The sequence below is a fragment of the Hypomesus transpacificus genome, chromosome 3 (genome assembly GCF_021917145.1).
Source record: "Hypomesus transpacificus isolate Combined female chromosome 3, fHypTra1, whole genome shotgun sequence".
Lineage (NCBI taxonomy): Eukaryota > Metazoa > Chordata > Actinopteri > Osmeriformes > Osmeridae > Hypomesus > Hypomesus transpacificus.
In genome coordinates, this window is record NC_061062.1 from 10,892,800 (window position 1) to 11,030,590 (window position 137,791).

At 41.4% G+C, this 137,791-nt stretch overlaps 6 protein-coding genes across 12 annotated transcripts; 4 read left to right on the forward strand and 2 right to left on the reverse strand.

The window, feature by feature from the left end:
- Positions 1-3,994: 3,994 nt before the first annotated feature.
- On the reverse strand, positions 3,995-15,353 carry rragd (ras-related GTP binding D). 2 transcript variants are annotated; one of them, XM_047018415.1, is made up of 7 exons: positions 14,866-15,352; positions 13,160-13,452; positions 12,020-12,219; positions 11,191-11,305; positions 9,440-9,582; positions 6,733-6,881; positions 3,995-5,071 (listed from the first exon to the last, which is right to left on the reverse strand). In XM_047018415.1, the coding sequence occupies exons 1-7, from the start codon at positions 15,002-15,004 to the stop codon at positions 4,920-4,922; spliced, it is 1,191 nt and encodes a 396-aa protein (XP_046874371.1). In that variant the 5' UTR covers positions 15,005-15,352; the 3' UTR covers positions 3,995-4,919. The 2 variants fall into 2 exon arrangements, with proteins under 2 accessions (XP_046874371.1, XP_046874372.1); XM_047018416.1 differs by having other exon boundaries at positions 4,928-5,039; positions 14,866-15,353.
- Positions 15,354-18,544: 3,191 nt separating this feature from the next.
- LOC124465657 (filamin-A-interacting protein 1-like) lies at positions 18,545-37,921 on the forward strand. The gene is made up of 6 exons (XM_047017441.1): positions 18,545-19,150; positions 27,186-27,477; positions 27,749-27,925; positions 28,475-28,653; positions 33,718-36,553; positions 37,194-37,921. Exons 2-6 carry the CDS (start codon positions 27,193-27,195, stop codon positions 37,398-37,400), a joined length of 3,684 nt encoding a protein of 1,227 aa, XP_046873397.1. The 5' UTR covers positions 18,545-19,150; positions 27,186-27,192; the 3' UTR covers positions 37,401-37,921.
- A 1,904-nt stretch (positions 37,922-39,825) lies between these two features.
- On the forward strand, positions 39,826-43,676 carry LOC124465158 (cell cycle control protein 50A-like). The gene is made up of 7 exons (XM_047016978.1): positions 39,826-40,322; positions 40,526-40,645; positions 41,181-41,288; positions 41,419-41,506; positions 41,772-41,915; positions 42,028-42,237; positions 42,500-43,676. Exons 1-7 carry the CDS (start codon positions 40,074-40,076, stop codon positions 42,691-42,693), a joined length of 1,113 nt encoding a protein of 370 aa, XP_046872934.1. The 5' UTR covers positions 39,826-40,073; the 3' UTR covers positions 42,694-43,676.
- A 256-nt stretch (positions 43,677-43,932) lies between these two features.
- On the forward strand, positions 43,933-46,586 carry LOC124465174 (cytochrome c oxidase subunit 7A2, mitochondrial-like). Its single transcript, XM_047016979.1, has 4 exons — positions 43,933-44,039; positions 44,814-44,903; positions 45,941-46,025; positions 46,350-46,586. Exons 1-4 carry the CDS (start codon positions 44,022-44,024, stop codon positions 46,403-46,405), a joined length of 249 nt encoding a protein of 82 aa, XP_046872935.1. The 5' UTR covers positions 43,933-44,021; the 3' UTR covers positions 46,406-46,586.
- A 944-nt stretch (positions 46,587-47,530) lies between these two features.
- col12a1a (collagen, type XII, alpha 1a) lies at positions 47,531-102,962 on the forward strand. Of its 6 annotated transcripts, none has more exons than XM_047045461.1 (66): positions 47,531-47,745; positions 48,589-48,694; positions 52,166-52,282; positions 52,448-52,591; positions 53,016-53,072; positions 53,738-54,001; positions 54,355-54,519; positions 54,716-54,889; positions 55,248-55,538; positions 55,773-56,375; positions 57,045-57,323; positions 57,578-57,850; positions 58,042-58,314; positions 62,079-62,348; positions 64,172-64,438; positions 64,677-64,869; positions 65,162-65,286; positions 67,383-67,532; positions 67,730-67,849; positions 67,993-68,157; positions 68,409-68,555; positions 69,630-69,769; positions 70,595-70,724; positions 71,111-71,256; positions 71,740-71,869; positions 72,076-72,212; positions 73,591-73,720; positions 74,278-74,417; positions 74,681-74,813; positions 74,970-74,990; positions 75,122-75,261; positions 76,439-76,568; positions 76,841-76,980; positions 77,168-77,297; positions 79,067-79,209; positions 80,715-80,844; positions 80,937-81,079; positions 81,277-81,406; positions 81,997-82,116; positions 82,343-82,489; positions 82,689-82,805; positions 83,379-83,531; positions 83,793-83,867; positions 84,244-84,383; positions 84,582-84,705; positions 84,958-85,101; positions 85,261-85,425; positions 85,581-85,619; positions 85,714-85,852; positions 86,938-87,080; positions 87,605-87,714; positions 92,735-92,893; positions 93,203-93,280; positions 94,322-94,408; positions 94,907-94,960; positions 95,459-95,554; positions 96,021-96,074; positions 97,121-97,174; positions 97,582-97,635; positions 98,100-98,171; positions 98,440-98,475; positions 98,576-98,642; positions 98,748-98,930; positions 99,381-99,458; positions 100,611-100,781; positions 101,145-102,962. In XM_047045461.1, the coding sequence occupies exons 2-66, from the start codon at positions 48,625-48,627 to the stop codon at positions 101,153-101,155; spliced, it is 9,210 nt and encodes a 3,069-aa protein (XP_046901417.1). In that variant the 5' UTR covers positions 47,531-47,745; positions 48,589-48,624; the 3' UTR covers positions 101,156-102,962. The 6 variants fall into 6 exon arrangements, with proteins under 6 accessions (XP_046901417.1, XP_046901408.1, XP_046901401.1 ...); XM_047045452.1 differs by having other exon boundaries at positions 47,535-47,745; positions 48,577-48,694; positions 102,069-102,962; XM_047045445.1 differs by having other exon boundaries at positions 47,535-47,745; positions 102,069-102,962.
- A 3,714-nt stretch (positions 102,963-106,676) lies between these two features.
- On the reverse strand, positions 106,677-111,399 carry LOC124464930. The gene is made up of 3 exons (XM_047016862.1): positions 111,188-111,399; positions 110,169-110,308; positions 106,677-109,912 (listed from the first exon to the last, which is right to left on the reverse strand). Exon 3 carries the CDS (start codon positions 109,908-109,910, stop codon positions 108,342-108,344), a length of 1,569 nt encoding a protein of 522 aa, XP_046872818.1. The 5' UTR covers positions 109,911-109,912; positions 110,169-110,308; positions 111,188-111,399; the 3' UTR covers positions 106,677-108,341.
- Between the last annotated feature and the right edge of the window lie 26,392 nt (positions 111,400-137,791).

The following is a 137,791-nucleotide window of genomic DNA, read 5'->3' on the forward strand; positions in this document are numbered from 1 at the left end:
TATCCTTATCTGCAATGCTTTCTGTGCACCTAAGAATCATCATATTTCATTAATGTCTTTGTTAAAAAAAACTATAACAAGGAGAAATAACATGGGTAATTCACATGGGGAAGGTTCTGTCACACTTAACCCAATTTAACAGCACCTGCCCATCAAAATGTTTCTCATTTTAAGAACTACTTCAAGCTTTCCCCTCCTTTGTGTGCCGTTTGTTCTTAGAAACCCAGTATACATGGTCGTAACCTAAGTGTAAATACCTCTTTTAAAACTAGAGGTGCTGTTGATATAGCTCCATTGGCGCAGCCAGGGTTAGTACTACAATGACTTCATGGGTTAAAATTGGAAAATGGCACCTGTTTGAAAGAGCCATAGAAACAGAATGCATCCCAGAGATAAGAATACTGTAGGCCAGCCCATATGGCAGTGGGATTAAGAACATTTTATTGCATGACATAATACAATATCATAAAACAGGGATCAGCTCCATATAATGCCACCCAATTTCCCCCAACTTACACTAGTTGCCAAACTGTACATTACACAACAGTGTGTCAACAGTCCATCAGGTATACACAAATAAGCATCAGAAACATAAAGAACAGATAAAAAAGCAGTTTTCAGTCATGTTCAATATGTGATACTTTTTTTCTGTATATTGAAAATATCCGTGGGTCTGAGTGATGGCACCTCTCTTATAATATGAAATTAGATTGACAATGTCATGTCTTGAAACTTTCAATGATGGCAGAACTCTCTGGTAGCGTACTTCTAATTCGAACATGCTCATCTCAAATACAGTTACAGCATGAGTCGAACCTACAGCCTTGGTATTGTTAGCATACTTTTTCAACAGAGCTACAGACACTTATTGTTTTGTTCCTCCATATTTGGCTGACAATTCCCCTCCGAGCACGGGTAATGCATGAACAATGCGTTTTCGATTCATCTTTTGAGGGTAATGTGTGAAATTACACATCCGCCGTTCTAAGGGAGTTCTGATGATGAAAGGAGGAATTTCATATCTGTGCCGATGCAGACTTCTGGACATATCTCTTCAAATATGCACTTGATGTGTAGTTGCAATCACACCACAGTCAACAACCACTTGAGCATTCATAAGCACGTTAGGTCTCAGAAAAAGTAATGTGTTCTTATTTTCTGTGTTTGTGTTTATCATTCTGTTATATTCTCTTAACACTGCTCTTTGTGCTCCATATGTAACTCGTAGACATTTCTTCAATCCACTGTATTTTTGTCAAAGCCTTAAAGCTTTTTGTAAAACATTTTCATTTGTTGCTGGATCAGCAGAAAGACTGGCTCAAAAGTGATACTTTATCTTTAGGCTACATGAGAATTTGGAGTACAACACCAAGGGCCTGGAAGAGTGGCTTGTGTATCTGGGGAATAAACAATCTCTGTTTGTGTGGGTTGAAATCCGAGGAATTCTCATCTGATGCATGCCCATTGGTGGGCAAAAAAACAAACATTTACACTACTATGTATGAATTACAACATTTTACAGTCGTCTCACAAATACATGGTGGACATGTTATGACTGATTAGTTCATAGAATGTGATGTTCTGTCTATGGTGTTTTTACTTCATATGACTCTCTCAGTACTTCTGACTTGAGTGCAATACACAATATACATGACAATATGTGCACAATAAAATATATGATATCCATTTTAAAATGAATTTGACGATGGGTAAATTATTTGGGAGACATCCACTCCTTTTGCAGGGGAGTGGATATCTTTTTCATCATTTTCGAGTATGAGTGAAAAATCCTTGCTGCGTATGAGATCAATAACAATAAGTCATGCTATCTGTGCAATAACACCACTGTGAAATCGACCCTTGCTTTAAAGACGGAGAAGTAGTTGTCACAAAATGTGCTCTGTTCACAAGAGACCAAACAACATAGATTTAGATTTAAATGATGACAACATACATTTATCATAATCTACATTATGTATTCAAGTTGTGGATCTGCAAGTATTAATAGATCATTGTTATGAATAGACATGCTAGCTTTATGTGGATTTGGTTTGGCTGGAGCTGGAGCCGGAATCCACATAAAGCTAGTGTGTCTATCCAAACATACAAAAACAATCAAAAGGGCTTTACAAAAGCCCAATCTGATGCTAGAGACCTAACCCAAGCACCCAGAGTAACACTTCTCTTGGGGTTGAGTGTTATTACTGATTCCGTTAAGAGCGTTGTTATGTGTAACTCATGTGCAGTGTAATTAGCAATGTATCAACTACCAAACTATCTACGTGATACATGTTCCTCTACTTTAGCAGTTCTGCTTTGATGCATGTAAGACACAACTGGTAATGGATGCAGAGTATTAGTTTATCTTGACCTTTGGCACATGCAGCAAACAAAAACATCTGTTGATTGCAACTATTGATGACAGTAATCTGATCTTTTAATCCTGGGTAAGATGATGTGCTCACTGGGCCATAAATCCACATAGACATCCAACCTAGAAGAGACTGAAACACTGCAGTGTTACTTCAGCTCAATGGGTGTTGAAACAAGGTTAAGAGCAAAAGACGCAGTGGAGTGGAAGATCTGCATGGCACATTACGTTTCAAACCAACAGATCCTATATTGATGTTCAAGACAGCATCCACAATGTTCATGCAATAGATACTTCAGTCATATCCAGATAGATCCATAATATACATTACATTACATTTACCTTTCATGTATGTAGCAGACACATTTATCCAATGTGATGTAATAATGCACATAAAAAGTAAAGCAGCAGTTCTGGGTTTGTGCATAGTCTTAATGGTATTTAGGTGATCAGATTCAAGGAGCTGTCTATTCAAAGGAAACATTTGTTACTTGCTTAAATGGTTGGGGTTGAACAGTACGTGTTGCTCAAATTTGCATTTGTTTGTGTTGCTAAACTTTCCCCAGACAGCAAATGAATTTAACACCTGTTTGATTTTATCATCGTTTTTCTTGTTGCATGGAAACTCTTCCACTTTGGATTGCATTTGTTTTAGCATTCTGGAAGAATTGGTGAAGAACTTCTGTTTTACTTCCAGTCAGGTATCACACTGTAGACAGGGTGTTTATGTGAGCTAGGGCTATCCTTATATCCTGACAGTTTCAGAAATAACCTGGTGAATCCTCACACTTGTGCACACACATATGTGTAACACACACACACACAATAAAGCAAAAACATCTCTACCATTGCACCCCCCCCCATCCTGGGTGGTTGTCATTCCACTCTCTGCACTTGATCAGGGCTCCTCTGGAGCACTGAAACCTGCATGTAGAAACTTCACTCTCTGCAGCTGCATTTACTGTGACAGCACTGAGCGCCTCACACCATTCCATGGATATGAAGCTCGTGAAGCAAAGAACAACATGGTTTATTTGTTTACTTGTTAGGGTTTACTCGGCCTGCATCATATTTTTGTCCCGTCTTGTCCCGCCATGTTGTAACAACGAACCGTCCGCTGAACCGACAGAAAAAGCCGGGAGCTAGCAGATGGGAAGCTTTCGGCCCAGCAAGGGGGGATTATTATTCTAAACATCAAATTGTCTTACGTAACACATTGTAGAGCAGGCGACTACACACACACTACTGTCCAGTGAGGAGCAGCTGTTATGCAATCCCATGGTGACCTAGCATGGGCACACGCAGAAAATGCACACACATCCACCAGTGCCCCACCTGAAGGGACAATATGCTGGAGGATGACACACAAGGTGCGTGTTACAGTGTGTGTTCAGTATGCCTCTGTATCTGACGGATATTTGTGTCAGTGCTGTCAAGACATCACAGTGCCCTTAGCAAGTGAAACATGACTTATCAATGTAATTTATTTATGGTAATACAATTTCAGTGAGTTGTTTGAGCCACAAACCAAAAAAGTCGTACAGGATGTGTTCAGCAATGCACCTAGTAGAGAATTGTTTATCTTTACTAACATCAATGGTGTAATCCAGGCAGACAACAGACTCCTGTGTAAACAAATGCAACTTTATTGTTGAACAAAATAAATAAATAAATACTTTGCTTCAGTAAAATGTATAGTAATAAAATGGGTGCAAACATTTTTTGGGGGAGGGGGGTTAACGAAGGCAGACTAAACCTCTTTCAAGGTCAACAAGGCATAACATTGTTTTGCATTGATGAAATTAAATATACTTTAATGTGACGTCTGGGTGACATCACTGTCATGAAATAATATAGTTATGAGTCTGACTGAAATGCATGATTCATGGCTAATTACTGTTCATTAAGCTTTGGTAAAGAGGAATAACACAATTTATGTGTATAAAGCACCATTCAAATGATGACAGCAATTGCCAGTGATAATGATGTCCGAATTGTTTTAAACTAAATCCTTACATTTGGCACTTGATGTTATACGTGACTACATGGTAAAAAACAATGGAAGAAACTAACAAATTTATCAACACACCAGGAGATTTTAGTCATTTTCATATGGCTTAAACATGTTGATCAATGGTAACACAACATACATGATACATGCAGAGAGATTTCTGTTTTGGTATGATGCCATCCTTTGGTGAAGTGATTCCTTTAAGTGCAGAATGGCTGATTTCAGTCGTTTACTTGGTATTTTTTTTACTATTAAGGCCCATCCATATTACTTTTACAATTACTCAGTAACAAATACAATTAGGTAATTTTGTCCTCAAATGTATAAAACACAAGCTTGCCTTAGTATGGGTTAATACAAGTCAAAAAGTGACAATCAGTTTTTCAGAGACGTCAAACATGTAGCGGTTGAGAGTGAACCAGGTGAGCCAGTAAGAAACTCCCAGAACCCAGCAGGATAGAGATCATCACCTATAACCGCAGGATGAAGGTAAATAAAAATGGATGACTGACATGTAGCATCACCAAGGGGAGGTTTTCAGTGAGGGTTACTGAGGACTCCATTGGGCATGGCCTGCTTGCTCCACCTCCTCTGGCTCAGGAGCTTGCGGTTCTTCTGCACCTTCACGCGAACGTCAAACACTTCCTGGATAGCATTCTTGAAACAGTGAAAGTTGTAGTCAATGAGTCCTAAAAAAATTCAATACAAATACACTGAGTTACTGGTATGCAACCGGAGCCAAATACTGTCCAATAAAGTTACACTCTCAAAACGCATTCTCATCCCATACTCATAGAATAATTTATGTCACTGACACACTGATGATCATTTTGTCCATTACATGGCACACACACGTTACTATGCAGACTTATATCTAATGGACTCATGTTAGTTTCTATTGATAAGTATTTTGTTCAATTCATTTGATTAAGCCCCCTATCACAGCTGAGGATCTCTGTTTATGCTGGACTACATGCAACATGGGTACTATACGATCGGATTCTAAGATATCCCTGGCTTTTATGTGAACAGAGTTTAAAAATAACCTGGTTGAACAGTAATTGTCTGATATGTCTTTTTTTCAAAGGAATAGAGTGCTAATGCTAAACGCATAATGGTCTTTCACTGAATATTTTTCCTTTTCTTAACTTTGGAAAACAACTTTTATTTTCGAAGGTTTAAATAACCAAGATATCACTTGTATAACATTATGTGTCTTGTGCTTCAGCTATTAATTAATGAGTTAAATCTATACATGGCAATTACAGTGGCATGTTAGCCGCCCGCTGGATGTTTTGACAGAATGACTTTGTGACTAATTGGTGTACATGCTGTCTTCTAACAAAGACAAAAGGTTGTCAAATAAAATGTTGCTACTTGTACTTATTAAATGACTTCTATATTAGGCATATACATATGGAGTTTAAGAACAAAGACATTGCTAAAGTATACTCATGCTTTTGCTTGCATTGTCTATGTCGAGTACAATTAATGTTCATTCCCCCCTTGTCGCCAGCATGTCTTGACTGAGTTCTACAAGGCAGACCGGAGCCTCATAGACTACTGCATTGTCCATCAATATGTGATTTGATGACCATCACAACATGAACAAGACTACCTATTCTTAAGGTACCCCATGTTAAATTGGTTTTAAGGAAAGGCCACTGTTATTATTTTTAAAGTGGACTTCCTCATCACCTGGTTGAAAATAATGGCTAATAAACTGGATGCCCTCATGACACAACACATCACTGTGATCGAGACCAAACACAACACAACAGAGTTACTTCTCCATTGTACATACAGTACATGTAAAGTATGTGTCAAGACTGCACCTGCATGTACACTATGTGACATGAAAGGGGTTTCATTCAAAGCAACCTTTTCTATTGTCACATAAGGCCTGTCATCTCTGCTCCAGTATCAGAGCTTCCTGCGCCACCGCAGAGGCTCAATCTCCACAGGGGAGGAATTGACAAGTTAACCACTTGAAAGGGAGGAGGGGGGCGCCTTTGATCACAGGTACCAAGCCTCTCAAAAGAGGGGGAGGAAACCAAACGTGAGATTGTGCCCATGGAGGAATTGGCTCTCTGACTGTGGCACACACGTGTGTCGTTACGGTAATCTTTCATTCTTTATCTCACTCTCTCAAACACGCACACACGTGCACACACATACACACACACAAACAAATACACACACTGAAAGCAATAAACTTCAGCTGGCTTAATAATAACCATATTCTTTCCAGTCTACTACACTTGAACCCTAAACCTGTTCCTCTTAAATCTAGAGACATGTTGGAAAATTGACTTCTGAAAATAGTTTCTTCCATTGGCTTGATACTGACCTTTCCTCTCAAAGCTCTCCTCCCTGAGGAAGCAGACCAGGGCCAGGAACTTAGTGACCTCCTTCAGATACATGACCGTGGTGTTGTTGAGGTGGATGATGGCCATGGACTCCTTATCATAGGGCTGGCCTGCCTCCTCACCTGTGAGACTGGATGGATGGAAGGATGGATGGAGCGAAGAAAGAGAGAGAGAGAGAGAGAGAGAGAGAGAAAAGAGAGAGAGAGAGAGAGAGAGAGAGAGAGAGAGAGAGAGAGAGAGAGAGAGAGAGAGAGAGAGAGAGAGGAGATTATCAGAATAATTACAGTTTGATGCTGGCGCTGGAACAGGTGGACTGGATACCATGGTTCTTATCAAGGTTGTGGTTGTTGATAATATTGTATTGTCTTCATTTGAATTAAATCAGAAAGCTGAGAACAATGAAATGGAAGGGACATCTTCCATCGGATTTTTATTCAAAACAAGTTTTATTCTTCTTGTTATATAGAAGAGTACTCCATTATCCAAACTCACTCAAATTCAGAATCTTCGCAATGTACATTTTATTTTTCCCTTGAGAATATTCCTACTTGTTACAGTATGAACTATTGTGAGAATATCACCCTCCAAAGACAAGAATTCTCTTAACTTGTGAAACTGGGTCATTCTTGTTAGGGGAGATGACTGGGAATGGATGAGACGACAGGAAGTGGTGGCCTCAATGTTCGCAACACAAAATATATAATCAATGAGGGCATAAATCCACCCACTTGCTTTTGAGAGGTAGGTACATTAAGATCTGCATATTCGTTGGCACACCTGAACAAGTCAAACTTGACAAGGTGCAACTCAAAGCTGCATATTTAATTTCAAGTTATTTTTAAATGACACAATACATCTTATCCATGTCAACTGGGAGGAAATGTCATACTTTAATGACAATAGATATTGGCATTTCAAAACTAAAATATATTCATACCTGTTACATGAATTGAAAACAACTGCACACAATTGCACACAAGAAAAAGAAACATTGCTATAGCAACAGATGACGGATCAAATGGTAATTATCAAAATGAATAAAAGCCCTGACTTAATCTCATGCTTTCATGGGCTTTGGGGCGGAATGCAATGGGCATATGCAAGCTAAGAATAGTTCCTGCATTTCACCAATTTAAAAAAAAGAGAGCTACATTTCCCTGAACCATTAAACAGCTTGTATTTACCATTTATGAAAAGAGCAAGATAACTCTTGAACAAGGGTGGAATTGTCATGGATAGGGAAAGGATATTAATTCTGGTAGCCAAGGGACATTGCTTTGCCATTGAAGGATGCTAAGTGATTTGCATGTCAAGTTGTTCACATAAGAGGGGCCTTGTGAACCAAATGAGGTGTAAAATATTCAATTTGCTGAACCCTCTAATTAATGTTAATAACTAAACTGCATTATCACGATAATTATGGCAACTTTCAATAAATTAGGACCACTTCTAATCAATTTGAACAAGCATATTGACAGCACATACACACAACATTACAATTCAACACACACACACATTAACATGCACACACACAATATCATATCTCTTACCTTCTCTCTCTCTTGCTCACTCATACAATATAACACGAGCCCATCTAGAGTGTTTCGGTGCCCTAATATAACTTCATTAGTTGATGCCCATGGCCCTTCAACAGCTGTCGAGGTTAAAAACTCATTCACCTGAGGCTCTGTTTGGCCTACTTCCATCCCAGACCCCCACAACCCCCAGCTGTGCAGCCAGCCCGCTTGCAAAGCCAGCAGACCACAGTGCCACGACATAGAGGATGGCTGGGTCGAGTTAAGGTCGATGGGCCCAGAGGGCGTAAAATGAACATTGGAGTGGGTGACCTCAACTTGTTTACATCCCCTAATGGCTACAAAGAAGGAAGGGTCTGTGCAGAAATTCAACATTTGGCAGACAGTGATGTACATTTTGTTCCGACGAGAAGGGGGATGAGGACCAAGAAGGCTGTGAGGAGGTGTGATTTAAGATGCTGTTCCAGTCAGGTGTCCTGGCAACAGGACTTGCAAGCAGCAAAATACGTTTTTGGGGGGTTTATCAACTAATTGTCTTTCTCAAAGTTTCCAAGAGTGGTTTCTTGAGTTTTAATTGCTCTCTTTAAAATCCTCTACCATCTCCTTCCCTTGTTATAAAAAGGTTTTAAGCACCCACCATTGTCAACAGCTAGCATAATTGGGGATGATACAACAACTGGACGTTTGAGCACTGGAACTTTCTTTCCCTCAAAGAAGTGAAAGTCAACCAGAGCAGTTGAAACAGGACGGTGCATCTAGATGAGAGCCCTAATTACATTCTCAGCTGGAGAGAGATTGAAGGGAGAGAGCACACCATGGACAATGCAGTGGATTCAGGAACATCATGGGTTTTAAATGGAGCAAAAGGTTTACTTTTCATCAGCAAAGGACTTAAGGGAATAATTCCAGGGGATATTCCGTTAATAATCAGAGGGATGGATATGAATATATGGATATGACTTCAGGTAGAAGGAAAAGCTGGGGATTCTGACAACTCAAGATCAGGAGGATGGATTTGGTACATTGTCCACACTATTTCATTGTTTCTGGGTTTTGATTCCAGGTCATTAACCAGATGGGTTTCGCAAAACAGAAATATGCTCAAACGAGGTGTGATTTTGGATATACTGCCTGATGAAGTCGCCTTGCTCACCCGTAGATGCAGGAGATGTCGATGACCACATCGATCATGTCACAGCACAACTCGTAGGTCTGCATGTCCACTGGGCTGCTATCCGTTGCTATGTAGATCTTGCTGACCACGTCAAAGAGGAAGGCCTTCTCGATGCCCGAGTTCTGAGAGAGAGAGAGAGAGAGAGAGAGTGTAAAAGAAAAATAAGTAAGAAGAGAGCAAATTAAGAAAGACAGACGGAGAAACAGAGAGTGCAAAAGTGATTAAGAGGAAGAGAGCAAGAAAAGCAGTGATAAGAGATATAGAGTGGGTAGAGAGGGAAAGAGTGAGAGGTTGAGAAAGCTGAAGGAAGAAACTTTTTTTTCTTTTATAAAAGGACTCCAGCTGAGATTCCTTCACTTTGAAGCCATCTTGCTATCAAGGTCATCCAGGGCCCTATCCGCCCTCATAAATTCACAACACTTTAAATTATATTTACATAAGCTCAGCTCCTGAGAGTCGGCTTGGGAATGAAGCCTTGAGTTTCTCTTATTTTTTCCATTAACTAGAATCAACTCTGAACATTTGTCCATATGGCTATGGATATTAGCATGTGCTCCATGACACATTGCAGTTGTATTGCAATGTACTTAAGTGTCTCTGACGTCTGTATGACTAACTATATGAGCAAAGCCTACATGAAATTCCACTCTATGATTAAAATGCAATGAAAAGTGCATTCTGTTGTGTTAATTAAGAGCAGAATTTTTGCCTAGTTGGGTATGGTCTTTAAGAATATTATAAAATGTATTTAACTCATGGATGAAAATATTTATTGATCAGAACTATCCTTTCTTTGAAACTCCCATGAGAGTTAAGATTTTCAAGGTATTTTCCACTTCATCAAACAAAGTAATAAATAAGATTGTACACTGAATGAATGTAGAAAGAATGGATTGGGTCCATTATAACGGAGACTATGTTTCTGATACGACAGCATGTAATTATCTTTACACTGACTTTCATCATCTCCATAGTGCTTCCATTTTGGAACTTGACCTCTGATTATAGTGTGACTCCACTGAGAGGTAAGACTATTTTCGCTAATACATTTGCTAAGTGTGCTAGCTGTGAATGCTAACTAGTGAAGCTGAAAGTTGAACTGCCTTCACTGAACTCAAGACACAATTACATACTTATGGTGTGAAGAACATCAAAGTATTTGAGAAGAGAAACTCAGTATTTTCAATGGACTCAACTGAATAAACATATTTAGTAAGTTTCCTAAGAGCTTTTCATCCCTGTTCCTGGTGAGCTCATTACTTGTAGGTTTATGCTCCAACCTAACTTGTGACTAAACTGATTCAGCACATTAACCAGATAGTTATTAGAATTAAATGTGATCATGTGTTGGAGTGAAAACCCACAGGAAAATAGCTCTCCGAGAAACAGGTTGGAAACCACTTGAGTACTGTACACAGAACACAGAGAATAGCTTTCTTCGTTTAATGCTGTATACGTTTATATAAACAGATTGCTTGTGTACGGCACTCAAAGTCCACCTCAAGTCCTGTCATTTATTACACATTACTGCCACCTATTGACTGTATACCTAAGTGCAAAAAGTAATAGCATTTTTTGGACAAGGTCATTTACAGTTGAAGTCATTAGCGATCAAGGCTTTATACTATATTTATAACTTTGTCATACTTTAAGCAATTGGTTGGCTAAATTCTGAGGTGGTGTTTGGAAGGTGTGGTGGGGCTCATGTTGGGCATGTGTACTGTATTCACAGATATGAAGATGTTCAGCAGGTTCTCCAAGGTGGGCAACTGGGGTATGAGTTTCTGGACCACCTTACTGAAGGCCTCGAATATGGAGTGGTCGTAGATGCTGGTCAGGTAGAAACTGGAAGGGGGTGGGGGTAATAGGATTTTACTACAGATTATAAAGGGACAGGTCAAAGAAAAATACATGTATTTGTCATATACACATTATAGCACAGGTCATTCTGTGTAGTGAAATTCCTAAGACAAGGCAAGGCAACAGCCACATGGTAGGAATACAAATACAAAAATAAAACATTAAAAAAACTATATAAATTAAAACAATACTGTCCAAAAAAGAAAAAAATACCAGAAAGTGGGACCAGCAATAAAAACTAAACAACAGCAATAGTTCACCCCAAAATCAGAAACACAGAATGTATAAAAAGGTATTTTTGATTTTATGGGGAACTGTCCCCAAGGTAAGAGGCTATATGAAAGAAATATCATTTTACAAGCTTTGAGAATTGTTTGTGTTTAACTACTTTGTCTTATTTGGTTCTTATTTGATGAATAGGCAGTATACAGCGTGGCATATAGGCAGTGTGAATAGACAAAGATTCATAACTACATAGCTGAAACATCCATGGACAGGATATTCTCAAACTAGCATCTTTTTCACATCAGACGTTCTGTCCTTGGGCAAGGCACTTCACCCTACTTGCCTCGGGGGAATGTCCCTGTACTTACTGTAAGTCGCTCTGGATATAGCGTCTGCTAAATGACTAAATGTAAATGTAACGCATGGAGATTTCAACCCCTTCAACCATATTGGCCAGAAACGGCCCCAGCTCACCTCAAATGTATCTTCTCCAGTCCTGCATCCGCCAGGTCGTCGTTGGCCCGTTTGTGGATGTCCCTCTGCTTCTCTATCTTGTGGTCATCTGAGAGGCCGTCCACTTTGTGGATGAACACCTCAAAGTTGATTTCTGGGTTAACCTTGTAAGCCCGGGTGACGGTCAGATGAAGACGACTCAAAGCCTCCACATAGTCATCCTAGTGGGGAAACAAGAAAACAGTCTGGTTATTCTGGCAGTAGCTGGTTCTCTTCTCTTTTCAATGCTGCCACATCTATGGTGGTGTTTATGATATTCTATGCACCCTTCTTGGAATTTCCTTAAGGATATGTCTGGAATTTCCTTTGGAATCAATTAAGGGAATTGAATGGAAGAAATCAGATCCTCAAAACAATTATGCTCATCAACATGGCCAGTACAAATCCTTTCAAATAAAGTCAGTGCTTCTAAAGAGGATGGATGCATTATTAGAGCAGTGTAGCACCCAGCACACCTGTAGATGTGAGGGGGACACCAGTCTCTAACTGGCAGGTAGGATTACACAGCCTATCACAATCATCTAAGTCAGATATGACCCTTACAAACACAGTTTTGAGGACAGACATGGGGTTGGAAGTAGTTAAGTGCCAGGGAAGCACAATGAAAAGGACTAAATAAATAACATTTATTTTTGTTAAAGTTCAAAGTGAGATGCTTGTGTTTTATCAAAGAGAAAAGCACCACAACAGAGACCAGATTGAACTTGCATTTTAAAAGTGCAATGTCGGATGCACAGATGCATGTCATCATACTATATCGTGTTTCTTTGTATATATCTTAAGGGCTTTAGATACTTCTCATATTTTTACTTAATTGGAATAGTGAAACTTGGTACACACTCTTAACTGGTCAGCCACCAGGGTGCCCGATATTGTTGTGTATTTTTTTTAAAGATGTGACCTATTTCATGAAGAGGGAAAGGTGTGAGTTTTTGTAGGTTCAGTCTTTGTAACACTTTGTAACACTCAACTGATTAGCAAAAACATCAAGTTTCAATGCTCATTTCAGTAATTTTGTACCATAAATATGCCAAAACATATTTACACAACTTAAACAACACTCATCCAACACCATGCCCACCCCTTTAACATGCCCCTCACCTGCGAGTCGATGACAAAGATGAGCGCGCCTGTGCCTCGGAAAATCATCTCGTAATCAAAGGTGGGGTCAAAAAAGTCAATCTGTCCAGGGAAGTCCCAGATCTGGAAGCTAACAAAGGAGCTGTTGGAGACATCCTCGCGGCAGATCTTGTTTGTGCTCTCCAGGAACAGAGTCTCGTTGGGAGACATCTTGTGGAACACCACTTTCTGGATGGAGGACTTCCCGCTACGGCGCAGGCCCATCAGCAGGATACGTGGCTTCACCTCCCCGCTCAGGGGGTCCTCGCTGAATACTGGGGGGGAGGGGTGGGGGCGGGTTAGTAGCCTGACTAACTCTCGGTTGGAGATTCTGAGCAAGAAAGTATGTAGTTTATTATCTAAGTATGAAGCAAACATACAGAGTCCACCATAATGGTTGGGACAAAGACATTTGTATTGCTTGTCTTTACTCTGTACTCCACATAACTAAATGTATAATCAAACTATTCAGAAGTTGTAAAAGTGCACACATTTTTCATACATTTTGGTTTCAACTTGTAGAGATTACAACACCTTTTATAAGAACACTATGCAGTTTGGGATACAGAAAAATATGCTACTTATAGTTGTCATATGTAGTACCAGGGACGGCCCAAGCCTTTATGGGGCCTTAAGCAAAATTGATTTTGCTTAAGGCGTCGCTTATTGTTGCCGATAAAAAAAAAGAGAATATTTTTACATAATACATGAAACTGTCATTTCATTTGCTCTTGGGGGCCCTCTAGTAGCCACAGGGGCCCTAAGCAGCCGCTTAGTTCGCTTATGCCTTGGGCCGCCCCTGTGTATTACATTGTTGCATACAGTATTGTAAATGCAATGACTGAAGTCTGCAACTCATGGAATCACCAGGTGCAACATTATTTGGCAATGGCCTATTCTACAGCCATCTTCAGCTCCTGCATAGTTTTTCACCATTGCTAGAACACTAAAACCCATTCTCTAAACCAAAATGCTGAAAAAAAAAGTTCAGCTAGTAACCCTTTGCAAATCTCACCCACTCTTTCTGCAGAACTATAAACACATTCTGATTCAATAACACATTTTGCACTGTGACACACTGAGTTGTCAAATCGTAAACACGGGCAGCAACACTTTTACAAAACTATAACACAGTGGTCATGTGTCACTGGCAGTTTGTGACATGTTTGGTCACTGAGCACATATTCACCATGCCTCTTTTATTGCAAATGTGATATTGTTCATACAGACTTTCAATACTATCGACAGTTCACCAAGGGCAACCACTAAAATATTAGTCCATATTTTAAATGATAAAGTGTGTAATATTTACACAGACTGAGATTACTAATTGTGCAGGGCTAATAGACCTACTCCTTGCATCACTTCACTGTCCAATGGTTTCATCTATGGTGGAGCACGTTACTGTCTATGAGCACAACAACGCCCACAAACTGCATGTCACAGTGTGTTAACGCCATATCGACCCTATAATTGAAGTAGTATGAGGGAAATACTAGCCAAACTTATGTCACGAGACAAATTATGTCTCGCAATTCTTTAAAACAGAAGGTAAAACATATAAATTACGTCAGCCTCCATTCGAAAGGGTTAAAATATAAGGCCAATGACAAAAAGCTTGCAATGTTTCGGCTACTTATCATTTGCGACATTGTATGACCTTCTTCGTGAGGTTTAAAGGTTCATACCTCCATCTTCGCAGCTGCAATCAGGATCTCCGTCAGTAAATGTGTCAAAATCGTCGTCATCGTCGTAGTATGCCGTTGCCAAAGCCTCACCGTCCCCTTCGTACTCCTCGCCATACTTTGCAATCCCCTCGCTTGTCATTTGAAAGTTTTTAAGCCGTTGACGCTGCCCAACTTTTTCACATTGTCACCTGATATGTATGAACCATTATGAACTTTCACCCCCCTTTCCTCCACTGAAGCGGACTTGCATACCAACCCGCCCGCTGGAGAACTAGCAGAACACTGCAACAATCCCCAGCTTTCAGAAATATTGGACGGACCAAATGAGTTGTGAGGTGACAGACCGAATTTTCTCTCTTAATGACTTGATATAATCCTCCGTCTTCATTGATGAACCACTAGCCTACAGGCTACATGTTAGTAAAATACTGTATATGCAAGTTTGTAGACCACTCAGCTGGGACCAGTGCAAGCTGAAAAGCTTTGGTGGATCACCTCTTCAGAGAAGGGGATGAAAATGTCCAACACCACCTCAGGCTGGAGAACTGGACAGGCTACAGCTGTCAGAAATGTTTTTACCATCAGACCAAAGGCTACTTCACCACTGAAAAGTGACCTATTTTTCTTTACTGTAACAAAACAGACTGGAAAACCGACTTAAAATTATATACTTCATTAGACATAGATAATCTTACAATTGTCATCCTGGTAGTACTTATTTATTTTTAAATTGTCCAAGGAATTCATACTTGCATATGATGTATTAGAAGTCTGTGGATTAAGTGTTTTGCAGTAAAAATGTAATTGTGTTGAACATTGACAACATATAGTTATTTTACATCAGGACCACGTGAGGTCATAATATAAGTATATTTGTATGAACATAATTAAACTCTAGAATTATAGTATCAGACATTAGAATGAGAATATTCTGTTATGATTCTGTTAAATGCAATATCACAAAAAAACACCAACATACTTACTGTAATTCTTTCAAAGAGGAAGCATGTATGACAGTGACATTCTACAACTTCCATCAAAATATCACCATAAACACAAAACTTGAACACATGAATTCCTCTATATTGAGTATTGAATGATCAATTTAATGTAATACTGATGATCCCTCATTTCCAGGTAAAAATCATCATCTGATCAGTGGTTTAAGACATTTCGCCCACCCTGCTCCTGAAAGTTAATTGGTAATTAGGACACTTTTATTATTTCCTTTATTTGGCTGCATTCATTGTTCCCTTTCCCCCCCGTGGTGTTAGTGTATTAAATATCACTTTTATATTTAAACTTTGTGCGTTCGTTGTTGTTCTGCAGTTTACACACCCTGTCCCCTACCAAACATAGGCAATTTTTCCAGGCCCCTTCTCTCTCCCTAGACAGAGACAAACCAATGAAACAGTATTGCTAATTATGAATTATTCAGTGTCATCTTGGATACAGAGCCTTTTTTATCGCTAAATAAAGCAATCGGCCCTTTTCCATTGTTGTGCCAGTTGCTGTCCACATGATGGCAGTAGAGCTAGAACAAATAACAACAGACTGCAGCCACATCTATCTGTGTCTCCTGAACCTATTAGAAATGAACACAACATCCACAAAGTGTGTTATGTCCTTATCCTCCATTGTCTAACTCCGCTCTGTCCGAGCAGCACTTAGATTATTAGGGTCATGGAGGAAGCTGGCTTCTTCCACTGCTGGTTGACAAGAAACCCCGGAGAACTGAGGTGACATATGGTCAGGGAGACAGGGAGTAGAGAACATGTTGCAGTGTTACTAGAAAAACCGAGAGTCTGTTTTAGACAGTAGGTCTGTGCCACTCTGTTCTAGAGTAGTGTCTAATGAAGGACACAGTGGTGTCAAAAATGTGGTACATTTGTGTGTGTCCGCTTGCAAACCCCTGGCAGTATGTTCAACCTAATTAGCAAGGGAGGGCTGCTAAGACTGAAAATTAGGTGACAAATCATTGTTGGCTGTGCATTGCCAAGTCGCACTGCCAATACGTATACTTTCTCAGTTTCTCTGATTTCCGTCTCATTTGAAAACTACTGTTTCATCCCTTTTGAAAACTGATGACAGATTTATCAAGGCTACACGTCTGCCATCTGCCTTCACTTTTCCCTCCTATTATTCAAACTCTCTATTTCAGACACTGGGCTAGTGTGGGAACAGTAGGTCTTCTAGTGAGGCACAGCAACCATAGGGCCCACTGGCTTGAATAAAACTACCATCCCAAGGGTCTAAATACAGACTGCAAACATAACAGTCCTGTTCTCACTTGATTCTAACCACATGACCTCATACTGGGTGTGGGAATTATGACATTCAATCAAAATATACTAGTTCTGACCTCAGTTTGGAGAGATCATCCTCTGTGATACCACATATGATGGGTGACGTCATTTGTTGGAAAAGAAAGGGTTTGTCAAACAATTGAGCTTTGTGTTGGGGGGTAATTCCCTCTGAGTGGCAGAGGGCAACAGGGAGGCTCTGTGTCCTTGAGTTACCTGACGACTCAGGTATCAAGTGGAAGCTAGTGAAATGAGTGTGAGAAGGAGCATTAGAAACTGAAGAGCAACATACAACAAGTACTGCAGTGAGTGTGTGTGTGAGTGTGCGTATGTGTGTCAGTGTGTCTACGATGAGTTACACACCCACAGTCCTGTGCTGTGTGAACAGAGCTGTTGTTAAGGCTCTGCTGTGATGCAACACAGAGGGACTCACATGGGGAGTGAGTGACTGCCTGTGAAACTATGTGAGTGGGAGCAGATTTACTCTGGTTTTGTTTATGTGAGTCTTGTTTCCTTAGTTTCCCTGCTTTGGTGATGATGAGTCTCTCATAGTGATATCTAGACCCCAAAAAATTATTAGTTGAATTGTTTGCTGATTATGGATGTCAACTCTTATTGCGATTCTCAACTCCAGAGTTTCAATCGCATGCCAGACACTAGTTAAATGTCCACACAATTCCAGTCATCCCCATTACAATAACACTGGAACAATGCATCTTTTAACCTTCCTGTTTATGTCATGTTAAGTAATGATCTGTTCCCGGTCCAAAATGATTGCCCCGTCATAACTGATTATAAATCCATAGTAATATTATATCACCAAAAGTTGTGTTAGGTGTTTTTATCAACTTTTATTTTGTTGGTTCAGATGTCCTGTGTGGTACAAAGTCATGGAACCATATCACGATAAGATTAAATAAAGGACATTTTTAAGAGTAAAAACACAACAGGAGGATTAAATTAGCCTAATGGTCTAGTAAGGTTAAACCTGCATTTGCTGCCCAGTCAGATGTCACAACTGCCACCAAGGTCCCAGACATTCGGGCGCACCTCTATCTTGATCCACACAGCAACTGGTAGTTTCTTCTACTCCCTTCATGTTTTGGTGGTCACTGCTGCTCTCTGACTTCATGACACCGAGTGTGGAATGGCATGGCTCAGCTGTCTTAAAGGTGGAATGACAGGAGAGTTAGCCTAGCAGTTAGCCCAACCAGCTAGCTGTTCAATGGCCCAGCTGCTAAATGACTGAGGCATTGAGCACAGTGGTTAAATATAGACCCATGCTTCAGCCTTGACGATTCCACTCAAAGACGCAGGGGGACAATAGAGGAGTAGCCAGTGAATAGACCTGGCCCGATGACAAAGAGCCATCACGCTGCACCTCTCTCTACCCGCTGGGCAACAGCTCTTTTCAAAACTTGCAAGCATGAGTGGGAAGAGAATTGTCTGAGTCCTTGCCTTCTCCCGCCATTGCCCTCTGTCTCTCTCTCTCTCACGCTCTCTCTCTCTTAGGTCTGTCTTATGTTCTTCATCACAAACACTCTGCAGGATACTGGAGAGTGCATCTTATGGACTGACTTACAGGGAGTAAGAGAGGCAAAAAGAGCGTGTGTGTGCTTTCAAGAGAAGTCAGGGAGAGGGGTAAATAGTAGAGCTAAATGGGGGAGTAGAGAGGAAGAGTCTGAATTGGAGAGGGAGAAAACGAGAGAGAAGCAGAGAGAGTGGGGAGAGGAGAGAGAGAAGAGAGAGTTGAAACTGTGCTGTACAGCATTTCTTTCTCGACCTATCATCCTGACAGGCAGAGGGAGAGAAAGCAGCACTCTTGTACCATGATGGCTCTCACTCTGTGAGTAGACAGTGGAGGTAAAGCACAGGAGACAGGAGCAAAGAGAAGTCTTAAAGGGATATTCTGCTGAAGCACAGTCTTTCCTACAGGAATATTCTTTCACCACAACCTAAACCTGGGGACCATACAACAACAGGTAAGATTGCCTCTTCTCTCTTGTCTGCTTCAGTTAATGCCTGCCTCTTTCAACTCTCTTGTGGGAGTCTAAAGTGCAGCAATGTGGCTTTTTACAGCATAGCAGCAGCTATAGCTACTAACTTTACTTTATCAGTCACACCAGTAAACAAATGCGGACAGGCATACAGCCGTTACTGACCTTTATCATTGGTGTAAGTGCTAATAAGGGAATGTTTGAAGGAATACAACTCGACCATGTGAGAATAAGCTGTCTTGCTTTGTGTTGCTTGAATGAATGAGGACCCCTTATGTTCACATGTATGAAAATGTATTGAGTTCCTGACATGCTTTAAGAGACAAGAACTTGTTCTTAGTCTCCAGAGAAAGACTAGTCATTGTAAAGAGTCAGACATTGGCACTGTTTCAGCACACACAAGAAAGTGAGGTTCTTGAATCCAACATTTCACAATAAATCACATTGAATATAACAGTCATAGTTATGCAAGACCAGTCTGAGAAGTCTGTCAGGGCTTTTATATATGGGAATGAAAGCACACACGTTCTGAAGGTTTAAATCTAACAGGATAATCCAGATATATGACACACTCCTGAGATATTCAAACCAGAGGATGAGGAACAGTTAATCCAGATAATTCTTCAGTTTACATTTGAAACACATTCATCTCCCAAACCCTGTCTTTTCAGAAGATTGCAGTAGATTTTGGTAGCATGGCAGGTGTATTCATGAACTTTAATGAGTCGAATGAAAGAAGACATTGTCGGTGTACACGTTTGGTTTTGATCCTATCTAATCTCCTTTGTAACGGCACACATCTCATTCCTGGCCCAAACTAAATGTGCAGAATATCTCACTTGTAGAAGGGAATGCAGTAAAGTATTGTACATATCTGAGGTTGCTGTCAGCAATCTCCACTGTACCTATCTGTATCTGTCCAGCAACTAATGCACAGCAGCATTGCGGAGATCCTTCCACTGCAGCTGATCTGGTCTCTTTGCACTTAATGATATCATGGTGGACACAGAGGAGGGGAGTGGAGGAAAGATATTCGTCATTAACATTTTTGCTCTTCTTCCAACGAAGGATAAGCTGATCCTTTCCAAATGCTGGAAGGGAGTGTTTGCCACATGAGAGCACTTTGCTTGTAGGGTCACCAGAGTTTATGACTACATACCTGGGTGGAACAGACTGAGATACATATCAGCATTTGTCTCTCTGAGCATGTGTCTGACAAGCTACTTCTGTGTTGTCAATTTCAATAGCAAAGTCAAAGGCAAACAGAAACCAAAGTGACTCATACCCGTCCAGTCCTGTCAATGACAGTGGCACAGTGTAATGTTTAACAAGCTGTCTCTGCATATACACTCACGTCATATTTTTCTGATCAGGCAGAGATGATAAGGGCATAGCAGAGTGGTGAGGCAGTGTTTCTCTGAAATGAGAGATGGAGGGAGAGATAGCAAAGTGCTGTGACAATCTACAGCCGCTATGCTTCATAGACAACATGGCAAAGTGTGAATGGATGTTCAGTACTTGTCAACATTACTTGTTATAACTCACATCAACTATGGAATCAGTTGTGTATATAAGCTTGAAATATACACAAATGTAGTTGTAATCGATATGGTATACTCTCTTTAAAAGTAGTATTGACTGTTAGGTTGAAGTCTCATAACATTACTAGAAGTAGATAAAATAAAGGCAGATTTCAGATATTGGTCCAGGAGATTATTTCTTCAGTGAGGACTAGTCAGCATGTTTTAGGTGCACTGCAATCATGATTCTAAAGTGTAGCTGACTAAAGATATCCTTCAACTGGACAATTCATGGACCCACTTTAGAAGGTGTGTGTATGTGTGTGTGTGCGTGCGTGTGATTGTGGTTGTGTGTGTTTGTGAGGACAACAAGGGGGATCAGTAGGAGATCAGGCTCCCGCGGTCGGGGCCAGAGGGGGAGGGGCTGGGTCACTCACCCCCAATGGCCACTCTACTAGCCTATAGAACTAAGACTCCAGCAACAGCTGTTAGTTGTGACAGATGCTGCTTCCCCCCATCATATGAGCATGAATGTCAAAAATGTTCTTTACACCCTCTTGGTTTTCATTGAATGGTGCTGCAACTCAACATCGGTTTATAAAAAGAATCTGTCTTCAAACACCGTAGCAACACATCTTCTCAAGACTGTGTCTTCATAAACTATACATTATTGTGCAAGACGACTGGCGTTGTTCTTTAACTTTCAACTATTACAGTCTCTAAGTCAAATATTTTGATGGAGATCTATGTAATTTTAGAATTCTTGGCAAGGTGCTGCTCTTCTTAATGTGTAACAGGTTTGTCTACCAAGCTAATCAGTTGCTTAGATATCTTAAACATGGCATTACATTTATACCAACATGACATTACTATACTCCAAACTACCCATGTCTTATCATTTACTTAATGTACAGGAAAAATACGACATTGTGTCTTCTGCACTACAATAACAGCAGCAGTGTAACATATAAACATCACATATCTGAACATATAGACTGCTTGATCTCCACGCTAAGAGCAGTGATTCTAATTGCACTCCCTCCCTCGCTTTCAGGGGGAGTGTGACCTCAGAATGTTCCAGTGGAGCAGCCTAGAGGCCCACTGCGCTCAGAGTTCCGTCTTCGTGTGATGTCATACATTCAGACAGTTTGACTGGTGTTTACTGACAGTATGCAACTGAAGCCTGAGGAGATGATGAATCTATGTCACTTTGTCTGGTTCTGATTCACTGACTAGTGCCTACACTGGCTGACTTGTTTCAATGGGCCTTAACTGGATGACTGGATGGGCTTGGCATTGACTGGCTGACTGGCTTCACAAGGCAGTGAAGTACTATGTCCAGATTTGTTCTCTTCCTTGAAATCCCACCAAGCCATAGTCCCTTGTCACGGTGACAAACGGTATGCTCTCAGGCCTACACCTGATCATCTAGCATGACTAGTTTCTCTCTGCCTTGCCATTCCTGTTGTTCTGTACATTAACACTGTAACCACCAGTCAGTCTCTGGTGCCATGGCCCTCCCGTCACAATGATCCCCATCATTCCTATCAAAGACTTCCGAGAAATGGCTGACCTTGTTACTTTGTACTGTATCTACTCCATGTGTTACTGGTTATGCAGCCTCTATTTCTAGACTAATCTGAACTTGACCCCTGTCTAAAACCCTTTCCGAATCTCCCATTAAAGGCCACAACCACTCCTGTCACGTAACCAGGGGAACTTAGTTTTCAATTGGTTGGTGTTCCATGACAGATAAGCTGGTCTGCAATAAATGAATGGTCTTGCGATGAGAGTTTTATTTAGAAAGATTATTTACAACTGAGTTGTACAAAATTAAGATTTGATTTCAGGAGGTTCCTGTGTCTAGGAATATTGGATTGAGTTGTAAATACCAAATTTACGGTGCCTATAATTGCATCAAGTGAGATGCTGGAGTAGTCTGACTGATACTCTAGCTGCAGGCAGGACATCTGTGTTAATAGCCCACATTCTGGTGCTCACAGCGTATTTGTGTGACTGTATGCATGCATGCTAAGATATTGGGACACATAGGCAACATCATGTTAATGTTTTTGCTGGGAAGTCCCACAAGTTGCTAAACCTGTCGGAAAATCTAAGTTTGCTGATTGGAGAAACACTACCTGCTGAAACGATGGCAACATCCAATCAGAGGATTGGATTCATCAGGGCCATGAAGAGGACACTTCGAGGTGTAACCTGCTACCTAAGATGACATTCTGCCTCCCTAGCAGGACATGTCTGCAGCAGATCCAGAGTTATTGATGTGAGATATTAATAGAAACTTATCACTATACAGCAAGATCAACTGTTAGATATATGTCCAGTGGGGAGAAAAAAAACACAGAGAAAAAGCTCCATAAACAAACTAGTTACTCTAAGCTGGTTAGTGATACAACAGCAAAAACATTTCATCTTCCTCAGTTTAAGTTAGTATAACTGCAACAAGGCCATTATGTAACAACGGCTGACCCCGAAAGGTCACTGTTTGTCTGCAGAGGAATGCACTGCCAGAGACCCCAGACAGAACCGCTTGTTCCATCACACGGGAAATCGAGTCTTGCCGTTGTGAAACCCTTAATATCCCATGGATTGATGTGTGCTTCGAAACCCTCAGCCAAAATACTGTTTGATTGAAACAAACTTTTATTGAATTTTTGAAATTTGGGTGAACATATGTTTTCTTGCCGATGCGGAAGAGCCTTTTCAAACTCCACTGCATTTTATCAGTGTCTTCTGGCGTTCCAGGTTGCCAAACAATTTTGTTCCAAGATAGATCCCCCATTCCTTATTTGGTCACATTGGATTCATAGCACAGCACAGACGTATCAAACTCTCCCCTAATCAAACCACTCATTCTCTTAAAAGTTTCAGACATCCCCTAGAACACAACTGACTGTTTAAAACATGAATACACATTTTTCCACCGAAGGGGGGGGATGGGGGGGGGGGGGGTTGTTGTGGCTATTAAGAAGATAAGCTGAGCATTGAGAAGTTCTCCCTCACAAACAGCAACCAAGACAACAACAACATAAGAGGAACCTGGAAAAGTAATCATACCTATTTAAGGACTTCCTAAGACAAGTTTTTGTTTAACAGCTTGGGCACTCGTGTTCATAAGCTACTGTGCACCAACAAGTTAAATTTAGGAGCCATTCTCAAATGTAATTGGTCACTTAATTTACAGTGCCCTTTGAACATAAGACAACATAACCTTCATATTGCAAATTTAAAGTGTTGGCCCTACTGACAAATGTTAGTTTGCCGATCAGTGCTGAAATTATAAGGCGCTTATTCTCCAACATGGATCTAAAGCATGTGTATTTAAAGCATTCAAGACCCTATAAATAATGCTGACAGACAGCTGGACTAGATGCTCCAGGACTGGCCTTGCTCAGAAGTCTGAGGGTAGACATGGGGTCCAGTCAAAAATGTTGACCCCGGGCCTTGGTGGGGCCTCAAAGAGTGTAAAGTCAATGTAATTTATGTTAGCTTGAGGGTAAACAGAAACATATTACAGGTGTTTTGTGTACCATTGATGAGTGGGTATCTTAGTCAGTGATACATAGCATACCTCATATGAAGGCTTATAGTATGCCAGACCACTGTCCCAAAAGAAGGATAGGGTCATGTAAAATGCTAAATCGGAATATAGTCCACGTGTCTTTTGGAATGTCCATTTGCCCCTGAGAATCCCCTTCAATCATGTCTGTGTAGAGTACTGAGGGTCATTGCCATTGAGTGTCAGGTTTCTAGGAGGTCTTATTGAATAGTTGTTTTTGAACTGTGTCCAGTTGTCCATTCCAAACTTTGTTCCATGAGAATGGTTATGGTTGTTTTATCAATATTAACAGTGAACACGAAGCAAACGATATCCATGCAGATCATATTTTACAATAAGGCAACCTGGGAATTTGAGTATTTTAATTAAACTGTGAATGAAGGAATAATGTTTTCTTGGAGTTCAGAGTGTTACTTTGGAACCAAATGGGCCAGCTGCTTGAGCTGAAGTGTTTATCCAACTTTTGATGAATGATAAAGTCCAGTAAGAGTTGGAAGAAGTGATATTGTATATTAAAAAGCTGAGGTTACACATTGGAAATAAGTTTACTTCACTGTCAGATGGAAAATATAACCTACAGTGGATATTGTTCAGGACTTTTTTTTAAACTTTGTGTGGGAAAGGGACATTCTCTTTTCAGGATGATGTTAGTGGAATCCAGGTGTGGTTGTACCCATCACAACATTGAACTAAGACTTAAACTAGATGTTGACTTTCAGTACTTTCAGACTTTTGTTTTTCAATTCTGGTTAGTTACAAAACCCATTAACTTTCACAAACCCAGTGGGAATACCTTGTCTGAACATATCACACCATCTTTAGTCACAGAGCTCACGCCGCTAAAACCCCAAACACATTTACCTTGCAGCTCCCTCATAGTAATGTGAGTGGCAGCATGAAGTGAACTCCACTTACAGTTGTATCCATCTCATATGGAGTATGGCGTCAGGCCAGATACTATTAATAAACAGAAGGGGGTTGGTTTGGCGTCAAACGTTTGGCCGGCGGTAACTAATCCCTTCCCTGGATCACGTACAGTACTGAAGCTGTTTCATCACCAACACAGCAGGCAGAGGGATCTGTGCCCCCTCAGTGCCCCCTTACCCCTCACTGCCTACGGTCTCATTCAAACTGACTGGCATAGACAGACAAACTGCTGGTTGGCATACTGTCCATGAGTCCACTGTGATGGAACTTAGATTTGCTATATTTATCATCATTGTGGGCAGAACAAAATGAGCCTTGTTTAAAGAAAAATATACATTTTCATTTAAACAGTGCTTATTTTGTTTCTAGATCTATGTTTGTTGCTTTTCAGCAAAATACTGAGATTCAAAAGTATTTTCAGACACCATTAAACTCTGTTCCCATCCTAATCCTCAAGCTGCTAATAAAGAGGAAGAGAAACATTTTCTCTGAGCACTGAAGGGAATCCTCCAGAGATCCATTTTCAGAACGGCATATGTAATCACACACATCCACACACAAACACCTATACACCAGCTCCCACAATCATATATTTTATATTGAACATCTTGTTTTCATCAGAGTTCATTGATCCAGACCATTATTGACGTTAATAGCCCCAACATTGCACAGCTATGATTCTGTCTTCCAGGGCTTTAAAGGTCTCTTGGAAATTGCTGGGAAGGAGCAGACACACAGACATTGTTGGGTCCCAAACCAAACTCCTAACTGATCCCAGGTCTGTGTAGGAGAGAGAGAAAGAGTAAAGGAATGTGTCAGATTGCTTAGTGAGCTCAGTCCAAGAGCAACGTCTCAGAGCATGAGTCAGGGGTTACAGGTCCTATGACGTCATCAGGGAGGGGACGAGGGGATTTTGGACTTTATCTGTAAGTAATTAAAAGTCCTGATGTCATATTTGAAGGCAGTCACAATGGGGAGTGCTTGGTCAATGTCAAAAGGCCTGCAGTTAGTCCATTAATCAAAGTCTCCTGTAGGAAGTGAGGAGAGGAGCTCTGAGCTGAGACCACTGTGTGATTGAACACACCAGCCGGTGACCTATCCTGGATGCTTGACCACAAAAGACGGTGTGTGATGCAACTGTACATGAATGCAATATAACTTGAAACTCCTTTGTAGGACTTGTGGCATGGTAGACCATGGCAGACAGGTCATAGAATAGGACTGATTTGAAGTCTCTGGCCCAAGTTTTCTCCATGCATATCCGATTCACATCATAACAAAACCAACTCCTGAACACAGAGAGTGCAACAAATGTCCTGTCAACACCCTCCTACACACACACATGAACCGACACACATATACAGATACACACATGCAGGAAGTGAACTGTGCCTGTTAAGCATTTTGTCCCAGAATAGGCCCAGTAGGAAACGTGACTGATGCAGGGTAGAGTACATCTGAGCGCTCTCGCAGGCAATTTTATACCCAACAATTGTGTTATCAGTTTCCTCATGAAGATCTAACACACTGTGTATGTATGTGTGTGTCAGTACCTATGGGTGGGTCAGAAAAACTGAGCATGGGGTAGGGTGTTAGAATGAATTAGAATTACCTTCATGGCCAAGGTCATAAACCAGACTGCAATAATGGCTGCATGATTTAAGAGCAATGTCCAGAATTGTGTTGGCTTCACTTACCTAGCAGCTCACCCATTCACTCACTCACTAGAAAGCCCTGGAAAGTTCATTGGTTATCTCCCAAGCAGCTTGAGCCAAATCAAGCAACTTGACAAATGGTTTCTTGGTGCTAGTTATAGAAATCATTTTGGAGAATGGGCTCAACAGATTCTCTAAATTACTTGCCATAAAGTACACAGATTCGGATGACATGCTTGACAGTGATTGCTAATGGACTGTTTTTATTTTACAAGGGGCATGTTGACCCACTCAAACTTATTTGACTACACACTTTTCTCTCCCTTACTTCTGTACAGGTTGAGAATGAGGTCCAAAAGCAACAGGGTAGAAAGCTCATCCAATGGGGTTATTGGGGATCCCGAGACAACACATGACATCAACCAGGAAAAGGAAGTGAGTCTACCTATAAAGAGCCTGAAAGTTAAAGTTCAACCAATGAATGACGAGAAGGAAGAAAATGTTAACTCTGAGAAAGATAGTTCACTTGAGGAATGCTCCGAGAGTAAAGACCAGGAAAGTCCAGGAATCATGGATCTGTCCAAGGAGGACCTTCTTAAACTTCTGGGGATCATGGAAGGTGAGGTTCAGGTGAGTTTAACCTATGCATTAATGGTCTTTAGTCAAATTTGTATCTGATTCTTTTTTTCGGATGTCTGACTCGCTTTGTTACAGAATAGTATTCTGCACCACACCACCATCTAGTGGCTAATACCATAATTTATCATACAATGTTGGATGGTGAAAATAGCCTCTGAGTACTGTGTTGGTTTATGTATGTGTGCGTGCATGTGTGAGTTCTTGTGTGCATTTTTACCTGTGAACAGGCATGTGTGTTTATTGTCGTGTGTGTAACCTACAGGCGAGAGAGGATGTCATTAAGGTACTGAAGTCTGGGCTGGTACGTCCAGAGGTTCTGGAGGGGCACTACGGTACTGTGGGCCCCAGCTCTGCCTTCCAGGCCCTACAAAGGGACAGCCTCCTCACCAGCACATCCCCACACAACCACAGCAATGTCTGGCAAAGGCCGATGACTGAGGTCCGTCAACAGAACACACCAGAATATGTGTTTAATTGTTTCAGTTTTTTTTTAATTTAATCCAGAAATCTAATTAGATACAATATATTTTGTTTAAGTTATGCTTATGTATGTATCTTACATAAGCATGTAAAACTATTTCGCGTAAACTAACCAATACACTTCATTAGGGGTGTAACAATATATCATGGAACAATATATAGCAATAGAGTTATGGCAATATTTTTACAATATGATGTCCACTTGATCCTACTGGTTGAGCTACCAGCACGCGACCTACTCTGCACCTGCGTCATGCGTGCATTCATTGCATTCACAGAAATCGCTTGAACTGAGTTAACTAAATTGTATGTACAACAAAGAACATTTTTGAAAACATTTAATGTTTTGGAAATAAATCTGTTAGTTGAATTTCAGATTCATTTAAAATGTTGTTCAAAATATTGTGATGCCTATTGTATCGTACACCCAGTATCGTGATACGTATTGTATTATGAGCTGAGTGTATCGTTACACCCCTCTTGATATGTGGTTTGATGTAACCCTTAGCTGGACCGTCTGCAAAAGAAACATAAGGACACATACCGACGCATGCTGGAGCAGCTGCTGTTGGCTGAGAAGTGCCACCGGCGCACTGTGCAGGAGCTGGACAGCGAGAAACACAAACATGCCGACTACATGAACAAGAGTGATGACTTCACCAACCTGCTGGAGCAAGAGAGAGAACGGTAAGGGAAGAGGAGGAGGGGGAGGCAGACAGAGGTAGAGACAGAAGGAAGAGAGAGGAATGGGAGGAAGAGAGATGGTTGGAAACGTTGGAAACAAGGCAGAGAAACGGGATGGAGGATGAGAAAGGAAGGGAGCAGGAAAGGATGAAGGATTAGGAAAAAGGCAAGTAAGTGGTGAATAGACAGTAACAATGTATGTCCAGTACATCTTTACCCATTTATAACTATTTTAGTTATTGGAAATACAAGATTGTAGAATGGAAAATTTCTTTGTTAACAGTGGGCTTAAACAGAGGATGACTTCCATTGCATCATAGCCTCATTAAGAGTGTGTGTTTGTGAGAGAGAGAGAGAGACAGAGAGAAAGAGAGAGAGAGGGTCCCCCTCACCACATTTGACCAATTCATCAACTTGTGAATGTTTACATTGAATGTGTGGAGATGCACGCATAGAGTGAGAGAATAAGCCCATCACACAGTCACACAGAGGCCCCCTCATAATGGACTACTAATTAAACTACTCACACAGGGATGAACACGATCAGATGAGCTTGTGTGACCTTTCCTTGGCCATCAACCCAAGTCCCAATAGACCAGTTTGACCTCTTTTAATATGTAGTCATTTTTTATCCAGTCTCTGATCTTGATCATACCTGAAGTCCTTTAACATGCACTTGCATGTATGGTATGTACTAGATACTGTATCAGCAAGGACTTATTGCTTTGCCGATAATTATTATCTCAAATGTACAAATTTGAGATATGACAAATGATTCAAATAGGTGCATGTCTGTGCTTGTGTATGCCTGCGTGTGTATGTGTATGTGTCCATCAAAGTGTGTTTGTTTGCCTACATACATTTGTGTTGATTCACGAGTCTTATACCTACGTAGACCCTGCATCTGTGATGCAGACCTGGGTAGAGGCTCAGCTGTATTTCATAAGCTATAAAACTTCAAACAGCCTCTCTAGGCTGTAAAATCACTGTCAGTGGAAATGCCATCGCATACAATGGGAGATCAGGGTGGGAAGTTCAGTACAATAAAGTAAATAGATCATGTCTACATACTGTAGGGGGTTTGAACCTAATTTACCAGGCTATGTTTTGAATGATGTCCCACAAAGGTTCAATGCGCATAACATCTTACTAACTCCAGGCAGGTTTCATGCATGGTTTACTGCTGGTGAAGGAGAGGAGAGACGTCAAGTTCAAGTTCACCTTTTTTCCCCCCTACATTGTCTGAAGAATGTCTTAAAAATGAACTAGCGCCTTAGGGAAATACTGTAGACCTGTCCTTTTGTCAGTACTAGAACCTTTTTTATATGTTTCATTTTTTATATGTTTCAAAACAACAGTTTTTGAACTCCAAAATATTTGAGAACCATAGTTTTCAGATCCAAAACTAAGTTTTTTGGGGACGTTTAAGGATGTGGTGTTGAAGCAATTGTAAGCATAGTATCTTACTTAAGCTTCTAGTAGATTCTACAGTCGGCCCCACCATTCGACAGAATGCTGTAGACCATCTCCCATGCCAGGTTGTTTCCAGTGGACTGGTTGGCTGATGTACAGCCTGCCCTCTCTGACCCTCATGAGAGTCAAGCAGGCGTAGTGTAACTCTGCCCTGTATTCTCAACACGGACTGAGAAACATTCACTGTTGCTACTGTCACGGAAGGGCCCAAACTACCTTGCTTAATCCCAGGTTATTTACTGCTGTGTTCATTATGTGCACATGCACGTTTCTGGTATACCATCCAGCAAACATAGATGCAATTTGCACAGAGCCCAATACATGAAAACCGAACAGAAACAATCAGCACCAACCAACAGAAACATGACATGCACACAAAAGTCACACACACACATTCTAACAGATGCACGCATACAGTACATGCATTCCCCTGACAGATCCAGCACCTCTGTTTTGAAGTTTCTGTCAGCCAGCAGGAGATAGGAGGAGGACAAAATTCATCAACATCTCATCATTCCATAACAGTTTTGTTTCAGATAACTGACTGACTTGCAGAAGTGTGAAAGGAGGAGAATGAAATGGTTCTGCAAAGCTAAAGAAAGAATGTAAAGATATTGAAGGCTGAAAACCCATGAGATACAACCCCCAGCCAATCTTTCACTCACTCCAACAGAAAGCAATTTGTATGTCAGGAGGTGAGCATGTTTATCTGGCATGGGGAGGACCGTGATTAACGGAAAAATACTTTAGATTCCTGGGTGTTTTTTGATGAAAATGTACAGATAGAAAGGTGAAGAGTGGCAACTAAATGCATATTTACTGTTCAACTGCATATGGAAAAGTAGAAGATAACACGGTTTCACATTTTTTGATAAGTTATATGAAACTTATGTTTCAAACATACACATTTTTCATCTTACACTAGACCTTCCTACATCTTTACAATGTTGGTATTGGGCCTGTGGTCTGGCCCCAACAATACCATAGTCCTGATTATTCTGAACCTTGCCTGTGGTGCCTTTCTTTTAACAGAACCTTTAACAGCCATACACCAGTCTGTCAAATCCAGCTGTAGTTTGAGCTATTAATGCTTTTCTCTGTCAAGAGCACCGATTACATTACAGCAGGTTATTATGACAATGCATTGGCACATCAGGTCAGACTCAATCCACAACTTCCTGATACAGGCAGGCTGCTGCGCCTTCAACCACATTCCTCAGGAAACAAGGGATGAGTAACATGCTGGACTGCAAAGAAAATATCCTTTTTGAGGTGTTGCTGTTGATTGCATCAGAATGTGTTCTTCAAATAGTGTGTTTAGGTGTTTTACAAACTCCTTAAGGGCTATACTTTTTACAAAGTAGAGACAAATGAAAACATAACTTTAAATCTTTTAAAAAAATGTAATTTTTTCATTATTTCAATCACTATTGAAGAGTCAATTAAGTGACTATATCTGTATACTATTCAATTATTCCTGTAACATGTATTGACATCAGTAATGAGCATTGGTCACACCTGGCAAAGATGCCACAGAACATAACTGATTTTAATTATTTGGAAAGTAATGCGTCTCCTTGTCTGAGACATTTGACCGTGCAAGTCTACAGTACTCATTGGATATTGACTAGCTGTTGGGCTGCACACCATCCTGCCTGCCTACTGTCTAAGTTTATAAGGACCCTGAGAAGAGGGTCACGGGAGTCTTCAGCCCACTAAACCTCTCTTTAGACAACCTTAGACTGACATCATGCTTCTGACCTTTGCGTGAGGTTAATTTTAGAATGCTATAGGGTGTCAATGACTGGTAATGGTGGTAAGTATCAGGTGCCACATTCTAGAAGTTTAATGAGGCAGCACCGTAGTCCAATTGGCAGTAGTTCAGCATTGGTCAAAATGAGTTAACAATCTCCATTTAGAATCTAGAATAAATGTATCTTCTGTCACAGTATGTGGTACTGGATAGTCTTAAAGATATAGTTGCTCATGTGAGATGTATCTCATACAGTTTCATGTAGCTATTTTTTTTTTACAGTTTTATGTTTAAGTTACTTTGTTTTACTGATACTGATACAAACTTGTACAGTGCTGTACAGTACTGTTGATTTTGCGGAGCACATAAGGAAGAGTTTCTGTCTGGACATCAGAGCTCATACTGAGCCTCTTTCCTCACCTCAGGGGAGTACCCCACATCATCCCTATCTGCATTTCTCATCACCTCCCAACTTCTGCAGAGAAAAAGCTCTGCTCCTTTTTCCCCAAGGTGGGACAACAGCAGACAAACTCGGTTCCCTGTCTTACATAGCGATAGGCTTATGGCTTCCTGTCTGAGTAAGTAATTTCCTGTCTCTGGGGAGGAGAGAGCTGCGATGAAATTTTGGCTTATTTGCGAAGTTGTCCCCAACTAGAATTTAGCATAGCATCACTGCTTTCCCTCTATGGAAAGCATTTTGATTTGTATAAGACCTACTGATCCCTTTGAAACATGCACTGTGTTGTGTGGAGGGGCCACACCAAAAAGAAACAAATTGGGGAGGAGTGTACAGAATACCCTCCTCTGGCCATAGACCCACCTCCTCTATCTAGATCTCTCTACTAGAGCTGCACACACACACACACATACACATCTCTCCCATATATGGATGAGCTGACATCATCAACCTATAATGAGGTGCTCTACTGTATTTATTCACCTTTCATTGTTCTGATGAAATGCTTGGAACGTGATGACAAATTCCCTGTGGAGAAAGGGGCCCCTTGCCAGATCTAATACACTTTTGGTGGGCTGTGTAGAGGCAACATGTACTGTACATGGCATGGATTGACTTGTAGTGCATCCAATAGAGTGGGTAAGTTTGGAATGCTGCAAAAGTTTTATTACAGTTTGTAGTGTACAATACTCTTGTCATACTATTTTTGTATTTATTTATTATTTCTGATATACTGTGTATAAATTACTTTTCAAGGGAGCATTGATAAGAAAATGCTGTGGGTTGTGTTCCCAGGACCATGCGTTCAAATGTGTTTTGCATGTAATTTGTTTGAGGCTAGGTTCAGAATGGACATGAACAGCATAGAAAAAGGCAGAGAGAAAAGAGACCACTTGCAGGGGACTTTTCACAGTCTGGAATCGAGTAGTTAAGATGGAAAACAGTAAGACTGCTTGGCAGGTTTTATGTACACCTTTGCCAATTTTCATTTAAGGGCATGGCTAGCTTTGCAAGGCCAGTTCAGTGTCTGACTCCTGGTTGTTCCCTTGAAATCATGTATCATGGCTTTTCTTGGATATCCATCATCCTTTAAAAGATTGATTTACTTCCATTTTGAGTCAAAGGCTAAAAGAAAGAACTTGCTCCCTGAAACTGTGTAGCCATGGATACCTCTATTGTTGAATTGAGTTGAACTCTGTCATGTCTTGTATTTTGTCATTTGCAAGACAGCGACGTCAAAAGAAAGGTTTTTATTAATTAAGAACTATCTTATTCTATTTAACTTCCAGTGACAGATAGAACAAGAACAGTGATAGAACAAGAAAACATAAAAATGTGGTCAAATGTTTTAAGTCTTAAGTTTTTTTCCCTCACTTCTCTGTAGATTAAAGAGGTTACTGGAGAACGAGAGAGCCTACCAAGTCCGGAAAGAGAAGGAACACACCACACGCCTGGGAAAAGTGAGGGAAGAGCTGGTCAAGCTCAAGTCCTTTGCCCTGATGCTGGTGGACGAGCGTCAACTTCACCTGGAGCAGATGGACCATCAAAACCAGCGTGTCCAGGAGCTCAGCCAGCAGCTGCAGGAGCGTGAGCAGGCATTAAGCAACGCCAGTGGACAAGCCCTGGAAGAGAGCCAGAGGGCAGAAAGGCTAGAGGTTCAGCTCAGAGAGAAGTCGGTCGAACTCGCCCAGAAGCACGAGGAGATGGCCGCCAAGATGGCCGACCAGGAGTCACAGAACCGACAGCTCAATGCCAAGCTTTTGGGTCTCGCCCAAAAAGTGGAGGAGTTGGAAGAGAACAACAATGCTTTGCAGAAGTCTGAGGAGGAACTACAAAAACTGAGGGACAAAATCAGCTACGGAGATTGCGGCAACTCTAACTTTATTACAGAGTTGGAGAACCTTAGAAAGCGGGTGCTAGAGATGGAGGGCAAGGATGAGGAGATCACCAAAACTGAGACCCAGTGTAAAGAACTGAGAAAAAGACTTCAGGAGGAGGAAAGTAGTAGTAGAGAGCTCAAGATTGAGGTAGGGAAGCTGCAGAAAAGAATGATGGAGCTGGAGAGGCTAGAGAGTGTGTTCAATATTGGCAAGACAGAGTGCACACAGTTACACGCCGCTCTGGAGAGGGAGAAAGAGCTGTCCAAAGAGCTGTCAGATGAACTGGTAGCCCTAAAGATTCGCATGAAAGAGCTTGAGTCCTCTGAGCTACGATTAGAGAAATCTGAGCTGGGCCTTAAAGATGACCTGAGTAAGCTTAAATCCTTGACTGTAGTCATGGTAGATGAGAGAAAGAGCCTGATGGAGAGAATTAAATTAGACGAAAAGAAAAGAGAAGAACTCAGTAAAATGATCAAAGCTGAGCAGGGCAAGGTGATGGATGTAACTGAGAGACTGATTGAGGAAAGTAAAAGGCTCCGGAAATTGAAATCAGAGATGGAAGTCAAGATTGGGACACTTAGCAGAGAGAATGGTGATCTCAGAACCAAGCTGGGCTATGAAATGGAAAAAAATAAGGAAGTGAGCTTCAAGATGAGTCAAATGAACAAGAGGACAGATGGGCTGGAGGAAGCAGAAGACACATCAAGAAATGTTATGAAGGAACAGGGAACAGTGTCCGACTCAGGTGGGAAAGAGGATAATAGGGTCAAAGAGCTAACATTTGAAATTGAAAGGTTAAAAAAACGACTGAAACAGCTTGAGGTGGTGGAGGGAGATTTGATCAAGACTGAGGATCAGTATGACTTGTTGGAAAAGAAATTCATGACAGAGCAAGACAAAGCCAACATTCTCTCCCAGCAGGTTGAGGAGATGAGAAGTCAGATCGCTTGGAATAAGGCAATAGAGAAAGGAGAAGCAGAGAGTCCGAAAGGAGATCTTCAGCAACGCTGTGAGATGGAGGAGGCAAAAACCAGAGACCTTCAGGCCGACGTTATAGCCCTTAAGGAGAAGATCCATGAGCTGATGAACAAAGAGGACCAGCTTTCTCAGCTCCAAGTAGACTACACAGTTCTTCAACAGAGGTTTTTAGAGGAAGAAGAGAAGAAGAAGAATATGAGCATAGATGTCCTCAATCTTACCAAAGAACTAGAGGTAACCAAGCGCCACAGTCGCTCCCTACGACCCAGTCTAAATGGCAGGAGAATGGTGGACGTTCCAATGACATCTACTGGAGTGCAGACTGACCTACTGTCCAATGAAACAGCAGAGGAGGACACTCCAGCTGTGTTCATCAGGAAGTCAGTCCAGGAGGAGAATCATATCATGAGCAACCTTCGTCAGAAAGGCTTTAAGAAGCAGACAGAGAAGGTTGGCGGTCATGAACGTTACCCACCTCCTGCCACTGACCTTAGTGTGAAGAAATCCTGGATTCCCTGGATGCGAAAGAAAGAAAACAGTCCTCAAGGGACAAATCTGGACAAGTCTTTGCAAGTAAACGGAGAGTCGCTACATTCTGAGCTGACAATGTCCCAGAAGCAAGGGCAGCCCTTACACATTAGAGTGACCCCTGACCATCAGCACAGCACAGCCACTCTGGAGATCAGCAGCACTACCTCCGAGGAGTTTTACTCTGGCTCCAGCCTCAGTCCGACCACCATGGGCCACCCCAAGTCCCGCATCACCATCATTCCCACCCAAACTGTCACCAATACGAAGGGAAGAACTATCAGTGGGCCAAGAGGTCCTGATAGGGCCAAGTCCCCGGTCACCATCACCACCATCTCTAGGGCCAAGTCCCCAGAGAGCAGCAAGACCTCCTCCACTTCTTCTGGAAGGCCCATGTCTCCCATCTCCATAATGACTGTCAGCACCTCTGTAGTGTCTGCCACGTCAACCTCACCAGAGCCCCATGAGATGACGATGGGCCGCGCCATGTTCAAAGTCACACCTGAAAAACAGATGGTCCCCAGTCCTATCAGAAAATACAATTCTAACGCCAACATCATCACCACCACAGAGGACAATAAAATCCACATTCACCTGGGCTCTCACTTCAAGGGATCCTCGGAGACAAACAGCACCATGATGGCCTCCAAGATGGTGGTCAGGCCTGTCAGCACAGCAATGGAGAGCAAGGAGATGACCTTATCAACAGGAACTGTACTGCGTTCTCCTCGTCAAAGTGCCACAACTGCTGTCAAAAATATGCAAAGTAAAGTGATGAGCAGCATCACAATCACTCCTGTCACAACCACCTTGGCAAAAACTTCACAAGCTGTGGTGAGTAGTTTTGCCATGTTTTGACACAGTCTTACTTTGTGAGAATTTGTATTAGTGATGTTTAAAATGTGTTTTTATCTTAAATTAATCAGGGAGTAAAACCGTTTCCAAGATTATAGACAGCTACTTGGCTCTTTCATATTCACACTGTTGCATAACGAAGAGTGGGGTGAGTGGGCAACTGGGGGTATAATGAGGTCTTTGTATGGGGCTAATGGATGGCGTGACATGAACTGCTTTATGAACAAACCTCAAGACAAGTGAACTGTGTTGATGTGCCAATCTGCCACCATGTTACAATCACTCTGTCACTTAAAGCTGTTGCACACTGTTTATGTCCACGAACATTCATAGTTAACCAATGATCTCACTGACATAAAACAGTCTTGCGCTGGCACAGCACACAGAAACATGATCCTCCCCTGAATGCTTCATCACTGCTTTACTTGAAAGACTGACCAAATATTTACATTTTATTCAAACAGAGTTCATACGTTGTCTCGAACTTCTGCCAAAAAAATGTTGCAGCATTTCAGACCTGTGCAAATGGTTTTTCACCCATTCTTTATTATTTTTCATATTTCTCTGTTCTTGTATTTCTCCCATCACTCATTCCATCTTCTATTTCCTCTGCCCTCAGCCAGGACATGAGGCTCATCCTACAAGGGCAGGACTCACCCGCATTCCCATGTCCAGGAGCCTGAAGACAGGCAAGGCCATGCTTGGAGCCATGGGCATACCTAGTGGGGTACGGATGGAATCGCGAGCAGATAGTCCGTCCATGAGAATAGAGCTCAAGAAATCCACAGTCAGCAGCACCTCCTTCCAAAATGGAGGAAAGGGCTGAAGGACCAAAAATAATTATTGGGAGGACACACAGCACAACAACCATGGTGTTGTGTGGGTATGAGGTGCTCACATGGAGGACCAATGAAGTACCCTGAGACACAGTTCAAGATTAAAAGGAATGGACAGTCATTTGGCCCTACTTCTTGTCTGTATCATGTCATATTGTTAATGTACTTGAAATCAAGAATATAATATATATATTTTATATGAGTGCTCTGCCTCTGTTCTCAATCTTTCTCAGTGTTCAGATTTAGTGTGGATTGAATAAATGTAACTAGTGTTAGATATTCAAAGGGATGTGTATGTGCAAGGGGAACAGAGTCAAATATAGGCTATTCATGTCAGGCTATATGCTGCTACTGCTTTCTGTATTAATTGTGAGAGACGTCTTTAATTTCATTTTTGTTATAAATTGTAAAGCAGGTCACAATATTGGCTTTGTAGAAAATATGATGTGATTTTGTAATCAAATCCTTCTTTAAATAAAGTAGTTTTCTGACATTTGCCATCTGCAAAACATTTGAAGCCTAACAGATCTAAATACTATGAATCTGGTTTGTGTTTTTAGTTGTCCAGACGTGTAATTTATTTGTCATTTTTTGGGACCAATCAGAAAGAGACTTGACATACTGTGTAAAAATGAATCAGTACCATAGCAATATACGCCAAATCCTGTGACGTCAAGAGCGAGGTGAAGTTAGTTCCATATTCGACATTCAACATTCGTCTCACATCCGGGAAACGCTAGTTTGCAGCGTCGCGTTAGGAACCGTGTTTATACAAATTTGAAAAATTATGACTTTTATAATATTTATATGACTATAACATCTCAGATATACACCAGATTATTTTAATAATGTGTGGCCTACTTCCACATCCTTTACTTTTTCAATAGATAGAAAATTGCTGAAAATGTGAATAATCTTGTGTGTTTCTGAGATTTTTTAAGTAGGCCTACAATTCTGAAAAATTATTAAGATTAGCAAGGATTTACATTAACATTTATGCATTTAGAAGATGCTTTTATCGAAAGCGATTTCCAAGAGAGAGCTTTACAAAAGAGCATAGGTCACTGATCATAACAACGAGGTAGTCCCAAACATTGCAAGCAGCCAAAACATGAAGCATACATTGTGAAAAAACTAAGCAAGTGCCAAAAGGGAAGACCCATAAAGAGCATGCAGTTATACAAGTTACAAATTAAAACAACATGAACCACAAAAAAGTGCAGGACTGTACCTGTAGAAGAACAATCAATAGTAAAATATGTCACAGGAGTACAAGACTTAACTTCGTTATAACTAACCTACAAGAGCACCAAGTCACTCAATAATAGTCATTGTGATCCAGGAGGAAACCAACAACAGGTCCAGCCAAGCATTCCTAAATGCCGTTGGATTTCATGCTATTTTCAGAGATTAGCAATTTTTCATCATTCTGTTTGACATTTAATTGAAAATGTAAAGGGTGTGGAAGTAGGCCAGGCTTCATTAGAATAATCTGGTGTAGCCTAGCCTATATATTAGATTTTTTGACACAATTTTGAAAAAGTTATTAAGATCAGACAGGATTTCATGCTATTTTCAGAGATTAGCAATTTTCTATAATTTTGTTTGAAACTTAATTGAAAAACTAAAGGCTGTGAAAGTATACCAGACATTGTGAAAATACTCTGGTGTCCGTTTAAGGTTTTGTATTCATAAAAATATTGTAAAAAGTCATAATTTTTCAAATTTGTATGGGTAGTTTTCACCCGGTCCCTAACACGACGCTGCAAAGTAGTGTCTTCCGAATGTGAGACGAATGTCGAATATGAAACTAACTTCACCTCGCTGACGTCAAAGGGGACACATTCTAACGATGATCTGGCGATTGTTGTGTGTTCAAATGCCTTGCCATATCTGCAATTTAAATTACTCGGTTAACAAGCGGCATGTGTCTACAATCACTGAACATGCCCCTTCTGAATGAAATATTATTTCCTGTGAGCAGATGAGACAGGCATGAATATGGCAATAAACTGTAAGGTGATATGCGTGTTTCTACACATAGCCACATGTCCTTTGTTATTTTGGATTAATTCTCCACACAGAACAGTAGGCCCAGTTTATAATTTTAGTTTCGGTGGCCTCTCTCTTTGGCAATTCACAATTTTAAAGCAGACCGTAGCCTATGCTAAGAATGTCTAGTGTTAAAATTTCCAGATGAGACAATGTAAAAAAGCAGGCTACATGTCTGGGAGGGTGTAGATTTAAATCCCCTGTATCTCGCTTTGGATAGAAGCGTCTGCTAAATAAGTAGATTTAGGCCTATTATCGACATATTTTCACCTGCATAGATAAAATGTAAGCCTATTTTATGAACATCTCGCACTAATCATGAGAAAAGCTCATCAAGCGTAATGACGTCACGGGTACGTAATTTTCTACGGAGCTTGAGCTTCCTGTATTCATTTTGTCAATCGCAAATTCGTCAATGCTGTGTTCTGAATCCGTATGGGTACAAATCTACTCCATTATCATTCAACAATGTGTATTTAGTGTTAGATGCGTACACATGTCCTTGCGTAACGTTAGTGTTAACGCGTCAGTGGTTGTTTTCAGTCGTATATTAGGTTAGGACAACCCGCTGTCAATTAGGTGGATTACAGTATTTTGCTCGGCGAGCAGCCATGATGGCGTCAAGCTACAATGCGAAGGAAGAGGATGGACACCACTCGGGAGCTCCTGGACACGGAGTCGCAGGAACTGTCAAAAGCAAAAAGCCAGATAACACTGCTTTCAAACAACAGAGATTACCAGCTTGGCAGCCCATTCTGACAGCGGGGACCGTCCTCCCAGCTTTTTTCGTTATTGGACTTATCTTCATCCCTATCGGCATTGGCCTTTTCGTCACTTCGAACAACATAAAAGAGTTCGAGGTAAATAGCTAAGACTCGTTAAATTCATCCAAACTTTATAACTGTTCGTTTGTGCTAGGACTTTTAAGTCGTAATAAAGTTTGTCTAGCACTCTTAACTAGCATAGTTTATTTGTAAATCCACACTTCCGTGATAGCTAAAAGGCAAGCTAGTAGTACTTTAAGCTACAGGTGTGTGCTAATAGCTTTCCATCTCTCTTTCAGATCGATTACACAGGTCTTGATATGTCAAGTCCCTGCTACGACTGCTCCCAGAGTTTCAGCTGGAATAACACAAAACCATGCACGTGTAGTGTCCACTTCAACCTATCTCAACCTTTTGAGGTATGAAAATCATGTATAGCCTTTCTAGTACTAGCTTGTTACCGGTTTTTAAAAGTCAACAACAGGAGATTGAACTTTGTACTCTAGATGTAGATATAAATAGCCTACTATAGACATTTTAATACTGTATGCATGAGAAAAGAGCTGTAAATTATGCATCAATGTAAACACCAGGAAACAGTAAGGGGCTCAGTGATGTCTTATGTGCAGTCACTTCTCGGCACCGATCGACACTGTGCGCTTCCCTTTTCAGTGTAGCGTAAATGGAACCACTTAGCCCTTGGCATTGAACAGGTCTATTTTGTTCGATCAGCCTTCGTAATTTATTTAGGTTATTTATAATTTGTTTAAAATCCTGTTCTTGGTTATTGGTTCCCCAAAAAACTAAATGCACTCTTTGAATGTTGCCTGTCAGGTGTAGGATGTGTTTGAAAATATCTCTTGGACTGACTTGCATGGTTTCTTTGTTATTTGTTCATGAACGTGATACTCACTCCAAATAACCAACCAGCTCTGTGTTTTTCTGCCCTTCCAGAGCAATGTATTTATGTATTATGGGCTATCGAACTTCTACCAGAATCACAGACGTTATGTCAAATCCAGGGATGACAGCCAGTTGAACGGAAACAAGAAATCTTTGCAGGTACATGATATGCTAATCCACCCCCTCCTTGTGCTGTGTGGATGTAGATTTTTTGTGTTGTTCTAATGATTGATTGAATTGCCACATTTATTTTTCTGATGTTTTACTGGAATTACTTCTCACTTCTTAGGATCCCAGCAAGGAATGTGAGCCATACCGCACCAGTGATAGCAAACCTATTGCCCCCTGTGGTGCTATAGCCAACAGCCTCTTTAATGGTTAGAGTAATATATTTTTCTTTTTGGAAACAAAACAATGTGGTGTGTGGACCCAAGACACATTCCTACATGTACTTTGTTTCAACCACAGCATGGTTGACATTTATAGTACACAGCCTTCTTAGATTATGATGTGGTCTGCCAACATGATTAAATGCTTGACAAGTTTTCACTTAAGGGGCACCGTTATTTAACTTAACAACCTAGCACATTTGTTTTATTCCCTGAGATATTGATCTAAAGTTAATATTTATTCCATTACCAGACACACTGGACTTGTTCTACATTGATCCAAACGGCACCAAAACGCCTATTCCCCTAGTAAAGAAGGGTATCGCTTGGTGGACGGATAAGCATGTGAAGTTCAGGAACCCAGGCGGAAACGACAACCTCACAGTCGTTTTCCAAGGTCTTTATTTGCATACGATATCAACATTTAAATGCAAACGCAAATCACTCCTTTAGAATAACCACACCACTGTGACTTGACTACGATTTACCTTTTTTTTTTACTTCCACAGGCACAAACAAACCTGTGAACTGGAGGAAGCCAGTATATGAGCTGGATCCAGAAGACTCTGACAACAACGGCTTCATTAATGAGGACTTCATTGTGTGGATGCGCACTGCGGCCCTACCAACCTTCCGCAAGCTGTACCGCATCATTCAGAAGAAGAGCAACATGACACCTACTCTGCCTCGTGGTGAATATATCATGGAGGTCACCTACAGTATCCTTTCCACAAACGTTCCGGGCATGGTCACTCTGACTATTTCAGAAATGCACTTTGGCTGTAAGTCAACAGAAACTGTATTTTATGACTGTTAATATTGATGTGAACCTCCAGCAATAGGATGCATAAACACTTGAGACTAAATGATTTTGGACAATCTAGTTTCCATATGTTAGACACATCCCAAGAACACTCAGTTTACAGATGGTCTTTGAAATGAGCCAGATGTTGCCATATTTTCCTTTAACCACTTTCTCAGATTACCCCGTCCGTAGTTTTGAGGGCAGGAAGCGCATGATCCTGAGCACCATCTCCTGGATGGGAGGCAAGAACCCCTTCCTGGGTATCGCTTACATCACCGTGGGCTCTGTCTGCTTCTTCCTGGGAGTGGTCCTGCTCATCATCCACCACAAATATGGCAACCGCAACAACAGCCCAGACATCCCCAACTGAAAACGTCTCCTCCCACTGCATGTCTCACTGCACTGCAGACTAGTCTAGATGGACTGGTCTTTGTTAATGTCTGTTAGGTGTTTAGTGTGAAGTTAGCTTTAGGGTCCACTTCTTCCACCAGATGGCAGCAGTTGGTATCTGTGAAAGAGACAAACTGGGTGTTTAGTAGAGGGATAATGCAGAAGAAGTCCTTTAAAGCTTGGAAAATGTTGTTTTAAATGCTGAAAACCTCTGTAGTGTGGTCCTCAACAATGTATTGTTTTTCATTCTATTTATCCAAACGTTTTTAAAGTAGAACATAAATATTATTTGACAAATGCTGGTTGTGAATGGCTTGACATGGAAAGATGTCTATATTTCTTTAAGTGAGCCACATGCATTACATGTATTTTACCGTGCCCTGCTGTTGAATGTACTAATGTATCTCATAGACATACCTCTGGCTATTTTTAATAGGCTGAAATATTGAATGGGAAAATGTTCATGGCCACATTGCTCTTGAAGATGTGTGTAGCCATGGGGATTAATGATTTTGGGGAAGCATTTGTACCTTGAAAGTTATTGTAGAAAACTATGATGAAGATAATACCAAAAATATACATTAGAAACATGTTAATGCCCTTCAGCAACATGTTTGAAATCATCATTCTTCATAATTCCTTTGAAATCAGTTAATTATGCTTTGTACAGTATGGGATTGATGTAAACTGACAAATATTTTGTGAACATAACTGGTTATGTATCAAAACATAATTGTAATTCTATGGAACATCACTCATATGTACAGTAAATCTGCTCTCTCTTCTTTCGTTTAACTATACATTTTTCAAGCATATTTGAACAAATGGCAAGTACAAATGTATCACTTAACAAAGTGCATTTGTTTTGGTGTTTGTTTTGATATCTAATTCCGCCCTCAAAGTATTTGGTTATTTTATAATTTTTTGATTAACTTTTAAATATGAATAAAAGGTTGAAATCTTTGTTGCTTTAAATCATCTTATCAGAACAAATTATTTTATTTTGAGCGATGATCGGATCGAATAATTTCAAAACATTTTCTGTACCTGACAGGCTTTTCTATACCTGACAGGCTTTACGGCAGTCATTGCACGAATAAATATAATCCGCTTGTATGATACATAAAAATGATATTCTGGGCAAAGTACATTTTTTTATAATATGAAACAGTCAAATAGTGTATCACGATGTGTTCTGAAAACGTCGGAGTAACCGGAAATATGTAATGTTCACCTAATGCATTGTGGGATTCTTGCGGAAGTAAGATTGTCAGTGTCCTTGTGCGCTAACCTCAGAAATTTGCCAAAATGTTCAGGCAACTTATGGTAACATACTTTTTCAATTTATGTCTTCTATCATTTGCAATGTTTTTGGCTAGCTTTCCAATGGCTTTTGCGTAATTAGTTTTAGTCATCTTTAGCCATTTACGTTACCTTGTCTAACGTGCGTAACAATACTAGGAGCTAGTCAGCTAGCTCGAGGTACTGCTGTCACTAACAGCACCAGTAAGCTATTTTGTTACAATCATCGTGTTTCCAAGTATCTTTTTTTTATTGTTTATTGTTAACGTTACCTGTCGTCAGAGACTTCAACTAAGCCTGACAGCTTGTGCACATTAGCTAGGCTAGCTATTAATGACAATTGTTTGAGATTATTCATGCATTTGATTTGACAGTTAGGTAACGCTACTTGAAGGTTGTTGGATGTGACTTGTGTAGTTATTTTTCCCTCTTTTTTATCTCAACATTTTTATGAGATAACATAATTTATGGAGCACTCATGAATCGGTAAAAACGATGTCCTTCGCACGTAAGCTACTGGTGCTCTCGTGACTGGGCTATTTATAATACAATGTCCTCACCGTTAAGTTAACTCACTTGACCTCATTATTATGATCAGTGACCTATGCTCTTTTGTAAAGCTCACTTCTGGAAGTCGCTTTGGATAAAAACGTCTGCTAAATGCACACATGTAAATGTATAAATTATGTAGTCTAGCATACGCATAGGGAACACGGATTGAATCCTTGATCAAATTGATCCATGATGAATCTAGATGCTTATATTAGCACGACCAATTTACATCACCTGTTTTCTCAGGGACTTCGGCATTTGTCGAATCGGACACTCACCACCAGTGCTCGTAAGCAAGTGGACAACAAGATCAAGGAAAAGCAGAAGTTGTTCCAGGTAAACTGATGACCTGCATCAGCAGATAACAAAACCGAAACAACATGGAACACCATTCTACTGCATTTTACACCCTCCTCATGCTCGCCTATTATTTTAAGCTTAATGGAAAGACAAATGTACCAAACATTTAGTTTGCAGTGGCCACATTCTGTTAAATTCATTTCCCCCCCCTTAAAATATGTTAATTAGGCATAATGTGTAAGTACTCATAACGAATAAGTAAGTATACCTTAAAGAGAAAAATATATTATTTGGCTGACAATAATGCTAAGGTTACTGTCAATGGTTCAAGTCTGCATTTATTCCCAGGTTATGGAGACAGAATCTTATTTTTCTACATTGTAGCCTGAAGGATAAGTATGTATGATGTTTTGCTCACATGGTCTATTGATAGTTTGTACCAGACTAACAAACATTTTGCATGCATGTAGTGTGATAATGCAAAAACAGCCATTGCCAAATCCGACAGCTGATATTCTTAGCTTTGCCAATTACTGAGTAATACCTAGATCATACCAACCAAAGGTTATTCATATCCGGCTTTCAAATCCTACAGTTTTAAAGGGGATAACAATTGCTATTCTGTTGCTAATAAACTTAAGAAAATTGAATGGTGATTAGATATAACAACACTCATCTTTTACAGTAATGGTTGTTGTCTCAGTGTTGTTGATGATTGCTTCAAACTTCGAAGATACCTCAGCCAGCATCACTTCACCCAGTTAAGAATCTGAATGACAAATAAATGATTGAGCTCAATACAGACTTGTAGAACTGTATAGAATTAAAGCTGTTCACGTAGGACTATATTGCATCCTTGGGGCTCTGCAGAGGGACAGTACTGATAAATTGTTATTGGATATTTGGGTGGTATATCATTACTGAATAAGCCAGTAGCTTACTTTAGGCACGGCTGCTTTTACTTGACGCTGCCTCGAAAATGTTTCGTTATACAAAGGCTGGTGCCACTACATAGTGAGGCCTGTTGCATTCCTACATTTTAGTGAACTTATTTGCTTCATTTTTGGTCACAGGAGGACAATGGCATGCCCATCCATTTGAAGGGAGGAGTCAAAGACGCTGTTCTATACAGAGCAACAATGGCTCTCACAGTCTTTGGTAAGTTTAAGCATGTTTGGAGATAGCTCCACAAATGTTAATGCAATCTTAATGCAGTTGTATGCAAAGGCTTTAAATGTCTTTTTTTATTTATTTGCCATTGAAATAAAGGTGTGACGTTTACCCAATTCCTGACCCTTTTAAATTACAGATGGTAATATTTAGCGCACATATCAAGTCACACCAACTGGAGAAAATGTTGATTTTCAAATTACAGATAGTAATATTTAGCGCACATATCAAGTCACACCAACTGGAGAAAATGTTGATTTGTAGGTAATTTGCGAAAGTTATATTTTAAAAAGTTAATTTTTTTCTTAACAGGAAGTGCATTTGTCGTGTACGAACTCTTTGGAGCGGCAATGCCCAAGAAGCCATAAATGGAAGGTTGACCTTCCTCAATTTAAAATAATGTCTTCTCTGTTGTGCAGATCTATATATCTGGGAGATTCTTTGTCCTGTCAATAATGCCAATATATGTCATGCCTGGGATAAATATTTATTGATTGTACAATTAATGATAAACATATAATTATAATAAAATTACCCTCTGGTTTACAATCTACACACATTCATTGTCTTCATGATATTAATGTATGTTTAAGCGTATGACCATGTACTGTGTAGCTAGAGTATGGAGTCAGATGGCTGAGCGGTGAGGGGGTCGGGCCAGTAATCAGAAGGTTGCCGGATCGATTCCCCGCCGCGCCACATGATGTTGTGTCCTTGGGCAAGGCACTTCACCCTACTTGCCTCGGGGGGAATGTCCCTGTACTTACTGTAAGTCGCTCTGGATAAGAGCGTCTGCCAAATGACTAAATGTAAATGTAGAGTACTGACTTTTTAAAGACACGTTGCATTTGTCGTAGGGTTTCTGTTTACCCTCAAATGTCGCTAGAGGGCATAATTGACCTAAGAATAGCTTCAGATTTGTTTTAGGAAATTGATGCACAGATAGAGGTTTTAGATTTTCAAATTTAACCTAAACATACCAACCTATTTTAGATTTTTCAGATCATAGAGAAATTAATGTCATATTTTGTTCTCTTCCTCAAACACTAGAAGGATTTTTTTTTATTAGTACGCTGTAGCAGGCTATTAACATCTTGCATAGATGTTTGCAAAAATCAGGCTTACTGAAATGTAGGTTACGTTTTCATAGTGTTTTCTGGTTTGATGAGAAAATTCCCGTTATTCGCTTCGTGTGGTCTTGTTCAATTCACAAGCGCGTTTTAAAAGAGTCATTTAACACGCATAGAATTCCATGCATATTTAGCCTAGCTGCATGTTAGATAGTTTGAATTGTGTATGGAGACGACTGGTGGTTTTCCTTATTCGTGTCCTTCAATACTGTCATTTTAGGCACTTCGTCTAAACACTGTACCAAATGAATGTAGAAAAAACTTTCCAGGATTCCCACTTGGGGTATGTTTCATACCTCAAACTATGGCAGGGTTCCTGACCAGTAGAGTTTCGTAAGACGGTGATAAAATGAGAGCTGGGGACAGCCCCCTATTAAGTAGCAGATTGTGGAAAGACTCTTCCCACTTGGAAAAAGGCTTTCCTTCTAGGACATCTGCTCTTGGATCTTCCAGTAGTCTTGAGAGGAAAGGAGAGAGGGTCCACTCTGAGCTCCTGAAAGTTTTATTTCAGTTTCCAGAGGGGAGTCTTCGAGGAGGTTGTGTTCGTTATTTACTGATTTATTCAGATTTGGGAACAGGTGAGTAACACATTTCTTCTTTTTATTTTTCCTTTTCAATGAATGAACATTTTATAACGATGAGCTAGCTATACTATTTATTCCGCAGGGATTGATAGCCTACTCGGCCATTCCATAAATTGGGCACGAATCATCACAATACGCCTTTAAGAACGTGAATAGATTTATTTTCTGTGTATCTGTTATATATCAGATACAACATTTGTTTTAATTTTTTACTTTTTCATCCCGTTATAAACCAGTATAAATGTCGAAATTTTGTTACGGAAATGGGTAACTGATTTTAAATTTCGTTCAGTGGTTCTGTAGCTCTTTAGTTGGGCATTTAATGTTTCTTAAATATTTTGGGTTAATCTGTTGATAATTGTTTAATGAATGTGTTGTGTTATTGCTGATCATGCCTCATGGGTTCCCCACTTATGGGGGTCTAGACTTGCTAAATTAGGGGGGCCCTAGACTGCAATATGCACTTTTGTGCACCAGGCGGGGCGCACTACACACCAGTCGATTTATTATCTTGAAATTATTTACAAATATTCAAAATTTCACTGGATGGGGCTCAGATAGCTATACCTATGGCAATGGAAGCAAACGTTCATTTAATATTTGGATAAGATCTTCCTTCATTAAAGTCAAACGCGCCAAATACCCTATCCGTTTAGACCACCTTACTGTAGACGTTAGAAAAACGTGCTGAAGTTACTCAATTGGGTTCACCACGTAATGTGAATGGCTTTTGTAGACTCCTGACTTGAAATGGCCAGTTGCCCACCTACTCACTGAGACACTAACTGATTTAGCATGTAATATAAAAGTAATAACTGAAAGCAGCTTTCTCATCAGATTTATTCATGCATTGCTGACCTGTCAAGGCTAAGAATGAAGATGAGGCTATCATTGGCCACGGCTGCCTTCCTTGCAGTAATAATCTCTTCTGTTGAAGCTCAAGGTAAATGTGCACCACACTGTTTCACTCACACACACACACCCCTTTCTTCTCTCTCTCTCTCTCTCTCTCTCTCTCTCTCTCTCTCTCTCTCTCTCTCTCTCTCTCTCTCTCTCTCTCTCTCTCTCTCTCTCTCTCTCTCTCTCTCTCTCTATCTCTCTCTCTCTCTCCTTCCCTCACTTGCTCTGTGGGTTTAATTAGTCACAGGATTTAAGGATTGTAATAGAGTCATGACACTAATCTACCAATGCATTGTTGAATGTTTTATTTTGCATTAATAAAGTTGTACCCAGCTATGTGTGTATTTTACTTGTTAAGGTTGGTTTTACAACTGCAAATTAACTTCCTTATGTTTAGCATCCATGGACTGTATAGTCAGAGTCAACAATATACCCAAACATATTTTGGTATGATTTATTTTAAGTTGTACATTTCTGTACTAATCATTTGAGTAAAGTACAGCAGTATTCAAATCAGAAGTGTATTTTTTATGATAATAATTGGATTTCCCCCACAGCCACATCACCACAACAGTTGTGCTCCTGAGAAACCATGACTAACTGTGCCATGACCATGATGAATAGTAGGATAAATACATAGCTGTTGCATGTCCAAATAGGGCTACAAAGCACACAGTGTCATCCTTCTGGTGACTACAGCTGGCAGAACACAGAGTAGTCCAGCAGCAAACGGAAACAGAACTTACATTACATGGAAGAGCAGCCATCACATACAGTAGTATCTCATATAGTGAATAGAAATGTGGAATTCTTGTCAATACTCAAAATTTCCTGTAGATGCTTTACATCACAGCCAACAGTATTTATAGAAATGCTTGTATTCACATGTTATTTTATATGCAAACATGTCCAGCCGCCCCCCCCCCCAAAAAAAAGAAGAAGAAAAAAAAGAATATGGACTAAATGGATGTGTGGAATGGAAAGTTCTGATTCTTTCCCTTGAAAGCAATTCGGGGGGAGTCCAACAGCTACTCCCATATATCTTCATTAATGGAATGGAAAGATGAAATACGAGAATTTCAAATTAATCCGCAGACAGTGCAAAGACAAAGGATCTTTTTAGGCTTCTTTGCGGGCATTCTCAAAAATGCTGAGTTGCAATCCATGTGGAAAATTAATATGCAGTAATGTTTAATGTCAGCACATGTTGCAGAATTACTTTGGCATCTGCTATGCCTATTTGTGAGACTCACAGCTCTTTCCTTGCCTGGCTCTGGTCCTGGCACTCACCCTAACCTTGGCAGTTAGTGCAGGCCAGGAGGAATTCCTGACAGACTTCAAACTGAAGTTACTGAAACTACCCATGGTCTGGCAGTTGGGAAAGACTGAGGTGAATTCTGAATAGGCTGATGTGATAGACATCCACCTGACCGAAAGGATCTCTTCACCCTTGATCAATATTGTAGGAAAATATCATAACTGTAAACATACTTTCGCATATTTAAATAATTGGACAAACACGCATAGGCTATTTAATGATCCGAACACCAAATCTTGCGACCTCTTTTGACTTATTGTGGAAGAAAAACAAAATTCAAACAGATTGATCAAGGTATCAAAGACAATACTCCTTATTCCCGTGTATTCCCGCTGCGTACCTACCTTCCTCGCCATGCCTCTCCCCACCTGCCTCCTCTTATCCCAACCCCAGCTGAAAGTACATTTGTCGATTCTCATTGGACAAGCGCTCGTGGGACACTTGAAGGGGGGGGGGTGCTATCCAGGCCCCTAAGTTGATGTGCCAGGTTGGTGATCCTCCAATCCAAGCTCTATCCATTTTGGGGGGCTCAGGTCATATTTGTTGTCTGCCTGTGCATTCAGTGTGTCCTGAGCTGTGCCTTCCTGAGTGTGTATTTTAGAATGATATTCTTGCATCCCACTGCCTACTTCTCTTTAACAACTTGCATGCACTTTTAAATGGCAAGACACAAAATCTGCTGACGTGGTCTTGAACAATTCCAGACTTGTGCATGACCATTTGCATTCCATCATCATCATCATCATAATCATTATGGACTGGTGCCCATGATGCATAGCTAGGCGATTGGATTTAGTATGTAATTATAATTTAACTCCACTGAGTTCATTAGAAGAAATGTGTCTCATTAGCATTCATTGGAATACACAACAACCCACAAGATAGTCACAGATTTAGTGGAAATTATTGTATTTAAAACTATTGATAACACCCTTATATCATGTTTGGCAGTATATAGATTGAAATTAACTTTTTAATAAAACACTTTCAGAGGAAAGGTATGCAGTGTCTAATTAACTCCTGCATTGTATTCCAAAACAGGCAGTACACTTTGTCTTTATATGTATCTCTTTGTCTTTAATAACACACAGTAGTACTTAACATTACGTGTGGCCAACAGCAGAACATTAACCCCTTTTTCTTTAGGTCAAAGGTCAATCAGATGTAGGTTGCATGCAAGTCAAGTGAGGAAGAATATCATTTTAAAATATGTTTATCTTTGTGTGGTCCCAATTGTACATGGAAACTTCCGTCCAATCCATCAAGTTGTTATTCTAAACAACTTTATCATGTACGTTATGCATGACGCTGTGACAACCAGCTCAATGTGGACACGCGTGTTGTTGCCAGTCTGCATCTGTCGTTGTTTTTGTTTATTTTACAGGATACGTACAATATTTTCCGCTGTAACTCAACTGTCTCTTCATTTGGTTGTTTAAGCAGTGTCCTTTCCCCTTCACTCCATCTTGTGTATTATCTACCAATGAAAAGAACATACACAAAAGTCCCTTGTGACAAATTGTGTAGTCTTTTTGAAAGGTTTGCAATGGATGTGTGCCAATGGCTTGTGAAAAAGTCAAAAAAAATTGAAACAAAACATAACTTTATTTCTTTGTTTAAATATGTATATATACTTTGTGTATATATATCATATGCTGTTCAATTCTGTCAGTGCTACCTAAACGTTATCTGGCAACCTTTATTCCATTGTATAATCAATAACTTGGGAATGACATTTGTAGTACCTATTTGCTGAAATTATTATGTGAAAGTTGGGGCTGGTAGGGGCATGCATTGTAATGATTGCACTCAGCATGTGTTGGATGTTTCACTCAGTGTTTGGAGAGTGTGTTTGTGAATTTAGTCTGTGTTTATGTTGTGTATCTTCAACTTCCAGTGCTTGAGTCTGCTGACCAGGATCACCTTGGTTGCGCAACTCAAACAAATGCCATTTTTATCCAAAATGGCTTCTCACACACTTTGTCGATGTTGTTTTGTGTTCTGTTTGTTCACCATGGATGTGGGCTATTCTTATCCACCCAACAATAAACCCACTCAGCTTCAATCATGAAGTGTTTGTTGTTGGGATAAATGTTTCACAATTAATGTATTTAAAAAATATTTCATCAATATTTGTATTCTAATACCTATCATTTGTGTTACATGAGTTAATATTGGTTATTGTCTTGTTTGCAGTGGAGCCCCCCTCAGACTTGAAATTTACTATTCTAAATGAGAACACAGTGCAAATGTCATGGATAAAACCCTCATCAAGAATAGAGGGCTACAGATTACAAGTTATATCAGATACAGGTTAGTGTTTTGAATTCCAATGAACTACCCATAAGATTACCAAGTTTGCCAAATAGCCTCACATGTAAAACAACTGTTGCAACCAAAGTACATTTTCTTTAATTCAGCTTCACTTATATTTATTATTTTGTTTAAAATGATATTCTGTCGGTCTTCATCTCTTAGATGAACCAGCTAAAGAGTTAAGCCTCCCCTCCACTGCCACTAAGACTTCGATCACTGACCTCACTCCTGATCTGGATTACTCAGTGTCCATCCTCTCTTACGATGGCACGGAGGAGAGTATACCCATCTTTGGACAGCTGACTAGTAAGTACCAAGCCTAGGATATTTATAGTTTCATGAGTAGGCTTCTCAAAGTTATCGTGTTTAGATTTGGTGAAACTGTTCAGTGATTTTTCCATCTCTAACTCCCTATGTTGTGAAAACACTATACAAATAGAAAAGTAGGACATTTAAAAGACTGGCCGAGAGTTTATAATGCCAGCTAGCCACATTAAATGAAAGTCAGTTGGGATAAATCACTGTTTATTAAAACTTGAATCACACTCTGTTTATAGCTAATGCACCAGTTGAAATGTGTTTGTACGTACAAAGTTTGTATCCCTTTGGTGAGGTTTTATGATGTGTGGATTTCCTTGCAGTTTTCCTCCATTAAAAGAACAGACATACACACACACACACACACACAGAGGGTGCAATGATAACTCTCCAAGTTTGACTTGTGTTTCAGTCCAGTCCAGTAACACTAGTGGGACAGCCAAGAGGCCACAGACCTCAGATGCAATCAGTAAGTATGTTTACCATAAATGTCAACCACATGGCTACACAGCCTCTCCTTCACATAGTTTTCCAGTTTAGAGGTTTCAATTCTTTTCCATCCACAGACTTCCATCATAATATTTTTTCCCTAGGAATAATTTGCACAGAACTCAATTTCCCCTCCTTCCTCTCCTTTCAGCTGAGCTGTCAGTGTGTGAACAGACACATGGTTCTGACAGTGTTTGGGAATGGACACATTAGTCCCCTAATTGAAACCAGTCTTCACATAAAAAATTATAGCGAGACTCAGACAGTCATAAGGCCCTGTTTTGCGTCACTGGAGAGAGGGGGTGGTGGAGGGTGGGTGGGTAGGCACCTATAATCCATGTAGAGCAATGCCGTCACTGTTGTGCCAGCTCTTTGCATGTCCATTCCTTTAAACTTTGAAAGAAGTGACCAGAAATCCGCTTTCACTAGCATTCTGTGGCTGTCAGTCAGTCCTCTCTAAGCTGTGACAAAGATACATTATAATTTTTCCCACCACTCAGTAAGGACACTTTGCGTGGATTTATTTAAAAAAGATGAAGGTGAAATCTTTGTGAGAAACATGTATTTTAATTCCCCATTACTCTGAATGACTCTATCTCTCACTCTCTTTCATTCTTTTTTCTCTCTTCCCATCATTCCTTCCAGAGTGTTCCGTCAGCGCAATAGCAGACCTGGTCTTCTTGGTGGATGGCTCGTGGAGTGTTGGCCGAGAGAACTTCAAACACATCCGCAGTTTCATCAGCGCCATGGCTGGGGCCTTTGATATCGGTGAAGAGAAGACCAGGGTGGGAGTAGTCCAGTATAGCACAGACACACGTACTGAGTTTCCTCTCAACCGCTTCACAAAGCGAGGAGAGCTGCTCCGAGCTATTAACAACCTGCCTTACAAAGGGGGCAACACCATGACAGGTAAGATTGCTCTCCGTTGTACATTATAGGTAAACATGCAACACATGTTGACATGTTGTATTTAATAGCAGTTGATAGAAACTCAAGGCCCACACAATCACTCGATCTGCTTTTATTTCACCACTGGGCTCAGCCTACTATAGTAAACTGAATTATCACAAGTATCTAAAACGCAAACGTTTGTGGAACATTTTTCATGATATCTCCGCATGATATATTGGAAGAGATTCTAACTTTTGAGTAGTGCTTGTTTTTTTACGTTTGGATCAAGTCCCTGAGACAATACATGTTCAATTCTATATGATATGATGGGATGCTGTAGGATGGCAATAAACATTACACTCTGTCTCCAGGGGATGCAATGGATTACCTGGTGAAAAACATCTTTACTGAGACAGCAGGAGCCAGGAAAAGCTTTCCAAAGGTAGCCATGATCATCACAGATGGAAAATCCCAAGATCCAGTTGAAGAGTACGCTAAAAGACTCCGGAACATTGGAGTGGAAATATTTGTACTAGGTGTGTTTTATTGTTTTGTGTTTCACCTCCCATGCAATAATTCTGTGATACGTAGTTTAGGTTTATTCTTTGTACATATTCAACCCCTGTTAACAACCAGATTGGATTGTGAAATATCTTTCTTGAGTTGTTTTGGAAGGGGATTCCATTAGTGTTTTGTTTCTGCAACATTATCTGGTATTATGCCACTTCCCAGGCATCAAAGGAGCGGATGAGGATGAACTAAGGGAGATCGCCTCCCCCCCTCACAACAAACATGTGTACAACGTGCCCAATTTCGACATGATCCAGAAGGTGCAGTCGCAGCTTATCACTGAGGTCTGCTTTGGAGTGGACGACCAGCTCAGCTCTCTGGTGAGCGGAGAGGAAGGTAAGAAGCTCCACAGACAATGTTGATAAGATTTTTAGGAAGTTACAAAAATAATGTTGCTCATTACAACTTGGCTGTTATAATGCTACATATTCTAGTTTGTCATTCAGCAACTAAGCAGGTTTATCAATTCCTCTGTTAGTGTAAATATAATTGTTTTGACTATAGATATCTATACAGTATGTGTGATACAACCATAACTACAGCATAGAATAGTTGGAAAATCAAGCATATTATAAACTGTATTGTAATATACACTTCCAACTTGCATTAGCTACCACTTATTCCTGCTCCATCACTAACAGCAACACAACAAAAAACTAAATACTGTAGTTTGTGTTTGTTTTGTCTTCCTCAGTGGTGGAACCAGCCTCCAATCTGCAGGTGACAGAGATGTCCTCCAAGTCAATGAGGGTCACCTGGGATGCTTCTCGGGGTGAGGTCACAGGCTACAAGCTGACCCTCATTCCCATGATGGCAGGACTGAAGCGTCAAGTGCTGTACACAGGTCCCACCCAGACCTCAGTGAACGTGCGAGACCTCTCCCCAGAGACAGAGTATGAGATCACTCTGTTTGCTCTAAAGGGGCTGACCCCCAGTGATCCTGTCATGGCAATGGAGAAGACCCAACCGGTCAAGGTGTCACTGGGTGCGACGATACAATATTTCCTCTCTATCATCCACATCTATCCATCCGTCTGACCAACCAGTAACATTTAATAGTCGCTAACATTAAATAGTCTTGGAAGTCGCTTTGGATAAAAGCGTTTGCTAAATGAATAAATGTAAATGTAAATAACAATCAAATTGAATCATTAGAACCGCAAAATATTTTATATGAAAAGAGACACGAAAAATAACATCATTATTTCTCTTTTCACAGAATGCTCTTTGGGAGTGGATGTCCAAGCCGATGTTGTCTTATTGGTCGACGGCTCATACAGTATCGGATTACAAAACTTTGCCAAGGTCCGGGCCTTCCTCGAAGTCCTGGTCAACTCCTTCACCATTGGGCCCAACAATGTCCAACTCAGCTTGGTCCAATACAGTAGAGACCCCCACACTGAGTTTGCCTTGAACACCCATCATGACATCAACGCAGTGGTCAAGGCAGTCAGGACATTCCCTTACCGTGGAGGCTCCACCAACACTGGAAAGGCCATGGCATATGTTAAGGATAAGATCTTCCTCTCTGCTCGTGGCGCTCGCGATAATGTACCCAGAATCACGGTTCTCATCACTGATGGGAAGTCTTCGGACTCCTTTAAAGACTCTGCCACCAACCTGAGGAATACTGATGTGGAGATATTCGCCGTGGGCGTGAAAGATGCTGTGAGGTCGGAGCTGGAGGCCATCGCCAACACACCAGCGTCAACCCATGTTTACACCGTGGAGGACTTTGATGCCTTCCAACGAATCTCCAAGGAGCTCACCCAGTCCATCTGCCTGAGGATCGAGCAGGAGCTGCTCAACATCAAGAAGAAGAGTGAGTATAACTTTGAAAGAACTTGTTCATCATTTCTTTTTTTTGTTGCTATGCATCCAGTGTTTTTCCTGAACTGGGGAATTGGCCAGAAAGACCTGTGGCCTTTCTGATGATATATATAAACCACCTGGACTAGTCTGAGGTCAGGTTACATATATCTATTGTACAGCAAGTGTAGCAAGAAACATTTACTTTGTGAAGGGACTGCATCATATAAGACATTATACTCACTACCATATTATGAAGAATGTTGTTCAAATAGAATAAACTAACATTGGGAATGAATGAAACTCATGTTCACAAGATACTAATGATGATGCGTGATCCTAGTCTACAGCATTTCTTAATTATTCTTACTTTAGCTTTGCTTTTAATTGGCTGTTAAATACACACCAGCGAACCATTTATTGTTTTACAATGAGCAAACTGAGCATGTCTTCAAATCATTCAGAGGCCACTATTCTCTGAAAGACAGCAGTTTTGTGGATACTTTTCACCACCACCAGTAGCATGAGAACATGTTCTCTGCTGTATAAATGAATTTAATTTTAGTTTTTTGGCTTTGTTGCTTTAAATAGGCTTTACTGGTAAAGGATTGATACATGTAAGCAAAAAACCTTATTGCATTATTGCATGAAATGTTAATGATAATTTATTCTCTCTCCTCAGGTTTGATTGCACCCAGAAACCTCCAGTTTTCTGAGGTGACCTCCAGAAGCTTCCGTGCCACCTGGGAGATCGATGCCACCAACATCTTGTCCTACTTGGTACGTTTCCGCAAGGCAGAGGATTTGACCGGTGAATATGTCTCACTGGCAGTTCCAGTTGAAACCACAACTACTGTGCTGCCGCATCTCAGCCCTCTCACCACCTATGAGGTCAACGTGTTTGCCCAGTATGACAAAGGAGACAGCTTCCCCCTGACAGGGGAAGAAACTACTCTAGAAGGTAAGGGTAAATGGCAAAAATATATAGATAGTTGTTTTGTTTTGTTCAGCATGACTTCCTAATATACTAATGCTTCTATTCTACTCTTTTAATTACCAAAGTCAGTCAACTATACAGAAATGTATACAACATTTCATGAATACAATTAACATTGAACAATCAAAGCAATCAAGATATCACAACTAAACATCGACAGTGTATCTTCAAAAAGAAAGTTATCTGGCCGCCACTTGAGGTACATTTCTTTTTTCCAGAACGAGGAACTGTACGAAACCTACGGGTCTCCGGGGAAACCACGGACAGTTTCCGTGTGTCGTGGGATGCAGCACCAGGGACGGTGCTTCGTTATCGTCTGTTCTACCTTCCTGCTGCGGGAGGAGAGAGACTGGAGGCCCAGACCATTGGTCCTGAGACCACCATCGTTCTCCAGGAGCTGTTCCCAGTCACCACCTACCGAGTGATGGTGTCTGCAGAGTACTCCACCAGCCTGGGGGATGAGAAGCAAGTGGAGGGAACCACCAAGGAAGGTCAGTGAATGTTCAGTCTATACTCCGTATTGGAGTGCTGTGATACAGGAAACAGTTCAGAGACTGTACATTTTTGTTATTGGTTGTGTATCATTTAGAAAACATTTCTTAATTTAGACAACATAGAAGTATGTATTATAATTTCACCCATAATGAATAGTCTCACCCAAGGCTATTCTCTTTCTTCTCAGTACGCGGCTCTCCTAAGGATCTCCGTGTCTTCAACGAGACCGTGTCCACCATGAGAGTATCTTGGCGGGCCGCTCCTGGGAATGTGCTTCAGTACCGAATTGCCTTCAAACCGTCTGAAGGTGGAGAGAGGAAGGAGATATCCGTGAAGGGAGATACCACTGTCGCCATGCTCAAGAACCTCCAGCCTGCCACTGAATACGAGCTGTTTGTCAGCGCCCGCTATTCCTCAGGAGTCGGAGAACCCCTGCTGGGAACAGGAACCACGCTGGAAGGTAGGGGAGAAAGGCTTCTATGTCATGTCTGCTTTGAAGTTTGTGTCAAAGTTATAGTGTCTTTCATTGCTTATGTGTGAGAAACAGGGCCTAAAGCCATTTTGGGGCAGGCTAACTGCTGTGTTGAGAGCAGCATTGTGTTTAGTTTTCTGTTGGAAACCGGCCATATTAGCCACTTCTGGAAGGTTTAGGTGAACACACTCTTTTGAGATTTCATACATCAGAACATAATATGGTTGCTATGTCACGATCAAAGTTGTAGATTGTTGTGAGTATGTTATGGTTCATGCGTGACAGTTTCATATTTTGTAACATTGGCTTAGTAAGAAGTCTTTGGTTGGAAACCCCTGGAATGTGGATCTACGTATATGTAATGCCTCACACACACCAGCTCAGAGACAGACCACAGATTAGGTGAGCTAACCTACCTACCACCCATGAAGCAGAGAGAGATGGAAATGGGTGGGGAGACTCATAAACCTAGAAAATCTAATGGAACGGATGGAACTGGCCCACATGTCAGGCTTGCTCCTATGCTTCATACACTCCATCTCGCCTAGTCTGGGACACATGGTTTATTTGGGATTGTTTTATATGACATGTGGGGGAGTTTTGTAATGATTCACAGCCATTGGTTTGACGTTTGAAATATCGGAAATTGTTTAGCGTCAGTGACGCTACATAAGGAGAAGAAAGGGTTAGGTAACGTTCTCAAGCTTATCTGACTGGATTCCAACCAATAAGTTGAACATGAGGTTGAGATACAGGATTGTATGTTTTCAAGATGCCACATCAAATTAAATGCCTACCTCTCATATGTTCTTCATTACTTTCTTGGGGACAATGTTAGAGGTTGGACCCGATAATAGAACTCACATTTCCAGTGGAAAGTGGAACCCTATGGAGGACATCTGCTTCTGCATCTGCTCCAGGCGATCTGGTTTTGACCTCTCCCCAGAGGTCACACCCAGAGCAGGGCAGCAGAAGGTTTTGGTCAGGGTGCAAGTGCTTGTTGAAGGTATGGGGTGGGGCTCTGGCCCTGGGAGACCCAACAACAAGGCCTCATTCCACATGGACCCTGGCGTTGATGACTGTGCAATTACAAATGGGCCATTGGCTCCCACTGTTCTGCACTCTGTACTTCATGACAAAGCACTTTGTGTGGCTATCTACATTAGCGTAGCATGACGTCAAGCGAGCTAAACACTGTATTCATTGTTTTTAGTGAGAACAGCGGCTGGTGCCTCTAGCAGTTAGCGAATGTCTTTGTTCACTGGACTGTTTGGATGTGAACTGAGTCCATTTGAAGAAAAGCAGAAAAAGACAGTTAAACACGTTTATTCCCCACTTCACTAAGAGTTCCTAACATGGTCTGCCAACCAACTTTGTATACTCTTTCATTTGAAATTGAACTCCCCTATATCTATCAGAAAAGGGTCCTGAATGTGAACAGGAAAAAAAGACAATATGGTGAGAATATGTATTTAAACGGGGGGATTCTTTCCAACATGTGGAAGGTCTTACCTTGGAACTTCAAAAGACGGCAAGCTGGCTGCCTTCTTTAGAGAACTGGCTGTTCACCTTATTTAGGGAGGAGCAAGGAGAGAAAGAGAGAGCAGAGAAAAACATTACTTATTAAACAAGGACACTGGTCTGAGTATACCACAATTGCATGCTTTGGAAGCATTTGTGTTTAACTAACAGGTTGAAACGTACTGGGAATTCAAATCTACATCCTGCTGTACTCGCAGCCACTGCAGTCAGACTGTGGAACAATAACAAGTGGATTCTAATCAAAATCAATTTGTATATCTTTCTATTTTTTTAAAGTAATGCCATAGTGCTTCACAGAGTGCTTAAACTAACATCTGTAACCAACCTAAACATATATTCATTCATGTTTGGTTTGGGTTTTGCCTTCATGTCACCTTGGATGCTGGATCTGTAATCTGGGCTTCAGACTGGCAGGGCTGGGATAAGACAGGTTTAGTGGCCTTGCCAGGGTAAACGGTAGGTCCTTTAAGATAAAAGAGTAAAGTGGGCCACGCTTGGCATGCAGGTAAACCCTGTGTCTCCACTCTGTCTCAAGAGGTTTAGGAGAGTAGACTCTGGAACTGTCTAGCAAGGGAAGTGTAAACGGCAGTGCCAGTGCTGAAATGGCAATTGTAAGGAATTGTGGGATTGATATGGTCATTCTGGACCATCAGATGGAAAGAATTGTTCTGGAAATAGGCAGTAGATGTTTACCACTTCTTTTTGCTGAATTGCTTGGCACAGCAATGCACATTCAACGGAACTTAAATCTTATCTCTTCATAGTTTATGATGTATTTTAGGTGTTGGAAAGTTGGCCGTGTTTTCACTGATAGTTCATATCTATGTGTGAAATTCTGTGTTCATTCGACACCTGATGTGCCCTGTCTCGCCCTGTCTGGTGTTGGGTTGGGAAGTTATAGCCTGAACTCAATCTAAGTACACTGAAAATGGCGTCTGTCCTCCATGTGTTTCCTTTGTGTTGCTCTGTTCGAACTCTTTGACCAGGCCTTGATGCTCATAGTAATTATGAAATTGCCAATGACCATTGTCTGCAGAAGTCATTATAATGTGATTCCCTTATGCCTTGCACACAGTTAACAAAGTAAGTTTGTCAAACAGTCAGTTATCTGTGCCTATGCTAGCCGCCTTGGATGCAGAGGACTTGGCATGTGAAAGGAGCTCAACACACAATCCTTGACAGTCTGGAATGCAGAGTTCTCCAGTGACGCCTTGTTGAATTCATCACTCTGTATACCTGGAAAGGCTCTCTCTTTTACACATAACGACCCACAGCTTGAGGTTATAGTTTCATTGAGATGCAGGACTGTGTTACATATAGATGTAACTGGTTTATGCATTACGCCAAATTCTGGAACATGGATGTATAGGTTTAGCTCCATTGCAAAAGTTAGGGAATTCTATTAAATGTGTCAGATTCTAGCTCTAATAATTTAATTAGAGCTAGAATAATAATAAGATTTTATGACATTTAATTCTAGTTTTGGGGCATATTTAAGCTTTTTGAATAAAATAGATTAGTCTTCTATTACCATTTAAGACCATGTTATGCCTATGATTGTACCCCCATAGCTGTCTTGTCCTATTTTAGATCTAGACTAAAGATTGAGTGAGGAGGTGGTCTCTCCCCTGTGTTGTGTGAGGTCATCTGAACGGCTAGACAGAGGTTTGAGAAAGTGCATTTCAGGGAGTGTACTGGACCACTAAAGATCTACTGGCCGTTAATTTCATATGCGCTGTTTCCCACCCCCAATGGCCCCCTAGGAGTTGAAGAGAAAAAGAGACAAAACAGAGAGAGAGAGAGAGAGCTTGGTTTCTCATGGCAGAGGAATAAACAGGTAGGGACAGAGAAATAAAATAAAAAGAATGAAGGAGAGTAACATCTGCAGTTGTAGCTCACAAACTCCCACGAAGGAAGTTTCTTCTCTTTCAAATGGAAACTACAAGAAGGCTCTGAAAGGCACGGGGACTTGTGATTGTATTCACAGGGCTGTGCTTGGGGTCTTTGATTATGACTAGAATAAATCACCCTCTTCAAAAAAAACCTCAATTGTTCTCCTTTTTTCTTGCTCTGTATGCGACTAAGGCATGCACCAACTAGGTGAACGACCATACCTTTCAATGAAACTAAAAGAACAGCTGTTAATGTCTTTAAGACTCATGATTGATTTGGTTCCAAAATCTAATTCTTGCCCTCTGCGTACTCCACAGTTCTGGGGTCTCCCAAAAATTTGGTAACCAAGGATGTTACTGACACCAGCTTCGGTGTATACTGGACGGCAGCGCCAGGGAATGTACGCCGGTACCGGCTGAGGTGGAAGTCCTTGTTCACTGAAGAGGCAGGGGAGAAGACAGTGGCCGGGGACGTAACAGCCACAGTCCTGGAGGGTCTTACCCCAGAGACACGCTACCAGGTTTCCGTCTACGCAGGCTATGGCAGGGGAGAGGGAGAGCCTTTGGTGGGAGAGGAGACCACAGATGGTAAGTTACTTTAGTCCCTAATGCTTACACCATACTTTTACTCCTTGGCCCCTCTCTATCTTTCTCTGTATTGCAGCCGTTCTCTCTTTATCCGTCTCTCTCTCTGTATGCTCTCTCTGTATAACGTTGTCTCATTTACACTTTTTCTTCTGCTATCAACACATACCCTGTCTTTCTGCTCATTCTGCTTACTATATCATTCTTCCAGGTTACTTCCATCTTTCCCTCTCCAACCCCATCTCTTTCCACTTGAAAAGATGTGTTTCTTGGTTTTATAGTCGCTTTGTTACCTCACATGTCCTTACCTGGAAAACAAGGATGGCATATAAAAGACACCATGAACTCATTGAGGCCTTTATTTAACCACAGGAGGACCACCTCAGACTACAGCAACTAGAAAAAATTGGGCCACAATTTGTCTCTATCTGATTACATTACAGTTGATTGGACTCATACAGTAATCAAATAGAATTTGAGGGATTGCTTTAATCCACCCAAATACCCAAAAGCAAAGCTTTTTATATCTCTGTAAAGCCATAAATAGTACCCAGGCACATTAACAGGGAACATGAAATGACTTCAAGCCGATCGGTGACCCTGTGAGGAGTGACGCAGGTTTTGGAGTTGTGCAAGGAACAAGCGTTTTAAAGGCCTCAAACTCCAGCTCCACTTTTGGGCGTGATACGGAAAAAGTGATCTGTGGTGACAGTTACGGCTCATTCTCTGAGCTCTGAGATAAAGTCCCAGCTGCTGGCATTCACCTGGCCCTATCTGAAAGGCTAGCGCAATGCTTTTGTAATCAGTATGACGTGTGTGCTTGTGAGGGTGTGTCCAGGGGTTTCTGTATTGTATGGCCACAGCATAGGTTTTTGTAATCAGTATGATACAACACATCTGAACAAACGTGTGTGTAATGAACTGTATAAACATGACCTAATACACACCACACCTGTACCCGTTTACCAGAGGAGATGCAGGACTAAGATATAGACTTGTATTTCCCCTCTAAGCCCTCACATTTTCTCTCAGATCAAATGCTGCTGGGAAAAAATGATGCGTGTTCATAGAGTGTAGGCCTCTACTGTAGGTAATCTGCAGGTAGTCAGCCAATTAGTGAGACCAAAAGTGCAAATGGAAAAATGTGTCTGTGTCAATTTATTTGGCTTTTTTTGGTTATTGATTCTGGCAATCAAGACCGTTTGAGCCAAGAACTGCCTTGAGGAACACCTAAGGACTCTTTGCTTTCGTACCCATGGTGGTCACCACGCCCGGTGTTCTTTCTTGCGGCTGGCAGTTCCCCAAATCGGAGAAAACTGGGCCTCTCGGGCCGAGCCACACACTGCAAAGAACTTTGGACGCGCTAATTTTTTCCATCTATTAAAAAGCCCTCCTTCCTCTGTAGTTGAGCTGTCTGAATATTTTCCCCCCTGCTCGTTTAGTGGAGTTCTGACAATTTACACTTGTCCTTCCTGCGCACACCAGGCTGACGCTGTGGAAAAGAGAGGAATGTGGTGCGAGGTTCAGAATCAACCAAAAGTGTCACACGTTGGGTATCGACATCTCCATGACATACCTGATTGTTTAGTTGAGTCTGTTCAGTGTATTGGTTATGATAGAAAACCTGACTGATGTTTTCAACCTCTTTGGTAGCTGAGTGTGTCTGTGTTGACATTGGATGAGCACAATTAGGTGCATAATGGCCAGCAAATTCAGCTCCAATTTAAACTGAACTCCACCCAAAACTAACCCAGTACCTATCCATCAAGCTCGAGAACTTCCAAAACATTGACACGTTTCTTCCTTTTTCTCATTTCTCTCCCCAGTCTCAGCCTCCGCCAGAGTCCTGACGGTGTCCGACGAGACGGATAGGAGTATGAAGGTTGCGTGGCAGGCGGCGCCCGGAAATGTGGTCAACTATCGGGTGACCTACAAGCCCCATGGGGCTGGACGCCAGCTGGCCACCAAGGTGCCCGGTGACACCACCGTCACCGTGCTGAGGCGGCTGCAGCCTCTCACCACCTATGACATCACTGTGCTGCCCGTTTACCGGAAGGGAGAAGGAAAAGCAAGGCAAGGAGTAGGAACCACACGTACGTTGGTCTATACTTAACCACAACTGATCCATGCTCGACAGGACACTGTGTGGGCTGGTTCGTCAGTTAGTGTCTGGGTAAAGAAGTCATTTCTGGGGAGTAATCAAAATTACTAAACTTGATACTAAACAAATAATAGCTATTTACTGGACCTATTTACCTATTTTGCTATATGAAGGTTTGCCACTTTATGCTACTCTATTTATATGGGATTTTCCATTTCCTCCCTCTCCAGTGTCACCTTACAAAGCCCCTAGGAACTTGCAGACCTCTGAGCCGACCAAAACCAGTTTCAGGGTGACATGGGACCATGCTCCTGGTGATGTGAAGGGCTACAAGGTCACCTTCCACCCCCTAGGCGATGACATAGACCTAGGAGAGCTTCAGGTTGGACCTTACGATAACACTGTGGTGCTTGAAGAATTAAGGTAAGAACTACCCTGGTTCTTTCCATAGTAGGACCAACTCTATTATTATGTCTTGTCTGTTAGTATGGTACTGATCTGAGCAAAATTAGCTTCCGTTTGTGGACAGTAAAGAAGCATTTCTATCTGTATGTGTCTGTCTGTCTAATCGATTGAATCTTTCTAAAATATTTGCAAGGCAATTCTTATTTGTTTGTTTTTTATCTCTAGAACATGAAATGTATTTGATTATAAGCAGTCTTTCACATATAAATGAATGTTTTTTTGCCAAAATTACACATGGTGTACTTCTCAGGGCTGGGACAAAGTACACAGTGAGTGTATTTGGAGTGTTCGATGGAGGAGAGAGTATGCCATTGGCTGGAGAGGAGAAGACTACCCTCTCCGATGGCCCTGAACCACCACCTTATGAGGCCACAGGTAATGCCTTCTCTCAAGCCCCGCCCACCTACAACAACACCACCACGAGCAAGACTGGCATCTGTTGTTACACGGGAAAAGCAACGCCACGTCTATGGGAATAGCAGTGTATTGGATCACAAATGAGCTACAATTTAGGTTGACAGAATCTTACGCAGATTGTCGCCTTAAGAGCCTTCAGAACTAATGACCAATAGAACTGTAACTTATTGTCATAACCCTTCTCATCACACTTAAAGCCTTATATGTGTTGCGTCTTGGGCAGCACTAGTCAAGTAAGAGGAGCTATATCAGACTGTTGAGTTTAATTGAGGAAAATACGTCCTAATCCTTAGGCTCATAAAAACAGATGAGTTGCCCTAAATGCCTTTCCTCAAAGCCAATTGTCTCACGAAATAACAGATGTAACGACTATCCCATCTGTCGACTTTCTCTTTCCCTCGCTTCTTTCACTCTGTCGCTTTGGCCTACCTCTTTTTTGGGTCCAGCAGCGAGAGCAGAACTGACCCAAACCAAGAAGAAGAAGTATGATCTGTTTGCAATTATGACTGTTTTACAGCCTTGTGAGTTGGGACAGTGCTGGGTATTACATGTGAAGAGAGGAAGAAGCCTTTGATGGAAGGCACTCGAAAAGACGCCAGGCCCTTCTAAGAGACAGATACACAGGACAACAAAGAGCAAGCTCTTTAGATTTCACACTAATACTATGCTTGATTGAGCTGTTGGGGAGCCAAGGAAACCAAAAGAATGATAATTAGAATCGCCCCATTCCACCCAAAATGAACTCAAGCAGAAGTGTTTGAAGAAATGTCAAATAATTTTTACTGCAGTTGGTGAAAAGGCTTGAGTGCATCTCTCTGTGAGCCATGCTTCTCCAACAGTACCCAGTTCCATCTACACCCTGATCTACACCCCTCGAAGGTGTGTAAGGAAAGGCAGAAGGAAAGGGCATACTACCACTTTGATAATAATAATAATAATAATAATCTTTCCGTCCTCTTTGTATGATATTTCACACTTATAATACTCTTATTTGTCTCACTTATCTACATTTAACTAAATACTTCCTGTAAATAAAAGGTAGCTCTCCGCTGAATGACAGATGGCTGCAATAGCTGTAAATTTCAGCTGTAAAATAAAACCTGAATTGACTGCACCGTCAACACCATTTTATTTATTTGTTGGAATGTGCATTGCAGCTGAGGACAAACATCTGGCATGGTGGATAAATCTTTTCCACCATCCCATTCTCCAACAATAGGCCTCCAATATTCCTTATTACTGCAGTGCAACTGGAACAGAGTGGACAGGAGAATGGAGGGATGCTAGCAGTCACGTCTCAGACTTAAATTGTCTTACTTCAACTCAACATCTGCATGTGTGTGTGTGTGTGTGTGTATGTGGGTGGGGGGGTGAGAAGGGGCTTAAAAAGTCTGTAAATCAAACATCATGTAACCTGTTTCCAATTGCAGAGAGTGGCGGCAGGTTGCGCAAGGGGTCTGCAGCCTGCCATTGCAGCAGCATAGCCCGCATAGCCCAACGCCCTAGCGGCTGAGGCCGACAGGGCTCATGCTTTCATCAAGCAGGTGTCACAGGAAGCGCGAGAGAGCCCGGAGCATCTGTGGAATGCACCGTTCCTCTCACGCAGGGGAACACTCGTATATCAGGTGTCAGAAGGGCCGTCATCTGTTGTCGAACTTCTGCGATGAGACCATGAGTGGCTCGTGAATAACGGGAACCAGTGAAGAGCGAGATAGATACAGTCCGCGCACAGAGGAATACACGATGACGAGCATGATCACACCAGAAAATGAAATGTTCAAAGATGTGTTTGCTGTGTTTGCTTGCTTGTAAAATGTTTGGGAAATGCATTGTTTTTGAAAGAAAGTTGTTTGAGGGAATATCACTGAGGGCATGGATTTTGATGTTGTATCTTTACCTTTCTTTATCTTTCTCCATCACTCACCTGAATTCCCTTCTTCCCAACACCTGTAAATGACTTTCATGACACATCTTACTGCAACTTCAACAACAGAATAGGCTGCTCTATATTTGAGCTGTGGTCAGAACCTAACCTGCTAATCTTTGACCCTTAGATGTGGCGTGTAAAACAAAAGCACAGGCCGACATTGTCCTCTTGGTGGACGGCTCCTGGAGTATCGGACGGCTGAACTTCAAAACTATTCGTGCCTTCATTTCCCGTATGGTCGGAGTCTTTGACATCGGCCCGGAGAGGGTCCAGATCGGTGGGTTTCCGCCATAGATACAGTCCTGTCAGTCCTTCCAGTAGTCATACATACGTGTTCAGATACTGCAGCTTTGTGGATACTTGGTATTTCTTCAGACTTCTAGTGAATATCTGAGTGTCTCAAGGAAATTGATTGGGTCATACTGTGTCATGTCAAATGTTCAGAATTGGGAAATATGTGTTTTTTTTGTCTAGGTCTGGCCCAGTACAGTGGGGACCCCAGGACAGAGTGGCACCTGAACACCCACAGAACCAGGGACTCTTTGTTGGAGGCTGTGGCTAACCTTCCATACAAGGGCGGCAACACTCTGACAGGTATTATTATTCCCATAAACAACTCAATTGTACACAGCACTTTAAAGCGAGGATAATGCTTTTGCAATCGGAAGTATCCATTTAATATCAACATTTTATCATCTTGATAAATAAATCAAACACATTTTTTATTTTTTTTGCAGGTCTGGCTCTCAATTACCTGCTCCAGAACAATTTCAAAGAGAATGTGGGGATGCGCCCCAAAGCCCGCAAGATCGGCGTGCTTGTGACAGACGGAAAGTCCCAGGACGACATCATCGCCAACTCTCAAAGCCTGCGTGACCAGGGCATTGAGCTCTACGCAATCGGTACTTTTAAAACTCTATTTCCTTCTCTTGCCATTCCTCCTGTCTAAAAAGTCAACCTGGATCCTAGTCTCTTAATAGCAAATTGCCTTTGATATTTCTCAGCTGGTGTTATTAGTTATTACTCCCAAGAAATATGGTTTATGACTTACATGCCTAATATTAGTCTGACTTGGTCTCACAAAACATATTTCGGACTGTCACAATGTCCATTCCCGTTATGAGTACCTGCTCTCTTTGCTTGACGCATACAGGTGTCAAGAACGCAGATGAGAACGAGCTGAGGTCTATCGCTTCTGACCCAGAAGAGATCCACATGTACAACGTGGCTGACTTCTCCTTCCTGCTGGATATAGTGGATGACCTGACCAACAACCTGTGTAACAGCGTGAAGGGACCAGGTACTGGACCTCCCTGTGGTCACTGCACATACGTTCCATTACATTTTCATTTTATTCATTTACAGACGTTTGAAGATCAGAATTGCATAGTTCTAACAGTATTGCTGTGGTCAGAGTTAAGGAATGGTCTGTACTAGTCACATTGCAAAGTGCAAAGTACTTAGCTACCAGGCATGGTGAACAGTACTTTATAAGACTACGAAAAGACACACACATACACTATTGAGAGTCAAACAGGGAACTAGTGGAGAAGGTACCAAAATAAAATAACAGACACTTTGAAATGGATACATTATATTACTTTAAAGATCACTATGTACATAATGTAATATACTAACTGTGTTGCTCTCCCTATTGACCCAAGAGAGTACATACAGGCTATTGCAACAGTAATCCAAGTATCCTGAGGGAGCTGGGCTGATGTGAGGCCATGGTTATGTAAACAGGGTTTCCCTGCAGGGGCTCCAGACACCCTCAGAGGAGTAACCTCACAGGGCTGCCTTAACAGGGGAAGCAACACAAGACACTGTATGGGAGCCAACCCATAACAAATTGTATCCCGTCCCTTTTATTCCTAATGTTGCCTCATTCCTCCCTGAAATGAGAAACAGTCTGCCTCTTAATCAAATTAAAGAGCTGGAACTGGAGAGTGTGTTCAGGGACCTTTCTTGGAGAAGGCTTGCTCGGCCATAATAATACTGAGACAAGAAGTGCAGAGCAGTATTTAGGATTGTATTTTTTTATCTCACAAAATTAAATTAACAGCGGGTTGAAGTGTCGATGATTTGCTACTTGTCTACCTTGTCTAGTTTCCTTTTGGTTAGAGACCGCTGTCAAAGTGTTTGCGATGGAATGGTACAGTAGCTATGGAACTTACCTGTAGATATGAGAACCATCCTTTATAGAAGGAAGGATGGGAGCCAGGACAAAATGAAGTGTGAACGGAAGGAAGGACGGCATTAAATAAGGAAAGACAAAAGCAATTAAGAAGGGTAAATCCAGGACAGTCAGGATGTGAAGTGTATAATCAGGAACAGAGGCTGTAACTGTCTCGCCCTGTCTCTACCTGTACAGGAGGTGGCCCAGAGGCACCCACTGACCTGGTGACATCAGAGGTCACCCACTACTCATTCCGCGCCACCTGGACGGCCCCTGACGGCCCTGCGGAGAAGTACCGCGTGGAGTACATGACCCTGTCTGGACGCCCTCAACAGGTACACACGTACACTAACACGCTCTCATACAGTTACGCACATGCACACACACAAACACATGCAGTCAAGAAACATGAATATTTGGTGGCTGTTTGATTTGGAGATGAACAGCAGGCTTGATAGTTAGAGACTGTAAACCACTGTAATCAGTGAGGTGCTTTTGGGTATTGGGATAACAGTCTGTTAGTCCACGCAAATCCAGACATGTGATCCATCGGCTTTGCCTTGCATTAGCCACATGGATGTTTGTCTTGGCAGATGTGTGGTTGTTTTATCACAGCGGAGACTGACAGAAGCCCTGACTTAGATAGGCCTTTAATACATAAGGGACCAAATGTGCTTTTGTTCTATATAACAATTTGATGTCAAACAAAAACATCTTAGGTCCAAATCACTGGTGTGTATAGTACTTTCAATTGAAAGTTCACTTTCAGTAGGTAAATGTGACATTTGTTCTCATGGTTTGTACTGAGTCAGTGTTTTGTGAGGTTTAATTTTTGTTTGTGTATCAAAATAGAGCCACACGCTGGGCTGAAACCAGCACAGTTGTTGTGGCCTGAATTACGATGCAATAGAAACCAGTTATATCATCATGAAAAGTTAGTGTTAGTAATTAATTCCACAGTTATATAAACAAGCCTATAACAGCTTTGTTCGTGTGGCAACTTTGAATAAATACAAGAATTGCCCACATTTAGAAGCACGTACAAGGGCAACATCCCTGTAATCTTTTCTCTCTCACACAGACACACATACACACACATCACACAAACACACACACAAATCATATGACATTTCTTATCCATGTCCCTATTTCTGTTGTAGGTCATGGTGGACGGGACTGTGACCACGGTGGTTCTGCAGAACCTCAACCCTCTGACAGAATACCTGGTCAGTGTCTACTCCGTGATTGGAGAGGACAGCAGCGAACCACTGAAGGGAAGCGAGACCACCTGTGAGTCCCCGCCCACTTGACCTGTTAATTACATTCAGATTGCAAAATGCACCTTTCTTCCTTATCCCCTAACCTTCAATGACAGAAGGATAAACTACTCTGTTTTGGGGCGATCGTTTTTCACTGTGCACAATGCCCCTCACAATGTTTAGTGTTTTGAGGGATTTACATTTCCCTTAACGGTTGTTCTTCACTGCCCTCCCTTGAATAGCATCATAAAATCTCACATAAAACATTTCTCACTGTTTGTTTCTCTTTATTCTCTTATTCAAGTTTATTTGTGTATGTTCGTGTTTAAATGTGTTTGCCTTCAAGTGTGTGCGTGGGTCTGCGTGCGCAGGTGTGTAACAGCTTTCTGTTTTTTTCTCTAACCCTCCTCCTTCCAGTGCCTCTCAGTGCGGTGAGGAAGATGACCATCTACGAGGAACGCTCCACCACCATGAGGGTGCAGTGGGAAGCGGCGGTGGGGGCCACTGGCTACATGCTGCTCTACAGCGCCATCAACGCCACTGAGGCCTCTGTGGAAAAGGAGGTGAGGCCCCTCCTGAGCACGCTCAGAGAGAGAAATGCCGGGCTAGCCAGCTGGGGTGTTGATGAGTTCAAATATACACATGCACAAAAGCATAAACATTGGAGACCCCCACCCCACACTCACACAAAGCCAATATTCAAATAGCGAGCCCCTGCCAATTATTCTTGACAACATGCAGATGTCACATAGCTAGTCACAAAGAAAGCAGTGTTTGTGTCTCACTTTACGGATACAGAAACACTTTTGGGCACAGAGAGGTGTGAAAAACATGATCTCAGCCTACCATGGGAGCGTCATCATTTTCTTTAGCGTGGGGTGAAAAGTGGGTTCAGATTCGTTCTGGCAACACACAAGTACAACAAAAAGCTCTAACGCCTTTACACAAGCTTTGAGTCTTCAAAACCGGACGGAAACTTTTGAAAAACTTGAGAAACGAAATCCCATCCCCCCCTTGAGTATCGTGTTTTTGGTTTGCCCCGCCAGATAAGAGTGGGAGGAGAGGTGACTGACCTGCAGCTGGTGCAGCTGATCCCCAACACGGCATACACGCTGTCAATCTTCGCCCTACACGGAGAGTCCGCCAGCGACCCCCTCACCGAACAGGGAGTCACACGTACGTCCCCATGCTTTTCCTTATGGAACGGATGAAAAAAAGCAGATGTGTTGTTCAATTGTTCTGTTATGGAGCAATGGAGTCACTCAAAACTGTCTTTCACAGATAGGTGGAAGTCATTGTCTACACTGTCTGGTTTTAGATTGATTTGTATGGGTTCACCCCCAGGGGGTGCTTTACCTGTCCCTGTTGTGTGTCCCTCCCAGTGCCCCTCCCCCCTGCCGGAGAGCTGAAGGTCAGAGAGGTCACCCACAGCACCATGAGGCTTATCTGGGACGCCGCGCCCGCGCCTGTCCGCAAATACCTCATCACCTACAAGCCTGATGAAGGGGAGGCTAAGGAGGTAAGCTGGGGTTCCCGTCCACATGACTATTGTCTTTTCTACTTGGGGCTGTATGTGTGCAAAAGGGCTGCCGGTGCTTACAGGCACCAGGATCCCTGTTCAGGAACAACCTTTTGATCCAGATTCCACAGTTAAGTGACACAAACAGGTTTAAACAAGAGGAAACAGATTCTGCCCATTCTAACGGTGACCGAAGTACAGCTCCAACCATGATTCATTTAGCTAGATCTACACCAACTTCTGTGCTAAGCTGAGCCTAGTCTGTTTATCCCATTGTGTGTAATACAGATCTGGAATGGATTGATATTGATACTTTTTACAATGGTAGCTTAGACAGCGTAATGGAAGCCCCAGCTGGTGACAGGGACAGGGGCTACCAAGCATGTGAGAGGGAACCCTGGGGCTCCACCTTTGGACAGAGAACCTGGAAGATGGATCATACCACTATCAGAGGATGGGCCGAGCAGATATCACCTGGGAAGGGCTTGTTAGTTGAGCAGGGGATTGCTAGGACTAGTCATTTGAGTGACAGGTGCAAAATGTGTCCTCCCAACTTGCCTGGTGGTGTAAAACATATAGTTTACAGCCCTGTGGCCTTCTGGGAGTTCCCCCACTGTGGCAGGTTTTGGCGAGTGCCGTCGGCCACATCCGGAGAAATAATTCATGTTGCGGTCCGCCTCGTCCTCTGTGGGATTGAGGAAATACAAGTATGGGTCCTCAGGCAGAGAGGCAGGATTCTGTGTGTGCTTGTTTCTTTGTGTGTGTGTGTGTGGGTGGAAAGTGGGGTCATTCTCTGCCCAGAAAATGGCAGTGTCTTGGTTTACCTGATTGACTGCACAACACTGGAGTAGCAGCTTTACCAAAAGCTGTAACACGGAAAACAGGAAGAGCACCTTTTAGATCCAGGAAAATCTTTAGCAGTGGGATTTCAAGTCCAGACGCTATCACAAATTAATATCCACCAGATGGACTGCACGAAATACAAAAACAAATTACAGAAATACACAAACAGATATTTTAATACAAACATTTTGATTGACCTCTTGAACCAAATCAGTGTCTGATTCCAGTCTGGCATTTTCATTATTGTAAGTACTTATGTTTGCATTCTTGTTTATTTTTACTTATTTGTTTATTTACACTCACCTCGTTAAACTTTCCGGGTTTTCGACATGACCCTGGTTAAGAACGCTGTGTCATCAGATATCCACATCTTCCTTCAGTTTACGTTTCAGATTCTTTGGAACTTGAGTCACTGAGAGCAGATTACTCTGCCCGTAGCTTTCATCCATTATAGTTCATCTGAATGTCTCTCAGAAACTCATTTGCGGTATTCATACAACTGTATGTTGTATTCCTGTTTTTCGGAAATCATCAGCTGGAGGTGGCCGGAGACCTGACCACCAGGGTTCTGGACAACCTGATCTCCCAGACAGAGTATGGTCTTGCTGTCACGCCCATCTACGATGAGGGACCTGGCAACCCCATGCTGGGGGACGCCATCACGGGTAAGAGAAGCTAGCAGATGCTAACATCCATGGTAGAACCTTCCACTTGATAATATTTATAGGGCATGCACTTCTGATGTACTAGGCCACTGGCAACACACTCCAACATTTAAGCTAAATACTTGAATGTCCCAAAAATGTGTGAGGGGCAGACTTGAACCAAAACTAGCTAAGTTTTTGCTTGAACCTTGATCAAAAAAGACCCCCCACACCCTGCTTTCACCTCTCCCAGGTCTTTCTCTCCCCAAACACTGAATGGCAATACATTTACATTTAGTCATTTAGCAGACACTCTTATCCAGAGCGACTTACAGTAAGTACAGGGGACATTCCCCCGAGGCAAGTAGGGTGACGTGCCTTGCCCAAGGACACAACGTCTTTTGGCACAGCCAGGAATCAAACCAGCAACCTTCTGATTACTAGCCCGATTCCCTGACCGCTCAGCCACCTGACACACTTGAATAAATGCTTATTTTCTACTGTCTCCACAAGTGACGATTATCCTCATCTCCTCTTCCTTCTCCCCCCTCATCCCACGTCCCCACATCTGTCCCCAGATGTTGTACCTGCTCCTAAGGACCTGCGGTTCTCTGAAGTTACCCAGACCAGCTTCAGGGCCCACTGGGAACACGGAGCTCCCGACGTAGCGCTCTACCGCATCGGCTGGACCAAGAAGGGAGACACCAACTTCCAATACGTAAGAGAGAGAGCCAGTGTCAGGGGCTGACAGGGCTGGAGTATGAACCGTGAGTGTGTGAGGGTGCTGACTGGGCTGGAGTATGAACCGTGAGTGAGTCACGGGGCTGAGAGGAGAGAAGAGGGACCATTGGCATTGTGTTGACTTCTGAATTGATGACAGCTCATCTTAGTAGTCACACATTCAGCGTTGGAGAAATCAAGAGATTTTAAGGGATTTGAAGAGGACATGTAGCACTCTAACCTGGGGTTCCCCTCCGTCAGGCCATCCTGAGCAGTGAAGAGATCTCCCATGTTTTGGAGGGCCTCGACCCAGACACTATGTACGATGTTTCTGTCACTGCCATCTACCCTGACGAATCAGAAAGCGAGGACCTGCTGGGGAGCCAGAAAACACGTAAGATACTTCAATGTTCCTATTTACAGAGGACGACTGTGTACAAGAAATCTTGCTGTTCATAAAAAATTGCTCTATTTTTTTATGAACTTAACTGCCTATTTTTTCCATCACTTTGAGTAAATGGTTTTTCCTTTTCTCTTTCCTTTCCTGTAGTGTCTAAGATCATCACTCCTGGTGGGTATTTGTGTTGAAATCAAAGAAACCGATTGTGTTAAGTGACCTGCACATAAAAGAGCTTTGTAGATTTCTGCATGTCTTAGCATGTGATTTAAAGGGCTTGTGGTCGTTATTGTGTTTGTCCCCAGCACCCACCGGTGCTCCCACCAACCTCCTGGTGTTCAACGAGACCACCACAACACTCAACGTGAGATGGGACCATGCACCTGGGCGCGTCCAGCAGTACAAGATAACCTACGTCCCTACCGCCGGTGGCAGAACCCAGACGGTACGACGGAAACGCACACACAGTTCATCCCAACACACCTGTAAAGCTAAGAATCAAGGAAACTCCCTTTAACAAGCTGTTAGATGATCTAAGTGTTAAGAACACTTAGTGGATTTAAGTTTTGTTTTCCTTTTCTCTTTCATCGTACACTAGCTTTCCCTAGTTTATGAGATGAGTATAAGTACTTGTTTAAATGAGACCTCCAACTTCCCCCCCTTGTAAAAAGTTTAGATGACATTGTTTAATAGCTGATGATACATTTTAGCAGAACTGTGGGGTTGAAGAATATTGTCCAGAGTGTGTTTGTGTGTCTGGAGGAGTCGGCTGCAGATGGAATGTAGAACTCCAGTGAACTGGTGTGTTTATGTAATGAGACTTGGGTATCTTGGGGGTCGTATAGTGTAGACAGTGTTTACAGGGTTACACAGAACTGTCTGGCCTGCCTTCTGCTGCTATATCAAGAAAGCTAGATGTTTTTCATAAGGCCCAGATGTTTAGGCATTTAACATCTAGCTTTTCTATCATGTGGCGTACATAAGAGGGCTAGTGAAAGGAATCTGTTTCATTTTTTTCCCTCATCATATCTGGGTCAGGGTAATGTCAAATTGCACTGCCATATTCAACTCACGGTTATCTCACAGAATGTGTTAATGTGTGGTATTTGTCAAGTTTAGAATTTCCATTTCATCAAAAGTTTGAAAGGAAACCAACTTTGGAAGGAAAAAAGTCTTGATAATTTCACACAAAATCATTGAGACAATGTTGGAAAATTGTTAGCTAATGAGAACGTGTCTGCCAAGTCCTTCATGGCCTTGAACAAGAGGAGGGATTGCATCCAGCCTTATTTAGTTCAGCACTGTGTATGAAACAAGATACACAAGCTGTTGCACTTGTTTGCAAGGAAACTTGTTCTGGTGCCTGTGTTCATGTTCTGGTCCTGAACATATCCCTATCATGCAAACAAATACAAACATTTTGTGGATATAATGTACACATTTTATACATATGCTGAAAAACATTAAAATTAAGAAAATTGATTACATGGGCCTTACATTTGAAAATTAATTGCCTTTGAGTGAGAAAAGACAAAACATATCCACACTTACACAACAGGAAGCCAGGTTGGGTTCACTTTACTGTTTGGCCGACGATAGTCATGCTTCTCTCCTGAAAACAGACTCTAATTGGAGGGAAGAAGAACGCTGTCTTACTGCCCAAGCTGATCCCAGACACGCCCTACACCATCACCGTGGCAGCCATCTATGCCAGTGGGGAGAGCATGGACATCTCAGGCACCGGCAAGACCAGTGAGTCTTCCTCTCTCCCTCTCTCAGAGTTTTTCTTTTTGAGTCAGTAATGGTTTGGTTTTGCGAAAGGTACTATATTTAACAATGTTATAATGATTGGTGTCACTGTCTTGAAAACAAAACAAAACGTTTGAATCTGGGGACTGTGAACATAAGACAGTGAGACAAAGCAAAAAACAAAGCCATCTTTTGATGCGATGATTTGAATCAGGTGAATTTGATGCCAGTCCAGTTTGGTTGGACTCAAACATCCTCCATCTTGTGTTCTCCAGAGCCTCTGGGTGGAGTCAGGAACCTCCAGGTCACTGATCCCACCACCAGCACTCTCAACGTCCAATGGGAGCCCGCTGAGGGCGTTGTGCGCAAGTACAAGATCTACTACATCCCTGCTGCTGGGGGATTGGAGGAGATGGTACGCTGCATTTCATCTGGTTTAGCCAATTATCAAATTCAATTTCATTTGTATAGCCCTTTGTACAAAAAAAAGATTATTTACATCACCTATACCCAACCTATCCCTCAAAATGGACAAGGAAACAACTCCCCCAAAACTCCTTGGAAAAGCAGAGCCCTGACTTGGTGTCTGGTGGTGTGTGTAGGTGGAGGTCTCTGGCAGCACCACGGCCACCGTCCTGAAGAGGCTGCAGTCTGGGACTCTGTACACAGTGAGCGTGGCCCCGCTGTATGCTGCCGGAGAGGGCAGTCGAATGTCGGAGGACGGCAAGACATGTAAGTCCATGGACACAGTTAGGCTCTATGTGGCAGAGGGATTCTGAGGTAATCTGCAGCTGGCACACTGTAAAAGACAGTATTTAAACTATACATAAACAGTAGCTGGCTCTTTCAAATAAATACAAGATTTGAATCTCGTCAATGACAGATTGGGGCTTCTTGGTTTCTTATAAATGTTAACCGTTTTTTTGTTTGTTAATGAGCTGGGAATATTCTCTTGGTCATTATGCGAGCGCCTGCATCTGTTCATATCACTACAGAGAAGCCCCCTGGGCCTCGTTTGTTAGCCTACACTGCAGCTTACCCAAAGCGGCTGCATCCCATCCAAGTCATATCTCAGTCTCACATGTTGATTTGCCTCATAAAACAAGTCGACCTTTTCAATATCTGGAAACAAAACCACAATGATTTACAGTAACTCCCCTTGCTTCTCATTTACAACTACAATGCACTGTGCATATCAACTTCTCTTTTTCCAACGGTATAAAGCCCCTTAGTCTTTGTATTTAGTTAAGTCATCTTTGGCTGAAATTCAGCAATTTAAAAGAACGCGTTTCCATTCCGCCCTCGCACCCCAGATCAAACCAGTACGCAACCTTTCTCCAACATGAGTCAGTTTTTTCATGGGTGTGATACAGTAGCATAGGAAGGAATTCCTTTTGGCAATAAGTTTTACCGTAACAAGGTCTGTTTATAGCACTCTGTGACGGTTAAGGGAGAGGGTGGGAGAGGGAGTATGAGAAATCTGCTGCTGCAAGGAACAGATAGAAAGAAAGGGGAAAAAAATGGATAGGAAACCATCATTTATTTATTTTATGACTTTCAACCACTGGATGAGGTCACTTTGCTAATCCGGTAATCCCTATTGTATCTCCATTAGTTATGGCCTGTTTTCTCCCATGAGTGGCATTGATTTTTCGTAAATGTTACAAATCAAAATGGTGATCTATAAATCTCTTACATTCTTGGTTTAGCAGTAATAGCTCTGAGGACTGGTTTCAGACAGATTTATATGACTTTCAATCCTGGAATTTAATATGTCATTCGACCAATAGGGTTAATCTTATTAAACTGCAACATTTCCATTTTGACCTTGACTTGTTTCATTCAATTTATGAGTATACTGTTTTTGGATGCTCTAAATTAGCCTATAAACTTCCATAGGCAGCACATTGATACAATATTTGCATGTTAATGTCAAGTACTTGTCTTTTGCACCAGTTCAGAGTTCTACAAAAACGCCAAACATGTACTTAAATTCTTTTCTGCAATTTTCTCCAAGGGTTATTTAGATGTGTCTCGTCTTATGGAAAGCTTTCAGCATTCTGCCTTCTAGGTATAGGTCTTTAAGTATATCTTGTGTGGAGTCAGTGTTAAAGGCCAAAGGCCTGGACTACTCATATGTCAACTCATAGAATATAAATCAACCAGCACTGTCGGTGATGTGTTGTGTAAATTACAACAGCGGCAGGTAGAATGCTCCCCAGTGTGTTATTTAGACAAGAATACATCTTTCGCAGCACTCTATAAATTGTGTTTTTTTTTTTAATTGGGTTTTGTCTTATTTACAATTGATTCTACTTCTGCTTGCTGTTTGTCGGTTTTATCTCTCCATCTATATCCATCTCACCCTTTATTTGTTTGTTCTTTGCCTCTCTCTCTCTCTCTCTCTCTCTCTCTCTCTCTCTCTCTCTCTCTCTGTCTGTTTGTCTGTCTGTCTGTCTGCCTGTCTGTCTGTCTGTCTGCCTGTCTGTCTCTATTCACAGTGGAGCGTAGTGCTGTCAAGAACATCCAGGTGTTCAACCCCAGCACCAACACCCTGAATGTGCGCTGGGAGGCGGCGTCAGGCCCAGTCCTGCAGTACCGGGTAGCCTACGCCCCCCTGACCAGCACCAGACCCCAGGAGTCGGTGAGACACGCAGACTCAAATACACACACACAAACCACCCTTAGATAAACCTTAGGTGACACACACCCAACCTCAAATGAACCACTCCTAATGTCAAAGTGCATGTCAAGGTTCAAAGGTTAGGAGAGGTGGTGCATGTGGGTGGCCTCCCGAGCAACAGTTCACTAACCTTAAAGGATTTCAGAAGAACTTTCGGGGACAACCCCACACTTGACTTTTAGAGTGGAAACGTTGAGGAACGTTCAGCTTGATCTCCACATTAACGGTCTCCCTAGGCAGTTTTGGTTTGAAATGACTCTTTTCACAACTTATTTTTAATTTCTACTGTAGGTGGATTAAAATGGAAATCCCTTCATTTGACCCCTTCTCTATATATATATTGGTCCAATGTGGCCACTTCTCTTCCGTGAAAGGGTGTAGTACAAATCTCCTTATCCCCACAAACAACTTGTAAAGCATTGCTCAATGTCACACAAATATTCCACATCTGCCAGGAACATTGACAAAACAAGACCCCTTCCTTTGTGAAACTACAGACACTGCTAGTACTTTGAAGAGTGATGCAGTGTTGTTTTATTGATAGAAAGAGAAGTATTATTTTATATTCTCCTTCCTGCTCTTGGTTTTATTTCTTTTGGGAATAGTAGCATGTCAGACTTCGAGCCAACTCATCACGTCAGGAGCAATATGGCCAGTGTCACACAGCGCCATCAAATTTAACATGAGGGAATTTGGGTCATATATTACAGGCTTTAGTGGACAGCTTGTAATAATTGTTTTTGTCCAGGAAAGCAATGCTGCTTACACTGAAACTTAACTTCCCTGGCAAAGATATCTCAACTATTAAATAAAGTTGCTGTCAACAATGTGAAGAGAAAACCCATAAGAAGGTAACAGTGCTTTAAGGTGGTGGAGGTAAAGCACGGGAGGGGTGTGTATGGATATTTGGCACACGGACGCAGCAGGTAGAGGAGGAAGGCATTTTTTTTTGGTCACACAGATATCTGAACGTTTCCTCCTCGTCTCTCTCTCGCTCTCGCTCTCTCTCTCTCTCTCTCTCTCTCTCTCTCTCTCCCTTCCCTCCCCCTCCCTCTTTCTGTCTGTCCCTCTCCTCCCCCTCTCTCTCCCTCTTTCTCTCTCGGTCTCTTTTCTCTCATGCACACACTCAAACACAGCAGGTGGCCTCCTATGAAGATGAATGTGAGGCTGGAAGAGGCGGGTTGCTGTAAGCACCTGTCATCACATTAGCCAGTGTTATTATACACTCTCTCCAGAGGGGCCCCTACAGATCAAAGAAAACTGGTCTTTCTCTCAGTGCTGACAACTCAAATCATTTCTGAGTAAGGCAGAGTTGTTAGAGGTGTTCGATACAAACAGCTGTGTGTGTGCGCGTGCCTGTACCTTTGTTTGTGATGACACACATGTTCTGTCCGACAGCTACACTCAGTTTTAACTGGTGTGTTGTGTGCTTGTGTTTGCATGTACGTGCGTGTTTGTCTCTATAGGTCCTGGTCCAGGCACCGTCCACCACAACCCTGCTGGAGCAGTTGGTCCCTGACACACCCTACAACGTTGATGTGGTGGCCATCTATGCCGATGGCGAGGGTCCCTCAATCAGCGACCAGGGCACAACACGTAAGACACACCCACAGCACAAACGGCTTGAGTCACATTTCGGCATATATGTAGGAGACTAACTGCAGAGTTATAACCTGTCCAATCCCCAGTTCCCCGCAGTGGGCCCAGGAACCTGAGGGTGTATGACCCCACCACCAGCACTTTGACGGTGGCCTGGGAGCATGCGGAGGGTCCTGTACAGCAGTACCGCATCTCCTACGCCCCCACCACCGGGGACCCCATTGAGGAGCATGTAAGTAGCCCCTCCTTCCTTCTAACCCCCCCCTCCCCTCCCAACACACACACGGTCATACTTTTTATTCTAGCACTGAAACAATGAGCCAATGTGCCAGTAGGACCTTGTAAAAAAAAATATATATATATATAATCGCTAAAATTCCAGTGCATTTTGCAGTCATTAATGTTGTACTTTCCTTATGTGTCCTGCAGACTACTGTTCCTGCCAACAGAAACACTGTGATCTTGCAGAACCTTACTCCAGACACTCCCTACAACATCAAAGTGATGGCTGTCTACCCTGATGGGCCTGGGGGAGACATTGCAGGAGATGGACGCACCGGTACACACACACATGCATGCACACACACACACAACCACCCACAACCACCACAAACAAGCACAGACAAACACATATTATATTATATTTCACACACTTACATACACTAATATTAGTAGGGCACACAGTAGTTGTAGGTTTTTACATTATAAAAGACTGATCAATATCGTGGATCATAACAATAGTAACTTTCTTTCTGGGCCTCGAATGTTCAGCCAGGACAGCCTATTGTGTATGCCAGAGAATTGCAAAATGGCTGGTTTCCAGTGGGGATCTAGCCTCAAATTTGACCTCCTCTCATTTCCTCAAACACATAATTTAGTTTAATTTCAATAAACAAAAGGAAATTGAAGCCGTTTCCTTGTTCACTTGATATCAAGCAGTGGTCCTTCACATGGCCATGCTTTAGCCAGTCCAAAACAATATATTACAGTACCTACCCCTCAGCTACTGTCAAATAGAATCATGTTTTTGGGTTAGCTGGGGGGGGTTCAGAATGCCTCATTTCTATTGTAACTGATGTAACCCAGACAAACCCTAACTAACCCAGACACAATAGACTGATTTGACTGTCTCGATGTGATGGTCAACAGTGGGTCTATTGGAGCCCAGAAACCTCCGTGTGACAGATGAATGGTACACCCGCTTCAGGGTGTCCTGGGATGCGGCCCCCTCCAGAGTCCTGGGATACAAGCTGGTCTACCAGCCTGAAGGTAACACACAGTGGGAGGTTAGACAATCCAGGTGTCTTAGTCTTAGGTGTCTTGATTTTCATTTTCCCTTTTTGACTCTATAAGTGCAATAATCAAAGTTAAAATGAGAACCACATTTTGAAACTTTCCAATCGTAAAGTTGTTATTTATTTATTTAGCTATTGTATACAACAGTACTGGCTCGGCCTCTTTGCCTGGTGTTGACTGTGCGTCATTGACACTCCAGGTACCGATCAGTCCATGGAGGTATTTGTCGGGGACGTGACTACACACCACCTGCACAACCTGCAGCCTGGAACCACTTACGACCTGAAGGTGTTTGCCCAGTATGACGCTGGCCTCAGTGGGGCTCTGCAAGGAAAAGGAACCACATGTATGCCCTACTGGTTTATATCACATTGTTCATTTGTTGAAGATGAATACGATTGTTGTCTGATTGTTCAGTTAGGATATATTAGCATGATGACCAGTTTACTGCTGCAACCGGTCCCTTAGAGAGTTCGAATTTGATCCCAAAGGGAGTTAAGATGAGAGCTAATGAGGCGTTGACAAGTTCTTCTTGTCCCATGCAGTGTACCTGAATGTGGCTAACCTGGAGACCTACAACATTGGATACGACAGCTTCTGCATCAGGTGGACCCCCCACAGAGCAGCCACCTCCTACAGGCTTAAAGTCAACCCTTTTGTTTGTGAGTACATTACCCACAATACCCACAGCATCCCACAGAAGCTTGGTCTTGACCAGTTCTTGCTGCTGCTAGGTCACAGCTCTCTCTGATGATGTCAAATGAGTGTCGAAAGTAATTCAGCATGCCATCACAAAAGCGTTATTGTCTGAAGCGCCTAAAAATAAATCTGTATATCATTCGATCGCTCCATGCCCACTTATCCATCTGTTCTGGATTAGCTAGCTCCCTGAGGGCTGAGAACTGTTAGAAATAGGAGAAAAAGAAAAGGAACACTGGGAATGGTAAGTCTTAGAAGAATGTTTAGTGTGTGCTAGTCCAGATTGTAGCAGTACATTTAGTTCCATTGTGCAAATTCCCTGTTTGTTTCAGATTTTTTTTGTTGAATAACATACTCTCAAGGCCCATGGCTACTGTATGTCTCATAGTAATTGAGACCAAAACAGCTCATATATCCAACTTTCTAGCATCACTAACCAAACGTTAGTCATTGAAGTATGAGCTGAATAGATCATCAGTTTGAGTTAATCTCTTCTACTATTGTTTATGCACCCTCTTCTTCTCTCTGTACCCTAGCATATAACAGTGGAGCGCAGGAGATCACCGTTACTGGATCTGAAAGCCAGTATTGCTTCAATGGCCTTACCCCTGATGCACTGTACAATGCCACCGTCTACACACAAACCCCCAACCTGGAGGGACCAGGGGTCAGTGTCAAGGAAAGGACATGTAAGACATCTCTCCTCATGATACTTCACTTTGGACTAGTGAATGGGTCTGCTAAATAAAGTTAAAAACTGATTATGGTTGTATGTCTGTACTCAGATTGATTAAATTTGAATTGGTGTATGTTAACTTGCGTGGTGCTTTAGTATGGTTTCTGACACACAGGTGTGATGCGCTAGAGAAACACCTACGCTACATGATCACTGAAAGTGCTGATATTGGAAAAATTGACTGGGTGTGTTGGTACGTTTTTTTCTTTTGCAGTGGTTAAACCCACCGTGCCCCCGATTATGCCCCCAACCATACCTCCACCCCCCCCCATCCCGGCTGCACTGGATGGTAAGCAGGAGGCTGAGGTCATTAGCATGCTTTTGGCAACAACAAGATCAGCATCATGCTTGAGGTGCTGTCCATTCAGACTAAATAAAGATGGACAAAATCTGTTCATGCTAGTGATGAGACTGTCAGTAAAATTGGGAAATGATGCATGTTATAAATGTGTCAATTGTACCTAAATACATGTACCATAAAACTGTACCCATTAATTCAATGTATATTCTGTAGAATAGCTCTATTGCTATGGTTGTGCCCCTAATGGTAGTTTAGTGGCCCATTAAGGAAGGTGCAAAGTCAGTGTGTCTGTCCTAAAAGTCTTACAATAGAAAGAGCACTGACATGGTGTTGCACTGTCGACGTATTGTTGCATCTCTCACAGTGTGCAAAGGTGCCAAGGCTGATCTGGTCTTCCTCATTGACGGCTCGTGGAGTATCGGCGATGAGAGCTTCAGTAAGGTGATCCAGTTTGTCTTCGACATGATTGGAGCCTTCGACATCATCAACTCTAACGGCATGCAGGTTTGTAGCTCTGGGGGGCATGTTTTGAGAAACTTGTGGATGTGCTTGTGCACTTATTACTGTTTGTAGTTTTTCCTAGATTAAAAAATATAGTAAAAATATAGTTTTCTTTCACCAGCATTTTAATGATATTTTCTGATTGATTGACTTTTTTTCTACATATATCTCTCTCACTGTATCTCTTTTATCTGGGTACAGGTGTCTTTTGTGCAGTTTAGCGATGATGCCAAGACAGAGTTCAAGCTGAACACGTACCATGATAAGGGCATGGTCCTGTCTGCTCTGCAGATGGTCCGCTACAAGGGAGGCAACACCAAGACAGGTACAGACCTCCGCCCAATTTTCATCTGTAAGATCAGCCATTTCTAGGTAGTATTATTAATAACCATCTGGGATTTGAATTGAGTCGAAAGGATTTGAATTACATCTCAGTTGTAAACTGGAAACAGCTCTGTTTAAAGATAGAAGGAAGATCACATCCGAAGTGATTAAATCCAGCTTCTTACAATCAGATTCAAATGTGTTACAGTTATCTCAACTGATCGATGCCTTCTCTTCATTCTTACTTGTTCAGGCGCTGCTCTGAAACACGTTGGTGAGAAAGTGTTTACCTCAGACAACGGCATGAGGAGAAGCGTTCCCAAGGTGTTGGTGGTGGTCACTGACGGACGCTCTCAGGACGAGGTCAAAAAGAGTGCCTCTTCACTGCAGCACGCTGGTAAGGATGTTTACAGTGACACTGGGTGTGTTTGTATGTCTCTAACTTGAAAAGATTGGAGATTTACTTCCAAATGATGTTTCCCTTATTGCCCTTCCCTGACTAAACCGTGAGTCCCAGTACCCTAACATTCGGCCGTATTCTCCCATCTTGCCCCAGGCTTCAGTGTATTTGTCGTGGGCGTGGCAGATGTGGACCAGAGCGAGCTGAGGAACATCGGCAGCAAACCCAGTGACAGACATGTCTTTGTGGTGGATGACTTTGACGCCTTCGCCAAGATCCAGGACAACCTCATCACCTTTATCTGCGAAACCGCCACCTCCAGTAGGGTTGAGATTGGAATGACATTGTGATTTAGATAAAGATTAGAATTCAGACAGAGATAGGAATAGGGAATGACAATCAGAGTGCAATCATATTATCAACACATCTAAATCTCTATCCTTTTACTGACTGAATGATTTTTCACCTCTCTTCAGCTTGTCCTTTGATTTACATAAATGGCTTTACCTCACCTGGTAAGTATATGCCTAAATATATATATATTTATAGCATATTTATTGTGCCTTCTCTAAGATCTGTTTTGAATGCTTATAATTTTTCTCTCAAAAGGCTTCAGAATGCTGGAGGCCTTCAACATCACAGACAGGACCTTTGCTGGTATGAACGGTGTGTCTATGGAACCAGGTTCCTTCAACAGCTACATTGCCTATAGGCTTCACAAAGACTCCTTCATCTCCCAACCCACCAAGTAAGTTGGCTTTGTTTGTGTGGGTGTTTGCCTGCCTGTCTGTAGCTGTGCAATTTAGTATGAGTAGGTCATGCTTGTGTGTGTGTGTGTGTGTGTGTATGTATGGAAACATGCTCTTTTGCGTGCATCCGCCCACACATCTGAAATGCATGTTCAGCGCCCTCCCTGTCTCCTGTGTACCTTAATACTGCTCAGCCGAGTTCAATTATTCAGAATGTTTTTCAAAGTCCTCTGCAGCCTTAAGTCACCCCCACTGCCCAGCACTCAAAACAGCAAGCCATTCCTGTTTGTTTTTGCAGCTTGCAGATTACGAGGTGTTAGTAAAGTAAAATGATTTGGTTCAAAGTATACAGCTCCCTCTCCCACATTATGCCATAGTGGGAACTAGCAAAGCAGTCAGAGGTCAGGAACTAAACCTCTTTGTGAAAGGCCATTAAAATGTCTTTAGGCAATTGCTGAAACTCACAGATTGACTCTCCACTTTCTTAGCTAGGCGCAAGCATGCTTTGCTAATTGTCCATAACGATTTGTATTTTGCGTTTTGCGTGTGTCTGCGAGGGTACGCTTAATGTGCACAAATGGAAACACTTGGAGGCAGCAGTGGAGAGGAACAGAAAACTCTTTCAATATGAGGGTAATTTATTCGAGGACTCTGTAGAACTGGTAACCATTTTCAGGGTTTTGTGGCCTACGTGACATTCGATATTCTAGGTCTTTGTTAGGGGTTTACGGTGCGGTTTATAGCTAGTCACAAGCATAGTCATTGTATCTTTGTAGCACTGGTTCCTCTATCCCTGCAATGACAAAAGATCTTGTGTTGTAGTCTGACAGACCGCTTTGTGGATCGTGATTGTCCTTATTATCCCAAACTCTACATTGACCTCATAGTTCCTCAAAGATTATCTATTGGACTCTCCAAAAACCTACACGATAGACTGTTGGGACATCAAAACGAAGTCTAGATCTAAGAGTATCTCTCCCTCTCTAAACCGAGGAGAAGTTGACCATCTTGATCTTGCCTTACACACCCTCCTTTGTGTCTTCAGAGTTCGGGTAAGTGATTGATGTGTTTGAACCCCTACTAGGGAAATCCACCCTGATGGTCTTCCTCCATCCTATACCATCATCGTTCTCTTCCGCTTGCTCCCTGACTCCCCCAACGAGCCCTTTGATATCTGGCAGATCGCTGACGGCAACAACAACCCGGAGGTTGGGCTCACCGTCAACCGTGAGTACCCATCTTGCTTTGTCCCTCAGATGGAGTGGGATGAAGTAGGTGTGGCTGCCTAACAGCTGTGTTCTCCCATCACCTCCTGTCCTTTTGTCAAACTCCTCACTTCCCCCTTCTGCTTTATTTGCCTACTATAGGTGTTTAGAAACGTAGACTACCATAAGATCTGCAAGCCACTCTATGGTGCTTTCTCCATGTTCAACTCTTAATGTTTTTGCTATGAAAGTCTGGATTTTCCATTCTAGTTATAAGCTAAAGAATATGGTAGTGTTGTACATAACACATGTTCACTCTATGGTTTTTTAAATATATTTTTCACTCACTTCTGAGGTATTTTCCATTCCCCTGTAGTGTCTTCTCAATTTATCTCTCTCCATCCTTGCTCTCTTCACCCATCTTTCTCTTCCCCCCTCTCTTCCCTTTCTCACCTTTGCCAATTGTGCCCTATTTCCTTTATTAATAAATGCAGTAAATGCTAATTATCCCCATAACAATCGAAAGACACTCTTGCATCTTTGTAGCTTCCAGCAAGACAATCACCTTCTACAACAAGGATACCCGAGGGGAGCAACAGAGAGCCACATTTAATGAAGACCAAGTGAAGAAAGTTTTCCATGGGAGCTTCCACAAGGTAAACATCACATCAAGTCAAATAAGAACAGTTTGAAGTACCACATGAAGACATGATCAAGGCTTGGCAAAGGGACTAGCAGATATTTGCGTTTTAAATTTGTTTAATACAAATTAGGCATAATGATTGAGTATTTTGATGGCTTGCTGTCATTATATGCAACTGTATATTATTTCTGTGTGGAGGATGTGTTTTTTGGTGGTAACCCTTTTGAATATCTTGTTATCATCACCATCTATGATCAGTGAGTTTTGCTTGTTGAGAGAGCAAAAATTTTCGCTCAGGTCTGTTAACAGCTGATGTTTTTCATGGATTATTTATACATCCCATTGACTTTTGGTGATGGTATTTGGACATCCAATTCTAGTTAAATTACGTCTGTTTCTGTCAGCTTTCACAAACTTGAACGCGTTCTATCTTACAGTACAGCCGGGTGCCCTCTAAGCCAAGGTTGTACTGGCTCTTCAGGGCTTTTCATGATTTGCCGTTTAGATTTGTTTTCTTCGACCAGAGGCAGTTATATTGATAAATGTTTTGAATAGACTAAAAAAATCACCAACTGAGTTTGGAGGGGAAAATGATGACCTTGGTAACTTAGCCCAGTGTGCAAATGGTTACAGTTAGCTATTGGAGGTTTGATGTGGTTGAGTTGCTCTCGTCCTGGCAGTGGTCAAATAGGAGCCCCAGATTGTCAGTGTTAGAATGGGACTTGATTGGAGTGGTGTTGATTTTGGTTTTCCTCATGCAATTAAATCTAATTTGTGGTAGAATATGTCATGGTTCTCTTTGACAAATGAAAACCTGGATTTTTGCTGTGTCTAGTATGTGGTCAATCTATTGATAAGTTTACTTGTAGAATCCACATTTCTTCTCAATAAGCAGGATATTACCTTCCTGGCCAGAGGGGTTTGCAAATTGTGATACATTCCTAGAAATTGTGGTACAATCCAAACATCTGTGGGGACGGTGTAGAAATCCACCCCCAGTCCAGTGGGAATTAGAAAATATCCTTGTACACATTGAGACATCTTTCTTGTTTTCTCCAAACATAATTGTCTCTCAATAGGCAGTCCCAGTTGATCCACTTCCCCTTAGATTTGCCAACTGAGATTTTAAATCACTTGATGGCCTCTACAGTGGATAGAGCTATTAGATAAGAAGTTGGTTCATTCATCATAGTCAAAGATTGTATTCCAAAACTGTTGAATTCCTCTGGTTTTGTTTGAAAAGCTATTGTTCTTCTAGAAAGATTGAGTTATGCTACAATATGTGCCAAGTATTACAGCTGCAATATACGTCATAGTAGATGAGTATAAGTATACTACTTTGTAGTCTCCCTGTGGAACAGCAGGGGTAGTATTTGAAGGGGAAATCAAATATCTTCAACCCAACTACAAACATAAACCATAACTGTAGGTAATATGGTTTCAACAATAAATGACAGTGTATTTCTGTACTGCTAGATACTTGATGCATCTCAAAGGGAAGGATGACTGTTTCCAATGTACCACGACACGTCTCATATGTGTTCAATTATTTTCGGAATAGTAAAAATCTGCCTCGCATTCAGCTCTAAGGTCAGCGTGTTCTTTTTACAGAGATACTATTTGAAATACCTCCCCTGGTGGAGTTGGATGTGAGATCTGAAGTCTTCCACCCCCCAAATACAAAGAGAAGTGTGTCCTTCTCCATCTTTTGAGAAAAATGCTAGCCATCAGTTCAAAGCCATAGCTAAAGCCTTTTCAATACAACTTTGAAGCAGCGAGACAACTGATTGAGGTCTGCTGGAGGCAATGGAACCCTGGACTTGCCAATTACATCATCAGGGCATTATGATTTGGTGCCAGCCTGTTTATATGTGTGTGGTTGTTTGTGTGTGTTTGCTGCCTTGGTGTCTGTCTTAGTGCCTGGTCTCTGGATATGCATTTGGAAAGTAGTTTGTGGTTCAGTACTCTCTACTTATGGACATGGTGCTGCAGTGGTCTACCAACTTGTCTTTTTGCTGGTTTGGACTGTGGCTACCCACTGGTGTGGTTAGTTGTCTCTGTGTGTGTATTTAATGGTTTGGTCCTGCTTGCTGCAAAATGACCTCTAAATGCTTGCAAAATAACCTTTTTGACCAATTGGGAGGCACCAATCACCAGTGAATTCCCAAATGACAGCTGGACTTAACGACTCAAAAACCATTTGTCACTCAGAAAACACTCAAAGGTTTACCTTAAGGTATTGGGTTACTTCATCTCAGTCCATATATCTGTATCTACTCCTTCAAAGACACATCAAGTGTACTAGTCTGTGACAGACAAATACAATTAGTCATATACTAACATATATCTACCTACATATATCTACCTAAGCATCTACCCGATGCTTGTATCTTTTTACTTTACTATCACAGTGAAAAGGCAATTCTACGATTGGATGTCTCCTTGAGAAAGTACCAAAACAACCACCCCCATAGTCTGACCTGTGCTCCCATTTGAACTACTGTGATTCCATTTGCCAAGTGTTGTAAAATATGTAGGGTGCACTTCATATACTTTAATAGCAAAGCGCATGTTAGAGAGTGCAGACGGATTTAAGCTTGCCTTTCTCCCCGGGCCAGTGGACATAGAATAATACAGGTTAGCCAGGTCGAGATGACTTGCTGTGACTGGGAGCATGTGGGAAACCTCTCAGGGATGGCTTTAGCAGACGCTAACCCTTTCTTACCCACCAGGGATATCCTCACACCAGGTGTGGGGGTCTTAAGAAAAGCACTGCAGTTAAGGGGTAGAGGGGTTGGGCTTTTCTTACTGGTAAGGAGAAAGACGTGTTTCACTACACAGAGAGGGGAGATTATGTTTCCTCCACTCATAAAGGTTGTATATACCATGGTGGCTTTTGTGTTTAGTGGTCATCATATAGAAATTAGTGTTTTTGTGCTGGTGTTGTCGTCCCATGTTGCAGGTACCTTAGCAGTACTGAGAGCTACACAAATGTAGCTTTATTCCTTAAAGAAAATTCCTGCACTTGCTCAAGTTTTCCTTTAAACGATTGAATGGGTAGTGAGTGCCAGTGCACATAGATTTGTTGGAAATGAACAGAGCAGAGGACAATAGTCACATGGAACTCAAGTGAGGAAATAATCCTGGTTCTCGATCAGTCTAGTCCTATTTGATGCTTTGCCACAAGCGTTGACTCTGTCTTTGTAGGCTGTTTATGACAGAGTATTCCTTCAGAAGCCCTCTGTTAAACCCTTCTACACTGACATGGCCAACCAGGTTTAATGACCCATGCAACCATTCCAGCAATACAGGAAGTCCCACAGAAATGAATTGGTGACGAACCAGAGTTAGGAAAACAGTACGCCCACTCTTTTGTCAGAAGCCAGGATCAGAATATTGCATTTTCATCCCAGATTGGACATGGGAGCCAGCAATCTGGATCATGCGGGGGAAATGGTATTTGTTTTTGGCAACATTATAATTGGAGCTTTATCTTACTGCATAAACTTTGTGCAATTGGATTTGGTTGTGTTTTAAGATATATGGCCAAGATTAGTCTGTATAATCTTGCATAAATCACAGATGAGGTGATCTATGCAATCTTGCATAGATCTGAGAAGTAGGTGAAATATATAGTCTCATTTACTTTCAATCAATATAACGCAAACCTCAGTCGCATTTGCCTTTACCGGTACCATTGTGTGTGTGTGTACGTGTGTGTGTGCGTGCCTGTGTGAGAACAGAGGTTATTTGGGCATTGAGAACTCAAAGCTAGAGGTCTAAGGGAGATGTCATTTAGGGTCATTTTGACTTGGCAAGTCATCGTGTAAGTCAAGACCTCCCTTGACTCTTGTGATTTTCATTGATTTCATCATGTGTGGAACTGTACTTACAGCTCGGTGAGAAATGTTTCTATTATGCACTATAGTGCAAAATATGTTTTATGTTCATGCATTTTTATATTTGAAACACGTGTACATTTAAATATTTAACAACATAACTACAATGGATGTTGGAAAGTGACCTTAAAATAATGAAAGTACATTGGTGGAACTCCAGTTACATTAGTTTTTCAGAATATATTTTTTTAGTCGGTGAACATATTGGTCAGTGAGGTAATACAGTGAATGTTATTTTAAGTTGGACTTGCAAAATCTAAGTTATTTTGGTAAGACCTCAAGTGCAGTAAGAAATCTATGTCCAGGCCAGAATCCCTGGGGCATTAGACCTCCCCCTGTGGTCAACCAGATATTTTTCGTAGCCAAGGAAGTCATCTGTGATTTTGTGATAGGTTGCCAAGAGCTATGTCCTAGTCCGTGGTCGGCTCTATAGAGAGTCATGTAGCTAGTCAGCTCTAAAGCTTGTCAGACTGCTTGTCAGAAATGTTTGACTGTGCAGAAAAGTATGGAAAGTCATAGCACTTTTGATGGCGTACCACAAATGATAGAATTCCCTTCACAGACAGGAAATCTCAAAAACTGACATGTTCTTACTTAGTCAGTGTATGTTGTTGTACATGCTGCCTTTTGCTGATACATGGAAATGCTGAGCATTAGTTGTTGGGATTTTTTTCAGTTCATCCGGAAAAACTTCTGACGTATAGTTCCATTCAAAGGACCAACCACCAAAATGGTCTGACGTGGTGTAATGTGTAATTATCACAACGCCACAGAGCCTGGCAACTGCATTCACCCTAATGGGGTTATTAAGTGAAACAAAGTATCAGCATCTTTATAAATATCAGTTTGGTGATGTCAGGAGGTTCTTTCTTCATGGGTTCAACAGGGTCGTTGTTTCCCTTACTATGCAGTTGTTTCCCTTACTATGCAGTTCCCGGGTTCCTCAGCTTTCAATCGAAGGACAATTTCAAGTTTGTACTTATAGCAGTAGACAAGGCTTCTCTCCCAATTTCAAAATACTTGTCAAAGACATTAAACTCTTTAAGTACTTTTGCCAAGCCTTGATATCCAAGCGTTGTTAGGTTGTGGGGCAGATAACAGTGTTCGTTTGAATAATACTCTCTCTCCATCCAGCTGCACATCAGCATATCCCCTGAGAGAGTCAAGCTGAATGTCGACTGCCAAGAGGTAGCTGAGAAACCCATCAAGGAGGCAAACAACATCTCAGTGGATGGCTACGAAGTTTTGGGAAAAATGTCCAAGTCAGGGGGTTCCAAGAGGGAGTCGGCAACCGTAAGTAAAAAACAACATGAAAATAACTTGGTGTGTGTTGCTAAATCGTAAAGTGATTTGTTAAAGATGTTTGTACCAAGCACATCGTTTTTTCATGCTGTCTCAAACCTTGATGCTGAATTAAGTTGTGTTTAAACCACTTCTAGAAGGGAGTGAAAGAAGGAGGGAGTGAAAGAAAGAATGCCTATTTGCTATGTGCTTCATCTCTCTGTGGGTGCTAGCCTGTTTGTGGAGTAATGTGTGCCTCCCAGGCCTGAATGGAAGCCATGTGTAACATCTATGTCCGACTCCATTCCTTCTGTTGTGTAGTTTCAGCTCCAGATGTTTGATATTGTCTGCAGCTTGAGCTGGACCAGCAGAGACAAATGCTGCGACCTGCCTGCAACGGTAAGAAGCGTTGTTCTGATGCAGACCCTATGAAACAGCTATATCTGAGAAATAAAACAACGCGTTTACTTAAAAGATTTTACCCGGTAGCTGTGATGCTATATTGTGACGAGTTGTCATGCTTTTTCCCGATGCTAAACCATTCTTCGTCTGCGATTGGTCATTTGGCCAAAAACTGCAATATTGCTTGAGAATCACTGTTCAGTAGAGACTGTATGGAAACCACAATGTAGATTTTATTCAATGCCAGTATCTGAACCGTCATCAGTTATTGTATAGCTGTATCAGAAGCATTGTTGTATTTCTGCATGCACTCGTGCTGGATATTCAACTTTTTCATTTATCATTTTTAAATATACACTCAAACTGTATTTATGGCAGTCATGTCTGAGGCTTTGTTGAGAAATTGCCTGTTTATAGAAATTAAATGATTGCCTTGGCAAAAATGAATATAATATTACATATTAGTATAACTAGTCTAATATCTCAATTGCAGTTTCCAAGATTAGTGCTCCCCTTTTATCATGTTGTAGGAAGATAAATCATCATGTTCTTCTATTTGTTTGGACATGGATGCATTATGTGCAATTAATTGAATGTACTGTGGAGACTTACACATGCTCACTCTCAACATCCAATGTGCTTGGTATTCATTTACCACGCCAACAAAAACTAGGTTGTGTAGCTTGGGTTGTCATTTACTGATTTCAACAAAAATATCTGGGTTCTTAGTTGCCATGAAGTATATGTACCCCCATGTCATAATGGATCTAGCAGTTTTTCCAGTGTGTCTCCTCCTCTTCAAGGAGTGTTAAAAGCAACATTAAGATCAGTTGCCAACATCATGTCACTCATTTTCTCCCACCACTTTCTATTCACTTCCTTGTTAGCTTCCAAGACATGCCCACAATTATCAAGAGATGTCTGGTGGAAAAATGGAAGTTGTGGTCGACAAACATTTTGGAGAATTGTATTTTTTGTCTTGCTCTCTCTAAGACCTGCTCCCTTTATGTCCCTCACTCTCTTTTCTCTCCTTTGCAGAGAGACGAGGCCAAGTGTCCAGCCCTTCCTCACTCCTGCACATGTGCACAAGACAGCATCGGCCCACAGGGACCCCCTGGACCCACGGTAAGTACATTATGCGTGATCCCTTTTCCATCTCCCCTCAGCTCACTGACAACTCCACCCCCACTCTTTCTTTCGCCCTCTCCACCTCTGTCTGCCCCAACATGATTGCAAGTCTTTCCCCAGCAACTTGCAAGTCTTTCCCCAGCAACTAAGAGCTTCTCATGATAATCCTGTTGATGATGATACCAATTAGCTATTAGATGTACTTAACAGGTTAACTTGCATGAGTAGCTGTTTATTTTTCCCATGGAAAGTGGCAGGGTTGGATAGGATGCAATGATGTGTGTGAGCCACTGGCTTAGAGGAATGTGTCAAAAGATGAATTCCCTTTGGAAAAAATGCAAAAGAAAACCTTGAAGAGGAGTCTGGAGTATGTATGCTCCGCCAACCTAAGCCCCTGTGAACAACCCTGACGGCTTGGGGTTTAGTGCTGGAATCCTGCTGTTGATGTGTGGATGGTGCTGACTCTCTCCTGTCTGTGTCTGTGTACTGTCCCAGGGTGGCCCAGGTATAAAAGGAACGCGAGGAGAGAGAGGAGAGGCCGGCCCTGTTGTAAGTTGAGATTTAAAGTATTTTCTTAATACGTTTCAAGCTGTTTATCCATGGCAAATTTGATTTTGATTTTTCGAGTAAAGTGTTATATGTAGTACAGTGTATTATATGTTTCTTAATCCAACATCCGGCTTTTTAGAACACCATCTTGTTGGAGGCCCAGCATAAGTAATGATTCTGTAGTTGTAGTTAAAACAACATTAATGCTACTACAGGTTCAGGACAGTATACATCGTCAGACAAAATATATTGCACATCTGAATTCACTTATCAAGCACACCGTTTATTATTTCTAAACTTGATTTAAGGGGACCTGCGTCGAAGCAGCTAAGCTGCAACACATTTCTCAACAGCCATGTCCGGCTGCTCTGGCACATTATCTTGACACCACAAACACTGTATGGAAGAAGTCTTTAGGGAGATACAGTATTGAGAGAACTAAAGTCTGACTATGGGACAATATAACTGATGGTTTGCTGTGACTGGGTTTCACTGTAGGGTTCAATGGGACCACGTGGTGAACAAGGCCTTCCTGGCCCATTAGGACCCCCAGGTCCACAAGGACCCAATGGATTGTCGCTGCCTGGAGAACCAGTAAGTCATATGTACAGTCCAAACACCCACATACTCTGCTCCAAGATAAGGACAACAGATATCCAGCGGTGAGAAACAACCAAGCGTCCGTGAAAGTTACATTCGGCGATGGTTGCATTCACTGCAGTGGCATTCATTGCAGCTCATACTTCATTAGCGGTTATGTGGATGGGGATTTACTGTGCGTGGGGGTTCGCCAAGCCTCATCTCCGACATTCACTCGTATGAGTATGATTTACTCCCTCAGTCAATGCGAGTTAGGGGAACCTTATTTATTCAAGCCAGGCAGTGGAGGCTTGTTCTTCCTCCTAGACATCCTCTCAGAAAATGGGTGTAAATTCAATGTTAGTGACAGGGTGAGCAAGCTTGAGAAAAACCAGTGCAGCTGTAGTTTTACAACTTTTTTTTTTTGTTCAGCTTCCAAATCAATCCTGTCTTGCCTCGTTCTTCCTTTGCTTCTTCTCAGGGCCGCCCCGGACCAAAGGGAGAACCCGGAGACCCAGGCCTGACTGGGCTACAAGTGAGTACAACTCTCTTTTTCATTAGCTGTGGTTTAGCTCGAGGAAACCAGAGATCGCCAAAGACCACGGCAGGGAACCTTGCTACTGCAATGTTGAAAACCTCAACCTCAAAGTGGGAGGTAGAACAGAGACCCCCCCCCCCCCCCCCCCCCCCCAGGCAAGCCCAAACATTCAAACCAACTGGTGACTGACAGACACCAGAGGGTTGGCGGTGTAGACTTCAACTCATGAAACCGAGGATTCAATTCATGTTCTGCAGCTGTGAGGAAGTTGTTGTCATGGCCTTAAATTAAGATTCTGTTGACTGGTTGATGATTGACTTGGATGCCACGAACTGGATTGAAAGTGGATGTTTAAAAAGAGGATTTTAAAGAGATATCTCTCATGTTGATGTTGTTGGTCTTCAAGGTATGTGGATTTGGGACATTGTTCAATTGTTCTCAAGCATATGACCCTCAGTGATTGTTGGATTGCAGTGCCAGGACTGCAAGAACAATGTTGGAAGACAATGGGTTAAACATTCAAAGCTAGATGTATATCTCAAATGTCTTCCCTATCTGCAACTTGTGTGTCTTTTGTGAATGGATTAAAAGCACCTACTATCGACATCCCTTGGCTGTGAACACATCTGCACAGTATCTACCATGAAAATTGAGGGGATTTCATCAATTGTTTCTGTGAAGCAGATGTTGTTCCTGAATCAGTCTGTGGAAGGAATGATCATTTTTGACTACTAATCAGAATAATCTTATCGAGTGTGTTCAACCAGTCAAGTTTATTATAGTAACCTTGGCCTGTCAAATGTTCCTGTAAGCAACATGCTTTCCAACGGTCAAGAAGAGACCCATCTTTGTTTTCTAGTACAAAACCATCTGGTATACCCATCATGTTCTCTCTAAATCACTGTGAAACTAGAGATGGGGTATTACTTGGAAAAAACGATATTGCTCTCCGGCAATATACACATTTCTGGTAATTGGAGGGATTTGGGTAAAGTGTTATTGCTGATCATCAGAGATTGATTGAGTATATCTGTTTCTCTCAGGGTCCTACTGGACCTGCCGGCCCTGTTGGTCCTATAGGACCAGCTGGAGCAAGGGTAAGATCTGCTTTCTGGTCTGCTCATGCATGTGTTGACATGCCATAAAATCCAGCAAACACCTCCTTAACCACTTGGTTGCATGTGATCACCTACTCAAAAACGTGTGTGCTGCTTGACTTTTGGGTGGTCTTCATGTAATGCATGTCATCACTTACATCATACAAATTCAATGGACTCCAACTGGAATTCGTCGACTTATTGGCCTTTCTCTAGTTAACTTTTCAGCACCGCTGAATGAAAATACAGTCACTAATTTAAACAGCCATGAGGTGATAGGGTTAACACAATACTATTACAAGGTTAACAGTCTAAATGTATTGCATCTAAATGGTAACTTATTAAGATCATCACAAATCCCAGGTGTGTTGTCACTCATTAATGTGTGTGTGCTCTTCCCCATACAGGGCTTGCCAGGGAAGGAGGGTTCAACCGGACCCAGAGGCCCATCAGGACCAATGGTTTGTGTTATTTGTGTGTCTGTCTGTGCGTGTTTTCACATGTTCTTTGAGTATGAGCAAGCACGCTCTCATTTCTGATTAATGTAAAACAATGACCCCTCTGGCTCCAGAACATTCTCTGAATACACGTGAAGCAGAAGTCTGATTTTGTCGTGCAGCCAGTCTTTTTAATGAGAATGAAGCCTGCATCTATTATTTTCTACTGTGGTTAAGAGACTGTCTGCTTGATCCTCTATGCTTCCAGTAGGCAGTGTCAATTCTACATTCACATGTATGTTAGCAATAGGACTAGAAGGGTAATTAGAACAGACAGCATGTGTCCCAGACTGCATGTTTCCCATGCCCATGTGCTTTTCACCCCACTTAAGTGTTTTTGGCACTTGATGAGGAAGTTTGAAGTTTCTTCTGCAGACCTAACAATAACTAACAATAACTTCATGCATCCTGTCTTTTCATCTTTCCAGGGAAACCCAGGAAATCCTGGAGTGCAAGGAATCACTGGAAAGCCTGGAAAACCTGGAGATACAGGAAACCCTGTACGTATAACCAAAAATCAAATCCATGCTAGCGGGGATAACTTGATACTATCACGGTCATGAAGGGAGTCTATCTGTAGGACACCGTTAGAAACTGGGTTCAGATCTTTTTTTGGGGGGGGGAGGATGGAATACAAAATTAGGGACATTCCCTCATGAATAGGTCCAATTATATTGAAAGTTAAGCCAATTAGAATTTATATTCTGTACTGTTGAAAGCCTAAAATTGCTCAGCGCCTCAATCCAAAACAAATATTCTCTTTCACAGGGACCACTTGGCCAGAAAGGAGAAAAAGGAGAGAAGGTATCATTAATTTATATTATATTACGGCTTTGTTGTTTTCCAGCGAATGCCGAACAATGCACCTTTTCTGACCCAAATATTTTTGTTATTTTCATTTTAGGGAGACTTTGCCTCACAAAACATGATGCGTTCCATTGCCAGACAAGTTTGTGAACAATTGGTGAACAGTGAGTATAAATCTTCTGAATCCAAAAATGCACTGTAGGCTTGTCCCCTTATATTTGGACATACTCACCATTCACTACATCCTTACTTGTTGTCTATCCCTGCAGGCCAGATGAGCAGGATTGATATGATGCTCAACCAAATCCCCACGGGTTACCATAGCAACAAGCCAGGCCCTACTGGACCCCCTGGGCCACCTGGTAACCATGGATCTCGTGGAGAGTCCGGCCAGCCCGGTCGCAGCGGTTTCCCTGGAAACCCCGGTTTACCAGGAAACCCAGGAGAGAGAGGTGCATTTCTGCCCTCCTTGTTTGTTGGATTGCTGTTATTGTTTTCTTTACTTTCTTTCCATAGAAATTGTTGTGGTGTATTTAAACCTAGTAGAGAGAAAAGAAATTGTGCACTGACTTATATGACACTCTTGTTTTCTTCAGTGGGTTGAGTTTCATTGGGGTCAGCTGGGTGAAATTTGAATTGAAATGATATAATTGAATAATGGCATGATTGGAGGAAATGACATGTTCCCACTCAATATGCAAATATGGCCTTGAAGTGCTAGCGGGTGATTCACTATAATGCTTTTTCTTTGAAAATATGGTCCATACCCCCCTGAAAAACTATTTCAAACAAGGTTATTTGTGGTTTTTAAAAAGAAACTCAATTGGACTGGTCCTGCCTCTCTCTCCAGATGGCTTCCAGTACAGAACACTTACTGTCTCTCATTTTGGGTCATGACATAGGTTTGCAAGGAGAGAAAGGTGAGAGAGGCAGTCCTGGCACTTCAACCCGAGGACAAAGAGGACTCAGTGGCCCACCTGGTAAGACATTGGCTGTCCTCCACTGTTTCATGTTCAGTCACACACTGTTCCTGTTTCCCATCTGTGAGTACCCATCTGAATTGTACCTTCACAATGGGGTGTACATAAGATTTGTCCTGACAGCTTACTGTAAAGCAGCGTCTATCAACAGAGACAGCTGGAAACAGTATGTTGGTTTCGCTGTGTTCACTTCCAGCACGTTCTAAGCAGTTTCATAGCAGCAGCCATTTTATAAAGCTTCTTAGACTTGTGACTGGATCAACTACAGCCAGTCCTCTTAAAATGACCAATACCAAAAAGGAGGCTTTGTCGCCAGGACCAGTTGGGCAGCAGCACTTCATAAATTCTGAGTGAATGTTCAAAAAGTATTATCCCAGGAAAACATTCTCCTTTCTAAAAACGTTCACATTAAATGGATCTCCACAGTTGTGTTAAAAAACTTTTGCGATGTTTATGATGAACCCAAACGCAATCAAACAACATATGATTGACAATTGTATGTTGAATTAAATGTATTTAACATAACAAAATGATAATGGCACATCAAGATGGTTGAACTTGGTTGTCACGGAAGATGCTGTCAGACCGTAATTGACATTCAGCATGTTGTCTCAAAAAGCTCACTGCAAAAGCATTTCCCTCACAAAGGGGTAGATGGGGGCTTATGGAAAATATCAGACACCCCATTGATCTCTAACGCTCCCCACCTTACTTGCACACCACCAAGATTGTTTCTGTGAATGAAGTGAGACGCAACTGAACCCCAGTAGGAGGAAGCAAGCAATGATGAGTCATTTTAGAGTGGGTGAATCAGATTGTTAGACAATGAGCTTTCTTTTCTGGACTCGTTGACAACACATGGGCTCACTTAAGGAACCCAGAGTGTGTGAGAGAGGGAGAATGTGTGTGGGGGAAAATTCCATAGTCGGTTTGTACCGTCTAGACAGACTGGGGCAGGGGGTAACTCCAGAGCACTCATGACTTTTTTTTTTACTGACTTTTAATTGAGATGTCTAAATATTTAATTTACAGTTGTGGAAACCGATGTTCTCCCTTTCCACTTCCAGTTTAGATCTGAGGGTGATGTCAGTGGCTTTAGGTTCCGCGAAGTTGCGGGTATGTAACTCCCCGTATCTCTCCCTCCACTCCCAGGGCCACCAGGCGAGTCAAGGACAGGTCCCCCAGGTCCCACAGGCTCTACTGGGCCTCGTGGCTCTCCGGGTCGCCAGGGCGCTTCCGGAGTGAGGGGACCACCTGGGCCCCCTGGGTACTGTGACTCATCCCAGTGTGTTGGAATTCCTTACAATGGACAAGGCTACCCAGGTAGGATGGCCACTGTGTAAATGTACAGATCGCAGACCTTTGTGCACAACATCTACTGAGTTTGATTCATTGAGATCTCATAATGTAAATATATAAACTTTCTGTGAGTCATTCCTGATTCTTCATCCCATTGGTTTGTGCTGTGCATTTCTATAATCACCTTGACACTGCCTCAAATATTTGGAAAGTAATTAACAGATCTCTTCTGGACACAACATCAATTCCAAGGTCTCAATATTTCTGATGTTGCAAGCAATCTTAACTTGCATGGAAAGCACTCATGTATCAAGGATGCAAATAACATTTCTCCACAGATATGTAAAAAAAAAAAAAAAACTAACATCCTCTTTGAACTGTTTTCAGGTTCGGCATAGTAAACTTTTAAGCCATCTGCGCTGCTTACACTTTGAGGTCCTGTTTCTGAGATATTAGCTCAGTTAAAGAGCGTGTAAGGATAACCACCATGGACGTAGCTAAAACAAAACAAAAGCAAGGAGAGGACTGGCACTAACAACACCTTACAGCTACTATCAGAAACGCTGCAGTGATGGCAACCCAACTGGCCTGTTTGCATCTTTACCCAAACCCCGGAGAATACAGAGAAAGAGAAAGCTTCTCTACAAGCCAAGGAGCATGTAAAAAACACCAACAAACTACTAACAAAGTGGATTTTATAACGGAGAACAACAGTGTTAACATGTTAATGTAGATGTGTTATCTGTAAATAAACTAATTGTGCCTTGTAAATGATGTTTGTACCACAACAATTCACTAAAAATTGGTTAACATCTGTATTGAGCTTGTGCCTTAACCCTCTGCTTACTGACTGCCAGCATAACCTCTGTTTTTACAATGCCTTAAGTGATTTACACAGCTCCTCTGCAAACTGAAGCATGTGCCATTTGTACATTTAATCATGTCGTTTGTATGATTGCCACATCTATGCTGTGTTCTTTTTCCTACTATTTCTTTTTTTATATATGATATTATTTCATTTGTCAACTGTGTGTTTATTGTCTAACACCTCAAATGATTTTAGGACTACCAAAAGGACCAGTCCAATATATGTATGTTTGGAAATGGCATTGTCACATACAACATTTTCAGAAATTGTATATTTTTAAACAAATGTTTACATACAGTACGAGTACAAATGTATGTGTACACCAATACCAAATCACCTATGGAAGTTCACACCATTGCAGTTTAACTGATTGAAAATAGTTTATGTGCATGCAAGTGTGTAGACTGGGGTCCTTTTTGATTAGCCAAATCAATATTTTCTAGCCGGCCGCTACCAGCCTGACCCTGATACCATGGTAGTCTCTATACCCGAGGAGCCATCTGAAGAGTTTGAGGCAATTCAATCACCCGGTTACACACAAAACCAGCGAGGAAAGAGATCACTATCAAGAGACAAAACCAAGAGGATGATATCATAAGAAAGAGCAACAAAGAGTTGAAATTATTTTGATTATTACACAACATGTGCAAGTATTAAGTGACATTCTGAAGGAAATATATGGGTTTGATACCCTTGGCTTGGACACACAAAACATTTATGCAAAAGTGATTTAAATTTAGATGATTACAGAAGTCTAGATATCATTTCATTACAAACCTGTGTGCTTGCTGTCTGTTCTCTTTAGTGTCTCTGCTTGTAATATAACTGCAGCAATCATGTGAAAACCATCAAATTTGTTTGTATGAAGTACATCCATCTCTTTGTACCCATCCAGAATATTCATGTTTGTCATGTAATTTGCCAATTTAAAGTTGTCCCATTGTTTTATTGAAAATACATAGTCTGACACATTCCTTATTAGTAAATGGCCCATTGATTTAATCTTCAATCAGACCTCCTAAACATGTGGCTTCAATTTAATCATTCAGATTTATCAAACATATTTTTTTTCTGTTATTTGTTTTTACCAAAGGTTAAATTGCATGTCTGTGTTGTATATGTAGTGATTTTAAAACAAACACACCAAAAAAAATTACATCTGAATATACTTGTTGTTTTGTATCAATACCAAATGTAGTTGGAATGTGTTTGCAAGACTATGGAGATAGAATTGCTTTTCTCATGTTTTAACTGCACATTGTGAATTCCACAGCCTTATTTTCTTATTTATTTCTGAAACAGAAGAGGCATTTTTCAATAAAACTACTGAAAATGTATTTTTAGTTTCAATCTCAAGTCTTTTCAGTGTGATCTTTCCATCTATGATTACCAAGGATGCGGTTTGTCCCGTGATCACTCACATATTGAGCCATGGTATTTGGACTCATAAAATAAAATACATATCTCAAACAGTAGCACATGCATTCATGGATCGGAAATGTGGGATATGGAATAGTCTGGATGTTTCAACATCACACTGTAATGTAAACTCAACGTTTTCGAGTCCAAACCTTTGCATCCCTTCTGAGTAAACTTTTTTTCGTCAAACATTCAGCCTTGGAGAGCCTGGTCTTGTCAATCAAGGACATACAGTATTAGTCAATACAGAGTTAATCAAAGGCTGAGTTGGGGGTGGCTAGAAAGGTTTTTTTGTAACATTGTAATGTGCTGTGTTTTAATCAACACTTTTATCCAGAGTTACATACTGTGGGAAATTAAACCTGGGACCTCTTGAACTGCAGGCAAACCACTAAGCTATAGCCACTCCCAATGTCTGTTTCAAAGCAACTGAAGTCAATTTAAGGTCAAATGGAACCTGTTAAAGGTTTTGTAGATTCCCATTTATAAACATTTTCACATGTACAAAAGAAAGTACATATTAAAAGGAAAATAATCTCTATGTGTTTCTCTTGGATGAAATCTCTAAGGTAGGGAACAATTGAAACAATTTCCATTGATCATGATAAGGGAAAAGCTAAGGGAATTCCTCAAGGAGTGCCAGAGATAACAACTGGAGGAATGAAGTTTGGAAGTCTGAATCAGGAATACTTTCAGACATCGGAAAGTCTTATGTAACACAAGTCTAAATGGAAATACTGAATTTGTTTACATGTTTACTGTCACTTTACAGTACTTACTGAAAGAAAATGCTAAAATACAAGGGTGGTTGTGAAGTGTAGCCTGTTAAAAGCATATTAAGCATTTATTTGAGTACTTTTGTTCTCAAAGATATGGATGCAAGCAGTTTTCCTGATTGGTGTTTAATCAACAGACCTCCCTTTATAAAAACTTACAATAAGTTGAATCCTGACCTGATTTCAAAACCCAGAGTGGTAAAGCAACAAAGCACCAATACATATTTCTGAGTTGATTTCATATCAATTATATTTTCCCACCGATCAGAAAACTCAGTCGTATACATGGCCAGATCTAAGTCGTCTCTGGCACCATCCTTGCAACCACCATGTCTGGAAGTCTGGTTACCGTCTGCTGGTTTGTGAAAGTCATCCTAGCTCCACATGCATATGTGATCACTTTGTGGCAAGTGTTTAAAGTGGGCTAAGTTCCAGAGACTGTGGTTATGATCAATCTACACTGGCTCCCTATTTCAGCTTTAGTTGTCCTCTCCTCTCCATGTCAGGCTGAGTTCTTTCTCGATGTCACTTGATTCGGACCTGCTATTACGTCTAATTTCTACAGCACAATGTGGGTCGTTATACTGATAACATACAAGAATGTGGCAGTGGAACATCATCATTGTCTGGCTTTGTTCTTTAGATATACGTTGTCACTGTACATGGACATCATTGCATTTGTTGTCATCTTGCTGCAATTTTGTTTGTGTAAAACTTATTGAAGTTGGTTGTCAATAATCATATTTTTTCACAATGGAGTTTTGAAGTAGCATATTATTTTCGTGTAGATATCTACGGAAGTGATCAGAATGCAAAAAAGCTTAAAAAGCTTTGTTAACTGTTAAGACATGATGGTACCAATTAGTCATATCAGTCCTTCAGACTTAGTATCACACACTCTTGTAAGTTAAAACACTTGGAGAATGCAGGTTCAAAGGGAAAGAAACATCACCACAGTTGTTCCCACAAGTTTCGGATTTATTGTAGGATGGCGGCGCAGAGTTAAAGTTCAGACAGTTTGAGACTTCTTTCTTTGTAGCTTTGTTAAACATTTACAACTCTGTGCCATTCATCAACTAGCCTGATTTATAAGTGCTTAGTGTGTCGCTTGATTTAACGCTATTATGACAAAAGAATTGGACCATGCATGGGTATTGGACAGCCCATGACTGAAACTTAGACTGCATTGCAAAGGCATTAAATGAGATTGAGAAGTAAACCTTTATAGGAGTAAACCTTTATAGGACTTTTGATTTTTAAGAGGGCTATGAAAACGTTAGTATGAGAAGCTGTTGGAATCAAGGCCCATGAGGGAAATTACACATAAAAATTACCATGAAAACATGCATGTGGAAAATCCGTATATTTTCATAAAACTGTGTAATGGCTGCACTTTTGGATGGGTCAGATCTTTGAGGATTGCATTCTTTGTAAACACATATGCTGCTTTCTCACAAAAACAACAAAATATAATAAAACTGCTCAAACGCTAGAATGTTTCCACATTAAGCGATGATTTCTTTCAGAAGTAACTTTAACTTAACTTCTATAACCCCAATATGACAAATTATGTAAATAAAGTCATAAATTAGGATATTTAGTTACTCCTTTTAAGCTGAAGAAAAGCATTTTGTTGGTATTGTAGGGAGTTAAATATTGGCCAAACAACCAAAACGAATTCCCCTAGGGTTTAAAGGAAGATGGGAAACTGAACAGTCTATTAGCATGAACCAAATAATGCCAATACAAATAGAATTACAGTAATTGGACTCTATGGGATAAATCAGAGCAAGAATGGTCAAATCTCAGGCAAATGATGAATGAAACAGGCTTGGTTAAAGAAATCCGAGATGCTGGCTATCTTCAGCAGGCTCATATCTACAAAAGGCAGTCCTCCCTGACGTTTTTGGTTTAGAATTGAGTGAAATACAACATTGTGCAGTGTGCACACTGCCAGTGAGCGACCCGAGTCTGACAGGCTAACGTCAAAACAGTGTAATGGGGACGCAGTATCACTCAGATTGCCATTATCACAAAAATAATTGGACCAGCTGGCTAAAGGTAGAATTCCCATATCTCTTGAAAGCTGCCCTGCTTCACTTTTTTGGTGTCGAATTGACTGTAAAACTGTAAAATTATGAACTTTGTGAAATGACGTGAAGACATGGCTGCCGCCAAAGACAATGCGGTGTACCGGGCGACATTCTCACTCAAATTTCGAGACTTTTGTGACCCAAATCAAAATTCTGATGTGACAGATCAATGGGGAATCGCTTTCTCTCGGCTGTCCTCCTCAACCTTTTTAACCTTTTTCTTTTTAAATCCAACTATTTGTATAATCTGTGTAATTCTCTAGCCTTTATAAAGGTCACCTTTTCCTGGTTTTCTGACACCATACTGCGCGCACATCCCCAATGTTTACAAACAAATAATTGGTAATAATTCCTGCTTGTTCCGTTTTGATGGCATAAGGAATTAAACTCACGTACACGGACCGTACACGGATTAGCCCACCATGTACGGTGAACATTTTGAAAAACGTACAATATCTACTATGAACCATGACTCCAATTGACTTAAAATTTGGTATGTATGTGTAGGCCACATATGTAGTTTTGCTAGTTTGGGACTATGGAATGTTTGGAAATACATGTCTGTGTCAAGTCAATTTTGAAATGGTTTTCAATGTTGAGGAGGAACCTGCTATTGCTGCATGCAGCTATGTTTATTATTATTATTATTATGATTATATATTTTTTAAATTCAGCTACCTTTTGATCATGCACATAAGCACGACACACTAATGACAATGAAACATCATTTTTATTCATTTTAGCAACTTAGAAATCAGGACAGAAGCTTGAAGCAGGAAAAGCAACTCATTGGTTTAAACTTTATCCAGTTTGATTTCATTGACAGGCAGGAGGTGATCAGATCAGGTCAGGTCACACAGAAGGCTTTAAATAATGTAACATCAAATATCACTGTCATTTTTACATTTTCACTCATTCTATCCACAGATTTCTGCACATTGTGTTCAGGTGTTGGACATTTCTTTTTGTCTCACATTTCCATTTTCTCGGCTGTAATTCATTTTCTACATGACCTTAAAAATGAAATTGAATCCCTCCTGTCTCTAGGCAGAGGCTCAACTCTGCCTAGCAACTGATGATATAATAACTTACAGCTAATGATTCTGTAAACTGTCCCTACAGGAGCATATAAAGACATGTGTTTCAAGATGTGTATTAAAGTCAAAGAGCTGAGGTTCTTACTCACACTTGTACATCAGAGGAACATTTTACAATGTTATTCTGAAGTATTTACATTCTATGTTGCTGCACTCAGAAATACCAACCCTAAGCTAGCTATCAGAAAAGTCAGTACATTTTATGAAAATAACCTGAACTCTGACACTCAGTTTTGTTTGTTCGACAGGAATAATGTTAAGATGATGTTCCTCCAAAATGAAAGGAGATCACAGTCAGGGTTAATGTGACCGTTTCACCCAGTTTAATGTCAAAGGCAAAGTCCTTGTTGAGTTTACAGGAAACGGATTGTTCCAGGGTGGTTGGTCGTGATTACAGCTGCAGCAATTAAAATATATATATATATATTGGTGGAGGTAGGCTAGCAGTTTCCCCTTGCCTCCAGTATCTGTGCTAAGCTAGGCTAAACACGTCCTGATTGGACTCACAGAGATGAAACAGATCTTCTGACTGACTCTCTCACTGATATGTGAGATGAAGCCTTGTGTTATGTAGATAGTTATATCCTATTGCTTAAAGTATCTTTGCATTAACAAAATAATCACATTCTGTGAACTTGGTAAGCTAAGTGTAACCTGTCCTCAGTGCCGACTGAAAAATACATCAGAGCACTCACTGACTATTGAAACAAAACATGAAACCTCCTCCCACAGGAAAGTACAGAGGCACTTTTTTTTCTTGTGTTAACGAGTCGTGTACAGCATATTATCTTAAGATATTTATTCTAACAAGCTTGAAAAAGATATGGATCCAAGTTATTGATCTTGCGTGCAGAAATTAGGACCGTTTTTGCAAAACATTATCTTGAGATATGTTTTTTTTTTACTCATCTGAATACATACATTTCAAACAGCAAAATCATAATTCTTCTGTTTGTTTATTTATTTATTTTTATTGTTTTTATTTCACGTTTGCTTTGGCAATGTAAACGTCTGTTTCCCATGCCAATAAAGCCTTTTTGAATTGAATTGGATACAAGATAAGAACTTGTGCAACATGATAATATATTTTGTGCACGATTAGGACTTTAGGGTTCCGTAGAAAAATGCTAACAAGTAGGAAATGTAATGCGGAGTAACAGAGGGGAAAGTAAACACACAGTCTGAATATCAGGCTAGCTAAGCCGGCAAACAAGAGCATTTAAAATGTAGGAGTGTCAGTGTCTGTTTAAAACAATACACTTGTTTAATGAAATGTGTTGACCCCAGGCTGCATTAGAAGTCAGACCTTCTTACAGTCTGGTGACTTTGTCTTATTTCGGCAATGTGGTCGTTTCCTCAAAGACTTCTTTCTCTAGATTTTCTAAGCTCTCTTTACAGTGCTCGCCAAAGTACGGGTACTTGCACTTACACATTGCTACAAAAATGTTTTCGGTACTAACACATTTGCCTCTTTCGTCAGTGCCACAGTCCAGTTTTGAGCAGGGATTTTTAGTCATAATCTCTTCGTCACTTTTAATCAGAACAACAGATTTGCCACCCTTCACACCTGGAGATTTAAAACACTGCCCTGTATAAATGTAAGGAGTGGTATTATCAGTTCCATCAGATTCAGAGTCAACTGGGTATTCATCTGCATCAGGGATGTCATCTGGTGCTTCTATTGCTTGGTGGCTGTCATGAGCTTTTCTTGTAAAGGTGTGCACTACTGTGTATGTCTGAGACACAAGAAGTGTTTCCACATATTCCTCACAATGCTCCAGTGTCTCTGGTACCTTATAACATAGAACTGACTTTTCAACACACTTTTTGATTGCTTCTTTAACTTCACCTGCCTTTGTGTGAGTCCCCTTCACCTGTCTGGCTACAGCCACGCTTACTCCATCTTTTGTCACCTCAGTAAATCTTGACACTAAATGTTTGTTCAATGTTTCAATTATTTTATGTTGGGAACTTTTCGTTATAAATGCAACAACCATCCAGTCAAACCTGTTGTACGTCTCCTCCAAGAAATACCTGACTTTATTTGCTTGTTCTTGACGTTTTAACTTATGATCAATAAGCTCCTCAACTTCTTTTATAATGTAGTCAATATTGTTAAAAATGCAGTTCTTGTGCATTTGGAACATAGCTAATGCAGACTCGTATGCCTGTTTAGATAACTTGTCAATGGAGATTTTAGACTTTGTATTCTTATGTTCGTCGTATAATTGATTCATATAATTCCCCTTGTAGAAAAGTGAACTAATGAACACGGTATATTCTCTGATATCCTTTTCATGACATTTAAGCTTAGTAGCCAGCACAGTTGCGAGGTTTTCAGATAAAGTTGTTCCTTCTTTTGTCAGGTAGAAGTGCAATTTTGAAGTGGAGTCCCTTTTATAGCTGTCAAAAAAAACATCTGTAAGCGCCTTCTTCTTATTTTTGTCTGTTTCTTCAAAAAGACCACCAATTAGATTTTGATAATTAGTCCAGGCTAACTCAATTTGCATCTCTGGCTTGTGGTAGGCACCACTTGCCCAGGTGTCCCATTTGTGCTCTACTTGATTTCCAGCAAGCTGAGACTGAAGACTCTCAAACTCATTCTTTATTTCTTTTTTGATTAATTCTTTAATGGTTAGTCCTGCTCCCTGTACTGCTATATTGAGAATAGCACTTGTCAGTGGCCCCCACACTGGTATCAGTGACAGAAAAGGGGTGACCGATGTTCTGAATGCGTCAATGTTTTTGACAATATACTTGCCCAATGCTTTAACCTTTTCCACGAGTATGACTTTCTTTGTCTCCGTACTGACTTTGTCCTTGTCGGGGTCCGTAGAGACGCTCACAATGGAGAGAAGGAAGGACGATATCATCAGGAACTGCAGACCAGGAGACGCCATGACTGCCAACACACAACATGACAAGCACAAGCATGTTAATTACTTATTTATTACTACTACTCAAATGTAGACACATTTATTCAAGAATTATTAATTTACCTTTCTTATTTTGTTAGCATGTTAAAAACTAGACATGCAGAAGTACTACTACTAGTACTACTAGTATAAGTAGCATAATTTAGTAGGAGTAAAAGCAGAAGCAGCAGTACAAGCATCTAGTATGTGAGGGATAATGCCCAACGAGGTGTAAAATATCACCTGATAATGGACGATGCAGAGGCTTGTTGCTTCTGCAGAGTTTCTGTTTGACTACGATTTTTTTTACTTGTCCTTTTGTGGAAATAAAACTCAACACCTTGTACTCTGCGTCTGGGTCCTCTTCCCTTTCTGGGATCTACCTGGGATTGTGACGAAGGCAATATAAAAAGACACATTAAAAAAGGATTTGAAAGAATAGAAAAAAAAGAAGATCAAATGAATCTAAGATAGAACAAAATAGATTAAACAGGAGAATAAAAATTACAGTGCAGTGCAAGATATGAATAAATGGTCTTGAATTAAACTTGAATTAAAATGCAAGCAGAACAATTTTAATCCCTGATTTAAAAGAACTGAACACAGCATGTGTTTGTGTGTTTATGTTTGTTTCATTGATGATTGTATTTCATTATGTTGAGGAAAGAAATATCCATAGTATTAGGATAAATTGTAAATCCTAGAGGGGAGATTTTTACTATAAGCCCCTACGGGTTTCTTAACTCTCCTGCACAATCTCTGATATGTTTTTTTAAATATATATACTGTTGTTTTTATCACTTCCTTACACCCTACAAGTGATGTGTGTCCCTGTTTCCATTTGCTAGTATGAATCAAATGTTGAAGACTTGGGGCAATCATTTTAGAAAAGGAAAATACAGAGTGGCATGCAGAGACCCTCCAGTCCACTTCTTGTGAACTGAGTTTTTCTGCACAAAAGCTGGTGAAAGCGTATCTCAGGTCCACAATGTCAGATGACAGATTAAGCAATTTAGGTGTATTAAGTATTGAGTCAAGGAGGGCAAAGGCCTTAGATATAGATGAATTTGCAGATATTTTTTGCAAAAAATAATACAAAACCCATAGAAAAACAGTTGCTGTGACTGATACAGAATATGTAATGCAAATGTAAAAAAATAATAGAAATGCAAATAAATTGTTGAATTAATACAAACATGGTCTTAAGTCTGTTAATGCCTGCAATGCAGTGAAGAAAATATAGACAAAAAAAATGGACAGACCTGAAGCTGGAGACTGAAGAGGGTCGGTCTGATATCTGGTTGGTCAGCAGGCTGCTGGATGGTTTTTGGACGTGATCGCAGTCTTTGACGACAGTCTGGACTTTGTTGGAGTCTCGGTGGAAGCCTCTGATCTCTGAGCTCGACAGGACAGAACCAGTCAATTATAGGAAGCTGATTGGCCATACCTTCTTACCAGCCAGTGATTCTAATCTTTAAAAGAGCAGGTGGAGTTGCGGACAAAGAGGTTTGCCATGTATGGAAAAATTATAAAAGGGCAGGACTGATAACATTCTCATTTGGTTTGAATGAACGGCCAAAACACAAATATATGAGATATGGTTCAGACACCAGCTCCAGTCCTCTTATTGGTGGATATTGCTGTGTTCATGTCTTACATTTTTTTAAATGTTGTGTTTTCTGTAATGTTTTGTTGTGTGAAATATTGTTGTGTTTAACCTCAGCATATCAGAGTTATCGTAATTACTTACTTTCTCTCTCAGAACAACCTGCTTGACCCCAACCAATCGGGCTTCAAGACTGGCCACTCCACAGAGACTGCCCTTCTTTCAGTCACCTATGCCCTCCAGTCTGCCAGAGCGGCTTCCAGGTCATCCGTCATCATTCTGCTGGACCTTTCTGCAGCGTTTGACACGGTTAACCACCAGATCCTGCTCTCCAGACTTTCTGAGATGGGCATCACTGGCACTGCACTCCAGTGGATCTCATCCTACCTGTCGGGAAGATCCTACCAGGTCTCCTGGGGAGGCAACTGTCTGTCCCTCGCCAGCTCTCCACTGGTGTCCCACAGGGCTCCGTCCTTGGACCCCTCCTTTTCTCTCTGTACACCACCTCACTTGGACCAATCATCACCTCCCATGGCGTCTCTTATCACTGCTACGCTGACGACACGCAGCTGTACCTGTCGTTCCCCCCGACTGATCCGCTGATCTCAGCTAGGATTGAGGCCTGCCTCACAGACATCTCCGCCTGGATGACCGAGCACCACCTCCAGCTGAACCTTGCCAAAACAGAACTTCTCATCATCCCGGCTAAACCCTCCATCTCCCACGATCTGTCAATCACCCTGGGAACTGCGACGGTGACCCCCTCATCCTCTGCCAGGAACCTTGGAGTTACCATGGATGACGAGCTCTCCCTCACGGCCCACATTGCCGCAGTCTCCCGGTCTTGTAGATTCATCCTCTACAACATCCGGAAGATCAGGAGATACCTGTCTGAGCACTCCACCCAGCTACTAGTCCAAGCACTGGTCCTCTCCAAGTTGGACTACTGCAACTCGCTGCTCGCTGGTCTCCCAGCATGTGCAACCCGCCCTCTTCAGAGGATTCAGAACGCAGCGGCCCGCCTGGTCTACAATCTACCCAGACGCTCCCATGTCACCCCGCTCCTCATCTCTCTCCACTGGCTAACCATCAACGCCCGTATCAGATTCAAGACCCTGGTACTGACCTTCCGAGCAGTGAACGGGACTGCACCCGACTACATCAAGTCTCTCCTGCAACCTTACACCCCCTCATCTCACCTACGGTTTTCTTCAGACAACCGCCTGGTGGCCCCACTGCTCAAGACTGCCCGGTCCCAACACAAGCTCTTCTCCTGCCTGGCCCCCCAAGACAAACGGTTAAAACAGTATTTGAATCACAATCAGCAACCTGCTGACTCAGCTGCAGATTAGCACTGCAGATAAATTAGCTTCTGTTTAAATTAGCTTAAATAAACACAGAGAGACTGATACTACAGCTGAGTGGCTGCATTCATATTCAAATAGACGGCTGTAACATTGTTATATCCTTACAAGGTGAACAAAGTTGAATTTGCATCAGCAGCTTCACCTGATTAAGGACAATGTCGGATGTTGAATGAAGAAAGTTCAGGTTGTTGAATTTGCTTCCAGTGAAACAGATGAGGATTGTTATAGGAGGTCATAAACTCATGGTCACACAACTGATACGACTACGACATTTACTACAACTACTGTGATATTTACTCAGTGACAATAAACCAGGTGGTTTACAGGAACTCAGATACTTGCTCTAAAATATGTTTCTGTTTTAATATCAGTGAAACAAATGTAACGGGGGCAAATGTCATCGCATTGAATATATTGTAACGATGGCGCTAGGGGTCTATATTGGAGTGGATGCGTAATAATCGGACGCAGAGAAGAAGACCTTTTTATCCTGTGTCCCATACACCGCTCGACTACAGGTTTTATTACTACACCACCAATCACATGTGAATGCCAACAACAAGTCATTAACTCACATACAATTCACAGTTATGGCAACAACGATAACTTATAGTTACTAATATCCATACATCATCCACTGACAAACCTAATTGACAGAACAACAACACTCAACTCAAACATGCATACAACATTAACCAAACATGAAACAAGTATGTGAATTGCGCCACCCACAATCCTTTGCGCCAACAGCGCGAGTTAACACGCGACCAATCCGTGGGTCGCTACATAGCCCCCACCTGAGGGGTCAGTCGTCCCCGACAACCCCATCACCCAACAGGTAGTCTCTTAAGTGTCCTGGCCGTAACCGCCGCCGAGTTGGCCTCCTGGGACTGGTAGAAGGTGCCATAGGGGGGGGGGTTACATTGTCCAGTGGGAATGGTGCCGCTGGTGTCGTTCTCTGCTCCACCCGTCTCTGGAGCAAGCGGGCGATATGGTGATAGTCTGTCCTGGTGCAGCACCACCACACGCCCCCGACCAGGCATGCGCACCCGATACACCACCTCAGAAACCCGTTCCATAACCTCACTGGGCCCCTGCCAGTGACTGCATAGCTTGGGTGACACCCCCTTCTTACGAGTAGGGCAATACACCCAGACCTTGTCACTGGGCTTGAAGGTCAGCTTCCGACACCGGGTGTCGTAGGCTCTTTTCTGCCGCACCCCAGAGTTAGCCTGGGCCTGACGAGCGTACTCATGGACTACTTGGAGGCAATCTATCAACCTCCGGTAGTAATCCATCTCCTTTCCTCCAGCAATCTCCGGCTCGGGCGGGGTCCCGAAAACCAAGTCCACCGGTGTCCGTAATTCCCGCCCAAACATGAGGGCAGCTGGTGTGCACTGGCTGGACTCTTGGACGGCCGTCCGGTACGACCACAGGACCAGGGGCAGGTGGCGATCCCAGTCCCTTTGATGTTGGCTGGTCAGGATGGCGAGCTGGGTAGTCAGGGTGCGGTTGAACCGCTCCACCAGCCCATCGCTCTGCGGGTGGAGAGGTGTCGTCCTCGTCTTGGATACTCCCAGCCGTCGGCAGACCTCGCTAAAGACCTGGGACTCGAAGTTCCGCCCCTGGTCACTATGGAGTTCCGCAGGGACCCCGAAGCGGGCAAACATCTCCTCTACCAGCCTTTCCGCAGTTGTGGTGGCACTCTGATCCGGCACCGCGCATGCCTCCGGCCATTTGGTGAAATAATCCATGGCCACGAGGACGTAGCGGTTGCCGGAATCAGTCGCTGGAAAGGGCCCAAGTATGTCCACCGCTACTCGCTCCATCGGAGCCCCCACCAGGTACTGCTGCAATGGGGCATGGGAGCGCTGCGTTGGCCCTTTCTTAGCAGTGCAAAGGTCACAGCAGTGCACATACAGCTCCACGTCCCGTCGACAACCTGGCCAATAGAATCGGCCCCTGAGGCGGCGTAGTGCCCCGCCCCCACCGAGCCATGGACGGTCTGAAGGACCTGTTGGCAGAGTTCACGGGGTACCAGCAGCTGTAGGAGGTCGCTTCCCCGGCCAGGAGCTTTCCACCTCCGGTGCACCAGCCCGTCATGGAGCTCCAAGTTGCCCCACTGTGATTGGTAAGCCTTAACCTCCGGTCCGTGGGCAGACACTTCTGTCCATTCGGGACGCCGCCCCGTCGCCAGCCAGTTGATTACCACCGCCAAGGTTGCATCGGCCTCCTGGCATTGTTGCAGCTGAGCGGAGGTCCATGGAGAACTCCCCTCGCAGTCAGCTGTCTGAATGGCTGCCACCGTCAGTGGTTGGTCCCGCTCCTCTTGTCGTTGGCAATACCGACATTCCAAGACTGCACAGGGGCGGCGGGAGAGGGCGTCAGCATTAGCATGCAACCGCCCTGGTCGATGCTGGATCATACTCCTGTAGGGCCTCCAGCCAGCGAGCCACCTGGCCCTCCGGGTTCTTAAAGTTCAACAGCCAGGTAAGGGAAGCATGATCGGTGCGCACAAGGAAATGGCTGCCATGCAGGTACGGCCGGAATTGTCGCAGTGCCAGGACCACTGCCAGCAGCTCACGCCGGGTCACACAGTAGTTCCTTTCAGCTCGGTTCAGAGTGCGGCTAAAGTAGGCTACTGCGCGCTCCACCCCTCCAACACTCTGGGACAGTACGTCCCAGACAGTACGCCATCCCACTTCTGACACCAATGTAACGATGGCGCTAGGGGTCTATATTGGAGTGGATGCGTAATAATCGGACGCAGAGAAGAAGACCTTTTTATCCTGTGTCCCTTACACCGCTCGATTACAGGTTTTATTACTACACCACCAATCACATGTGAATGCCAACAACAAGTCATTAACTCACATACAATTCACAGTTATGGCAACAACGATAACTTATAGTTACTAATATCCATACATCATCCACTGACAAACCTAATTGACAGAACAACAACACTCAACTCAAACATGCATACAACATTAACCAAACATGAAACAAGTATGTGAATTGCGCCACCCACAATCCTTTGCGCCAACAGCGCGAGTTAACACGCGACCAATCCGTGGGTCGCTACAATATGTTTGGGGGTGGGACAGACAAATCTTTATGTAACTGCATATCACAATTTTGTTATGATTGATAATTATTGATTCATTGTTTTTGATTTTGATAAATGTACACGTATTTCCTTGAGGCTGACAGTCTGATAATATTGAAAATTAATCATGTATTCATCCATTCATGTTCAACATCAGGTTGTGGGAGGAGCTGTTGGACTGGCGTTTGAAACTTCCTGAAGCGATTGGCAACTGGAAAGACCTGATCAGGAACGATCATGTGACTGAAGCGAGCCAATCTCTGAGAGATACAGCTGACACCGTTCTAAAGATCAGCCAGACACTGAGGGAAGAGTCGGACAACATCAAGTAAGAAGTTTTCTGTGATGATGAAACGTCATTTTGCCATAACAAAATATCCAAGTTCTTAGAGCTCCTAATACGAAAAGTAGCGTAGACTTATTTCATTTAAGCGCCTTGAGTTTGGTGTTCTAAACAGTGAAGAGGCAGGCCGGCAGCCATCCTGCTGATCCAGATACTATGTATTACTGTTTTCTTAATAAATTAAACCATTACAGAATATATGTCCTCATTTCGCTGCTATCATCACCTATCCTCCCAATATCCTGACTAATGGAAACCAAAATAAGGAACAACTCTATTACAGAGATAACTTTTCAGATTTCTTCCAAAAAATTCTGCGACAATTGTTTCAATTTTGCATGTAGTTGCACAACTTCCATAGTGACTATCAACTGGTTTAATTGTCACTTGAATTATGGTCATGGTATGAAATGATTTAAGTTTCTAATATATTTTTATATATATATATATATATATATATATATATATATATATATATATATGCTGAACCCAATGCTAGTTTCCTCAAGGATCACAATGACTCTTGCTTAGAGACTTGTTGCTATTGTTGGTTAGTGGCAAAATATTCTATTTTAGTTAATCTTATTTTTTTTGTTTTTTTTACTGTTGCTTGCTTTTCTACAGGTACACTTGCACTTACAGATTCCTGTTGTTTAATTGTAACTTGCTAAACTACATGCTCTTATGGTTCTTCCCTTTGGAAGATATTTTTTGGTTGTTCACAATGTGTGCTTCTTGTTTTGGCTACCCGCAATGCTTTGGGGCTATCTTGTTGTTATTATCAGTGACCTATGTGAAGCCGGTGTGAATCGGTGAAACTCACTCCTCAGGTATGTAATGGGCCACCCGTGTCAACAAATAGCTAGCTTTTCTTTGGTGTAGCTGGTAGTGGTGGCGCTTGGGAAGTCAGAGATGGCGTGTTTGACCCTCGGTGAAGGGTGGACACGGTCCGGAAAAGCCTGAAGGAACTCGCAAGACAACGTCCGTTACATACCGTCACATATGCACTTTGTAAAGCTCTCTCTTGTAAGTCGCTTTGGATAAAAGCGTCTGCTACATGAATACATTTAAATGTAATGTAAAGTAATATTGTTTTGTTTGGCAAGCTTCAGTTAGAGACCCAGCAAAGTACTGTACATCCCTAATATGAAAGTCTAATGTTATCTTTTTTTTTACTTGATGACTTTGGTTCTGGATTCATTTAAATGTTTTACATTCTTGATTGTTCTACCCATGCTGCTAGCAGGAGATTCTCTGAACACATGTCCATCTTGGCTGAGAAGATACATATTCTTTGCGGAAGGACTTCACAGAGAGCACAGCTGTGGACATCACTGGTACAAACACACAAGCTGTTTGGATTCCTCAACCAGAGGAGAAAAAACGGTCTTGTTTACATCTGTGAAACATCTGATGTCTTCCAAATGTGAGCACTGATCACATTTGTTTACTCTGATGTGAGGACTTGTCTCAGATGTTTTTCTATCTTGTCCATTGTTACGTCTACATTAGAGGGCTTGTGGGATGGGATGTCTCCGACATCTCTGAGTGGAAGAGTACAAGGGCCGGGCTTCATTTGGTGTGAACCATAATAATAGGGCAGTGTATTGTCCTTCAATTGTGAGTTAATGTCCTTAAACTTTAAAAGTCAGGCCTCATTTGTAGAATATTCTCTGAGGCCTTATCCAACATCTTAACACTTTTGTTTATTCTGTCTTTGTTGAAGCCTTCAAATGCTGCCAGGCAGCTGTGAAATATTTGTATGCAATAAGTCATCTCCAACTTTTAGGATGACCCATCTGCCTCCATTAAACCCAATACGTTTTATCATGCATTTTAGGCTCTCTCCTATTCCACTAGGTTTAACAACAATACAAGCCAAATAATACAACATCCCTGAGCATCATTCCTCAAAACTACAGAAAGCCAGTCCCGCTTACGAACTCACTTCCTCTGATCCAGGGAAGAAGTGGACTGGTGAAATCTCTGAGAAGCACCACACAGGATACACCTCATTATAGAACTCACATAGAGTTCTGGTCCAGACAATTCTTATTGTAAGGTGACAGCCAGTGAACATAGACAGGGAACAGAGCATGATTTTATGTTATGTTTCAATGTCTTGGACCCAATGTGGGTCATTTCCACGAACACGGTTCTATGATATTCAAATACCGCTTTAATTAAAGACAAGATTATAGGCTTGTCATTATTAAAAGGGAGCTACTTGAAGAAAGGTAAGTCACTATTATTATCTTCTGATATATGTTCGGTCAGTCCCATTCAAAGTCTGCAGTAAGTGGGAGATCATGTGAGAAATGTGAATGCCCTCACAGAGAGAATGACATGAAGCCAGCAGCATGGACTGCTAGCATTATTTGACAAAAGCAAGGCATTTTAGCCAGTCATTTCCAACTGGGCTCATTCAGATGTCAGAGTGGGTGGTGGTGAGTGGGTTTGGAAGTTTAATGTCCGGTCAAATGAGCTCAAATTCCTTTCCCAAGAGGGCAATGGGGAGAAACACTTACTGATGAATACTATTGTGCTGTGTCATTATTTCCTGGCAGTGTCCTTTGAGAAAGTCCTCTCTCCCTTCTTTCCTTTCTCCTCCTGGCCTTTGCAGCTGGTAGACTAGTGGTCATAATGACTCTGGGCCTGAGGGGGTGTGCTGGCCAGGAGGGAACCCCCAACCGAGGAAGAGACTCTGAGACTAAGCTCCCGTGAGGGTCTGGGCGTCAGAGAGGGGCTACTGGCTGATGAGAAAAGCAAGCTGTTGGTGGTGGTGGTGTGTGCGGGAAGGGGGTGGTCACTGTGAATGAATTGTATTTTCCTTTATTCTCTGGTCAAAATGATCTGTTATTTTGTGTAGAAATGGGCTTCATAGAGGTAAATGCTTATGGGTGTACAGAATAAATGAACGTTTTTGAGGTAAAAAATATTTTGAACATAATACATCTGTGTTTTTAGTACAAACATATATTGTATATTACGAATGAATGAGACTCACATTGTTTTTCTAAGAGTAAGAAAAGTCTGTTTAGTCATGGTACAAAACGACCACAAACATGTGAACATAGGGTTAGTAATGTTTCCCTTGACAGTGATTTAAAGACCTTTTCATGCTAAATGTCTACTAGTCCCTCAATGTAATGTGAGACAGTTGTAATTTTATGATTAGAGCTTGGACTTAGGACACAGACCCACATCACAACCCCTTGTGTTGAAGTCGTCATCAAATGTTCCAGTGGAACTTATAGGTTGCAGATTTTGCATTATACATCAGTCTTTCATTACATCACTTGCTTTTTCCTTTTCTGACATAACATAATCACCAATATGGAGGAACATCTGAGTCATCAAAGAGTATTGTGTGAACATCGTCTGGCTGCTGGAACATCTCAGCCAGGGGTTAAACATGTGTGGTTTTCTCAATGTACTTTTCTCATAAACTGAAGAACAAAAAACGTTTCCACTTCATAATAGTTACATACCTGTGATTGTAAAGTGTAGTGTATATTTTTTAATTTGTCTGATAATTTTATTGCCTTCTCCAGTCTTTGCTTTTTTTCTGCCTCTCTCAGAAACCATACATCTTGGCGGGTAATGCGGGTAATCTGTGTGGACAGCGTATAAAGCACTGCAGAAGTGAATGCTTCTGTTTTGCATTTGAGGGTTATTGAGAAGATCTCAGCACACAGGATTAATGGACATCAGACAGACTTACATGTGAAAGGCAGTGTTCAGACCCAAGGATAAAATATAATCTCATGCTGAGATCAAAGGCCAAGAACTATACAACATATGTATTTATTTAGGGTTAGCTTTGTATTTAATGTTGTATATTGTGGTTTATTTCTGTGCTCACAAATAGGTGAAAGATGTGTTGCTAAATGCAATCAGGAAGACCAACTCAAACAGATATATGCACAATATATTCTGTTGTGCTGGACTGGGCACTGAATGCACTTGCTTGCTGTCTCATGGATTTCAAACAACAAATTTGATGCCAAACACATTAACATTGACCCAGTCACTTGTACTGCCAGTTTGTTATTAAATAGCTTCATTGCATACATATATGATGTACCATCCAATGAGAGTCAAATATAATGTCTTTATCAGTACATACATATTATAAATATTCATTATGTCTCCAACCTCTGACAGGTATAAAATCACCTCTCTCCCCATCTCTGGTTTCAGGCTTGGTTGAAGGTATGGTCTCCTTCAAAGTTTCAGTCCATATATGCAGTGTTTTTTGGATGTTGATTTTGTAACAGTAACATTGTTTAGACTTACTGTACACAAAGTGTGTGATTCTCAAAATAACATTCAACCTGAACCATTCAGACTTTATAATCAAGCAACCCTTAGTTGGTTTTAATACAAGTATTGAGGTATTTCATCCTGAAACAATTGCATCCAATGTAGCTTGTTAGCAGAGGCTATTCCCCTCCCTGGCTTTAGGAAATAGACATTGGAGAGTGCAAGCATCTGCAATAATACCATCTGAGCACATTTTCCTCTCATCTGCAGAAATCGCTAATGTTATATTTGTCGTATTTGTGTTAACTGATAGGTGAGGACTTTATGAGGCATCAGAGACTCCCAGAGGCGGAGGTGGTTTTCTTGTCTGCAAACCTGGTCTGCTCCTTTGTTTGGAAGGGATTTAAGCCTTCCTCTGGGAGGTCTCGGTTGCATGTCAGTAGCGTCCATTTTAGAGACATGCTGCACAGCTTACAAGAAAAATCTGGTGCATACTGTACATCTCTCAGGAATTACGGCAATGGTTGTGGATGTATTGACTGCTAGCGGCTTGTTTGGAAATAGTGTTGTCATGCTGCATGAGCAGGAAGCTAGTGGATATGTCCTCTCTCAATAGGTCATGTGGCTTGAGTAGTTTCATAAGTCTGACCTGCTTCCTCTGTGGAGTTTATTTTGTGGTTTTATTGGTCTGTTTTACTCCTGGTTTCAGACACTATGATATGAGCTTTGACTGCTGCCTCCTACCGTACTGTTCTCATCGACCGATGGAGCCAAAGGCATGAAGAAGTAATCATGGGGGTAAATGTCCTCATTTGTCGTTGCACTTTGAAGTTTGTTGACTGTGTGGGTTGTGGGGAGGGTGTGTGGGGGACAGGAGGGGGGGAGGGGGGGGTTGGAGCTATAGGTGCTGCCAACTTGTCTGTGGAACATCATAAATACAATGAACAAGGGTGCCTCTAGGGTGCCATTTTGGATTACTCTCCCAGGGCCAACTTCAGTCAGAGCTATGCCACAGATCATGACAGCCAGATGATTAAAGAACACAACCTCTAATGTGTCCACGCTAACACAGCTCAGGTTACTGTACATACTAGAAGCACAGAATGATAAAGGTGGGCATCAGGCACTTACTGCTCATCACCAGACCGGTGTTTCACATTTATAAAAAAAGCATCTATACAATCACCTTTGCTTCATCTTATAACACAGTGTTTCACCAAACAAATGAGGATCTGGACAAGTTCCAACATGTATTCAGTAGTTCCATCCACTCCCCTGCTGGCTTTCCATGCACAACCATTTAGATTAAGGACTGAGAAAGTGGAGACACATCTCCTTCTGTTTTCACTCAGGGCCCTGACAGATAATTATCACTTTCCTCCTAGACTTGCTCAACAATGTGTGAAGTGCAGAATCATGAAGGGCTCCAGTATGCTTCAGAGGTGGGTCAGGACAAATTCCGGGTTTCCTCTGAAAGTAACTCTCTCACTCTCCGGAGAGACCTTACATAGACCCCAACCCATTTCACAGACAACCCTGACCCCCTCCATCCGTACCCCTCATCTCCCCACATGCACTTAGATGAGGTCATTTATTTTCCTGTCTGCAGATTAAAAACCCATCATGACTAAGCGGTTTCCTTTCTCACATCTCCCTTTTCTGATTTTCTTCTCCACCAAACCAAAGCATGTCTCTGTGTTTAGGGATTTCAATAGTCTGAACTCCAATTTGTTGTCCAGTGTGGCATGCATATAAGAGTATAATGGACTTTTTTCATATATTATAGGTGTATCTCTCATGCTATTTTAACTCTGAGTGCGACAAACCTTTGGCAGACCCTTTAGAAAGGTCCAACCAGAGTAATTATTCTAGGGAGTTACATCATCCAGCAAACAAACCGCCATGAAATAAGGCCTTGATATACCTAATATACTGGGAGAAGGTCAATCTAAACTAATTTACGGTAGGTGATTTGTTGGTGTAATACTGGATTTTTGGCCACCATCATCAATCCACAAATCACAATAACTGCTTCTTTTGTTTCTTTTTCTTCTATTTAGTCATTTTTCTCAGTTTTTCTCTCAGTTTCACAGACACAAACTCAACCTCTCAAATAAGGCCAGAAATTAAAGACGGCCTATACAGATAAGAACTGGAGTAGTTCTGTACATCTGATCCGGCCCTGTGAAACAGTAGGAGTCAGAAGTACTTTCACATGAAAACGTGTTGGTTGAAAACGTATGCTTTACATCCTAAACACTGCCCAGATGTGAGGCTTGGAAAAAGTTTTGATAATGATTGGAATATATTGTAATAATTTCTTAGATGATATTGCAGTCATTAAATCACTTTTGAGGTAACCATATGATTTATATAGGCTTAATTGCACAATGTTACATAATGAGAATAAATGACTCACTTGAGACTTGAGAGAGATTTTCTGGATTTGACTTTTAGTTTGCACAATGTAAATCTTGGAAGGGCTAATGACAGGACACAGAGTACTATTCAGAGAGCTTTGACCTTTGAAATGAATAGTTTGATTAATAATAATAATATGGAATTGCTTGCTTTGGATATTGTCACATACACAGAGAGACTCACATTTGCCTGAATCAAGTGTTAGAGGGACGTCCTTCTTCACTGAGTAAGCAGACAAGCCTCTATCAGAGCCTGGGATCCTCTGGCCAGAGGCCACACTGTGTAGACCACAAGGCCAAGTTTATGATTGGATCCGCCGCTCAGTCTTACTGTTAGAGGAGCAGCACTGCCTCCCAGCGACAGCAAGGCCAACAGTACTGTACATGTACATTCAGCCAGCCCACCTGGCACAACAGCAAGGGCTGAGATTCCATTTTGTGATGATGTTCCCTCTCATGTACCCTAGCTCACTTCCTTTCTTGATTCTGATGCAACATTAGAATGTATGGAAGTGAAATAGTTACTTTAGTACCCAATCTAGCAGTTACATTATCCCTATTCTGTCTAATATGTGAACACAAGTGAATAAGGACACGTGGAAGGAAGCAACCTTTAGGGCTGGAACACATCCCAAAGCTCCTTTCCTTCTGACCCATCCTCCCTAGGCCTGGTGACCATCAACACTGTTTTCAAAGCTAGGAGGACTAATAAAACATTCAGCTGTGCTCAAGGGCAAATAAAGGCCTGTCCAGAGCAATGAAATGAAAGGGAGCGGTAACCAATGCAAAAAGGGACAATAAAAATGCAAAGAGTTGAAAAACATAATTTGAAGCCACCGTTTGTTGCTCATGTAGTGGGAAGTGATGACATCATCTGAATGTCTGAAATGTCAGTTTTTTACAAGTTTGATACACAAGACATGTACAGTTACTGTAATCCTTTTTAATGCATTACCAGAGACTACATGTTCTTTAGAATCTTTTGAACCCGTTATTTCATTCATTTGAAATGTCAGCAAATACTCAGGAACAATTCAGTAACATTGAGAATAGAAAACATGTTGGTTGGATGTAAAGAAGGAAGCCCCTGTCCTTGTCTTAACAGTAAAGAGGTTTATGTTGAGGATCTAAAGTGTCAGTTAAGCTTTTTGCCTGTGTGTTGCAGAGGGATGGAAACTATGGCAGAAGAGAAACAGGAGGCTGCCTGAAATGATGGAAAGCACAGGGTAGCTCAGTCGTTTTGGCCACTTTGATGGCTGCACTGCTGGATGGGAAACCCTTTGATCTCTGTGTGTTGCACTGGTCACCACTTGACTACCTCTTCATGTCCTCTCAACACCTACAGCACAGTGTATTTTGGCCTTGAAGGAGCTAAATTATGATCTGCCAATGTATGTGAACACAAGGACTCTGAAGCAGAGGGCAGCTATGATGACTGATTTTCTTCTTTTTTTTAAGGCGTCAGTGAAAGTCCTGCTTTGACCTCAGGCTGGGTTTTGCATCTTTAAAGGGTAAAACATTTATTTATCTATGGTTTGAGACACTGCCATGCTTGCTGTGAAGTATTCAAAGAAAATAAAATCCTCCTGAAGTCAAGCACTGTCAAGTTCAATTATTCATGTTCAAATGTCGCTGTTTCCAATGTTTGCTCTTCTGCTCAAATTTTCCATCTGCTTTGAAAGTCCCAGTTCAATCTGGAGCAATGACTACTCAAAATTGTCTACTCTCTAACTCCCCAGACATATGAGTTGAAAACCTGGATCACCTGGACAATACCAAAACCTTTTAAACACTCATAAAGTTCCATATGCTCTTAGTTTTTCCATATAAACCAAGCAATTTACAAAACAAATCTCATGTAAACTTAGAACTGGTGAACAACATAGCTTTTTCATCGATATATTACTCATTATGTAATGAAATGACTGCTATTTCTATCTATAGGGTACTGTAACATAAAATGCATCCTCACCAATTGTTTACGGTATGTGGTATTTAACTCATTGTTAAATGAGGTAACCCTAACCCCGTCCTGTTAGTTTGATTCTCAAACACCTCTTTCTTTTAAATGTATAAATACTTTGGTATTTTTTTATATTTACGTATTTATATTTATACCTAATTGCTCCTATCACATAATGATAGGAGAAAGTGGGTATCATTGGAAATTACTCAGATGGTCTATTGTGTCATTTTCCACAATCGTTCCAGTAAACCCACATTAGGAAACCAAAAATAGCAGAGGGGTGAGTGTTCCTTTTGGCAGGGATCTTTTATCATGGTGTCAAGCCAGACAGGGAATACAGATGCTGTTATCATTATGGTTTTGGCACACAAGCAGGGGAACGGTGGGGGGCCTCCTTGATGCTGCCCCCCTTTTTACTGGTGGGAAAACAAAGCCATTATAATCATTGATTCACGCCCCAAGGAGCTGCCAAACTCATCCTTCTTGTAGGAGTTGTCGTAAGACAGTTTGAAATTGAATATATTTCAATACACCTTTATTTTGACTCTACTGGTGTCAAAACTGTCTTTCTGCCGTGGCAAAAAGGGAATGTTAACTTGTAGCGTCATAAATGGCAAACATATTGTTTTCTAGAAAGGCCGTCCAAACTCTGTCTGTCAGTGGGTGAATCAGTATTGTAGGGAGAGTGTGAGTGAGGTATCAGAGTTTAGGGGTGTTGGAAGCTTTAACAAACAAAACCACAAAGTCCCAAAATAACCATCATGCCAGCAGTCACACGTAATAGGTCTGGCTCAAGGAAAGTCAAATGACCTAGTAAAGATAGCACCCTTTTTTCTCTGAAATTGTATTTTGTAGAAAACAGTCATCCTAAGACATTAATTTGACAAGTCAAGGATCTCAGAGAAAATAATAATAATAATAGAGGAAGACAATTACATTAAAAAAACAGAGGGCACCTGAAGGGCATTAAAAACATTGTAAAAGAAAATATGAAATAACGTGCTTCCTTTTGTGAGCCGACACTAGGCGCTATCTTTAAATGCCATTTATATGCCATGTCTGGAATATTGCTCTCATTTCAAATTGTTTCCGGTACTTCAAATTTCAACCTCCAATTGATAAAGGAAGCCTAGCTGGTCTGTCTACATTTACAGTACAGTCGTTTTAGTTATTTGGGCTGACCTGGTAACTGGGTCAGTGATACAAACACACATTTGTCATTGAATGACCCTGTGGCCTCAAAGCCATGCAGCAGCATTGTGTAAAACTCTCAGTGGATAGCTCATGGTCAACCATTTAAAAATGGAATGGCATTTGTGGGGCGTCATGGAGTTTTGTGAGGCTTGCATGCTGTTATTATAATTTTTATGGGTTTGAGGAGGTCTGCCATGTTCTGTTTAAAGAGAGCTTCAACTTAACATATAGATGATTAATAATGCAATTAGAGGTCTTGGAACATGGACTTCATGCCAGAGTAGAGAGCCTGTGAACTTTCCCAACGGGTAATTACATTGAAACCAATTCCTGTTTCATGCAGTGGCTCTGGACATTGAGGCTTTCTCTGGTGGAAAAAGAAAGAGCTTTCCCTTTCTCAACGTCTCAAACTATTGGGGTACAAACCCAAACCCAGTATCAGAACCATAGCCAGAACTGTGTTGGAAAAACCACAGTTCTCTACCACCCTTCTTCTCCTCCCCAAAATGGGTTAGGAGGAAAAGTTGAACTTGAGAAGACGCAACATGTTTGGGATTTGTGAGAGTTGACTGTAATCTTCCTAATTGTATGTTACTCTCATTAAAGAAGACTGAGAATCAGGGCCATCTCCAGACAGAGTCTGGATCCTCATTGGATGTGAACATAAGAACAGGAAAAGGGGATCACCTTCAGTTGAGATAGGTAATCAAGGTAATCTAGCTGGAGTGAATCAAGATGGATTTACAGTATGATTTTTGCAAAGGTTCAGATTTTAGGAATACTCTCCAATTCAGTTTTTGTACCTAACAGGAAGCACCTGCATAGCTGGTCATACTATCTCACAACTGCAGTCTCACTCACTAATTCATTCACTCACTCTTTACAGTTAACCAATTACTCTCTAGGCTCATATGGTGATGTATTTGAGTTGCTGTGCTAAACCCTGTAAGCAAATCTAAAACCAGTTAAATTGTCATATTACTAAAAAGCCTTGCAAACAAGTTTTAAATATACTTGTGATCCAAGAACAGAATTGTTCTTGATACAAGAGTTGATCCAAGAGTTGGGGAAAGTAGTAAACTGCTGACTTCTTCAATCACAGACAATTCTATATTCAAGTTTAAAGGAATGAAAACAAGCCTGAAGAAAATGTTGACATGTTACTGTAAATTCAAGAGCAACGTATTCTCCATTCATAATTTGAGTAAAAACGAAACCTGTTGCTTTCACATCAGATAATTGCATACATCAGACACATACTGAGTATGTAAGTCATATGTTTTGTAATTTCTTTGTCATTTTCAATGACCCTATCTTAAATATTCTGTGTCGTATGTATAACAGTAAATCAGCTAATTTAAAAGCAGAAGCAGATTCATACTTACACCCTGAAAATAACACTATTTGTTGTAAAGCTTACAGGTCAATTACCAAGGTGAAAGGTGACAACTGGAAGTTAGTATGGTAAGGGTAGTTTGAAAGGACATCATTAATCATTTACTGGGGGACTCGGTCATACAATTTTTTTAACTTCTATGTGTAACTGATGGCGCCAGGCATACCCCTTCACTCATCAAAGTTACTTAATGAAGGCAATAATGATGGCTGTACCGTATCAGTTTCCCTTTGACTGTCAACCCCTGAGATATTTGCCTCTTGCTCGTGTTCGGTTTTGGAAAGTTCTAAGTGAACCCACAGAATAGTGAATTGATACACATTAACACAAGGCCTTCATTCTGTGAGATGGGAATACAGTACAGTTAGTAGGATTATTTTAGCAGGGCATTCCTTTATATGTTTTTTTTTTTTAATGTTCAGTCAAATGCTATCGGTTGGTTTGAAAAATTAAATATCTTACAATATTGTATAAAATATATAAGGCAAAATAGATGTGATGTGACTTCTTTTAGCCAGTAGTTAAATTTTTCTTAATTTCATGAAATAATGAACATTCTGATTATGGTTTTAGTGTGTGAGAATATCCAACTCTGAACCTTGCCCAGGGACTTGGTATCTTTGAGTTATTTAGATGTTCAAACTGTGTTCTTCCAGAGGTGTATCGGTAATCATAAACTTCAGGAACCGCTTTTTATGGCCTGGCTAACTGAAAATACAGAGGGTCATACTGTGGGAGACGACTAATCATTAGCCACTGTAAATAGTCCACCAACTAACATAACATTTAGTGAGGAACTCGTAAGGCTTAAAATAGATATCGGCTCTTAGTGTAACAATGTAACAAGCTGCCAGTTTCCTTGCCCTGGGTAGTGGTTTGAGGAATGTCTAGACGTGATTTGTTAATTGGCCTTTACACGCTTTTGAAGGTTATCTTGCCGTTTGCTTTTCCTGGTGCAGTTGAAACCCATGGCACATAAAGTAGCTGAAAAATTGTGTCAGAGGAATGCTTGGATGCTAACCATGTAATATATTACTTTAAAGTGACATGGAGGGCTGGTTTCTCATTTTGAAGCCAAGGTAAAAAGAGTATCTTTTCATTCACTACAGAATTATACATCATCAAACAATGGAACTGAGCCCTGTTTAATGCAGGGCAGTAAACCACCAGCCTGTTTCTTAAATAACCTAAGAGGGTTACGGAAGCTTGCTGAAGTGTCTCAGGAGTATAGGGCATAATGAGAAGGATATGGCCTCTGTAACTCAGACTTTAAATGAAATAAGCAAAATGAGTGCAGTGGTTGAGTGTAGTAGATGATTAATGTGGGCTGCCACATACGGTTTCACTGCTGTGAACTCAACTGGTGTCCAAAATACATCTTTCTCCAGTGACCTAAGGCTTCAGGAGTCAGGGGGCTATCAGGTTTCATATGCCCTACACAGTATGAAACCTGCTAGCTGGGACATTTGAGATGCTATTCCTGTGCACCTATGTGGAAAACAATTTTATGGCTTGATGAGCAACATGTAATTTATATTAAACCAATATGACATGGAGGTTTAGTTCATTACTGACAAATGTAGAAACAATAATAGCATATAGCCAATACATGTTTGTTATTATATGCAGGTATATGCTACATTATATTGTATAGCTGTGACTGTCATCAGAACACAGTAGGTACAGTAAAAACACAGATTTATGGATGGGTAATAAGACAGAATATATGATGCTGTAATAGCTGATCTACTGATTGTGATTAACATAAGCACACTATGTAACTACAATGGTGTTGCTAAATGTATTGCTATGTAGTTATGTGGTAGTTATTGTAACCTTAACAATTCTCAATACCTTTTTATAAAATCCCGTCTTCTTAACTAATGTTTCACTAGGTACTGACGAACGAACACCTGAGGTCAATGGAACAGAGCTAAACAACACAAAACAAAACATTTCACATCAAACGCTGACATACGGGTCACATTTTTAAGGATACATCCAAAGTTTGAAAACTCCAGATTCCTTCCTTGCTTGGTATCTCTTTGATTGTAACTTTGTATATCCTCTTTGTCAATCAAAGACAGACATGGTTTTATTTCTGAATGTGGTCAAGGCTTGAAGTCTGCCTGGACATATGACAACATTTACCGACATTTGGGAGTGTTTTCCATTATTTTGGAGCCTGATGAAGTGTTTAAATTCAAACTTATCTTGTTCACTTCATATGTCTATGGCTGTGATCATTTAAAACTTACTTATAACATTGCAGAGTAAACGTTTGATAGATATAGTCTGTAAAATAATCTATTTCAAATCAAACTGCAACACTTCACATTAAAGGTTAACACGGTCGGCGATTTGCGGTGAAAGTATTTGGTGCCCCCTCTGGAGAAACGATGTTGGTGCATGTGCTATCACCTATTTTCTTCATTGACGATGTCGTACCTAGACCAACAATGCCTGTTCTGATGTGTCACAGTGGCCACTTTGCTACCAACAAGTTTTTCTCCAATCGACTGCGTCGAGGTTTAAACCTGAGTATTTTTACAACATAACTGGACACAGATTTTCCACTAAGATCTGTCAGCGGTGGATGAGTAAAAGTCTGCCTGGGCCACATCCAGGAAGGAAGATTCCAGATTACTGCTGCTGCCAGCAGCCTAATTCAGACCACATGTACTGGAAAGCATAGAGGAGGAAGCCCCTGAGCTGGAAGGACAACAGCAGCAACTAAGACAGCTACTGCTTTTAATCTTGCCCTTTCAGAGAAGATCTGGTGTTTGACTTTGCTTTCGCCAGCGGTCCACTGAATGTGTTTTACATTTGAGTTCCACACACTTAACCCAATGGCCCGTAACCTATCTTGTCCACCACCGCAAGAATCAGGAGTTTATTGATGGGAATGACATCACAAGCCAGACATTACCCGCTGTGTGAAGCCACAGTGTCCATTTACATGTACGTATATGTTGTTGATAAGTATAATAGTTCCTAGAGGTTAGTATTTACTATTACATGCAGAGATTATTAGTTTATTAGTTTATTCCGATAGGCTGCTAGGGATTGTCAGGAAGAAACGGAATTCTAATGGACATACCTGTACCTGTACTTGCTACAAATGGCTATGAATTACATTTTATTAAACAACTGAAACATTTGGAAAAAATCACTAAATTTATATATAGCCTTTTTTTTTTTACAAGCAATTTTAGCAACACATGCCTTTACTGTTGGCTCCAAATCAACTCTGAGATCCAATCTAAACAGGGAATACAAAACAATACTCAAAATCTTAAAGAATATGTATTGACCCAATACCTAACATCCAAACATGCATGCCATAGTTCAATTTCGGTTTGTTAAAGATGATAAATAACTTGGTTATTTATCAGCGGACTCTAAACTGGGGACTCTAAACTAGGGAGTTACTTTGGTGTTAAGATGTGTCTGAAGAGAAGGATTTCCCCCACTGGGTTTCAGGATTTACTGTAAGTATGGCCATGGGCCTTCCCGTACCTGGGTCTTCCATTGCTTAGTACTCCCCCTTTCCCTGCCCCCATCCTTCAGAGATGGAAATCCTGCAGTGCAAAGTAGACTCATTCACAAACAATTCTGCAATATCTGGGCCAAGTACATGTGCCAGACATAAAATATTGATCTCACCTTCCTTTAACTGCCAAGCCCTTAAGAGGGTCATTTACTTAATCTTTGAGTACCTTCCAATATCAACAGATATATTTCCTATTACATGCTGTACCAGGCAGTGAGAGTTCAAGCGGGTTTTTGAGGTAGCTAACTTCTGACATAAAAAGGATACTATGGTATCAAATCCAACTTTATAGCATGACTTTTTCATACTTCATACAGACTGTGGGGCCATGTCAGTTGAAAACTGTGTGTAGGAAACAAACTGCCCCACAATAGATGTAAGTAACCAGTTGCAAATAAAACCACACACCATGGACTTGTAAATTAATCGCAGAATCAGCAAAGCTAGTTAGTTCTTTCTAGACAGCGTATAGTCTTGTGAAGAAGTCTTGTAAAAATCAGGTAACTTTACAAGATCTGGATTTAATTGATTTTCCATAACAAAGACATGTATTCTGTGGGATGAGGACTATAGAACTACTGTTCTTTTGTATGAGTACGAACTAAGGTAACATTTTTATGAAGCAAGCATGGTGTGTTTAAAGGCAACGGATAGTCAAAATGTAATTAGCTGTACATTTTAATGGATGAAGCTGAACTCTTACTTAAACATACTGTTATTCATAAACAGTGCCCAACAATAAACACAGTGAAGTAATCTTAGGTTGAAGCTACAGTCCTGTATATCAAGTATGCAAGCGAGATAAAAAAAATATCCAATCTGTTCATGAAAATCCCTCTGCTCTTCAAGGGCCTCTCTTTTGATACATTTCACTCACACACTGTGCACACGTGTGGGTTTACTGAATTATCTATGGGTATATTTTCAGAAATAATGCCTTAGCATTTGTAATGATCTCGGAGCAGACATGTTGTAGAAATGTTGATTAAACAAACCAAGATGAACACAAGCTCAGCCACATTCAAACATGCAGTAGAGTTAATATATTGTGGGGAAGTAGGCCAGATGTTTTCCAAACCCAGAATGAACAGGCCCTGAAACACAGGGAGAGAAAGAGAGAAAGATAGACAAAAAAAACGTTCTGGTCAAGTGACCAAAAACCTTCCTCATTCAAACCTCACATCTGGGATTGACATTACACTTTGTACAACAAATTGATATTAATGATTGTAATTGGGACGAATATAGTTACCTTATGTTTGCACTGATGTTGTAATTGCGAACATTACATAGCTATGGTAATTAGGGAAACGGTCAGATCTCATGGAAAATGTTGGCATCTTTGCAGAGTGATTCTTTTGGACTCATTCCAAAGTTCAAACATGGTGTCTCAATAAGCCAAAAAAGTTATCACAGTCTTGTCACATACTTTTAAGCACGTCAGATCAGGATTGGGATTGTATTTCCAGGAGATGAATTTGAGTTTTCAACCAAATTCTGAAAAAACATTGATTGGATTTGAAATTAAGATGAAGCTAACCCTAACAAAAAAAGATCTTAGGGTTTAAACTTCTCATCTGTAGTACAGACCAGTCTAACTTCATGTCTACTCATGTTGTTCACAGTGCATCCAAGTTTTCCAGAAAGAGAGTGGTTTGACGTTAAGCTGTAATGTGAAATCATTAACTTGACTCATGTCAAGTTACCACAATAATCGGTTTTCCAAAAAGGAAATGTTATTGCTGGTGTTGGCTTTTATTATTGTTTACATCCTCCATCAATTTATTGATATATTTTTGTCGTAAAGTCCCAACGCCATTGTAAACATATCAAATGATATATGATCATATTATTTTGTGGATTGTCTGTGGTGGCAAGCCCTTCTTACGCCTCTCGCCAGAGGAGTAGGAAAGATTTGGGAGTTCCAAAGACATGTCCAAGACAAACAAAGTAATATAATGATCTTCCCAGGTGATTTCTGTGTGTGGTGTAAACGGTTGAAGCACAGAAGCCTTCAGGTCTCAGCACTGACTGCATCTAATATGAAGTAATTATATGAATTGAGGACACATGTCTTTGACATCATACCTGGACTATTCCATATGAAAAGATAAATATTGTATATTAACTAGGTACACCATGTACACCAAACAACACCATGTACACCAAACAAAGCATAGTTTGAGTGCATACAATCTAAGCATTCCATTGGAAGATCTCAAAAGTTGACAACGTCATTACAGCATGACGTTAAAAATAAATCTTTAAAAAGCTATGTGAGGCAATGCCAGTGACATGTCTCTTTGACTTGCCATTGCCGAACAGCCACAGGGAGGATCATGCTTCGTATGATGAACATATCTGGGTTGCTGAGGGCTTTATTTTGCTTTGTCCTCACATAGTATTTTGGTTTGGCGTCAGTCATGTTTTCCAGTTATTTTCCACCAGTTTTCATTCGTTTTTTTCATACAGTACACCTAATTGTAATGAATGGCAACATCTTCATTTTTGACAGGGCGTTTTCAGGAAAAATGAAATTTAGGAGAAAGACTTTCCACATTACATATTTTTTTATATTTTTTTATAGCTGACTAATCATTATATGTTGCTATTTATATAATTGTATCATTATTTAAGTAACTTGGTAGGTTAGTCAGGTGCATTTCTTTGTTTCAATATGAATACGTGTGCCCTGTCAAAGACGTACCAAGGACATCTCGAGGGCATACAAATCTATATCCTTTTTTTATTTACGTCTCAGCTTAAACTACAACTATGTTGATATTCCCCCTTTGAGCCCCCCCCCCAAAAAATAAAAAAAATAAACAAACTCCATGACATAGTATGATTTGTGTAATCTTTTTCTTTTAACACTTGCTCAAGTTTGAAGGAGACACCATTCTAGATACTGTAGCTTTTAGGTTTACATTATAGGTATTACAAAACTCTTCCACAGTTAAAAGACCCTTTAATCGTTAGATGATTTGGCCGGGTACCCTCTTTACCGAGACGGCTCCAAATCTCTCTTTCTGTGGTTTTTCAGATCGCTTCCACAGCTGTCTGAGATGTGCATAACCTTCTTGTCCGAGATGAGTACAAAACTCCTGTCTGAGGGGCAGCACGCTACCTATATCAGAACGGTTTCCTATGATCAGCCTCAACACACCTCAAAACCCTGGTCTCAGCTCAGACTGATCCTACCCAGAGGACGTTGGCTGCCCCACCGGCTCCTCCCGACGGTGTTAGCGGTTTTTGAATGTGGAGTGATGTCATGCATCTGTGCCTCATACAGACACCCTGGGGTTTCGCCCCAGCCTCTGTCTGGATAGAGGTGGCACTAGCAGCAGTCAGCATTCTCCAAGACATGAGTGCACAAGGGTTTACTAAATGCTCTGTTGGTAGTTTTTCAGAGATACTGCCTGAGAATGATCTCAAAGAACAACGGTGTTCTTTATACTGTCCATATACTGTGGGGGGCATACAAAAAAAGGGGTGGGGTGAGGGAAATGGCAAGAAAGAAATAATAAAAACATACAGCAGGGTTAAAAAGAGAGGGTGAATCAAAGAACAGAAAGAGTGGGATTCTCTCTCTCCCCTCCTGGCTGACATATATTTTTGTTTTATGTAGGGAGGTGGTCTTGGCGCATATGCAACGGACAGGTCACAGACAGTCAAATCCAAGATGGAGGAATGTGACGACCTATCTTTTATGACCCAGCTCTTCTGAATGGCCAGTCATGCATCATGATAGTTTTAAAACCTCTTCCATTGGGATCAAAGCAGAGGGTAGACAGGTTACAGAGAGTTGACATTCTGCAATGAGGAAGTACCACACAGGTGAAAGGTGCAGACTGGGATACAAATGTAAAGATGCCTGAGATTTTTGAGGTGTGTCGAGGAAGATGAATATATCTGCTCACCATCTGATCAAGATGGAGGATTATTTTGGGGGGGGAAAAACCATGAACCTGTTTCTTCCCTTTGTGAGAAATTGTATTGAGCAAATACTTTTACCTGGAACTCAAAGGAATGCTCCAATAGTTTTTTTTCAGGAAATTTTGAAATTTACCTTTTGTTTCGAGGTAGGGTATTTTGCATACCGCAAGGTTGACATTGAACACAAAGTTTAACCCATCAATATCTCTTGGATGAACCATTTCAAGATGGGTTAGGGTTTGGGGAGGGGGAGATGACAATGAGACACAGAAACCTTTCAGTTCACTTCTGATGTGAAACCTTTACAGTACCAACAATTATGTTTTCTGAGTTTGAAACCCTCATTACTGTCACTAAAGGCTAAAGGTTTGTCCAATTATGACTTCCATAAATGTAACAACAATGACGTGTTATCACTAAAACCCTCCCCCATTTAAACATCCACCAGACTTTAGCAAATAACAAAATGTTTGGCCTTGTAAAACTTTCAATGGTGCATACTGGATGATGGCTTTGAGCCTGTCTCAATCTCCAGTGAAGATAATGGGAATCCTAGGAATGCCAACTAAGAGGCTCTGTTATTAAATCAAGATTACATAGGCCTAATTCAATAGTGGCACATCATTAAACTAACAATGGCACATATTTGGACATGTGTTGTTGATATAAAATTAAACCTACCACTGGACAAGATCATGACATGTTTGTGTTCTATAAGTGAATTATACTGTACATACAGTTGAAACTTAAACTCAACACAAACACAAATTTCCATCATTACAGAGAGGGTAGTTCATGAACTTTGCAGATTTTTCCCCTGAACAGAGGGGTGGCTTATTTCAAAATCAAATATATGATTATGGAAAAGTAGTTTTCAGTTAAATCTTTGTCCATGGATGGTGTTATTTTCGATGCACAGTTGTACACGCTAAAAGAGCTTAGGCAGAATCCTTTGTGTTGAACTTTATCGAAGGACTGGTAGCAGGAACAGAATGATAATGATTTGTAAATCCACTTCTACGTGTCCATTTGTTGTGGACTATGGATTACTAATATTGCTGTGGAATCAGTAGTCATTATATTCATGCAGTTAAATGTAGAATGTTTATGTTGACCTTTTCTGGGTGACGTATTGTTAGATTGTATGTAATAGTGTGCAGAATGCATCAGGTTTTTTTCCCTGTTATCTAGACAGGCAGCTATTGCATTGTGGCAGATGGAACAAAAATTCTAAATGGGTCCAGTCATTTTGTGACTTTCTAAGGGATTTTCTTTTTTTTGTATGTGTCTGTAAGGTTTCTGGAAAATTCCAATGAAAACACATGGTTTTGCATTGTGAGCAGAATCCCTCATACAACTGACTGGCGACTGTCTGATAGGGAACTTGCTAAATGTACCTAATCCTTGACTTTGACTGAAGTATTAGGTATTCAGGTGTTGACCTCATATTTCAAAACACAATAGCAAAATTAAATGTGTCATGCTGCATTAAGTGAACTCGATTGGCTTGATGTTTCCTGACATTTTGGGGGTAACGGGGTAACATGGCATGACACTATTCCTTCGAAAGGCTAAGATCTTATGGAGCATTTCAAATACACTATACATGACCGTGTGTGTTGCTTTATGGCCACTTTCATAAAGGTTAGAATGTTCCTATTATACACAGATCTGTTGCTTGTTGCGGATTCCTTTGTTCATACACTTTTGTTGTCATCTGTCTGCTCACCATTTCTTTCTCAAAGCAGCTAAATGTTTTGTATTATTAAATACACTCAAACAGCATGTCAAATATCTCTCTCTGTCTCTCTCTCTCCTGTCTATTACTGCAGATTCAACGTGCTTTGAACTTCATCAGCCGTTTGTTATTCTCTGTGTTTGCATAATAACAATGGCTCAGGATTCCGACCAGGATTCCAGACAAAATTGAGCTTCATCCATGCATCCATCCATCCATTTACCTGCACTTCATCCATGAGATCAACAACCTGTTTAAAGATATTTAGCTACAGAGGACCTGCACTCTTTCTGCATTCTACTTCTACTCACAGTTTCTCTCATTTCCTCTCTCTCTCTCTTTTTCTCACACACATAAACACCCACACAATGTGAAAGAAAGCAAACAATGAACACAAAGATCCAGGACCACTTGAAACAACAAGAAGCAGGTGTTTCAGTGTGCTGGCTTGTTGAACACGAAGTCAAGCGAAAGACATCACAGACAATCTACCTTCATCAGAATTCCATGGTGACAGGTCTCTCCTAATCAAAACACAGCATGAGTGACAGGAAGAAGCCCACCCACCACGACCGTTTCAGTCCAGATTTGATCCATCATGCCCAGACGCCACTGGATGACCAGTACAGAAAGTACAGTAGCATCTACTGATGAGAAAACTAATGATGAAGTCACCATGATAGCCCATGTAATATACTCTGTGATTATAGTAGTCAGTCAAATAAATTATGGTTTGGATGGTGGGTTTGTGGATGCAACAGGCTAACTGACAGTCCTGTGAATTCACAGTATGTTTAAAGTTGAAAAGGGTGATGGATGTGCCGACACTGCTGACATGCTACTATGATATATTCTTTCTCATGACTTATCAACCGCAAAGATGAGGATAGACTTCAAATGTTCCAGTGGGGAATTTACCCAGAAATCATATATTTTGAGAGAGCTAAAATATGTCAAATACACATTTAGTGT

Excerpts from the sequence above, each read along its gene's own strand:
- LOC124465158 (XM_047016978.1), top strand. The coding sequence starts at position 40,074 with ATGATGGCGTCAAGCTACAATGCGAAGGAAGAGGATGGACACCACTCG. Across the intron at positions 40,323-40,525 it reads ACAACATAAAAGAGTTCGAG|ATCGATTACACAGGTCTTGA; the intron begins GTAAATAGCTAA and ends TCTCTCTTTCAG. Across the intron at positions 41,289-41,418 it reads GAAACAAGAAATCTTTGCAG|GATCCCAGCAAGGAATGTGA; the intron begins GTACATGATATG and ends CTCACTTCTTAG.
- col12a1a (XM_047045452.1), top strand. The coding sequence starts at position 48,625 with ATGAAGATGAGGCTATCATTGGCCACGGCTGCCTTCCTTGCAGTAATA. Across the intron at positions 58,315-62,078 it reads AACAGGAACCACGCTGGAAG|TTCTGGGGTCTCCCAAAAAT; the intron begins GTAGGGGAGAAA and ends CGTACTCCACAG. Across the intron at positions 65,287-67,382 it reads ACCACCTTATGAGGCCACAG|ATGTGGCGTGTAAAACAAAA; the intron begins GTAATGCCTTCT and ends TTTGACCCTTAG.
- rragd (XM_047018415.1), bottom strand. The coding sequence starts at position 15,004 with ATGACAAGCGAGGGGATTGCAAAGTATGGCGAGGAGTACGAAGGGGAC. Across the intron at positions 13,453-14,865 it reads TTGCAGCTGCGAAGATGGAG|TATTCAGCGAGGACCCCCTG; the intron begins GTATGAACCTTT and ends CCTCCCCCCCAG. Across the intron at positions 11,306-12,019 it reads CTGGAGAAGATACATTTGAG|TTTCTACCTGACCAGCATCT; the intron begins GTGAGCTGGGGC and ends ACCCCCTTCCAG.
- LOC124465657 (XM_047017441.1), top strand. The coding sequence starts at position 27,193 with ATGAGGTCCAAAAGCAACAGGGTAGAAAGCTCATCCAATGGGGTTATT. Across the intron at positions 27,926-28,474 it reads GGCAAAGGCCGATGACTGAG|CTGGACCGTCTGCAAAAGAA; the intron begins GTCCGTCAACAG and ends TGTAACCCTTAG. Across the intron at positions 36,554-37,193 it reads CAAAAACTTCACAAGCTGTG|CCAGGACATGAGGCTCATCC; the intron begins GTGAGTAGTTTT and ends CTCTGCCCTCAG.
- LOC124464930 (XM_047016862.1), bottom strand. The coding sequence starts at position 109,910 with ATGGCGTCTCCTGGTCTGCAGTTCCTGATGATATCGTCCTTCCTTCTC.
- LOC124465174 (XM_047016979.1), top strand. Across the intron at positions 44,904-45,940 it reads AAAAGCAGAAGTTGTTCCAG|GAGGACAATGGCATGCCCAT; the intron begins GTAAACTGATGA and ends TTTTGGTCACAG. Across the intron at positions 46,026-46,349 it reads AATGGCTCTCACAGTCTTTG|GAAGTGCATTTGTCGTGTAC; the intron begins GTAAGTTTAAGC and ends TTTTCTTAACAG.